Source organism: Dermacentor silvarum, chromosome 1, assembly GCF_013339745.2.
Source record: "Dermacentor silvarum isolate Dsil-2018 chromosome 1, BIME_Dsil_1.4, whole genome shotgun sequence".
In the NCBI taxonomy this organism is placed as follows: domain Eukaryota; kingdom Metazoa; phylum Arthropoda; class Arachnida; order Ixodida; family Ixodidae; genus Dermacentor; species Dermacentor silvarum.
In genome coordinates, this window is record NC_051154.1 from 204,589,017 (window position 1) to 204,714,930 (window position 125,914).

The window sequence follows — 125,914 nt, forward strand, 5'->3', positions numbered from 1 at the left end:
GCTTTATGCATTGAAGCACAAAATTGTGTTCATATTCATAGATAAATGGGAAAGATTGTGTCTATTAATATTACCATGTATAAAATCCACAGATTGATTCTTGTGCACGTGAGGAATGAACCCTTTCATTGGTCTCTTTCAAACGCCATGTACACCGTACCGCCGCAGGGGAGGGGCAAATGTGATTCACGCCAAACTTTCCCGACTTTAAACGCCGGACTTCCTCGCAAAGTGGACTTCCCCTCTGTAGGAGGTGACGTTACAAGGCTTGTTGATAAGTGACCTGTTTTAGCACTTGAAGGACGAGAGTTCTAAAAATACAGATTAGTGCTTCAGCACATGCCCGAAGCTACAGTTGCCTAAAAAGACTTGTCAAGGATTGATTCAGGGACAATACCGCCACCGATGGCAGCTGAAGATCGTCAAGCCAAATCAAGCCAAGCGAATAGTTCTGGGCCTGTACCAACAAAAAGCTCTTACGCTAGAATTGTTCGTAAAAAAAGATTCCAACCAATCCTGATTCCTGATTCTGATACTGGAACGCCAATGCATTTCTCCGCAAAGTTTGAGAATTAATATCTCGAAACTGGTGTCATCCTGAGAATTCGTTCCAAGTGCCTTGCGAACTCCTCGGCTAGAATTTTTAAATTGCAATAAATGCCATAAGGTAATTAGTTAAAAGCTTAATTAGTGAATTTTTGTTAATTCGTTGATTATGCATTTCTTTTTTGCGCAAGTAATGTCCGCCTCTTCGAGTACACCATCTCATGAACAAGAATTGCGCTATCTGCCACAGGCAGCCTTAAATAAATTTTGAAAGCGTTCGCTGAAACAGCCTGTATATTTTATTTGAATTTGTGAGATGTGCACGGTACTTTGTTTTCGCGAATACCTTGAATAGAAATGTACAGAAGTTGCGCTGTATGTATTTAGGAAGCTCAAATGGGGCACCTTTTCACACATATAGAAAAGTGGTTACGTGAAGATACAGCGGTGCACCAACGAAATTCAGTACACGGGAGATCAACGTGACTCCTTGTATAACAAATACACTGATATTTTTCTAGGTGCAAAGACGCAGAAATATTTTCGTTTTTTTTTTCGTGCAGACGTCGCCGGCTAAGTTGGCGTTTGTCATCTCAATACGACGTATTCGATTAAACTGCAACGACGCGCCTTTGTACATGAACCATTTCAACTGAAAACTCCGCGGGAGATGGCATGCGATCGTGTTGCTGTCTAATAATATTAGTAGACTTCAGCGATTCCTCCGGTTCGGATCTCGTTTACTGCGACAGAAGCTGTCACAGCGCTCACCACCATCTAGCATATATATGCTTGCTTGGTTGCCGGCCTGCTTCTCAAATGATGGCTGCATTCACAAAAAGAACTGCTCCTTTCTGATGCTCACAAAGCCGTCTTCATTGGATACAGAACTGTTTGTTGCACCCTGCGAAATACATTGACAGACGCAGCCACCAATCTCGGAATCTGCATGCCGCAAAAAAAAAAAAAGAGTAAAGAGAAGAGGGGAAAACCAAAGCTTACAATATCGAGAACGAATGTTGCGCTAAATGTGGCTCGCAACCGCATAGTGCCGTCGATGAACGAGTTCGGTCCCTCGTGGCGAGGGTGCGCGAAGTTTTCTTTCTTTCATTTTTTAAAAATCTTCGCATTATGGTCAGACCAGGACTGAGGAGATGGCCTGACGACGAAGTATCGGAAAGGACGGATGGATGCACACAGGACACCCAGTTTCGTGGTTTTTACTGCTCTCGCACTAAAAGATCCTTTTTAGGACACGACACGCGCAATGGGATGGCCCGCTATGCACGTAGGCCTACTGCGCATGAGCGAACTCTTCGAAGCAGTAACGAAAATCTGCTGTGAATACCGGTTGCCATGGGCTGTTGCGTTACACATGTGCTCGCGGCTATACGAAGGAGGGGTTGGTAGTAAAGCTAGAAGAACCATGTCCACAGAAGGTAGCGACTGCTTGGATAGTGCGCGGAACTTATGCTAGCCCAAGCTCTACATGCCTACGAGATTCCAACTCCTTCCTAGGAGCAAGAGTGAAATAGCGCGTGTGGCCTTAGAAGAGACCTGAGCGATAGTGAAGCACGCACCCATGAATGCGAGCGGGTGCCTTTACTGATGCCTGTATTCCTCCAGGATGGAGGCCTTGATGATGATGATGAAATAAACTTTAATTTTAAGACAGTGTTCCCGAGCGTTTGAGCTGTGGATCACTCTAGGTGGGAGGGTCCCTCATTTTAGAAATCCTCTGGCCGCGATAGCATCCCGGGCTCCGGCGACAAGACGTCGTTGTTCGTCCAGGGCCGGGGTGGAGATCTTGGCCTCCCACGTCTAGGCGAGGAGGTTCACGTCTTCGGACGTTGTATGCTTGGTAACGGCGTCTTCGGGGCGCCACGGGCACTCGAGAAGTAAATGAGCCAGAGTGTCTGGCACGACGCAGATCGGGCAGTTGTAGGTGTGTAGTGTCGGATGGATGCGATGCATGAGGATCCCATGGGTGTACGTGTTGCTCTGCAGTCTTCGGAATGCGGTGCTTTCCTCTTTGGTTAGTTTTGGGTGAGGTGGCGGGTACACCCTGCGTCCCAGCCGGTAGTGTTGGAGGATGGCGTTATACGTGGGGGGTATGGTCTCCGCTTCCGCTGCGTCACCAGGCGGTCGGGGGCCTCATGCCTCACGAGAGGCCTTGATGAGACTAAATTATTTCGAGTTCTTGCGTTGGAGGGTTCCATGTGTCTGTTTGTACCTTGTTCCATGTGTCTGTTTGCATATATTGTATCTGTAGATGCACGCAAGCACTGCAACTAATGCTGACATCTCCTGTTCGCATTAAGCTTCCTCTCTATTAATGCCTCGATATCTGTTGCTGCTTAATGTGATTAACATACAGACAAAAAAACTGCAACAAGCTTAGGTGTAACCGAATCTTAAATGGAATAGCGCGAAACACGGAAAACCAACGCAGAAAAGAAGCCTTCGTGCTTCGTTCTCTGTCATTGTGTTCCGCGTTTCCCGCGGTTGAACTTAAGATTATTAGCAAATGTGGTCTGAGCCCACAAAATATATCTATGTGCGTGAGGCTGTAGCGGAGAACCTGGAAAATTTAGTGTGAAACTTTCAATAGCCGAAACGGAAAAGATCATGCTTTTACGCCCAAAGGTGCACCTTCGTCGAACGGAAAAGAAAATTAATTTCGCAAGCAGCTTTCTGAAATTGATATTACTAGCGGCATTTGCACCTGGCCAGGCTTGCATCTTGGTAATTGCATCCGCTACAATAGGCACATTCATACTCTCAGCGATGACACGAGCAGAATATGAAAATCCCAGATTAAAAAATTAATTGCCCCTTTTGTCAGCATGTTGCTCGAACCCTACAAAAGAACCAATTTTACAACCTCACCGAGAAGTGCTGCAGCAGTAGACCACAGGTGTCCAAAGAAAGAAATCAGGCAATGTGAACAGAGAAGACAACAGATATTTCAGGTTTACTGGTTGTTCTCTTCAATTCGTGTACGCAAAAATAAGTGTGAACTGGCAATGCAAATATAGGCGAGAGAGGGGAAGCCACTCAGAAAGCCACTTGTGGCAGAAAAAAGCTTCACATATACAGCCCGTAGGCAGTACAGGAAACGGTGTTTCTTATTTGTTCACTACTCTGCTGGTACAGACGCGTGTTAACCTATACTCTTAAAAACGACTTCATAAAGGATCTCTTAGGAATTTCTTCGCATTTGAATAACAAAATACTCACTCGCTGTGATGGGGAGATTTCTGTCCATTTGGCGCAACGCCATCCAAGTATCGAGCAGCAGAGAGAAGGGCCATCGTTCCTCCACGTGTGGCACTTGTCGCAGGTAGTAATACATACGCATCCATTGGAATGCAAGTCTTCCACACAAGAACGAGATTATCACTAATGCAATGGTGGCTGCGATTTTTCCGACAGCGAGAAGGTATTCCATGGTGAGCAGGCCGCCCACGCCTTATGACTGCTTTACAATTTTGTCAATGAGTGGTCTGAAAAGTAACGGTTTGGACGCTCGTTAAAGCACCTCTGAGCAATGAATGGCTTCGTCGCAGGCCCGAAATTCCGTTAGCGGACAGCCGGGCGCTCTGCGGAGGACGGAGCGTATGATACAAGGTCGGTTTCCAAGTCGGCGCATATTGGACTCGAAGCCAGCGTCCCTGTCATTTGCCACACAATTGATCCCGCGCGTGTGTTCATTCGTCCGTGAATGTCCCGTGTCTGCATCACAGCGCTTGGCCCCTGCTTCCGCCTCGCCGTCATGACCGTCTCTTTTGGGATTTGCCGAGTTTCTTTTATTTTCCGGCAGTCCCAAGGCAACTTACTTGTTGAAGACGCTTGTTTTGCTCGCTTCTCTTTTGTTTAGTGGAAAGTGACGACTAAAACGATAGTGTCGACTAGCCGCCGCGGTGGTTCATTGGATACAGAGGTCTGCAGTAAGCACGAGGTCACGTGCTCGAATCTCGGTTAAGGCGGTTGCATTCCGATGAAAGAATACCATGATATCACATATCATGGTATATCATGATATATACGTGATATATTACCATGATATCACGGTATAATATTGTTTCACACATGCAATACTTTACCCATCGGGAAGATATTTGAGCTTGCATCAACAACATGTGGTGTTAAGAATAAGCTATATCACAATTAGAGCAAATTAAACCAAAGATTACCTAGGGAATAAAAAAAGGTAAAAAAAGGACGATCAATTGTGCGTCCTGCTTATTCTTTTTTGTGCGTATGTGCTTGTTACCTCTTCTGTCTACGCTAATGATAATGGTGGTTATTTGTCTGGACTATATATAGCATGTGTGTCCCTGCAATCTTTCAAGCATGTCTTGCACTGACAGACAACCCTTTCAAAGGGGCTATTTTTATGGCTCCACTTGCCTTTCGATTCTGACATTCCTATTATCGGTGCAGAGAAATGGAAAGAAATAAGGGTGCTACCGCGTTTATTATAATTTTATTGGTTCACAGGAAGTCACCGGAGACTGTCACTGAGCGTGTCCTTGCGGATTTTCAGGTTTTCTTGGGGTGAGCTTTATTTCAAGTCCCTGTGATGGCCTGAGAACTATGCCAAGTTCCAGTTGTAACTCCTCTTCGCGAAGTTTCGAGTGAACCTCGAAATGGCGCATAAGCTGAGCGACCACAACCTTTGCTTCTTGCACGGCAAAACGCTGACCTGGAAATAGTTTGACGCAATCAGCACAAAGCGATTCCGGTAGGACATGGCGCGGGAACTATGCAGCTATCCTCGCGTGGCAGTAAACGAAGTGAAATTCTCGGTTCAGTAATACGCAAATACGAATAAGAAAAACAAAATATAATTTTTTATGTATATAAAAGAAGACCGCTTCAGCTTTCGGATATTACGTTTAGTAGGCGGTATTGCGTGACATTTTTTTTAGGCGATCAATGAAATAGGTCGACAGCGCGACTTCAGTTTGTTTCATGCTCAGTCAGTGATTTCTATTATCCGTCTCACTCTAAATGCAGTATTGCTTTAGCAATAGCTTGCGCCAGCTACTCCCCACCTCAGCCCTTTCAGTAGCCGATAACAGCTCAAGCGTTCGCAAAATAACGCCGTTGTAGAGAAATATTGCTTTTCCTCAACCTTATTGTTTGACATTTGACATCTAATGACGTGTAGCTACTAATGGTTAGTAACGACAAACCTTTAGGCTTTGTCCTTACCCGTGGCAGCGATGTGCCCTGACAGAGTGGACACAGCGACAGAGCCAGCTAGTAAACGGTGGCGAAGTGACGCTCCTCGACCAAACACAGCGGGATGCTGAGGCCAGTAGAGCCCTGGACCAGGGGCCCCACCCACCTGCTTTGCCAACTCTTTCCTTTTACAATAAACGTTCTTGCAATTCAATTCAATACTCAAGGCTTTTTTTTTTCTGGTATAGGTGGCTCAGTTCGCTTTCGCGGTGATTGTCTCTTTTTTCACCTTGCTGTCAGCTCTTTTGTTCCAAGACCGGAGTAGTGTGCTCCAACTATTGTTAGTTTTCAAGGCCACGACATGAAAAATAGCGCGTTTACCTATACAGTTCCTTGGTCCACCGAAGAAAGGCATGTAGGCGTATTGTGACGGACGTGTGGCGTCACTTAGAAACCTCTCGGGTGTGAAACAGCTCGGATTCTTGTGGAAACGGGGGTGTCGGTGCAAGAAATAGATGAGAACCATGGCCATTGTCCCCTTCGGTATCAGTTGGGTTCCTGTGAAAAGGGTAATGCATGTGTTCGCGGTAAAAACGATGCACCTGACTATAGCTACTTGCTTCGGCAGTATTTTTTCATTATGCGGGCGCAGTACCTGTAAAATTGACGCCCTGTCAAAAAAAGGTTATCGCTTATGTGAATATCACCGTGGACAAGAACAGACCTGGATGAAGAACATCAAAAAATGTTTCCTTTTTGATTTTGTAGACATCTCGCTTGATCGGCTCGTACGCTGTTTTACTGTTTTTATTTTGTCGCGCTGGTTGCAACGTGTGTGCTCCAGTGGGGCAACTATGTCGAAGTGCACTTTATGAACGTCAAGTAAAGGTTTGTTACCTGGGCACATGAACTATTCCTCAAATAGTAAGCGTGAAATCCTTTTAGCTGTCGTTGCAGGCGACCTTCAGGTAATTGACCTTCAAGTGACCTTGAGCCAAAAGCCAGAGCCGTTATCCGGCGACTCGAACGAGAACATCCGGGCATCGCGGCGAGAACAAAACGAGATCTTCCGCGCAACCAGTCAAAACCTAAGAAAATGCGGCCTCTGGCACCCAACCCTCTGTACAGGACCGCATTACATATATACGCTAATTACTGCCCAAACAAATTACAAAAATATTGCTTCCGATATCTTCCTAATGTTTGTTCACAATATCACTCAAGCTGTAACTTCTAGTACGTTGAAGCATTTTTTTTCTGTATGCCAATCTGGCTTTAATATTCGTTGACTGCATTTTGTTTTAATTTACAGCCGGAGCAGAGAATTAAGAGTCGCTAGTGCCTTTGATGCCATCATCTCCTTAAATTGAGTTAAGAACAACAAGAACGTTCTGATATTTCCGGCGTGAGCCTAGTAGTCTGGGCAATAACGCATACATTGCACTTCACAGGTAAATGGCTAACATTATTGGACCTGAATATTTTAGCCATGCTAATCAAACTATGGATCCATTTTCTCTTGATGATTATGGTGATGCATGCGGAAAGGAGCTGATTGGGTGGTTACAAATGCAGGTGTCTCGTCGAATGCGGATAAAAAAAAACGAAAAAAAAAAAACACGCTACTCTATTTATGCAGCCAACGGGGTTTATCATCGTTCTCGACATTATGTGCTGTCCCTGCAGTAAAATTTAATACATGTAAAATTTTAAGTGCGAGCACAAGACGACGATCGAGCCATTCGGGAAGCCACGTTCGAAGTTTCATCAGTGTGAAGTCTGAATGTTCCCAAGTATACATACTGTGAGACAGCGGTCAGTCTGTTTGTAGTAATTCTTCCTAAGACACATTTTTCCTTTGCTTACTTGTGATTTTTTTTGCATACTGCGGATTACGTTGATCTATTTTTCTTTCCCGCAACCCCTATATTGTTGTAGGGCTAAGTATACGTGCTCAGCTATGCATATGCGGGCATACTTATGCGCATATACATGTCCACGCGTACCTATACTTTCTTTTAAAATATCGACTCCTCAAAGCAAGGAAAAACATTGGTCAATCATCAGCTGATATTACGGATGCAAGACATCAGTGTGCATGATTCATCGATTTCGGTCCTTGATTTTGCAGTTACTTACACAAATTTACGTATAGATCAGCTTGGCATGCGACACTTCCAAAATGGGACACACTTATTCCAATCCTACTTTCTTTAATGCTCTTCAACTAGACCTCGAACTACCCTATCGCTTCTTGTTTTTATACCTGCAAAAGTAAGCTTCATTCAATGAACCTCGACCAATGTCTTTAAGCAATTGTCAGCGCTGCCGTATTATCATTTGTGCGCACAATGTAGTTGTTCTAAAATGACATGCATCCCACGGGCGCCGGCTGGTTTTCACTGTGCAGAAAGCAAGCATTTTCCTCAGCGTGCACATTCTGTGATACTAGGGCTCCGTACCCTGAAGAGAAATAAATAAATCGGTAATTGTTTCTGCATTTGCGTTTATTAAACTTCTTCACCCGCGCCATCGTCTTAAGAGGCGTAATAAAAATTACCTAGCCAACAGCTTTTTTAATGTCAGGGAATATACTAGGTATATAAAAAAAGTGAAGTGAGTGGCTCGACTCTTGTTTGACAACGGCGAAAAGGTGAGATCTGAAAAGAAACACATTCCTGTAATAATGTTAAACAAGCATCCCCCCTTAAGCACATCGCTATAGCAGTAATGGAGCTGCGCTCTCTCTGGAGCTAGAGCCCGACTGAGTAACACCGCAGCAGTAGACATCACGGGTATCTCGTCTCAAATTTTGAACTGACTATATATATATATATATATATATATATATATATAGGGAAATGTTCATGTGACCATCTGCCATGACTCTAACGTGACTGTATTCGTTCTTACCAATTTTCATGTCCTCTTCTATGTAACGCCCCATGATAGGAACAGAAGGATAAAGTCGCAATGTTTCCTGGAATAAAACGAAAATGAATGGTCCTTCATTAACCATTTTCATTCGTTGGAAATGAAAGAAATCGATAGTGAGACGCACACTTGAATTTTTAGGCTTCTGTAACTTCTCATCGAAAGAACCCGTTCTTGAAAACCACTAAGAATTTTATGATTAAGAAAAAAAAAACGAACAAAACCAACAAAATGAGTGCAAGCGAAGAGCACAGCTTCCATACCTTTATGATGCAGCTCAGATATCTCATACTCCTCAAATCGTCAGTTGTTACAGGCCGGTGTACGTCATCTCCAAACATACCGTCGATCTCGTTGTGTAACGCAACTTGAACGTCTCGATGATTTCCCAGCAGGTAAAGGCAGTAAGAGGCTAGTGCTGCGGTGGTATCATATCCCTTATAAAAAAGAAGAAAGAAAACAGCTTTATGTAAACTTTGTCAAACACTTTTAAGCATTAAATTCTCGCTGATTCTTCCAATGATCACGCTCGCTTATTGACTAGTGATTCTGGAGGGGGCAATACACCAATCTACCAATATTCAATGAAGGCCACTAAGAACCATATAATAGAATGTCACTCAGGTTTCAAGGAAATTGCCTGGCTATTCAACGATTGCCGCTTGGAAGTGAATAAATTTCAGTTTCCCCAAACCGTATAAATGAATTTCATTCTCGCTGTTACAAAAATACTTTTCACCAAAAAAAAAAAATATCGAAGAAACAAGTATTGCTTAAGAACAGCAGCTACTATAGAACCAAGGTCAGAAAGGCAAAACGGAGCTGACAGTCCGTTGGGAACTGACCGCTCACAACCACTACGCTATTGCTGAATTACATGTTGAAAATTTGGGAAACAGCGCAAACAGACGACCACAAGAAGGGAGACACGGACACACAGGCGCTGACTAACAACTGGTTTTATTGTGAAGGAAAGCACACCTTATATATGCCAGAGTGAAGCAAGGGAAAGGGGAAAACATGACAAGGGTAACATCGTGCCAACAACGCAAGCGCAAAACAGCCAACCAAGCGCAACAAGAGGCAAACAATTATTTTTCTTTCTAATCTGAACCCCCGATAGCCGCATCCAGAAGATAAAATTCAGCGTCAAAGAGAGCAAGGGAAGGGGTGCTGAAGCACTTGCTACCGAACTTCCTGATGTGGTAGGCTTCCAAACTGATGCGCGCTGTCTTGTCACTACTCTTTCCTAGAATCGTCGTCTCCTTTAACCGGGCCACACAATCAGTGCACTTGCTAACGTGCGCAACTATATGTGCGTATTTGTCATCTCGTTTTTTCAGTTTTAGAGCGTGTTCCCCTAAACGGTCATTGACACAGCGACCAGTTTCGCCGACGTAAAACATCCCACAAGACATGGGAATGCAATACACCACTCCAGTGGAACATTTAACGAACGGCGGTTGGTGGTTCTTCTGGCATCCACGTTTACTGGTGTTGCAGATACGTGGGCACAACTTTCCCAGCTTGTTAGGGGCAGAAAAACATATTGGCACGCCGTGCCTACTTGCCACCTTCTTCAGATTGTGGGAGAGTTTATGGATGTAGGGGACCACCTCAGGTCTATGTGCCTTCCGGTGATCCTCCGCCGTTGTAGTTCCCGTTCCACGCTTGAATTTTTGAAGGAGGGTTTCAGAAACAGCAGTCAAGACCGAGACGGGAAACCCTGCAGCCAAAAGACGGCTTACCTGATTGTTAAAACTGAGCGTCATCTGATGTGGGCACGATTTCTGGAGAGCCGATTCCATACACATCACCGCTATTCCTCTCTTAATTGTCTTGGAATGTGCCGAGTCATAGGGCAGTAGCTCCTTCTTAGCCCGTGGGTAGTATCCCCAGTAAACGTGTCCATCACAGAACGTGATTTTAAGTTTTTAGACCTTAAAATCACGTTCTGTGATGGACACGTTTGCTGGGGATACTACCCACGGGCTAAGAAGGAGCTACTGCCCTATGACTCGGCACATTCCAAGACAATTAAGAGAGGAATAGCGGTGATGTGTATGGAATCGGCTCTCCAGAAATCGTGCCCACATCAGATGACGCTCAGTTTTAACAATCAGGTAAGCCGTCTTTTGGCTGCAGGGTTTCCCGTCTCGGTCTTGACTGCTGTTTCTGAAACCCTCCTTCAAAAATTCAAGCGTGGAACGGGAACTACAACGGCGGAGGATCACCGGAAGGCACATAGACCTGAGGTGGTCCCCTACATCCATAAACTCTCCCACAATCTGAAGAAGGTGGCAAGTAGGCACGGCGTGCCAATATGTTTTTCTGCCCCTAACAAGCTGGGAAAGTTGTGCCCACGTATCTGCAACACCAGTAAACGTGGATGCCAGAAGAACCACCAACCGCCGTTCGTTAAATGTTCCACTGGAGTGGTGTATTGCATTCCCATGTCTTGTGGGATGTTTTACGTCGGCGAAACTGGTCGCTGTGTCAATGACCGTTTAGGGGAACACGCTCTAAAACTGAAAAAACGAGATGACAAATACGCACATATAGTTGCGCACGTTAGCAAGTGCACTGATTGTGTGGCCCGGTTAAAGGAGACGACGATTCTAGGAAAGAGTAGTGACAAGACAGCGCGCATCAGTTTGGAAGCCTACCACATCAGGAAGTTCGGTAGCAAGTGCTTCAGCACCCCTTCCCTTGCTCTCTTTGACGCTGAATTTTATCTTCTGGATGCGGCTATCGGGGGTTCAGATTAGAAAGAAAAATAATTGTTTGCCTCTTGTTGCGCTTGGTTGGCTGTTTTGCGCTTGCGTTGTTGGCACGATGTTACCCTTGTCATGTTTTCCCCTTTCCCTTGCTTCACTCTGGCATATATAAGGTGTGCTTTCCTTCACAATAAAAGCAGTTGTTAGTCAGCGCCTGTGTGTCCGTGTCTCCCTTCTTGTGGTCGTCTGTTTGCGCTGTTTCCCAAAGTTTCAAGATGTACCAACTCGCCCAAAAAGAAGTATTGATGAATTACATGTAGCACAGCTTAATGCTTTGTGGTGCAGGCATATTATGCTTTGCGTTACCCTATAGTCGACGCAACTTGACAGAAATATATAATACTTCAAACATACTTAGAAATGAATGAATGGAAAATTATTAAAATAAATAATTTTTATTAAATAACCGGAATGATTTTTTGGAGCAAAAGTTGCGGTCTGCACCTTGTACAGAGGCTCGGAAGCAAGACACAAAACAGGCCATGACATCATGGCACACAGGGTGCCAAACATCGTTGTGCATCTTATCAGTGTAAAACCTGAACAGAAGAATAGCATTAGGTAACAGAGTAATAAATACTGAAACCTTAAAAAAATCACCAGCCGTTCCCCTGTCGAGAAAATGGGAGTAAGCGAAGCTTGTCGTGTGTATCGGACCTTCGTCAGGGTAACGTTCGGATGCCGTCGCCTCGGGATTCTCTGATCGTCGCTGACGGTGGGCCTCGGCTTCGGAAGCCCTCGCCTCGGGATTCTCTGCTCGTCGCTGACGGCGGGCTTCGGCTTCGGAAGCCCTTGCTTCGGGATCGTCGGCTCTTCGCTGACGGCGAGCTTCGGCTAGGGAAGCCCTCACGCTAGAATTGGCACGTCGACGACGAGTCCTTTCCTGAGTGAGTTCACGCCGGCGTTCATCAAACGCAGCTTGGTCCTTTGCAGAGCGCACCACGCGTGGCCTTCGCATCTGTTCACCGAAAGTGATATGAGGCGAGGGAAGCCCGGAGGACCGCGCGCCAACCAGCTTTCCTTCCATGTCCCTAGGGCCTCGCCGCACACCAAACGAACCTGATTGGTCGCGCGCGTGTCACGTGATCACACGTGTGACGTGATCACGCGTGTAGCATATGCAATGTGGGTGTGCGCCGCACGTGATTTTTTTCTTTTTTTATTGCGATAGCAATTATATGGACACTCAAAAGCAGATTTCTGCCGTCGGCGTCTCCGTCGCCGTCGCCGTGAGGTTCCGTATGACGTCAATGGAGATGAAATCGTCGCCGCGCGCCGAACGCTGTATGTGCGAGTGAAAGGGCGCGAGGGACGCGCGCTTTCACGGGGAGTGAACGCACGGCGGAGAACAAACGCGCGTTCTGCGCTGTGCTCCCTTAAGGGCTGCAGAAGTAGGCGTCTCTTTCCTCCTCTACAATCACCATATATGTAGAGTAAACGTACCTTCTTCCGACGCGCGAAAGGCCGTGGGTGAGGGGGGGAGGGGGAGGGAAGGGAGGCGACGTTTAGCTGCGGCACCAAGTGCCTATTTATATCAGAGGCTCCGGCAACAGTCACCAACGCCACACGCATTTTGAGCGAACGCGGGCAAAACGCCGACGGCGTCGACAACAGTTCTGCGTGTTGCCGGTGCTGCTGCATGTCCAAGTTTATACAGCTGATAAAGCTGCTATCATTACTCCGTGTAGCTCTCTTCAAATTTGCTATCGCAATTCATGCTTCGCCTTTCAGGTGAAACTGCGACAACTTTTCTCTATTTCTTTCTGTCTTACTTCCTTCCTTTCTTTCTTTTCTTCCTTCATTTCTTTCTTTCTTTCTTTCTTTCTTTCTTATCCCTGGTATGTGTCATTGAGCTTGGACACTTTCTTCACTATCATCAGGATCGGCCCACATGACAGGGGTATGTGCCATTCAGCTTGGACCCTTTCTGCACTATGGCCAGGATCGGCCCACTTTTCAGCGTGGCACCACCACCACCACCAGCATCACCTCCGCCGACACTTGTGAGCCTATCAAGCTTCAGTCAACAACATAGTGTTAAATAATAGAACGTAGTATGTCGCACAAGCCCTATTTTATGTATGATGATGGGAAAAACAGTACAAAAACTTAGAAATTGCGGAAAGAAGCATATAACAATAATACAGATGTCACTTGGAACACACATATATATATATATAATCTTATGATCGAACTTTAATTTTAATATAATAGTTGAGAAGTTGATTAATTCAGTAAAACTGATTATGTAATTAGGCTAAATGCAAAAATAATCTGAGTATCTCCAAGCGACGGCAAACATTACCTTGGTTGTGTCCAGCTACGTGGCATTCCCATATTTTTAAATTTTGGTACATGATAGTTGGGACACTCTTTACATATACGGAGTGTCCCAACTGTCATGTACCAAGATTTAAAAATATGCAAATTCCACGCAGCTGGACAGAACCAAGGTTATGTTGTTTGGTGTCGCTTGGAGATACTCAGATTATTTTTGCATTTCGCCTAATTACATAATTAGTCTTAATCAGTTATTCAACTTCTTAATTATTATTATGAGCTTAAAAGTTTCAGTGAGAAAATTATAGAACAACATTATAAACTCCCGATACAGCTTTCTGTTGCTCAATGCGTACGACATAAAAAAATGGTAGGCGACCTAATCTTTGACTTAGGTGTCTCTTAGAGGCACTCACACCTCGGCGTTGGTGTTCTATAGGTTAACTTTGTGTGTGTATGTTTTGAAAGAACGTGGAAGACACAGAGAACCATCGTCTGTAGGTCTTCGTGTGTGGGCCGGCTGTGCTTGTCCCGGCCGCTTCCTCGTCGACCACCTCCATGGCGAACGCAGCGCACGAACCGAAGTCGGAGGAGCAAGCGAGCGAACGTCTTTCCACTGGCACGATATGCGGGCGAGGAGGAAGCGCAGCGCGCGCCACTTGGTAAGGCGTAGCCCCCTAGCGAGCGGCGCACGAAGCGCACCTTACGCGCCCTCTCTGGTGCAGACGTCAGAGCATGTAACGAGCAGGTGCACGCCGGGACAGAATCGAGAGAGGAGCGAGTGGCGTCACATCCGCTCTGCTAGGGTTGTCTATACCAGGCAACTGTTTTCCAATAATTATCCGGCTAAATATTATGCTACCTTCTTGTGTGTGACGTCATTAGTGGCGTCATTACTTCCGGATTTCCAAGAATTTCGCCAACGTAGTGCTCACGTGACGGGTCTCTAAAGTCTACGATTCTGAGCTTTGGTGTGCGGTGATTCCTTTAGTGTGCGGTGTTGGCTTTGGTGTGCGGTATTTAATTTTAATTATTCTAGACACCTCAGTAACTCAACTTGTAACTAAACTATTGTTCTGCTATCATATCTATAACGAAACACATAAATTTTGTACTGTACTACTTTTTTTCTATTTTTCCTGATTTATTAGTGGCACGAGCAAATGAGACTCTTGTTTATAGCGCAGCAACTTCTGGTTAGGTTTGTCACAGAGGTGGGACAAAATTAAAGATAAATAATAAAAAATAAAAACAGGTAGATATCGATGGCTCTACTTATGGATGATGATAGATATGACATCAGAGCACATGTTTAGTACAGTAGAAGGCTAATTAAGTGTTAGAAATAATTAGAAACAATTAACGAAAGTGTAATTACCGTACACCAAAGAACACAATCGTACACTTTAGATACCCACCGCCTCAGTAGCGGTTTGGCTCCATGTGCCTGGTGGTTTCCCGGCAGTTCAGTTCGCTCGCTCTCCGAGTTCGGTTTCCCGCCCGTTCCGTTCACCATGGAAGTAGATGACGAGAACGCCGGGCGGTTGCGAAGTCCGAGGGTCCTAGCGGCCGTGAATGTTACATGGGTGGTGTCGTGCCAAGTGCCGGGAGAAGGAGATTGCCAGAGAGTTGAGAAAAACGTTTTATATACATATGTACATATTTTAGAACAAAGGCTCCGCGATTATTGATGCTTACTACATGCTAACTCGTTGCATGTCCGAGCATTTACATGTCTGAGCGTTTACATCATCTAGCGTCTACATGGTCGAGCGTCCCTCACAACACTAAAGCTCCGCTTTTTATGCACTAAATTTCCCCCTTTCACTAGATGAGAAAATTCACTGCAGTTCTTCTTATCCAATCAAAAACTTTGACCAGTTCACAATATCCCGCCCATGATGTGTCCCCGTTCCGCCGGGCTCTGCTTCCAATGTTGCCTGATCGCCCCCGCACACCAGGCAACGGGTTCCCACGGGAAAGCTCGACGTTGGCCCCTTTCAAGTATTAAGCTCGAGACACACGGTGCGATTTTGCTTGCGATTCGTCGTACGACGCGTCGGAGTCCTACTTGCCGCATACGACGATTCGGGACAGATGGTACGAACGACGGTCGGAGTCCTACTTGCCGCATACGACGATTCGGGACAGATGGTACGAACGACGTCCGGTGCGTAGCTCCGCCCACAACCGGCGGCCCTGCATGGACGCTCGGAATACTGCGGAACTTCGCAAAGTAAAAACAAACGTCTTTGCACAGTTCTCTAGTTGCGCACAAACGATCACAATAAAAACGCGCCTGTGCGAGCAGCGTATATATATACACGTGTTCCCGCATGGCCGCGTCCGCAGTGTGGGCTCCGTCGACAGCCGCCGATGGCTAGGAGCTGCCAGGCTTAGCTCGCTGGGCCGTCGAATCCGAGACCGGTGTCGCTTGTGACACAACCGCTTGTAGCTCGTAATAAACCTCCTACGTTAGTCAGCACAACGTGTACACAGTTATGTCGCGCTTAAATTGCAATACATTTGATTTTATCGGCGCGGACGGAAGCGAACGATCAAGCCAGGCGAGCTTGCGATCGCTGGGAGACGGTATATAGGCCTAGCTCGCTGGCCGTCGGATCCGGGGTCGACAGCTCTTGCGATCCGTCCGCAGCTCGTTATAAAGCGCCCATATTCGTCAGCCCAATCAACGTCTGAACATTTATGTCGCTCATAAGTGGCAATACAATTAGTTTTCCCGACGCCGTTGCTAGCGATGAGAAAAGGTCTGCGCTGACCGCTTCCGAATCGATACCACGTCAACGATTTACTACTTCGCGCAACGTTTTATAACATGCACAATTTTGAGTTCACTTCATTCTATAGGTTATTTCGTGTCAGAAACAAAGTGTACCCGATTTTTGTGACGCCGTCAGCGGCAAAGAGGCCAGCGTCTCGACTGCAGGGAAAAAAAAAAAAAAAAAAAAAAAAGCACCGGGACGATCGGAGCGCTTGCTCGCCGGCCCCGCCCCGCCGGCTCTCCAAGTGACCATGACGTACACGCTGGCGGCGCTGTCATTGGCCGCGGCCGTCCGACCGATCGGGCAGTCGTACGACTATATCCAACAGGTTGGTCGCATGCGGCGCCGGCGATCCGCCGCCGCATGCGGCAGAATATGTTGAGAACTTGTTGAGTGCGGCGGCTGATGCGGCGCGTCGTACGACGGATCGCACACAAAATCGCATCGTGTGTCTCGCGCTTAAGTGGCCTCTCCGTGACGGTCAGTTTGACAGGGTCCAGATACTGGCCTTCACGGAAGCCACTGTTTCCAGGGAAGGCGGCGGCTGTTGCCGTCTCGGAAGGGGACTCCTGGCATGCACGTTACAGTCGGCGCCGAGCCCCGTCGTAGTTAGTCCGGGCGGGCGCTGGTGCTTCCTGGAAACACCCCAAAAGCGATGTTGTCGTCTTAGCGCCGCACAAGGGCGATGACTCTTTGCAGCCTGGGGTCCCAGAACTCGTCTCGTCCATCAGCTCCGGGCAGTCGAACGGCCGAAGATACGAGACATAATTGCTCCTTCATTCGCCCCAGGTGACGCTGAATTAGTCGCCAGCTCCTAGGCATCGAGAAAACGACGAAGCATGAGCACCACTTCGCAGCTGCATGTCTGCCGGTGAAGCATGCTTCGTCCCGAGGGACCGTCAGGCACAACAGGGCCAAGCGTTGTGTACCGTCGAGTTTCCGACCACGAGGATGCCGGGCCTAGTGTAGTGTAGTGTAGTTTACATCGTTTACATCAATAATCCATCAGAATTCGCTGTGTCTGTGTCGTACTTCACTTTAATAACACAAACTTAACACAAGAAAAACACAAAGTTAACCCAAACAATACACTAGGGTACACAAACGCCGAGGTGCGAGTGCCACTAGCAGATACCTAAGTCAAAGATTAGGGTCGTTTCTCATTTTTTTAAAATTTATCCCCGGTAATCAGTGATTTCAAATTAATTCTAATTATTCCAGACACTTCAGTAACTCAACTTGTAACTAAGCTTATGCTCATATATCATATCTATAATGAAACCCATGAATTTTGTACTGTGCTATTGTTTGCCAACTTTTTTTCTTATTCTTTTGAATTTCGTCCCCGGTTGTCTCAGGAGGTGAACCAGAAGTGCTGTGCAAGAAACAAGAGTGTCACTCGATGCTCGTGCCACTAAAACTGTTTTTCCGAGCGTGAAAGAAGCCCGCGAATACACGCAAAGTGCCTCGAGCGGCCAGTTGCGCGGCAATTTTTTGTGTATTCGCGGGCTTCTGTGCCCCGGCGAACTTGTACCGGCGGTGAAAGTTAGACCACCCACCACCAAAATCAGGCGAAAGGGTGAAAGAAAGCTACTCACTTTAAATCATGTCACTGTTTGCTAAACGAGAAATGTGTTTTTTAATTAGTGCATTAAAGCGGTCGTTAAAACTAGCGTTGATACGATGACCAATGTGAGCAACGTAAGGTTTTCCGCATGGAGAACTTGTCGCTCCTCTACCACCAGGCCATGAAAAACCACTGTCCTCTCTTGCCGTACTCAAACAGGAATAGAAAGGAAGCAGAGAGAAAATGAGGTGAAAGCGGCAATTGTACGAATGTTTCCTTTCAATTCGTTAGAATTTACGGATCATTCATGACCATTCACTGATTGCACAGTGAAAGTAAGGTATGAATACATATATCCGCATAGCTACACCTCAATAAGAATTCTCGTAAGCGTGCAATAGTATATATCAAATGTTCGCCTTATCGTTTATTGCTCATACATAATTTAGGCTGATGGCTTTCGCCATAGTCTAACGGGATATACGTATAAGTTTGGAAAATATTTTTTATGGGTGATTACTCGGCCCTTTATAAGTAAATGAGCTAAACAACGATCTCGGTACCAACTTTACTTTGTGCGTTGGAAATTAATGAATAATCATTGTAAAAGAAAGCACAGGTATTTGTGTTGATGATATTGTACTTGATTGTTAAATAGCTTTCAGTGTAATGGTCATTTTCATGACTTGGTTAAGCGTGTGCTAGTAGACCATGCAGTCGAATTTGGATGTGAACACAAAGTTAATCGTTTTATTTACTTTTTTTTTCTATTTGAATACGTAAAATACATGTGCACGTTTTCGACCTTCCATTTTTTGAGCTAGGTCTCAGCGTAAGATACAGTGATACGAAGGTAGTACGTATAAGACATTCTTGCGACGACATGTCCAGATATGCGATTCAAATGTTTTATTTATTTTATCCCCAACTATCTGTCAACGATGCTTAGCAGATTAAAAGTGATTTCCTCATTCATGTCGGCGTGTAAGAAACGGCACTGCAAACCTTTCGCCTTTCACTGGAGTGCTACTTACCGCGGCGAATATTGTGACTGTTTCGTCGAGGACTTCCTCCTCCGTGATTGATCCGTCCTCTAAATGCATTTGAAGAAGGATATCCAAGAAAGACCCTGTGTAGTCCTTCTCCGCACCTTTGGCCTTTAGCGCCTCCTTTCTTTTCAGCATTATCTGTAAGAACAGCGAATCCATGCGTGTGACATGGCTTATCTAAGACAAAGGTCTCATCTATGCGTCTGCAACAAGAACCCTGTACGTCTTTTTATTCCTGCATAGTTAGTTACAGTCTGTGAGGCCCTTAACGTGGTTTATTAACGTGATTCCGTGATTTTTTAGCGCTCTTGCTGTTTTTTTTCAATGCATGACATTTAGAAGACGTTGGCGCCTTTATGCAGCGCCGGCATGCAGCTGATTTTCATATTTAATTATTACATATTAAAGGGCAAGGAGAGACTGGGCAAAAGAACGATCACCAGAATGAAAATGACACCTACAGAGGACTAAAACATAAAGGACAAGTCGGATGAACACATTATTGACAGGTCAGAAAAAAGAGGCACAAGGACAGACTCATAAGGTTACAATATGGTTACACTAGCTTGCGAGAGCCACTTGACTGCATTAATTGTTGAATTAGCAACACTATTCTTTAAACACAATGTGACACAAGAACAAGCACGATAAATAATCGCAACACAATTTAAATATGATGATCCAACGCTGCCATTAGTTAGCGTAGCCCCTCATAATTAAGGGTGGGGACCTCGAGCAGAATACACAAAGCTTTTCTGTTTTAAGTGATCGTGGCCACTGGCCGATTTGCCTTCGCTAATATTATGTCCAGCGTCAGGCTTGGCTGCAATTTTTCTCTTAAGAACAATTTTAGTTTAGTGGTTTTTGGGATTGCCGGCCCTCTTGTGTAAGTCGCCCTTCTGTTGTTTTGCACAATGCAGAATTTATGCATCTATATTCGCGTTGAGTGTGTCCACTCCTGACTATTTTCTTCTCCTCACGCGAAATATGCCCTTCGATAGTCTATTTTCACAGAAACCCATCATTTAATAAATCACCGCAGTGATTTTAGTGTTTTCTGTTTCCTATTTATAGCGTTTTGTGTTTCTAGTGTGCGAATAATTTAGAGTATGCGGAGCCGGCAAGGTGTAAAATTGCATTTCTCCCAACGCTTGCGTTGTTTTTCTGTCAGCATTCTCGCGCAAAATGTTAGCAAAAATATGCTTTAAGTGCCGTCTCCAAAACTGGGGCAGGAAACGAGAACTAGGCTGGATCGCCCATGCATTTCGTCGGACACTTTGAAGATATCTCGAAACTGGTGCAGTCCTGAGAATTCGTTCCAAGTATTTACGCCTCTCGAACTCAGCGGCTATAATTCGTAGATTGAAAGATGTGCCGTAAAACAAATAATTAAAAAGTTAATCAGCGTAATTATGTTAATTGTTCAATTAGGCGTTTTGATTTTTTCATGGAAGTAATGGCCGCCTCATCGAGTAGTTTAGGTCAAGGATTATAATTGTGCTGTCTGCCACAGGCAATTTTTAAAAATTTGGTACAGCTAAAATGACACATCCTGTATATCATTCTTAAGCCAAATGACACTGAATTTGATGTGGGACTGGAACGCCGGGACGAAATTTATAACAAAAATTTGTGGGGATCAAAAAACACCGAATGTTTGGCCACCAGTGGTGTCCGCACTCGCTGTGGCTCACCATGGCCCTTAAACTTGTACTGACCCTATAGTGAGCTGGTGTTTTGGAGTTCGCCCTTGGATACTCCCATCTTCCACTGCTCTGAATTTAATTCAGGAGAACGTACTCAGTTTTTGCCGGGTATATGTGCGCGTGCGCGTCGCGTTCCGCTTTTATGACAGCATGGCAACCGCATAATCGAAAAAAAGATATACTGGTCTCTGAGATTGCGGTCAGCGTTGGTGTAGTAATGGTCGAACACCTCGATTAAAGACGCCATGCACAACTGTTGCGCATGCAGAGAATCACGGTGGTGGTAGAGCACTGAATTGCAATTCATGCACAATGTTTCCCGAGTAATGTTATTACCATGAGCCGTTGACACGCCATGAGAGCCGTACACGTTTTTTTTTTTTTTTCATCTTTACAGTGTTATGCGGCCTTGCCTCCCATCTACTGTGAGAGAACCATTGCTGAGATCATGAAATTTCGACACTACCTGTCTATAACACATTAAAATTATTTCTAGAAGCTTTCAATGTATTTTTCTTCTTTTTGTTTTGCTGAAAAAAAGAATGAACCAAAGGCATTTTTTCCCGTCGTTTTCATCCCTACTGAAGAACTCACGCTTGCAGCATCTACCTTTCTTGCCTTTGTTTACTCTAATACGAGGTAGTTGCTTTTTGCTTCTGTATTTTAACCATAAGGCACTATATTATGACGCACTCTGTTTTCTTTGCGCCTGTTATCTTCTCTTTTTATACAAATAACTGCTCTGCTTTTTCTGTGAGGGTTCATTTCACTTCACCACATCCTTTCCTTCATTCAACAATATAACTTACTGGAAAGAGTGGCAACATATTTCTAAAGAACATTTACAATGTTGAAATAAATAAATAAATAAATAAATAAATAAATAAATAAATAAATAAATAAATAAATAAATAAATAAATAAATAAATAAATAAATACGTTGTTGCTTTGTGCACGCCATAAATTTATTTCACTGACCCTAACGAACGATATCGTGAGAAGGAAATGACTGAAGCAGTACTTACCTGTCTGCTATAGTCTCGTAGCATGTCGCAACATCTTCTGTAATATTTGCCTTCCGTAGTGAGCTCATATATGGAGTCCCACCAATAAAGCGCGTTGACTAGCCGAGACATGAATCCTTCGCAGAACCTTTCGCAGGAGAAGACATAATCTAGCTGTTTACGATACTTGGTACACTTACGATACTTGGTAGACTCATATGCAATGTAAAGGAAGGGTAACTATATTGAAGATGTTAAAAAAATTGCTACCCTTTCAGTGCTTCCATTAGTCCCATTTGTTGGAGATTCAGGTCATCTACCCTTACTCCTAGGACAGTTTCTGCAAGATAAAAAAAAAAAAAATAGTGTATTGCTTTGCTCTTTTGGGTCATGAAAATGCGCAAACACAAGTCCCTCATTCTTTGAATCCCACTTCTCCTTAAAATAATGCATTTATTCCTCCCTCCACCAGTGCAGCGCAGCACACCTGACGTACATAGACTGACCTGCCTATAACGTTCGTCCTCCCCTCAATATGGGCTCCTGTTCACCAGGAAACGCACCTCTTCCACCACCCTAACCGCGAAAACAATCCAGTGGTTGAGCCCGCGCAGTAATTCCGGATTGGGAAACTTGCGTCAAATTTACAATGGTTTTCTTTCGTAAAAGCTCTTATTGGCCAGTTGTCTTCACTGATATGCTCGCAGGCCTTATTAGCTGGTATTTGTATTTGTGAACTGACCTAGCGCAGAAGGGCGGCTTAGTGAATACTGGCTTTTACTACAATGTTCAATGGCAACATGAATATATATATATATATATATATATATATATATATACAGACATACATTTACCGGCGGTAGTCGTATGAACTTTATTCCTTCAGCATCCATTGTGGTTTGTTTAAGGGGCGACGGTGAGCCATATTGTCAGATGGGGAAAGATAAGGTTCACAGGAGATCGCATTCCCGCATTCCAGTTTCGATTTACAGCAGTAACTTGCCAGTAAAAGGTTTTTGCGCTCATCCAGTACTCAAGAATATTATACTATAGGCGCTCAACAGTTGCGTCAAGCCACAATGACGCGGCTCGCAGCATGCGTTGTGGGGAAACCGCACATCGTTCGTGAGAGCGGGCGCATGCTCGGAGTGATGATAATACCATCGTCAGCAGCCGCACACTGTAAAATCTCTGCAGATAAGGTGTATCATAAACGAGGCAACAAGGAGCCTATAGGCGTCACAGCGCTGTGCAAAAAATAGCTCGTGACTCTAGAAAACGCAGAAACAGCGACAGTCTTCACGGCAAGAAGCACGGAAGAAGAACCCGTTGCGTTTATTTTCTGTCGCTTGCCGGGCGTTGAGCACTAGGCGCCGAATTCGCGCAATTTTTGTTCGTAAGAACACTTTTGTCATTGGCTTACCCCATTCACTAATAATACGTAAGCTATATTTTTGGCCAATGTTGTTTTTACGAGGCGCTCTTGCGCACGAACTATATGTGAATTGGGCTTCAGAAGAGATGGAGCAACGGCAGGTCCAGTCGATAGCATAAGGTGTATACAGCAACGAGGAAACAGCGACGACCGGTGATCTGTTAAGATACAAAGTTGAGGCGCACATGACGCAGAAATATTCGGTGGCAGAATCAAGTTTTAAATCGGATAGGGTGCATATACAGTGGTGATATAGATGGCAGCAAGCCCAAAACGGTGAAATAGAGTTTTAAAAGGTCTGCTGGTATTCAATGTGCACTGCATATCGAGGGCAGCACAAGGGTATAATAATTATGAAACGTACAATTAGCTTTGGACCCGTCGTATTAGCAAAAAAAGTAAGAAGGGACGTCAGTCAATGCTTTTGTCGCGCATATTATTAACAAAGGTGGCGGGCCATTGGCGGACAACACTTACGGACCGAAATGTTAGTGAAGTCGGCCTCCATTTAATTTAAATTTTCATAAAGCTATAGATGGCTTTGTAGCCATGGGCTCTTTACTCGTGGCTCGATCTTAATATATGGCACAATTACCCTTGTGGCAGAGAAAATTCCAATTGTACGCTGTTCACATGCGCTTGCCATGGTGCATCATCAGCTGCAACTAGACTAGAGTACCAATTAGACGCATCATTGTCTTTCCATACTGTCTATGTTGTATTGTTCGCACATGCATTCCTTAAAGGCGTTTTTTTTTACATATAACGCTTGCTTCAGACAGAGAGTAATCGTATAATTCCGCAAGTACAGAGCATCGATTGGGTCGGTGTAAATTTCTGAACTCAGCGTTAGTCATCAGCTTTCACCAATTCTCCGGCATATATATATATATATATATATATAATCTATATATATATATTATATATATAGTCATAACCACATAAAGCCAACAGACAACGAAGCCAAGGAAAGCATCGGGGAAATTAAGTGTAGTTGAAATTGGAATGTAGAAAATAATGAAGAAAAGGGAAATGAAAGTGGACGAAAAGATAACTTGTCGCCGGCGGGAGCCGAACCTCTCTCAAGATCACGTGTATCGTGACGCCATCCGGCTAAAGAGGATGTTCCACATCCACTTTCATTTCCCTTTTCTTCATTATTTTCTACATTCCAATTTCAACTACACTTAATTTCCCCGATGCTTTCCTTAGCTTCGTTGTCTGTTGGCTTTATGTGGTTATGACTAATAAAATCGAGCCCCTCGGTTCCCATTATTCTTTCGTATTTCATTACGAGGGTCTCGAATCTGGAAGCCTTGATGTCATTAGATAGCAGGCGAGGGTTTATTAGCCACGTGCCTGCTCTCTAAGATCACGTGTATCGTGACGCCATCGGGCTAAAGAGGATGTTCCACATCCGCCCACTATGGTTCTGAGTGGCGCTGGCTAACACTCCTAGGGCTAGATCTAGTAAACATAAATACCCAAGTTAGTGGACGAATTGATGGCCGTCGCTGTAGCACAATTGGTAGTGCAACGCACGCGTAATGCGGAGGTTGCGGGTTCGGCTCCCGCCGGCGACAAGTTATCTTTTCGTCCACTTTCATTTCTCTTTTCTTCATTATTTTCTTCATTCCATTTTCAACTACACTTAATTTCCCCGATGCTTTCCTTGGCTTCGTTGTCTGTTGGCTTTATGTGGTTATGACTCATAAAATCGAGCCCCTCGGTTCCCATTCTTCTTTCGTATATATATAGTGGTGCTTGGAGCATGCACCCAAGTGCTTTACGAGTAAATATCCGTTAGAATTGACCGCACATCGCCCTTTTGCGCTGGCAAACTCTATTGGAACAGTGATGATTTAAATGGATGGTTCTCACACACCTGGAATGGCAGCTCGAACGATGCAATGCCTACCCGGCCTCAACGGCAGGCTTTCGTCGGGGCCTTTCCTCTATCGACAGTGGTTTTGCTCCCGTAACAGTTGTTCAACGCGAGGAATGTCCCAATCCATTAGCAGTTGCGATATTTCTCGATGTAAATGGTGCCTATGACAATGTTGCCCATGACGCCATCCTTCCTCGTGAAAATCGGAATTCGCGGCTGAATGTTTGGATGGATAAAGGACTATATAACCAGCCAGTCCTTTTTATGCGAAACCCGAAAAGGGCCCAACACCTGAACATTACACCTACTGTGGCGTGCCTCAGGGAGGAGTATGAAGCCCCACTTTTAATGTTTAATGTTACCCTCATTTACCAAGTTTAATGTTACCTCATTACACGTTTAATGTTACCCTCATTTACCAAATTTTACCAAAGTCTGCTGGCCTGTAAATATATGCAGATCGCATTTATTCGCCTTTCGACACCAGTAGCTACTCGCCTTCAGGTGCGTGCGCGACTTCAGTGGGCAGCAGCCATGACATCAGCCTAACTTCAAACACAAGGCCTGACGATATCCACCGAAAAGTGCGCATAGATTGCATTTACGCGCACTTATGATGCAACACCCGGCCGGTTTATACATTTATGGACGGACTGTCAATTATGAAAGGACTAATAAATTTTTAGTCATCATAATCGATATGAGCCTTTCATGGAGCCCCCATTGCACATACCTGAAGAAGAGACTGTTGTCCATTGTGCATGTCTTGAAATCATGTGCGGGAAATCATGGGGAACATCTGTACGCTCAATGCTACAGTTATACACGGCTTTATTTCTAGGACTATTACCTTACAGCCTGCCTGTGCTTTCCCATGCATGTAGGCAAGCCCAGTGTTCGCTCATCGGAAAGCTTACATGGCGGAGGCACTGCGCACCTGTATGGGACTACCTCGAAGGGCTTCAACTTCTGCAACAATCGGGCTTGCAAGGCATAATCCAATTACAACATGCATATATAACTGTTTATTGTCTCAGAGCACATATTCGACATATTTCCCGCATTCCCGATCACCACTTGGCCCTGTTGCCCTCACAAAGACCTCGAGCGACATTTTGCGAAGTTGTGGCCACTAATCAAGGCAATATTTCATCAGGGTATGCACCAGCAGCAAGATCTTCAACTCCCTTGTGTTGTTTCCACCAGCCCCAGGTGAGTTGCGACTCATATTTTGCGACTCAAAAGCAGCCTGTCAGAGTTTGCTGTTTGCACATCACCACATGAGTCACGCGCAACTGGTACAAAAGATAAGAAATAATCACCATCAAGCTCGTGAGAAAGGATACAATATAATATTTCATAGGCTGCGAGGACATACCGGTATTACTGGTAATGACTTCGCCGATGAGACGGCCCGGTCCACCCATGAAGGAGGCCATGCGTTTTCGAGCCCACTATCAAGAGCGAACGCAGCAAAGGAGACTAATTTCCTGGCTCAGACTATCACGTACGCTTATTGGTCGTCTCCTAGTTCCCCGAAGTGTCGCCTACATAAGCTTGATCCTTCGTTAAAGCTGCAATTGCCATAGAGATTTTCCCGCTTCAATGCAACGCTATTATGCCATCTCTGGATCGGGGTTACATTATTGACGAAAGCATACTCGTCCCGCATTGGAATGTCTGACCCAACTACGTGCGAATCCAGTGGTATCGATAAAAATATTGAACCCCTCCTGTGCTTTTGTTCTCGTTATGACGTCCAGCGCCGCCCTCTCCGAGACTCAATACTACTTTCAAAAGCTAAGATTCTTGTACTATGGCAACACCACCTATATAACAAAAGGCCTGTTCACTTCGATCCGTGACGTTATGCGAGCTGGCCAAAAGTTTCCATTGCCAAGGCTGGCGTGACCAAAGCGGTAACGTCAAAATAACTGTTGCTTACTCGGGAGCATCCCAGCCCGATTATTATTGGTATAATGGTAGGCCTGATTATTATTGTATTCGAATTGACATGAATAGAGTGCTATCTATCTATCTATCTATCTATCTATCTATCTATCTATCTATCTATCTATCTATCTATCTATCTATCTATCTATCTATCTATCTATCTATCTATCTATCTATCTATCTATCTATCTATCTATCTATCTATCTATCTATCCTATCCCCATTAGATTATATGGCAGTCGGGCCAGGTAGCATGACGTCATGGATCGGAGTGAACAGGTCTTGTGCTATCTAGGTGGTGTTGACCATGGCCGTGCGCGTCACTAGGGCAGAAAACAACGAAGGCGTTGTTACAGTATTTGAAATCGACAGGTCTCTACTGGCGTTTGTACGCTTGGTGTGCTCCTTCGAGTATGCGCGCTAGAGCACTGCACGGGCCGATTTTTTCAGCCCGGGGCCAGCCCGGGCCCGTTTTTACGTTGGGTGGCCCGCCCGAGCCCGATCAAAACTTTTATGCCGAGACCCGGGCCCGGCCCGGGCCCGGAAATAATCTACGTTACCCGCCCGGCCCGGCCCGCCACCCCTTTACCTTAGGCCCGAGCCCGGCCTGAGCCCGACTCGAAACCGACCCAAACCCGGCCCGAGACCGAAAAGTAATGTTTTTCAGAGTTGAGGCGCCCGAGAATGACTCGCTGCACGTTACATGCACACCACCAGAAAGCCCGAGCCCGGCCCGGGCCCGCATCAAAAAACCCAAGCCCGGCCCGGGCCCGGGTCAAAAAGCACACGCCGTGCCCGAGCCCAACCCGAGCCCGTGAAAAAACTGTTCTACCCGGCCCGGCCCAGCCCGTGGGCCGGGCCGGGTTCGGGCTTTCGGGTAAGCCCGAGCCCGTGCAGTGCTCTAATGCGCGCGACTGGTGCTCTCTCTATCTTCCCTTCTTTCTCTCGATTTAACCCGTTACCCTTGCTCCCAGTGCAGGGTAGCAAACCGGACGTGTGTCTGGTTAACTTCCCTGTCTTTCCTTATCTCTCTTTCTCTCAATCACTGTTTTGCGTTTTTAACTGCTACAGGAATGTTAAACCTTTGCACCCGCCTAAATTAGAGCACGCCCTGTGCAACTAGGCTACTCTCTACTTCAAATGATCGAATGGGCAAAGCAAGTCAACTCACCTAGCAATACGCCACATGTTGTCGACGTCAGCAGGCCCAGAGCATCGAAGTAATTATCACAGTATACGGCTTTGTTTTTCTGAATTTCTAACACAAGCGATTCTGATCTTCGGCTGATCACAGGGACGAATGACCACACATTCCGAGTGCCAAACGCAGGATCAAGAGTACGCCTCCGCTGCCGCCAGATGCCTTTGTGACTGTATTGTAATAAAATGGAGAAAACAAAATATTTACATTTCATGTCTTCTCCTGCAAGAAGAAAGTAATTGTGGAGAGATCGTAAGAAATGAAATGAGGACCACATAATAGAGTTACGAGCAGATAAACCAATTCTACACGCCTAGGCTGCATGCGAAAACGGAGTCCAATACTATAAACGACATTTAGTGCCAGTTGTACAACACGTGTCGCTGATTCAGGATTTAAATGAACAACTTCAAGAAATAGAGACAACAGCGCTTGTTTCCAGTCAGCTGGCAACAAGCGCGGTTTCTATTGGGTCGCATCTTTTCACGTAAATAACTTGACACATTAGCGATGAACGGATAGTGCACAGAGGAAGTTCGTTCATTAGTTCTTTTTTTTCTTTTTCTTTCTTTCTTTCGTTCGTTCGTTCGTTCGCTCACTCGCTCACTCGCTCGCTTGCAAACAAATTGTTGCGTAGCCCACAGGTGAGAAATGTTGCAACAGGCAAATCGAGTGAGCCTATAGGACCCGTACACACAGCCGTATTTACGGGAGAATATAGCTAGCGAGCGTACATTTCTATTTCAAGATAAATGGCAAACTTAAAATACTGCGCAAATAGTACCAATAAGGTTGGTGGAACTAGGTCCTACACGCCTAACTGGGGCATCAGGCAAGAGTGGTACTGTTCTTGAAATTGTATGTAAAATCGGAATAAGACGATTCTATGGAAATAACACAGATGCCAAGACATTTTTCTCACACAGAAAACCAATTTGCTAAGAACCTATGGTGCCGATTGGAATGACCCAGGGTTTACAGTGTTCAAAGGTTCTCCTCTGAGCTCATTGTAGCAGTCGACCTCGAGAATACCTTTTTTTTAAGCTTGCCGTTTTCACTGCTGCAAAAAAGTAACAAGTAAACTGTAGCACAGCTGTGTGTTGGGCGTATTTGTATGCAAACTTGGATAACATTTTTGCGGAAGCAGAAAAGGACAAAAAGAGACGCCGACATCACGATTTGTTTAACGATGGCGCTGTTCTTGCCAGACATAGATATAAGGACGTGCGTGAAATTAGAAGAACAAGCTATCAGGCGGTATTGTGAAACGTGCGTTAGCGCTGCGTCTCACGAGCTGCTTGATAAAGAGACAACCTTTTTGGTAGAAGTGGTATGGCAATTTCGCCAGTAGTGGCGCGGTTGCAGATGGTGTATAAGTGTATGAACTTTCCGAGGATAAATTGTTGAAGTCAGCTGATCGGGAAGTCTGCGTCTACCCTTTTGTCCTTGGATGCTTGCGCGAAAATATTATCTATAAAAGAAAACACGAAAGTATACCAGTAAGTTGGCGGATAAGTTGAGGCGCCAGTTCATGCAATGTGCTATGGCCGTGGGAATTCAACAACTAGAGATCAAAGTCTCTGTTAAAGTGACCGTGAGCTCGCTGTTTCGACTCAGGAGCACGTGCCAATCGCTTTTTGCCGTAAATGATGAATTCACCGATTTGTCTACGCGGTGAATATGTAACTGCCTACGTCATCTCAAGAACACTGAATGTTAAGGTCACTGTACACCGCGTGGTGGTGGAGATAGGCAAACTGTGATCTGATTCCGCTGATTTCTAAGCATAATAAATCGTTGTCTTAAACAGTGGGGACCTAAGCCTTCAAAATAGCATGAGACAGGGCTTATTTACCTTCCTTAAGTAAACTTGTACATCTGTACTCCTAAACATACATTCAGTTTAAACGCACCAAGTTAAGCTCAATTTAGAACAAAAAAATTCACCGACGATTACGATACTTCCTAATGTGAAATTTGAGCGCAGTCCTATAGGTGTTATCATTACGCGATATATTGGCTGGCGCGGAAAACCAGTCTCGTCCGGCACGTTGCAAATGTAGCAAAGTGTGGCGCGACTTTCTCGGTAATCTGGAGATCTCGAGAGCCAGCTAGTGGGGCAAGCTACTGGGTGACAAGTCGGCACGATTCACAGCAGCCTTCGCCAACAGGCCTCCCAGACGAGCAGGGCATGGACCTTTTTGACGAGTGTGCTTGTGGACGACGCGTGCTACTCCAGGGGCGCTATAACGTAAAATGATTCCAAACTGTTTTGATTCCAATTTCTGCAATCAGCCTCCACGATTGGTAAAAACATTTTCGGGCCACTCCAAACTTCGCCTGTCTGTCACGCGACGTCACGAAAACCGCGATAGCTCCCCATCTGATATAGCGTGTACACACTGATTAGACATGATTAAACCGAACAAAAGAAAAATAATCATTCCTGATTCGAGGCGTTTTCACCATTAGCCCTCTGAAATTGGTCCAATGTTTTCTGGCTACGCCCACTTCGCCTGTCTGTCACGCGACCTCACAAAACCACGAAAACTCCCCACGTCAAAGTGACGTGTACGCGTAAAAAATGCATTAATATGCCGAACAAAACTGAAAATTATTCTGAATAGCCACAGACTGCCCCGTTCCGAAAGGAATAGAAGATGGCTGCCCGCCGATCGCTCAGGCAATCGCTTCTCGCACCTGCCGGTGAGCATGTATTTATTTGCGCATGATAAACCTTTTTGTGTGGCAGTAAAACGTGATCGAGCCCTTTCGCCATGCATACGACATCGCTCTGCCAACAATTCCTTGCTGAGGATCCGTTTTAGCGGCATTCTTATCCTTCCGTGGCACGCCGCCGCGATTTTCGACCAGCCACCGCAAGCTAAGTAAGACGAAGCGGACCAATCGGAGAAGCCGGCACCACTCTCTTCATGCGGTTATCTATTTTCACTGTGCTGACTCGGCCCCATCGAAATCCTCTCCACTAGAGCGTGCTCCTCGCCTCTTGTCAGCCAATTAGATAAAAAAAAACGCTGAGTGTAGGCAATGTTATTGGTTTTGAAAGCGAACGAAGGTGACCTCCTATAAACGAGAGAGTGTTTGATCAGGTTGTTCAGCCAACGCTGCGGGTCACCGCCCGATGCTTGCGTCGGTGGTTACGTAAATTTGACGTCAAGAGTTTGGAATCAAAACAGTTTGGAATCATTTTACGTTATAGCGCCCCAGCGCTATCTCATAGCCACGTCGCCGCACTACGCTTTTCTTCTCACGCTTTCGCCATAGCCACCTCCGCTTTCCGCCTGATGGTTCTGCTCCCTGCTCTCCTTCGCTCTCGCGGATTTGTTCATCCCCTGCTGCGCTCAGCGTTCGCTCCCATCATTCGCTGTGCTCTTTCGCTCGCTTACAAGTGACGCTCCCCGCAGGAATGGGTGCCTATGAGCTGCTCTCCAAAAATATATAAGCAGGAACTATAGTTCATACTTACCATGTTAACAAGCTGGTCCCCATCAGTGTTTTCATCAACCCGTACGCAAATGGCTTAGTAAGGTTACTTTCGCAGCGGACAATTGCCTATTGCCACAGAAACAAACGTCATGTTTTAGATATTGGAGACTGTTTCACACTTATAATTTCATAAGCCAGGAACATGTAAGACGAACAGGAGCGCCTGCTCAGCTGACAAACATTTTTTTCATAAGCGAAAGAGAGAATGATGCTCTCCTTACGTGCGTTCCCCGTCTGCCACAACCCCGCAGATCATGTGACCCATGCCGCTGTAACCAGGCGCTTCCGACACGCCAGATTCATTTGCGCTTCCAGTAAACAGTTTTCCCACTCTACGAGCACCCGTGTAACGACCAAATTTGGAGTCACTGGCATTTTATTCTGACAACTTTAAGGATGCTTCCCTTACTTTATATAACTTCATTTTTGATCAGACTTCCCAGCAAGGTCACTTTGTTTTTGCGCGGCATTGATGGATGAGCCTTTTTCATGAGGGGTGGCATCTCAACTGTAAAGTTGTAGAACACAGCATCACATCTATTCAACGTAACATTACTGCTTGAACAAGCCTCTTCGTGCTAAGGGCTGCCAAGTAGGTCTGATCGTCTTGGACGTCTATGAAGTAATGGTTGCTGTGTGCAAACGCCAGAAGATAAGCTCACGAAGTGCAACACCGCTTCAAGCACATCATATTGCTGGCGTGCCGTGGCCCAGGGAATTGCAATATCAATCCATCCATGCACCTCTGTGGAAGAACAAAGAATGGTAACAGCCCGGCTCGGTAGCTGAATGGTTAAAACCAAGCTCGTATCCAAACAACAAAATCACACATTTTTTTGCTTTTTTTTACCGAGACAGAAAACTCAACTAAAAGAAATATGCAGGTAAAACGCACACGTTGGAAACTATGTGAAGCGAAGCTTTAATCAAGCAGTGTGTATTGCGTTTTACACAACTAATGGCAATGTGTGCGATTGTGTTTATCATCAACGTATGCAGCGTGCAACTTCGCGCAAGATTCATGTTTATCCAGCACAAATGTCTCAACTTTAATCTATATGCAAATTTTATATTTATGCACAACACCACTCACAAGCTATGTCGAATTGCAACCACCAAATCAGACGGATTCACCATGTGTGAGACGACTACACATCGATATCACGTGGACGAATGTGATGTATGATGCTTGTCGCGTGATGAAGGGTGATGATAGGTTTATGGCACAAAGAAGTACAATACATATCTAGCTACATTTAAGGATTCGGTGCCTCTTGGGTCATAGTGGCCCATACCCATTCTGGACAATTGGCCAAGCATGGGCACACACCAATTTGCACATACCGAATGGGTAAATGAAAGAAAATAAAGTAAATCACAGAATTTGTTAAATATGATGCGCTTTTGCATCGTGTTTGACCCGCATTGTTATTATTGTTGAGTGCTTTGTTTTCCTTTCGCGTTAAAGACCGAGCACGTTGTGCGCACATTTTGGTGTCTCTTTCTTGTCGCTGTGTATTACGGCAGTACACATAGCGAAGATATATACGTGCACGCACTCAGTACCCCGGCCTTTCGAAAGAACAAACGAAGGATGCTGTCAAAAGAAGTTTGCAAAACCCCATTATCGCCAATCAAGGCTCAGAGGTTGGCGTCGCCCAAAGTTTAGTTAAGAATACCGGCTCAGTTCCGATGAAATCCGTGCACTGCCCTTGACAGTAGCACCAGTATTGAAGGACCCTGGTAGAATTCTTCCCGACCATGCGGCCAGCGCGCGCCGCCGTAGCAGTCGACGCGGTTCAAGATTGCGCGCCTCGAGCGTCTGCGCCTGCGCGAGCTGCTGCCGGCCGCTGACTCCAGCGCTCGCCGCTTCGCGATGCAATGCGCTCCGAGTTTTTTCATAAGTGTGAAACAGACTGTACCTATGAGCCGACATCGTATGTTCAGGTTTTATGTACAAAGTGCAAGCAAACGTTTAGTTCTAGGCGTGATTTATCACAGGTATCAAGAGACACGAAATCGGTCCGGTCAACGGTCAAGCAGAGCGGGTGCGGACACCAACAACATTCTTCTTTCACCGCCTTTAGCTGGTGGTCGTATTTGACGCAACAATCATCCCAAGATGAAAAAGGGGCCATTCTGGCGAACTAAGGAAACGGCGATACTGGCGGGTCGTAGCGCGGTTTCAGCCATTCGACGTGAACCGGTTCGTGGCCGCGGCGCCATTGGTCCGTTGATGGCTGGAGGAGGTCAGTGACGTAGTTGACAGGAAACGTCTGACGCAGAACCCGGTGAGGATCGTCATGTTTAAGCAGCAGCTTTGTGGGATGGCCGGGAGTGGGGACGAGAACGCGGAGCCACACCAATGTGTCATGTGAATGTGACAACCAAGAGGAGCTTATATCATGTCAGTCTTTCGGGCGGGCCGTGTCTTGCGATGTAGGTTAGCGCGCGAGCTGGCGACATTCCTCAGCATAGGCGACTTCACATAGATTCTTGGATTCGGAGGCATCATTGACGATATGGGAGGAGAGCGTCCATGAAGGAGGAAGGTTCACGGCCGTAAAGAAGGAAGAACGGGAAGATTACTGTGGTAAACTTAGTGGCGCTGTTGAAGGCGTAGGTAACGAAGTGCAATATCTGGTACTAATTGATGTGGCCAGCGGAAATGTACATGACCACACTGTCGCCTAGTGAGCGATTAAAGCGCTCAGTCATTCCGTTGGTTTAGGAATGCTATGCGCTGTTTGTGCGATGGACAATATTGCATTGGCGTAGAGGACTTCTACAACTTCGGAGAGGAAGGAACACCCGCGATCCCTCAGTAGCTCCAGAGACGCTCCATGCCGAAGAATGAGATTATGGTGCATGAACGTTCCGGTTCATTCAGATCACTTCACGTGATTTGACAGACGAAAGTACTCAACTTTCCGCGTAGCGCGTGAGGAGGTCCACAGCGACGATGACCTAACGGTTGCTGTTTGGAGTATTCGTAGGGGGTCCGTACCAGTCGATTCCGATGCGGTCGAAAGGCCGGGCGGGACAGGCCGGGCGGGACAGGCCAGGTGTTGGAGCGCGCCGCGGGTCGTGTAAGGATGGCTCTTGCGGCGTTGGCACTATAGGAGCACGAGCGGATGCACTGCCAGACGAAGCGGTACACTCCGCGCAAGTAGTATCGAAGCTGGATGCATGCTTCATACAAAGAAAAGACGCAACACACCAAGGAAAAGACAGGTGTTGCGTATTTTCGTTGTATGAAGCATGTACCAACTACTGGCAAAGCAACTACTGGCAAAGAAAAGACGCAACACACCAAGGAAAAGACAGGTGTTGCGTATTTTCGTTGTATGAAGCATGTACCAACTAGCCCAACAAGTTTTATTAAGATTCTGGATGCATGCGTATGTCTTTGATACTCCGGCATGGGCGCATTGCGGTTGCGCATCAAAGGAGGCACAGATGTTGGAGCATATAGACGACGAGGAATCACAAACAGTCATTTACGGTCATCAGATAAGCAACTGCGACGGTAAAGTAGCCCATCACGTACGGTAAGGTAACGAGCAGTGTTTCAACGGCTCAGACAGGAACTCTAGGACAGATGCCATTCAAGAAACCTGGCGCTGCTGTGATGGCATGTCGGCATATAAAATCCAATATACAGACGCAGCAGCAGGCTTATGGCTAAGTAGAGAGCGAGAAACGGCGTCGGCCTCTGCATGTTTACGGTCGAACCTGTAGATGACACGAATATCATACTCTTGGAGACGTAGTACCCAAAGAGCTAGGTGACCTGATGGATATTTTACGGAAGACAACCAGCTCAGGGTATGGTGATTAGTCACGACGTCGAATGGTCTGGCATAGACATAAGATCGAAATTTTGGGATCACCCAAACGATAGCGAGACATTATTTCTCCGTAACAGAACAGTTTCTTTGCAACGTGTCGCACGAGACAGCCATGCGACACGTTGCAGGTCGGCCGAATACTTCCGCAAAGCTCATCTTAAAGTACGACCATCTGGAAATGTCAGCTTCGTGGTTACGAAACCATAGATGGGCCACACTTCTCAAGTAAAAGTTGACATTGTTTAGTTTAGCGGTGTCATTCGATTTGTAGTGTGCACTCACTCATACGTAGGAAGACGGTCCTCCACGTCGTGGTGTTGGGTTTTACTGAATATAACAGGGTCTCGCTGCCTTGGAACGCCGGAATAGACGACAGCCAAGGGTGAGGTAGCATCTTGCGGTGCTACTCAGTCAGGCATAACCGAGGCTAGGGGATAGAGTCCGGGTTCGGATTGCAGAGTGAAAAACTTTTAGTTCTAGGTGTAATTTACAGGGATCAAGGGACACGAGAGCGATCCGATTAAGGGCCATGCGGAGCGAGCGCGACTACCAACAACAGACTCCTATCCCGCCTTTTGCTGGTGCCCGTATTTGTCACTACAAAACATACTTTTTTTGTGACGCAGAATAGAGGTGCGCAGAGTTGGTCAGCCTACAAGGGTTATATCAGCTCGTTCACTGGTACTTGCAATCAGCACACATATGAGCTTCGTACGCATGTATATATATATATATATATATATATATGTACATCCACAAATATATCTACCCCGATACCGAGATACCCCACAGCAGCAGCCACGCAAACCCCGTATGGTATGTAAAGTTCGCTTTAATAAGTGTAAGCTTAATGCCACATTTTTATTACTGCTCGTAAAATTTAAAAACATGTTTGATTAAATTTATAGCGAACATACATGTTTACAATGTGGACAATTGTGCCAGACCCGTGTTTAAGCGCATGAGTGCCGGATGGATCCGACGCTAGATTCCTGTCGCCGTCCACCGTTCCCCACACCCTTTTCTCTCTGTCCTTTCTTCTTTTTTTTTTCGTGGTAAAGGATGTGTGAAGATCAGCGATTACGTGTCTTGTATCAATATCGCTGCGTCACCATCGTTACGCGAGCACTTTCCCTCAGTGTTTACAAGTGGCCCTCCACAGTTGTCGGGAGTGGTGTGAGCGGAATGGAAGCGCTGGCAAAGCTTCTAAAGTTGCAAAAAGGTGTGGAGGACACTCAGGAGAGAACCAACAGAATGAAGGCTACATGCGTGATATCAGATTTACCTCTGTAGCCCCGAAAGAAATGCTTTGCCAGATGCCCGACTCGGCGCTCCTGTTTTTCTTATCTCGTTGCCTGGACTCTTTTTGTGGAACGCTATAGCATTTAGAGGCTTTCCAATTTAGCCACGTTGAGAAGAGAAAATCATTGATATATCTCACCTTCATTGTCGTAGGCGTATTCACCAGTACTATTGCTTGCGGCCCATAAAAATACACAGTCAAATCTTCGTTCAGGTATGTAGCCACAGAGTTTTTGAAGAAGTTAAAGAGCCCTGATATGAGGAAGAAAGGAATTTTCACAATGCACGCCATCTTCTCAAACGCCACTTCAGTACTTATAAACAATAGGGTGCCGTGTTGGCCTTCGGTGTCTGGCAAATCTTAGAATTTCTTGTTTAGTTTGGGTGCTTGTTGTGCAAATTAATATACAGGGTGATCATTTTTAAGATTTACGCAATTTTTAAAGATTGCCTGTTGCAGATAGCAGTGTTCTAGTCCTTGAGCTGGATTATTCTGAGAGGCGGACGTTATTTGCAAGAGAAATCGAAACACATTTCCAACTAATTAACAAAAATTCACTAATTACCTTCTGAATTATTTACTTTATGGCACATATTGCAATTTACGAATTGTAGCCGGTGGGCTTGCAAGGCGTATTCACTTGGAATGAATTTCCAGAATGACACCAGTTGGGAGATATGTGCCATCAAACTCGCCGTAAGAATGCACTGCTGTTCCACTTACTTGTTTACCAAAACGTTCTTTTATCCAGTGGAGCACAAAACTAACTGGAACGCCCATGTACTGCGTCCTATGCTTTGGAAAATATATTTCGAAACTGGTGTCCTCCTGGAAATTTGTTTCAAGTGGAAAGATCTTGCAAACTCACCGGCTAGAATTCGTAAATTGCAATATGTGCCGTAAAGTAATTAATGAGGGAGTTAATTAGTAAATTGCCATTAATTAGTTTAATACGTGTTTCAATTTATCGTGCTAGCAATGTCCGCCTCTTCAAATAATACAGCTGAAGAGCAAGAATTATGCTATCTGCTATCGACGTTTTTTTAAAAATTCCGTAAAACATAAAAATTATCACCCTTTAGCTGGTGACGCCTATGAGAAAGTTTATTCCGTTGAGGTGGTTCAAACTGGCAAGATTCAGGTAGGTGCTTATTTTTCTGTGTGGAGCAAAAACTAAGAAAACTAATATAGTAATGTTAACTATAATTCTCTGTACCAGTAACATCATTCAGTGCTGACTCGACAGCTGGTTTGACATTATCCAGTCATCATCAATAAACATCCGTCGCTTGCTCAATGAATCTTGTACTGCCAATATATTGCTTTATCCTGAAAAGTAAAATTATTCAATTTGCTTTGCTGCAACTCGAGAAGCCCTTTTCGCATAGTCATATATGAAACATCGAATAGGATGGTAAAACAAGTGGGCAGTAATCTTACAAGTATTAGTCTGCGTATAGGTGGGACTAACAGCCCGAAGTACTGAGGTGCTTCCTTCGTACAAGTAAGACGTCAGCTAAGCAGTGCAGTCCGTAGACGCAACTGTTTACAGTTATAGACTGTAAGAAGCTGGTCAGCACTTCAAAAAAAAAAAAAACTGTACTGCTGAAGTAGTAAACGCCCAAAAGAAAAGAATTCAGGTGCACCAAATACACTACTGGGATAGTCCTGTAAGTTTTAATAACTATTATTAATTACACGACTGTATCGCAAAAATGAGCAGGACAGCACAAGAACATAATGATATCGGCAGCAGCTAGGCAGGAAATTGGTAAGAATAATTATTGTTTTGTTTCTACGAAATACCGTCGGAATCACTGCTGCAAGAACCTTGGCATTTTTGACGTCATTATATTATAGTATTCGCCAGTAGCATTTAAACACATCAACTACTTACTTGCTGTTACGCTGAGGTGTGAATCCATCCAGTATCTGCACACAATAGCTTCCGGCATACACCATGGTCCCTGGCAAACTCGCTTTGGCCTCGGAAGCTTTCGGAGGTACCAGTACATTCGAATAAACTGGTATAGAACTCTAAGAAATTTCAGTATTACGATTGCCAAGCCCACTATTGCAAATACAGTGAGGATTTCAAAAGGTACTGTGGGTTTGAAGGCGCCGTTTACTTTGGAAAGGCTGTAGTACTTCTCCATCGCAAAAAATCACTCAATGCTAGCATTCAAAAGGCACAAGCAAGCACGTGCGATGGTTTCATGTCACACTTGCACAAGCTGACCTAATGCTAATGGCGCATAAGAGGGAGATATTTAAAGCCAAAGCGTGACGCAAAACGGAAATAGACTCTGTTGGATGAAATCAGAAACCTAGACTGGGTTTCGCCGCCGCCTGTGTCGCAGACCGTGCCTGTCTAACGATACTCGCCAGGGTCGAATTCTACGAAAGCTCTCGAAGTGGAAAACTGGTTCTTGTTCCTCTGATGCTTTACTAGCTAAACAAGAACTTGACCGAGTCGGACAGGCAGGGAATGCAGATAAAACAAATGATGAAGCAACCATATTGCAATAGTTCAACGCCACTACTCATGCCGATGGACCAGAAAGTATGCACGCCAAAAATGCAATCTCTCATGCAGAGAGAAAAACTAAGAATAGAAAACAAAAATGAGGACATGCACGGGTGGGCGGCTTAACATGCGAAAATGGAGAGGGCCGGTGTTGTAGCGCGATAACCTTGCGTTTCCAGGTACCGCGATTGTCTTGTTTTATTTCTTGCAGTCACCTGGTTACCAGTGAAACTTCCAGGTGGTTGAATTCCAATGCTTTCTCTTTCAGAGCAACAAAAAATAAGATGGGGCGGCGCGACTCGGTCCCCTCTCGCGTAGAGTGGTTTCCACTAATAGCATTTGCCAGTGACCGCAGTAGAGAGATCGGTTCAGTCCTGCTGACCTTCGGCCAAAACAAGTTCAAGGTTGTCTGTAAAAGCGAGTCATGCAAATTTTCAGTAAGGCGCGCTGTTTTGTAATCGCAATACGGGACGATGTCTTTTGTGCTCCTTGTAAGCGCGCTTTTTCGCCGGCGACTAGGGTGACCTTAGAACAGAGAAATTAATAAATGCTTGTAGCACTACTTGCGCACGTTGTTGGAAATATTTCGCCTGCTCTGTGAACCCGTGAGTCAACTTGAGAAATGCGCCCCTTCATGATGGCAGGCACAATTATAGAGGAAGGAAATGTGTGACGAAAGCCGCACTTTATAACGACCATCGCACTTGAACCGAAGGCGTCAATTCTTTTTTTTTTCTCCTGCACAGTCACGTAGAGGCTTACAGGAGGCAATCTCTTGGGAGTGCTAGCTTTTCTAGCTTTATTCTGAAGGAGATGAACATTTAAAGTTTGACGTATTCATTAGGGTAACGCGATTAATATCATGCGCAGTCATGTATACACATGCCTGACAGAAGTATTACATCACGAGATCGCTTAACCAAGTAGACTACACATGCGCGGTCAGAGGTTCTTTTTTTTGTGATACATGGCCTCTCAATGGTAGCCAAGGGAAATAAAGCATTTATAAGTCAACTTTCAAGCAAAATACACAAGAAAATATGCATACATGACCTGTAGGCACATTGACGACTTTTTATCGCAATAAACATGGAAATATATATGTCTTACGTTAAAAGAGAGAGCCACAAGTTCTGGATCATAATTCTGGATCAAGAGCTTGGCCACGCTCTTCTGTGCGCTAGGTGACGGACAAATGTTTCTCGTTTGGTTCGCACCGAAAAACTGTGCGCACCCACACCGGAAATCGCACCTCGTACAAGGCCGGCGCAACCTTTAACTTACCGAGAAAATTTATCTTCCACTATAGCTAGATGATGCCGGCATTTTGATGTTACGGCATTTTCAAGTTTCGATGTTTGGAGTTTTCGGCATTTTAAATTTTCGGTTTTTCATATTTTTGGCTTTTCGAATTTTCGGTGTTTTAAATTTCGGCATATATATAATTCGTCATTTTGATTTTCGGCATTTTGAATGCCACCCCATCCCATCGCACCATTAAAAAAACTTTTATATCGACACACAGAGACGAGCTTACGAGATTGTTAGTTGAGCCTGCGAAGATTGCGCAAGTTTGGGCACCGTGACTATAGGTGAGCACTCAGTCCCTCTCTGTCGGAGAAAGAATGATCATGTTTGAATGTGTCCTATAGTGTCTGCTTTGGTAGTGTGATTGTTTTTTCGGAAATTACGTTCGGTTATTATAAACAAAAGGTAATTTCTCTGCGCATGGTAATGTTATGGTCTATGTGCATCGTCAATGTATATATATATATATATATATATATATATATATATGTGCTTCGGTTTCAAATAAACCATTTGTTGAAAGTTAGCGCTTGGCTTCCTTCCTCATCTCCGTCTTTTCAAGCTCGTAATACATGTTGCTAAGGCAAGTAATGATAGGAAAGGTGATACTATTCTAAACTTGCTGCAAAATGCTACCTCTGTGCAAGATTCAAGTACCAACAAGCAACCGGTTTAACCGGAATATGGTTATGTAGAGTTGCTCACCTAGTGATGCTGCAGTGTAGTATAGTGCCGTCTGCTAACCTCGTTTGTACAAAATCACTGCTCAAGAGTGATGCTTTGAAAGCGCAGCAGCGACAAATAAACGCGGAGTTCATGCTTTGTTGTGACTCAAAAAATAGGGGCAAACATAATTAAGTCGCACCATACAGGTAAAAAAAAAAAAAAACTCCCTGAGATGCTCGAGGTACCTTTGCGCACCAAAAGCTTATTTTTTTATTTTTTGTAAAAAAATATTTTTTTCACCTGGCAAAATGACAAGCCATATCATTAGAGCTCCACCACAAGAAGATAAGTAAGCAGTTTCGCACTGCCATAAAGATGTGTAAATTCTTTCAGTTAAAAACTGAGAAAGTCGCGAAAAGCGCTGGATAATTTGTCGTTGAATGACCCACCGATCACGAAAGCTTTATTGCAGACAATGTATTTTAAAATGATTTACAAAATTAGCTTCCAGAAGTTTGAAATGTCACCTTATCACGTGTGACGTCAGCTGGACGTGCCCCAGGTGGTCAGAATTGATCCGGGGACCTTCACTATGGCGTCCCTCACAAGCCACTGCGCAGTTTCAGGACGTTAAACCCCACAGCCTATTATTGCGATAGCAATTATATGGACACTTCAAAGCAGATTTCTGCCGTCGGCATCGCCGTCGCCGTCGCCGTGAGGTTCCGTATGACGTCAACGGCGATGAAATCGTCGCCGCGCTCCGGACGCTGTATGTGCGAGTGAAAGGGCGCGAGGGACGCGCGCTTTCATGGGGAGCGAACGCACGTCGAAGAGCAAACGCGCGTTCTGCGTCGTGCTCCCTGAAGGGCTGCAGAATTAAGCGTCTCTTTCCTCCTTTCCTCCGTTTGCTCTCTATATAGAGAGCAAACGCAACTTTTTCCGTCGCGCGAAAAGCTCTGGGGGGACGGCAGGAAGGGAGAGGAGGCGACGTTTAGCTGCGGCACCAAACACGTATTTATATAAAAACGCCGACGGCGTTGACAACAGTTCTGCGCGTTGCGGGTGCTGCTGCATGTCCAAGTTTATACAGCTGATGAAACTAGTATCCTTACTCCATATAGCTCTCTACTAATTTGCTATCGCAATTGGTGCTTCGCCTTTCGGGCGAAACTGCGACAAATGTTTCTTTCTCGCCATACTTTTTAATCTACACGACCACGCCGTGCGCTTGCTGCATGAAGCCTGCTTGGCGTGGTCACTCTTGCTCAAGTTTTTGAAGCCGTGCGATTTGCCAAGTGTATACTAGAGCCTACTGAATATTGTAGTAAAATACAGTTTGTATACTTGCGATACGTTGAGCCGGATAAAACGCCAAAAGCTTGCTGGGACTACTGCTCGGAGACAGTGGGCCTTTGCCGAAGAGTTGATTGTGATGCCCCCCCCCCCCCCCCAAAAAAAAAAAAAGTAACAGCAAACAGCGCCATTGCAGTCTGCCCATGTATTTTTTGCTTGCGACGAAGAATGACTGCGTTGTTACGATTCAGTCTGAGCGGCCATGCCGAGAACACGTGCTCATGCATGGGAAACGGCGTGCCTAAAGCCCCAACCAGACGTACGCGTTGGAAAGCGCCCGCACGCGCCGCATCGCGCCTGGGCGCGTATGGCGTCAGGCGCGGAGACTGCATCGCGTGTGGACGCGTTGCGGCGTGGACACCTACCACTGCTAGGTTTTCTGCGCCCGCGCCTGAAGCTGCCACCGCGTCGCCCGCGCGACGCTCCTCACGTGACCACAGAACGCCTATGACGTGACCACGGCGATCCAGCGTGACTTCCGGAACGCCTCTTCGCGCGGCGTGCAGGCAAGCGCGGGCAAGCTGCGTGCTTTGTGTTTGGTGGGTGATCACGGCAACCGCGACGAAACGCGCAGGGACGTGCGGGAACTCGTGCGCGCCCTCTTCCTCTATCGGACACGACGTGACGTCGAGTGAGCGCGGCGCGTGCGGACGCTTTACAACGCGTACGTCTGGTTGGGGCTTAACGATCTCGCCATGAAGAGACGTGTCCGTCGCGGGGGTAGGGTGGCTAGAATGGGGAGGTGTGAATACCGGTGGCGCAAACGTGACCCCCCAGCGCACCGATGCCGCGGGGCGGCGCGGTTGACCGAGGCGCGGTAAGGCACGCGGCTGAAATGAGCGCATCGCCAGCCTCGGGTATCGCGGGCTTTCTGTGAGCGTCAAAGAATACGTCTTTATCATGAAATCAACGTTTTATCAGCCCACAGCATTACTCCTGTGAAATTTTACTGGCTCAGTTCGCCTTGCATGGATAGATTCCGAAGCGTTTTTTTTTTTCGTGAAGAGGCGCAGGATCATAGGGGCTGGGGCTTCGAAATAATTTCGACCACTTCGGGTTCGTTAACGTGCACTGACATCGTAGGCCCACGGGCGCCTTGCATTTCGACTCCCTCAAAATGCGACCGTCGTCCTCGAGGTCAGCAGTAATCAACCTATGCGTGCCTTAGGACCTGTAAACTGCAGTCATTACCTGATTACTTCTCGACGTACAAACCACTTTTTGCCAGCGCTTTCAGACCTGTAGCATGTCCTTTCGAAGCTCAAATAAGCAATTTCCTATGATTGCAGACCGCAACAGATGTGATCATGAAATCGTTTAAGTGAGGAAAACAACTATGGGATAATTTGATCTACAACACGCAATACTTCAGTGTTTTTAGTTCATTCTCATAGGGGCTCCACCCACATTTTCCTTCTTTTTTTGCCTTTCCCCATTAAAGTTTACTCTCTCTCTCTCACTGCCCTACTGATTGGCACCTTTAAGCAAAAAATGAATCCTTGTGATGCAATAAAAACGTATAACTGATGCTGCCAGGGCAGCAGAATGCTATCGGCAACCAATTTTTGGCACATCACCAATTGATCGACTGCATAATCTCTGCCACAGCTTTGGCATGCAAACGTGCAAACGTGCACGAGTGAGTTTGTTTTCAAGGGCACTGACCAGCTTGTAGAATAATTCTGATATGGATATAAAAGGCCCCCAAGGTTGCTTCTATTTGTTCTTTAGATTCCAGAACGGTTTACTTGTGAAGCAGCCCAGCCTAGTAGATGCTGCAGCTGCGAAGTCCTTCTCCAATGAAGAACACTGCCATTTTGGTTAACACAACAGGCGGCGTTTCGTTCATTGCCAACTCTGCAGTCTGGCAACGAGCAATGTTGTTTTGTTTAAACTTCTGCAGTGACCACAGTTCCGAAGGTCGCTTAAGCTTGAAAATGAACAATTCTTCTGCGACTGGATTGGGCATTCCATCCTCCACGTCTACCGGTAGGCATGCATTCCCCCGTCTTGTCAATAGACAAGCGCCGCTTCTCTCGTAAGGGAATAATAATAATAATAATAATAATAATAATAATAATAATAATAATAATAATAATAATAATAATAATAATAATAATAATAATAATAATAATAATAATAATAATAATAATACTTAATTCGTACTCAGAGAGTCGTATATGTAGTCCAGGCATACAGGGTCACAGAAGGCGGAACTGCCCATATCGGAGTGGTTTGCGCGCCGAAGCTGGGACCCGTGGAGCGCGTGAGACATCTCTCCTCTTTCTTTCTTTTGTCAGAGTCCTGCTAATGTATTTTGACAAGTTCGGAAATACTGTGAGCACGGTGTCTTCTTGGAGGGCAGGAATGCGACGTGGTATCAAGACTGCAGTTCCATTAATAAAGTCGCGAACGATAAACCTAGAGGCAACAGGAAAAAAAAAAAAGAAAAAAAACAGACGGCGGTGATTAGATTGAGCTAGCGTGAAAGGCATCGTGAATAATACTAGAATCTGCACGCCGCGATGACGCTGTGCAACACGGTATGTATCGCGAGAAACACCCCAAAACAGGCGACGAGACCAACTGACGTCGAAGGCACGGAGGCGAGGCGAGGCCGGCAGGCTGGCGCGGCTAAGCTTACCGCGCTGCGACTGGCAGCGCCACATTTACCCTGGTGGCATCGGTGCGCAAGGGGGTCACGCACGCCTGAAGGAAAGCGCCACCGGTATTCACACCTCCCCATTCTAGCCACCCTAGCGGGGGTCCGAGAGATGCGCGAAACCTGCCATGCCGCCTTGTGACCATCTCATCCCCGCTGGGGACCTTCACCCCGCTACGACCACCAACCTTCACTGCTGTCGCCCACCCTCACTACTTCGTCTGGTTTGCCCTGTCTTGGAGTGGGGGCAGAGAGGGGGAGAGAGCCCGGATGGTGGAGGGTATAAGAAAGTCAGCAAGCAGCCACGTGGAGAACACTTTTGCTTTGCCCTAGCGTGCAGGTGCATGTACGCTCAACGTTTCTTGTATGTTTTCTTTGGAGCACACTGCCCACCCTCAACTATGTATTACACTTCTGTTATTTGTTTTTACGTCGCCTCGTCTTCCCTGGCGGACCTTCTCCACTGGTGAACCTGCTTCGAGCTCCAAGCAGACGCTGTTGAAGGTTCACCAACCCCGGCCCGTAACAGCATGAAGGCCCGAACAGAGAGCGAAAATTATATCACTTGACGAAGGTTCAGCCTCCTTTACAAAGTGTCCAACCTAGCCGAAAGAATGTGATGTGAAGCCAATGGACAACGCGTCCAAGGAAACCATAGAGCAATGAACGGTTGTTTCTAATTGATAAGTGTAATTAATAATAAAAAATGAAATGAAAGTAGAAGAAAGGACAACTTGCCGCCGGTGGGAACCAAACCCACAACATCCGCATGACGCGTGCAATGCTCTACCATTACAGCTACGGTGACCCCTTTCATGAGGTGCCATTCGAACAAAGGAACGCAAATGCGATTCTTCGTGAATATATTCCGAATTTTTATCGAGATAAAAGCAAGAAACTAGCAGCGAGAACAATTCGCAACCAATGTTGTCCGGGTCCGAAATTTTTGCGTTCGTTTATGTATGCCAATTGAAGTGCAATGGTGACTGTCATCTCTTCTAATTTGCCGGGTCTGCAGTTACAGACGTGTGAAAGGCATTTACCCTTCATGCTCCCTGCATTCTTCTGACTTGCGAATGATCTCTGCATCATAGGCTGGCCGTTACTTTTGTCATAGTACTCCCAAAGAAGGAAAGAAAGAAAAAACAAACAAACAAACAAGCATGCCTCACTAGGTCCATGAAAAAAATGGGGACCTAAAAGCCAGAAAGGCGGAACTCTTACTTTTGCACACGTGGTTCCATGCATATCCAAGCTATTTTTTAAGATGTTAGCCGGTACCAGTGCCACATTGTGTCAGCAGATGTGAAACAGTTTATGCAACCACAGGCTTAAGCTAAACCTGCATTTGGCATCAAACCCGCACATTGAATTGAACAAGTACCATACCCCTGATAACATTTGATCAAGCTAACGCTGATATACACACGGTTTGTTCATGCTGAAATAAGAACTACGAAGAAAACACTTTCAGATGATTAACTGTGGCAATGAATACAAAACAGCAATGCAAAGACAAACACTAAAGACTCATTAACAGAGGTGTTTGGAAAGAAATACTGTATAAGGCTTACATGCCTAGAAAGATAGAGAAAATGACACGGAGGCAAGATACAATGCAAGTTGGCAGTAATATCGAAAGATATGTGTTCCTTTAATATCTGTTGCCAATGAACAGTATTTTACTCTGCAAGTTTTTAGTTCTTTCTTTCTTTATTTCTTTTTTGTCGCAGCCAAGGCACTTTTATTTTTATAAAGAACAGTCATGGAGCGCCTTTCTGCCTCCCTCCCTCCCTAACAAATACGATTGACAAAATGAGACAAGCTGCATACTAAACGCTCCAAGGACGGCCTCTGAGCAATATTTTAGGACTCATCCACCTTCGCAAATACATCTACCGAACAGAAATTGCCATATCTCATTCCGAATAAACCAATGGTGACGGTTGCTTTGGGTTAATTCTCCGTGCAGCATTTGAATTTGTACTGCTGGCGGGGATCCTATCAACGAGAGAGTTACAGTAATACAAGATAGATGGCGCCACAACGACGCTCTGCACATATATACTGTCTTTCGCTCTCCTGCCATTTTGCACACCTGAATTTCCAAGCGGCTCAAAACAGCAGTGCATAAATCATGTTGAGAAAAATGAGGAAAAACAGAAAAAAAAGAAGTTTTCGGTCCGAGGTACAGGGATGGTGCTAGATAAAAGGACGCTTGAAATACCGTCTTTTCAGACATCTGGAACGTATACCACATCGTATCTGCTCGCGCTGCCTTCTTTATTATTATTTGCATCCAAGCAGCACACACACATAGGCAAGCAGGCAGCTGCGTTTTCCAACTTTCCTGAATGCGTCTTTTGCTATTCGCTTAACTTGAGATGCTGCATATAACATTCTCTGCACGACATTTGCATGTAACATTCTGCACACTATACTGATACAAATACATGGTTTATACGGCGTAAATGAGATACAAGACGAGCAACATTTGTGATGCAATAGGGGACAAAGTGCTTAGTTTGCGGCTATTTGCTGACAATACACGTGTGCCCACCAAAGACTTGTCATCCTAATGGAGGCCTTTACTTGAGGAACCTTTCAAATGCGAAGCCCGCTACTTGTGAAGCTGAAAGGTGAACGCACATCTAATCAGAAGACATGTAATTGGCTCACAAAGTGATGTCGAGACTCACGCGAAAAAGGGTCAGCGGCAGAAAGTGTAAGGGGAAGCTTAGTTCAGGATGAACTGCGATTGCTTTATTCAAACACATGGTAAACTCAAACACTCTCATTCGACCTCAACCGAATGGAATAAACGTCGCTGCGTCTAAGAAGAAAATAAGAACCTTCTTTCTACGGACGGTTGGAAGCATAATTTTGCTTTAGGGACTCAAATATTTTCACAACATAGCCGAAAATTGCTAAGTTACAGAAATCAATGTAAAATTTCCAACTCGGTCGCTCCTGATCTGAAACAGACAGCACAACTATCAAAACTGTGCGAGTTTGATTAACTAAAGGGGTCGCATATATATGGTGGCATTGCTCAGCGTAATATAATTTATTGCAATCTCACGCGAGTATTGCAAACGTCATGCTCACAAACTAGCCTAACATAAAAGAAAGATGTATACTATATAAATGTGGTCCGCGTATAATGCCCCGATACTTGTAGATTACAAAACTTTGATATTGTGTTGTACTGCTGAGTCATTCATTAAATTTGTAGACTAATTAGCTGTAAGGGGTCGTTGTAACCTAACTTTTATTGCCATAAAATTGTATGGACACTCGAAGAAAAGTTTCACCGTACTCGTGATATATATATATATATATATATATACGCGGTGACCCCTTTCATGGGGTGCCATTCGAACAAAAGAACGAAAATGCAATTTTTCGTGAATATATTCCGAATTTTTATCGAGATAAAAGCAAGAAACCAGCAGCGATGACGATTCGCAACCAATGGGGTCCGGGTCCGAAATTTTTGCGTTCGGTAATGTATGTCAACTGATGATCTATATTATATATATATATATATATATATATATATATATATATGAATAAAACCTAAACAATAGTGTGGAGTGGCCGGATTCGAACAAAGGACTTCAGGCACAGAAGCCCTATACTCTATGCAGCGTTTTTCAAACATTTCCAATACGTGACCCCTTTAGTAGTACCAAATCTACCATGAGCCCCCCCCCCCCCCCCCCCTCCAGTCACCTTTATAAGCCTTCTGAAAATAAATTTTTTGATGATGCTGGTACATTTACATATTAATTTAGGTAAGAGATATTAACCACAACGGAGAGAGCTACCAAAATACATGTTATTTTTTAATTAGCATTGATTGCATCATGTATTTTAATGACAAGGATGCACTTGCTTTCTTTATACAACCATATCTTATGAACCACAATTCTGCAGTTTTGGTGAGACAAAACTTCCTGTGAATGGGAGGCCGTGCTCGGTGAAGTTTTCTTTGTGGTGTCCCGAAGGATTAAATCCCCCCCCCCCCTTTTTTTTTTTGCTGTTACAGCGTGCATCTTTTGGCCAAAGCTAATATTACGCTCTGCATAATAAACAACTTTTCAGGGAGGATATATACCAGGTGTATCTGCGAATACTTTAAGCCATATTCAGAAATCGCCTGTGGCAGATAGCACAATTCCAGTTATTGAGCTGGTCTTCTCGCTGAGGCCGACATTACTCGCACGAGAAATCGAAATGCATAATAAGCTAAATAACAAAGCTTCATCCAGTCAATTTTTTAACTGATTACTCTATGGTACACATTACAATTTAAAAATTGAAGCAAGTAAGACGTCAAGGAATATCCACTTAAAAATTCAGTGGTTGACACCATTTTCGAAACGTGCGCCCTCAAACTTGCGGCAAAAATAGACTCTCGTTCGCGGCTCGAGGTCTCACTCGCCGAGCCGCGGCCGATTCGGTTGCCGCCTCCGCCCCCGAGAGCGGGGTGGTGGCGACGGCCGGAGGAGGACGTAACATGAGAAGAGTAACAGCAACAACAACCGGAATGGTCGTGGGGTGATCGGCTGACCACTTTCAGGGACATCACTCAACATAACAGACTAAACAGACGCAAATACCCGCTACTACACGGCAAGTTAAACAAGACAGAGGCCGTAACTTGAAGATTACTGGAAACGCACACGTACCCCAGCCCGGCAATCCTAGGCCTCTGTTACCCGAGCCTCTACCCGACGGACGCGTGTAAAGCGTGCGGAAACAGAGTTACGCTAGGACACATGCTCTGGGAATGTGCCAGAAAAGACGCTATCACTGCCGCCGCTCACGTTGCGACGGACGTTAGACAGAGAGAAACTTCGAGCTCAATCGTTGCCGCCGCGGATCGCCTCCGTCGGTGTCGCCGCCGCTGGGCGGCGGCACCCATCAGAGACGAGCTGGCCGACCAGCTTTGGGCCGTCCGGCTAGCCGAAGATGCCGCCCAGGTCCAAGGACTTCGAGCAGTCACCTGAGGCACCACCACCACCATCGTCATCGATGGAGGGGGGGGGACGGGACAGGGGTTAATACTCTTTTCTGCCTGACCAGAAAACTGCCGTACGAGTTTTCAATAAAGTTTATTCTCTCTCTCGTTCTACTTACTTTTATTGCGATAGCAATTATATGGATACTCCAAGCGCATTTTTGCCGTTGCCGTCGCCGTCGACGTCACCGTCGTCGTCACCGTGAGGTTCCGTATAAAGTCCAACGGCGATAAAATAGTCGCCGCGCACCGTGCGCTGTGTGTGAGAGTGAAGGCGTGCGAGGGTGAGCCGGCAACCGCAGCTTAATCTCGCGCACGCGAATTAATGCAACAGAATTGTTACATCTGTTTCATTGGTGGGTTACAGAGTTGTTAATTTGTTAGTATAGTTTCCTGAAATATTGCATATTCAGCAATTTTTATTAAATAATCGACGGCCTAAGTAAAAATTCTGCTTCCTACACTCACTAGATTTTAATTTTTTCCTTTTATATGCAAGAAACCTAATCAAAATTCTTGCTGTGGTTGACGAGAAAAACGGTTTCCCTTTTCCAATGTATTTAGATAGGAGGCCCTCAGCTAAAGCTTCCTATTAGTTCCGCAACGTTAATCCGCAGTCTACTTAGCAACCTGCTTCGCAGCGTTAGTATAAGCCTGCTTATTTGCGTTTTTATTACTTTCCGTGCATTCAATCATAAATGTCTCGGACAGGATTATATTTATTTTAGAACACAGTGCATATTCCTCGCCGTGCATATCTGCGATTACAGTGAAAACTAGACACCGCAAGTTTACGAATTCTTCTGTATCGGCCCCTCGTTAAAGCGCTACGCTAAAACAATGAAAATGTTTCTGTATTACGATCGTTCACTGTTACTGATTGTCTGCATCATCGTGGACTTCACTACTTTATTCAATAGCAGACTGAAGAATCGCTGTGCCTCAACGCACCTTTCCCTCGAAAAAAAAATCTAGAATACAATCAAGGCGCGCGCATACAAAGACACAGAGACATTTCTTAACATTGTTTCGAGGAACTTTATTCAATAAAATTATTTGACGTACTGTACATATATACAACGGCCAGCAGCACGCGTAAGAGCTTTCTGTCCACGCAATCCACTTGCGCGGAATAGAAAGATCGATGCTACTGCTTCGCTCCTGCAAGATGCAGTTATAGTGACATTGACTATGCGTGCGATAATAAATTTAGTGCAGCACTACAACGGCTGCCTTCCGGTTTACGTGACCGCGTGATCCCTTGGCGTCAGCTTTATGTGCAGGCCTTGTGTGGGACGCAAGACGAGCTCCAGCGACAGCTGCAGGTCTTCGTTACGGGTCTTCGATTCCACCTTGAACCGTCTCAGAATCTGAGCCAACAGAATCTTGTCCTCTAGCTGAGCAAATTTTTGCCCTGTTGTACAGAGGTAAAAAAAGAAGGAAGAGGTAGGCGAGAGCTCTGTTAGTATTCAATGCGCGCAGACCGGTGAAATGTACGGAAAATTTCGCGTTGGCACATCCTTTACAATTGTTTTTTCTTCTTAAAGCAATATTCTTTAAAAAGCTTTATTTCGGTAGCAGTTGTATGAGTCTGGCCTACCATATCTCGCCTAATGAAAGCTGCTTGGAAAGGTTTCCTTCTTTTTTTTTCAAACATGATATATGTGCACGTTAATCGGATAATGATGCTGTTTCTATCAGCTTTCAATGGCCTTGAAACGACAAAAAGCTTTAATATTTCGTTTTAATTACAATTTTACGGCTTCATGAAGCACTAAAATTTCTTCAAGAAGTTAAGTCATCCTACATGTGGTACGTGGCAGATGATAAAATCGATAGCTGGGAAGTTGCTTTGATTTTCGTTTTATTAATAGCCACTTCAATTTGCGGAGACTTCCCGCTGTCAATCTTTGAAAATGCCAAGTCGAGTGGCGACTGAAATCAAAGATCTCGAAGTACTTTAATAATTTCTTTCTTGTTCGCCTCGGCGCCCACAAAAGGGCAAGCACGCCAAACCCGAGTAAGAAACCTCATTATTCAAGTTATCACGTATTGTTCGCGAGCAAACGATCTAGTATCACCCACTTGACGTACCTATGCAGTTGCGAGCGCCGCCGGCGAAAGGAATGTAGAGAAACGGGTGGCGCTCCTTGTCAAACTCTAGGAACCTCTCTGGTATAAACTCATTTGGTTTGGGGACAAACCGTGGGTGCCTATGCATGAAGTATATGAAGATAACTGAGACAGTTCCCTTCGGTATGGTATGCTTTCCTGCAAAACGAAACAGGAATTACGAATAAACCATTTGGACACTGGAATACAATACTGGCAACATTACACCAAATAAAAATTAAATTATGGGGTTTTACGTGCCAAAACCACGGTCTGATTATGAGGCACGCCGTAGTGGGGGACTCCGGAAATTTGGACCACCTGGGGATCTTTAACGTGCACCTAAATCTAAGTACACGGGTGTTTTCGCATTTCGCCCCCATCGAAATGCGGCCGCCGTGGCCGGGATTCGATCCCGCGACGTCATGCTCAGCAGCCCAGCACCATAGCCACTGAACAACCACGGCGGGTAACATTACACCAATGTCGGTGTAATGTTACCAGTTATACCATAAGGTTACGTCTCTTATTCATTCGACATCACATTCAAAACTTCCACGTAAACTATGACTGACGCCATAGTGGAGATTTACGAGCCTTATTTTGACCACCTGAACGTTCTTGAGCGTGCACCGAAATCACAGTGCAAGGGTGATTTTAATAAAAAAATGTTTTGTGCATTCGTAAGAAGACAGTTGCTGTGGCCTAGAATATAACTCATGACCTTGCGCTCAGTTTAAGTGGTACTTCACTTCCGCGAAGTTTACTTGCACAGTTAAGTGGTACAACACGCAGCGCAAGAAAAGGCACAAGGACACGCAAAGGCACACGGAGCACACACACGCATATGTCATAATATCGTGAGGGAAAGTGGCCTGAATGTTCGTGTCGAGTCGCACTACTACTGTATATGACGTGCCTACAAGCAGACAACCATTTATTGTTTTGCCTTTCAGTACGAAGGAAAGTGAAGCTGCAATTTGATGACAAAAAAGAAAAAAAGAAATGCAACCAAATGCATGCATTAAAAGTTCCGTAATATCTTCGCTTTGCATTCTGGCTGCTGTTTTTTTGCGCCAGCAAGTTCCGGTGTTTTAAAACACTGGCAAGTTAGTGAACATGCAGCCACTTCATCAGCACAAGTTGGTATTTCAAGCTGTAATCTGTTTGTGAAAGAACTGAAGTACGCATTCAGCCACCCTTTACCCCCGCTTCGCCTCTGTCTAATAAATAAATTCTATTCAAAGGTCATCAAGTTCAACAACGCTCCTTAATTTAAACACTCCTATCAATAATTGTTTTCTTTTCCGTTTAGCTTTTAATACGTCATAATTATTCGCGGTATAATTTACTCGCTGAATGCTTATCTAGGATAATTTTCTGTTTGCCTACACCTTTCTGTAATGGGCGCAGGTCTCCGCGAAAGCAATATTAAATAACTAAACGTTACCAAGAATGAGGTCTTCTCCGAGCTTCCTTGCAATAGCCGGAATCGGTGGGTAAAGCCGAAGGGTTTCCTGCAAATGAGAAATTTGAGGACACACTTAATTCGGTACGAAATGTATTGCTAGTTGTACAGTACTTACTTACGCAGCAGGACGACGCATGCACAAGAAGAAATACTGACAATGAATGAAGGAAGTGACACTTGATACTAAGTGGTGCAGAAGCAAGTATGAACGCATTACCTGCGGTGATTAACCTGCTACTTTACAGTTCATTGCTTGACTACTAACCAATCAGAATATAATAGGAAAAGCAAAGAGCGAATATTTTATTCGTTAATGAGTCCTGTTTACCGTTCTTTCGATCACCGAGTCATTCAGCGACATTGTCCTGACTTTGCTCCACGAATCTGTGCAACTAGTGACAATACAAGGGAGAGCTACGTGAAATCTCAGGTGCGCTGCTATTTATACAGCGACAACTACAAAAAATATGCTCATGCAGGGAATAGCCAGTGCTTGTCACTCACTACTCCAAGCCAAGTTTTAGACAGCTGCGCTTTTTTTGCCGTTACTTCATCGCTACTCTGATGCACGCGTCGAGTTAAGGGCACGTGCTTGCGATGTATCCGTCGTGACGCGCTGTGTGCGAACTTAATAAATACTTCTGTCGTATTGACGCATTGGAGGCAGAAAGCGGTTTTTATTCTTTGTATGAATACATGAATGACCGTAATTAGAGGCGGCTAAACTTCAGCAACTAAGCTATCTCTCTTAGTTGGCTGTGTATCTGGCAGTAAGGGCTGAGAAGCGCTTTTCCCCAGAATACGCATATTTAGCAGACTATATCGCGGCCAGAAAAATTGCTTATTTATATATCTCGATTACCTTGACAGTCAGTCACATAATAAAGCTTCTTCTAATCTTCGGGGCCCGTATTCACAAAGCTTCTCTTGCATAAGTGCCGTCACCGATTGTCCACCGGTGACAGTCTCGTTAACATGCCGATCGGTGTCATCAACGGTGAGTGCTGGAACCTACCTCAGCTATAGAGAAAGCGTTCTTACGACAGCGAATTTTGGAGAGTACGAGCCCACATGTGCAAAACAAGGAACTCAAGTCACCCAGAAAAAACACGCGTTGACGTGGTGGAGAGGAAAAGCAAATGCTGAGCTGTTCATGACACAGGCACTGTTCTGACAGGATCCAGCAAGCAGACACGTGAACTGTAATTTTGCTGGGATAATGCCAAACTCTACAAGATTTCCCAGTCCACAATTTTACTGTCTCGATATTTGCCTCGGATGTATTATGTAGTCTTCAACAATGTAACTTTAGATACCTGCATTGCACTGACGTACCTTGATGACGCAGTCCAAATACTTGAGCTGCGCAATGTCCTCTCTGGTTACAGGTCGTTCTCGGTCCGAACCAAACACGGCGTCTAGTTCTTCGTGAACCTTCGCCTGAGCCTCCGGGTGGTTTCCCAGTAGATGCATAGCAAAAGAAGCTGCGGTGGCCGTTGTGTCAAATCCCTGTGGAAGGATGCGCAATTCCTTCATTAAAGTGATCTCACACTTTCCGAATTACATCGGGAAAACTGCATTTCCAACATGTGAGGAACCGCACCGTGAAGATGAACGGGCAAAGCTCGGCCTAGAATATTCAACTGTTTCACAGTTACTGCACATAAATTTTGTTTTTCTCTCTCGTTCCTAGAAAGTAGTACCACGTGAAACAGAACTGACATCTTGTGTTTTCCACAAAAGCACTTTTAAGGCATAAGATATGGTTATTTCTGTATCTAGTCATTGAAATTTTGCAGCCGGACGGCCCAAATGGATTGGGGGTGGCACTAGTGGGTTTTAGCTTCAGGCGAGTTCAGGCTGGCGACCGAGACTGAATCAAGCCTTGGTCACGCTGTTACAAATTCAGGAGTCACGAAATGAGTCACGCCTAATATAGCACCATTAATGCACCAGAAGCTATAAGGGACACCGAAGTTGGGAAGAGATCAAGATTAATATAGACGAGTTAAAGTTCTTTAACGTTCATGTAAATTTAAGTACGCGAGCATTTTTGCGCTACGCCACTATCGGAACGCGTCCGTTGTAGCCAGGAATCAAAGCCGCGACCCCGAGCTGAGCAGCTGAACGGGATAGCCACAGGACCACCATGGGAAGTGGTAATACTACGAGAAGGCGCAGTCTTTGCAAAAAGTCACCAATTCATCTATTCACGCGAAATAACTTATAATAAAATTTTCACATATGCAATCATAAGCCCTTGGACGCCCTCTCGGATCATCTCTAGGGTACAATCAAGGGCGCCATGTTCGAGCTTTCGTGTTTATCACAAGAGACCTGAAGGAAAGGTTTCAGTTGGGGGCGCGCGCGAACCGAAACCATTTTCCCTGATTAATGACGGCGCCACGTTTCGCGCCGACACTCGTGGCTGCTGGAAGGGTGCTCACCCCAATCATGAACGTGTTGACCTCCTCTCTTATTTCCTCCTCCGTGAAGATTCCTTCCTCCATGTGCATACGAAGAAGGATGTCCATGAAACTCTTCTTCTGCCCAGCCTCGTCGCCATCAAACTTGTAGGTCTTCTTCCGGCAGCTGAGGATCTGACGCAAACAACAATTTTGAATAGCATAAATGAGCGTAAAGCATCTGATTAACGGTATGCACATAGCATCCTTCGAGGTTGATGTCATATTTGCTCATATTTATTATGTAGTTATGCCATAATGGTCGGCTTTCAAAAAGTTCAGTGGTTTTAGCTACTTGTCAGAATGTTCAGAATGTTGGGTGCCACAGTTCAAAATAGTGCGTCCCATACTTCCCTTCTTCATACCTGCAGGCGCTTGGAGACAATTTAGACCGGGCTTTCTGTGTCTATATTTTGCGCCTCATTTAGGGTAAAAAACAAATTTCACGCACAAGCGCAATTTTTTTTTTCAATTGAAATTGTACGACACACCACCATCAGACGGATATGGTGTCTTTGTAAGCCGAATAAAAACAGTACTGTGAAGTTGGAATTTAATGTAACTAATCAAATGACATTCCGACTTTACGTGGTGGCGTTTATATATATATATATATATATATATATATATATATATATATATATATATATATAGCGGCTTTGGCATTGCGCTGCTATGTTTGAGAACGCGGCATCAAATTTCGGCCATGGTGGCCGCATTTCGATGGGGCGAATAGAAAAACGTCCGAGTACCGTGCATTGGGTGCACGTTACTGAACCCCAGGTGGTCGAAATTAATCCATCGCCCACTACCGCATGCCTCATAATCATATCGTGGTTCTGGCACGTGAAACCTCATAATTTGATTACTTTTCCTAACATTTCGAACTTATAACGAGGAACTATAAAGATAAATTATATTTTCTTTGCCTAGTTATTTGTCAAGATATTAAATTATGGCAGTGAGTTAATTTTTATTGCGAAAAAAACAAAACAAAGGTTTGCGTGCCAAGGAGTTCTAGGCTCTCAGGCTACTGCAAAAAACCGGAAAGATCACTTTTCTGTTGCTCCAAGGCACCAAGAGCAGTTCGCGCAAATTAAGTAAAACTTAAATCAAGAACATTTTTATTTGCAACGTCACTTCTCGTAGTAGCTACCATACGAAGCCATGACTCTGCTTTCATCTACATATTCAAGGCAAGTGCTATAACTTAGTGAAAACAATACACATATCATAGTTTGACTGTACGATAATAGTGTACTTACATTTCGAGTGTATTTCTTTATCAGCTCCACTTTCTCATAAAACTGTCTGCCAACCTCGGTGCGCTTGTAAATGAATTCCGGCCAGTGGTGTATATTCATCATCCTAGTAACGATAGCCGTAGCAATTCTGCAAATAAACGGGGGGAAACAAATAAACAAACAATAAATAAATGGGTGCCAATAAATAGTTACAATCTTTAAAAATTGAACCTGTATGAACTTGGCACTAGTTTGATAAGTAGGGATAGCCACTTACTCGTCGTTCACCTTCAGGAATCCGGTTCTCTGGACATCCTCTTCATCAAGCTTTATTCCCATAGCAGTCTCTGAAAAAGCAAGGTGCTTACCTTTATGCGAAAAACAGCGTCCGGTTTTATTTTTACGGTCTTGACCAGCAAATCAAGCAAAAAACGACGGGTGAGCGGACTTCTCCAAATTCACATCTGTTTATACCAGTGTGCGTAGGCCAGTGCTATTATAACGCTCCTGGCCTGCCAAAGTGCAATCGATCAGTTTCTGAGTTTCTGCTTTTCAAGTCGTTTTATCTTTTAACCACTGTACACATTGTTGCAAACACGCCTTTGCAGAAAAAAAGAAAAGAAACGAAAAGAAAAACAAGCAAGAAGTTGTAACGCAGTCGTCTAGGTACAAAAGTGATTCTGTGATCATTCCGGCCTGTGATCAGCCTTTCTCTTGAAACCTCCGAGAGCCCTATCGAAGTCACAACATCCTTGTTAATTATGAAGCTCTCACGCGCAAGAAGGGCTGAAATTTGGCTGCAGGCTAAAAAAATTGCAACCGCTTTCAACGTCATCCTGGTGTATGTATAAACAAGTACGAAATCTAGGTGTCAGTAATACAGAATTTATATAAACCAGGCACTTGAACAAATTAGTAAGCACTGACGGTAGAACCCTGGCAACAAAAGTTGTATGCTTAATAATGTCCCTTGGTAAATGTTAGCTATGAGTCAGCGCTAATTTACTAGTGCCTCTTTGCAGTAATAAATGTTATTTATGTGGTGCTTGGCACTGTATCACAAAAGCTTCAACTTTTAGCACCATCACCAATCGATTATGAAATGGATTCTTCAGACATCTGTTTGACAATGAGAGTTCACATTCTGAGTGTGATTATTTGCTTACATTTTGGTTGGGTCGCTTCGAAAAGTGTGCGTACTTTATTTGCCAGTGGCATAACTATCTTGGGCCATAAAGCGCCGAAGCGCGTATATTATTTCATAGATGAAAGCAACACTAATTGACTGAGATTCACGTTCCTTTGATATCTCCCCAGCTGCACAAGCTACCATCTTCCTATGGTCTGAGGTGCGTAACAGCTGCAACAGTATCCGGCTTCGGGCAAACTGTCAACCAGTGCTGCTCTTATCGCATGCGGTCTACCGTCTACAGAAACTTCCGAGCATTGAAGGGTGAATATTCAGGGTATGAACTCGACTCGATAAATAGGGCTCCCACGTAGTCTTTCTACAAAAACGTTGATTTATCAATCGGCAGGTTGCGCGAACGTTTCACTATCCAACGAACCAACCTTTTGTAGTGCGTATTTATGTCCCTCACGTCCGAAGCGCACAATCTTGTCTCACATATATGTTTCGAATGGTTTGTTGAAATGCTCATTGGTCCCCCTCCAGATCCCTTTGAACATTTAACGATCCGTTTTTTCGATGCTGCTTAGACAGTGACAAATTATACTGCAAGCAGTGCAGATTCTCTGGCGCGCATTTATCTGCGTCTATTTCCGTGCCGCTCATTACAGCGTATTCACGTTTGTTTTCGATGACTCGCTGCCATGGCAACGCATGCATTCCTAAACCTTGCAAGACAGTTTCCAGCGTCTGCTACACCTGAGCCGTGTAGTGTGCTCCAATCTCTCGATATTGGTCAAGAAAGCCGCTACCATCTAAAACCTGCAAACGTCCGTGACCCTGCGCATTTAACCGTTCATGAAGCAGAAATAAACACTACAGGCGAGTTTTGGTCACACGAATGAGACACACTGCTTTCTTTCTTTACCACCGTCCACATCTCTGAAAACTTGGGCCTTCCATTTCTATTTCTTTAAATAGAAATAAAGGTATGAGCACAATTTCCATTCCTTTTTTTTATTTTTTATTATCACACTGTTGCAATAAATTTACCACCCTTGTTCTTTTGCCCCATTTTGTTGTGTGACCCGATCAGGCATAAATATGACATCAGAGGGTCTTTAGTGCGTTATTACCTCATTACATTATAAAATCCACAGAAAACGAGAAACAAAAACGTCTATTTTGGTAAAACAATTAACAATGGTCATTTCGCTCACTCTGCACTCTTAGTAAAAAGATAGTAAAAAGGTAGTATCGGGTGCAGACATAAACTTTATTAGCCATTACTAACTTTTGACAACCTGTTTACTACATTCAAAAATTCATAACCTAGTAGTAAGTGCTTCCTTAGCTCGTAGGACTTAGCTAGTGCTGCCTTCACGAATTAAGTCTTAGTAAGTGACATTTTTCTCTTGCTCGTGCTTAATTATGTTGTATAGTAGCGGTATTAGTGCGACATTTTGATGAACTGCAGTTTCTTTCATTATGTTGGATTAAACGTTATCTGTTACTTCGTGATGCACACTTCTTGGCTACAGGCTGTATGCTATACAAATTTATATTCATAACTTTGTTTACTTCCCTAAACTCATGGGTGCTCACCTGTAAAATCCGTGCTCCGAAAGCTACAAACTATAAGAAAAGATTGTCCTCAACGATGTGCCGCGTTGTCTCCCGGTCATTTTATTTTGCGATGCTTTGTGCCTATTCATTGTTTGTTTCCGCGCAGCGCAATTACCCGAACCACGATGTTCCTGGAAAGCATGAGCTTTAGGTACCATTATTTGATTATGGTAAATTAATTACTAAGCGCGTGGCAGAGCTTTTCTCCTTTTTTTCTTCTACCTGAGTAGTAAATGCACCTACCTGCTCCGTTACTATACTTCCGGTTGCTAAGACCTTGGTGAAATTTGTGACAAGCCATTACTACCTTTCGGTTAGTAATTGACGTGACCTTGTTCTTGGAGTGTATAATTGTTTAATTTTCGCTCTCGCTAGCCACTCGTATAGCTTTCTCGCACCAATGACCGGAAGGTATCAGTTAAACTTGTGAAAGCACTGTTGACTTGTGGTAACGTGCAAATCCACTCTTTGCTAGGAGTCTTTTTTTTTGTTTATTCTTTATTTTCACTTATTTTTCTCTCTCTCTCCTTTCGCATCCCTTCACCCCTCCCCCGGTACAGGGTAGCCAACCGGAGATAACCTCTGGTTAACCTCCCTGTCTTTCCTCTACCTTTTTCTCTCTCTCTCTCTTTTTTTCTTTCACGCTCCATCTTCTATCAGTTATTCGATGTTTGTTTCTCCCATTGAGCTGCGAGAACTAAACGAGCTATGACGTCTGAGAAGGTACAAGAGGCGATTACTACGGGAAAGAGGCCAGCAAATAAAAAAAAAAAAAAACTGCGCTTGTCGGGTGCCGCTTCCTGTCTGTTAAGGTCCGCTTCAGGCGCACTCTCCGAACCAGCTTAGCGTGCAGCCCCTCTCGAAGGACAACGGGAATACGGAACGCTTCAAACAGGACGGATGGCCTGTCAGAGGTCCCGGCTGAGCTGTTGGCGGTATAAGCGTGCTTGCGCGACGCGTCGTGCGAGCACTCACCGAAGAGAATGCCGAATGTCGCAAGCCTCATGACTGGAAGCACGTCGAAGTGGTCCCGTCCCAGCGCGGCCATCTTGTCGCACAGCAGGGCCGCCCTTCGGTTCATAATGGGCACGTACTCGTCGAGTATACGAAAGTGGAACGCCGGTGTCAGCACCTTTCGGCGTTTCTTCCATATCAACTTCTCGCTGAAAGCGAAAGCGCTTTCATTTAGTCTACAGCGCGTCAGGACTGGTTCTTGTCGGAATATTTTGACGTGCGATCTTTTAAGAACAACACCAGTCTCTTGATACTGCTGCTTGTTTTTAAGCCTCTCACTGCATGGAAAGTAGGGAGATTCGCGCAATATTACTAAAAAAATATAAGTGAAAAGGGCATCCGCAAATGCATAGGAGTTGCACGGCTGGCTTTCTACGATTCGCTGTAAGCGCAATTGCATTCGTGTGTCTGATACCAGCCGATATCTGCAACTAATATCGACCGTAGTTAAAATTCAAGGTAAATGAAGTGCGCGTGTAGGCGTTTATGGGGGCCGCTCTGAATTCAGCAATTTCTTAAGGACACGGAAGAATAGGAATGCTTTTTTTTACTGTGCAGTGGCAGATGTCTTTATTCTCGTTGTGAAGAGGAGACGATCTTTATTCAAGGGAACCAAGCCTTTCGAAGATGCGGACATTCAGTGACAGTATTTACAAAACCACTCTAAGTTTCCTCTTATGCCGGTGTCCGGGCGTCCGCCACTCATGATATCAATCGGTGAGATTACGAGACGCTATCATCGTACACAAGCACTGTCTGCGACCGCGCTTACGTAACAGTTTTGCAAACAAAGGCGCAGTTGATCCGAAAATGTGTTTTCTTTCGAGCTTGAAGAAGCACAAGCTCATGTGTTAGCAAACCAAAGCTAAACTTCGAGTGTTCGATTTGCCTACAATGGAAGAATACAAATCAGCTTTGAAACACCAAGTCAAAGAAAGCTTGAGAATACCCCATTTCAGCATTTATGCAGCGATGGTGAGGAAATCAGTATATTAAAGTCAAATAAAGCAAAAACAGGGGCGCTATAACGTAAAATGATTCCAAACTGTTTTGATTCCAATTTCTGCAATCAGACTCGACGATTAGTCAAAACATTTTGGGCCCCTCCCAACTTCGCCTGTCGATCATGCGACGTCACGAAAACCGCGATTGCTCCCCATATGATATAACGTGTACACACTGATTATGCATGATTAAACCACACAAAAGAAAAATACTCATTCCTGATTCGACGCCTTTTCACCATTAGCCCTCTGCTATTGGTCCGATGTTTTCTGGATACGCCCACTTCGCCTGCCTGTTACGCGACCTCACAAAACCGCGAAAACTCACCACGTCAATATGACCTGTACGCCAAAAAAAATTCATTAATATGCTGAACAAAACTGAAAATTTTTCTGAATAGCCACAGACTGCCCCGTTCTGAAAAGAATAGAAGATGGCTGCCCGCCGATCGCTCCGGCCCTCGCGACTCTTACCTGCCGGTGAGCATGTATTTATTTGCGCATGATAAACCTTTTTGCGTGGCAGTAAAACATTATCGAGCCCTTTCGGCATACATACGACATCGCTCTGCCAACTCTTCCTTGCTGAGGATCCGTTTTAGCGGTATTCTTATCTTTCCGTTGCACACCGCTGCGATTTTCGACCAGCCACCGCAATCTAAGTAAGGCGAAGCATACCAATTGGAGAGGCCGGCACCCCCCTCTTCATGCGGTTATCTATTTTCACTGTGCTGACTCGGCCCCATCGAAATCCTCTCCACTAGAGCGTGCTCCTCGCCTCTTGTCAGCCAATTAGATAAGAAAAACCGCTGAATGTAGACAATGTTATTGGTTTTGAAAGCGAACAAAGATGACCTGCTACAAACGAGGAGAGTGTTTGATTGGGTTATTCAGACAACGCTGCGGGTCACCGCCCGATCCTTGCGTCGGTGGTTACGTAAATTTGACGTCAGGAGTTTGGAATCAAAACAGTTTGGAATCAGTTTACGTTACAGCACCCCAGCATGGCATTATATACTTATTGACTTACTGCATTAGATTGAAATGCGAAGCAGGTGAGTGAAAGACACAGTTATAAATTCAAAGCCCACTAATTTTGCATATTTATATAACTTGTAACATTAATATTACATGACAAAATATTAGTAAACTTGAGATTTGTCTGGGAGGTATCTACAGACAAATCCCAAGATGTACTAAAGAAAGGTAAGGCGCTGCATTTAGGTGTTTATAGGATAATCTAACTTATGATAAGGAGCGTAATAGAGCTCCAAAAATATCGCGAGAGAATGCTGTCACAGCGGGCAACACATTAGCTAGCACTACCGCCTACATACAATGTGATTTCGAAAGCCCTGGCTCACCTGAGCAACATTTATTGTTCGAACAGATTGAGCACTAGTTATTTGATGTGGCCGTGTTGGCCAAATTGCTGTACAATAGACCCCATAAGAATTGGTTAAGTGTAAATAGACCATGGTGGTTACCTTGTCAACAGGCCGTTGCCTACCCAGCTTTTTAGCATGGCGTACAGGAACGACTTGTTTACATTCTCGGTGTTTGACAGCACCCGCTACAACAGAAAAAAGAGCAATGAATTCGCGTATGGATCTAGCACTTATAAATGTATTGTGCATTCGCCTATCTACGAGTAGGTTATGTGTGCTAGCTATCTTTGTTACGGTGCGCCTTAAGGTTCTAGTCTCCGCCTCTCATAACTGTTTCATTAACTACTGAAAATGACAAAGTGAGTATGTGAGTAATGCACTGAAAAAAATCAGTGTGAAAAAAAAAAACTGAGCCAAAATATATTTCGTATCGACTCGGCAATGCTTGCGAACCAAAAGGCACTCGGCAGAGTGCATGAGCACTGAAACAAAATGAATAATAATAATAATAATAATAATAATAATAATAATAATAATAATAATAATAATAATAATAATAATAATAATAATAATAATAATAATAATAATAATAATAATAATAATAAAATCTAGAAAACTCGGGCGCGCGTTGCCGATGTGCCCAAGACAAAAGACGTGCTTCTGAAGGACATCTGGACAATGAGAAGTCGTCGTGTCTGCTACGAAAGGATTGCCCGAAATATAATTATGCTACGTGCTTCAGGGGCGAACCACACGTTTGTGTTGGGCTCCATGAGGATTTCAGCATGCGATTACATAACGTCTGGACAAGTAATTACGATCGGCAAAATACCTTTCCTCCGCAGCTGACAATGAAGGGGACGAAAACACAGGTGCTTTCTTCGTCACTCCTCTACAATATGCTCAGAATATCTGCGCTTAGAGCACAACTCTGATCCAAAATTTAGGTCCATGCAAACTATCGAAATCTCTGAAGCCCTCTTACCTCAACAGTGTCGGGGGTCACGGCGATTAGAAATGGCTTGGGGCCATAAAAGGCAACCGTAACGTCCTGGTCATGGATTTGATAAAACACGGAATCCAAATAGTTGAATAACTCTGTGGAAAGTAGCGCAAGCACGTATTAAGATAACATTCAATGAAACAAATTTAACATTTGCTTTACCATCGAGACATGTATAACTAACATTATGCGCGATAGTTATGCCATCGAATAAGGTTATTCGGTGACAAGGAATCTGTCACGCAACCAGTGCAACACTGGGAGGAAAATGCCTTTAGAAGATCACGTGCGCAGTAAAAAAGTGAAATCGTCCAAGAAGGTTCACTCGGAAGGCCGGATCGTCCAACCAGAGAGTCACGTTGCAGCTAATACATTTAACTACTGCCCCATCTCTAACGGTGCCACTCTACAACTCGCCACCGATACATTCAGTCTGCGAGATTCGTGGTTCGCGGGAATGTTTGCTTTCTCCTTCGCATCGCGAGGCGATCACTGAGTGCGGGCGCCTATCACCAATATTTGGGGTTGGTAATACGCTTAGCACTCAGTGATGCCTCATTTCTTGCTGAGAATTATAGTACCTCAGCTTGTGACCTTGTCTATAGTGTGGATAATCACAGTGAAAAGACGTTGCAATGTCCCTCGTTTGGCGTCACTGAAGCATCCGGCGTCTATTTCTCTTTGATTCTTTATTTGCTGATACCAATGTCAAGTTGGACAAAAAAACACGAAAGCAACTGAGCGCGAAGCAAAAGAAGAGAATAAAGGTGGCAGTTGCACTCACTGGCTGGTACTTCCAGCGACGAGTCCATCGAGGCGACGCGTTGCCACAAATCCAGGAGCAAGCAGAAAGGAAAGCGCTCGTACGGATGCGGAATGTTCCATAGGCAAGCGTAGGCACGAATCGTGCGGGCCAGCATCCGTGCGCAGTAGAAGAGCACCGCGATCGCCGCTATGGATACGCAGGCCGAAACGATTCGGCTGTGCAGCAGGGGCTTGTACACCGGTGGTACGGGCTCCATGGCACCTCGCGGCTGAAGCTCGCGATCACTGGAGTCTCAAAGAGTTTTGCGATCAGTGGCGTTTTGGTTCCAACTATTTAGGCCGTCCAGAACGGGAAACGCTTCCTGAACTCATTCGGCGCAGCTGCTTAAGGTCCCACGCGCCTCTCGGTTTTTGAAAGTCAACTGGCTGATCGGATAGCGTTCTCGCTTCTTTTATGCGCTTTTGCTGTTTCGACGGGCGCGGCTCGTCGCACGGGAAAGGTGTTGGCGGAGGCGGGCGAGGAGGTACGCGCGAGCCGATCTCCCGGTTCGCTGTCCCCCAGCGATGACAAGGCGGCACCTTCTGCACCTCCTCGGAGAAAGTGAAAGCTTGAACAGCCGTTACGCGCGTAGTCAGCGCAATCACGGGCGCGTGCTCGCTCGTATCGCCATTCTCACCTGGGGAAAAATCGGGTGGCCTTGAATGCGCGCGTATGTGACCCCTCGCTCTCGTCGAGAATGCCCCTTTCTCGCGCAACCTTCTCGCACCTGCACCAGCGACCTTTGGTTCCCAACTCCCCCTCCCAATCCCCTCCCGACTCTCGATTCACCTTTCACGGGCATGCACTTGACACCGGTAAGTGGACACGCGGCACCCAGCTCGGTGGTGCGTGCGAGTGCACAGCCCCAGCCGACTTTGGCGTTGCATAACCTCGCTGCCTATACAGAGCACGCCACTTGCAGACGCGGCTGTGCGGTGGAGAGCGTGGCGTGCGTCACTGGACCCAAGTCGGGCACGCCTTTGCCCTTTCTATAGGGAGCATCTTTTGAGGTTCGTGACGCCGTGATTTGAAACACGCGTGCTCTTGGCCTCTGGCCACCGAAGAGCGGTCGTTTCTTTGCGGCTTTAAAATATTTATTAGCTGACGGAAGCTGGCCCCCGTACATCAGTCGCTTCAATGATCCGCGGCCGTATGAGCGGGAGCGCGTCGAGCGTCATTCATTTGAAAGGCTTTTCGTCCATCAACGCGACGCGCTCGGCCCCTGGTAACACCGTGCCCTTGATAAATATGCTTCTTTGCTTGATTTGTCGGACAAATCTCCCAAGCCTGTTTACTCTTGACTGCGTTAACATGGCGTCGTGACTCACTACTTGATCGATAAATCAGCTCGCATTTTCTACCGCAAAGGTGTTGCAGTGTATTTATAAACGGAGTTTTCTCTCTCGACATGCGTCGTAAATATTTGTAGTGCAACGGTAACACCATCCCGCTATAGCAAGCTTGATAAGGGTAGAGGAAAGCAGTGTCTTCTGGTGTCTCTAACGTTATGGAGCTGTCGTAACCATGGAAAAATCGAATAGTTGGGGTAAGAGTAAACTGAAGTGCAAAATTTGTGAGGAGTGTATTGAAATGGATTCAGAAGTAGGCCGATAGTCGTAGTTCTTTATTATGTCTTATATGTTAACCGTAGCTATAGATATAGTTTCTGCGTAATCAAAGGTAGCCAAAGCTTATTTTTATTTTTCTACATCACACATGAACAGTCATTCATGGGAAAATCTCCCACAAAGTTTGTTACAAAGAGGGCTTCAGGCAATTTTATACAACGAGCTACATGGCCCAAAAGTTATGGTGGTATGACAGAAACGTCATTTCTGACATCACTGGTGATGTCACTGGTGATTTCGGTGGAAATGCCGCAAGGAACCTGTATTCAGAAATAGACTGTGCTAACGTGTGCGCCAAGTGGCTTGCGTTTTAAGCTATAAATCTGTGTGAGATAATCTCAAAACGCCGTCCTTGGTTAGCCCACATTGTTGTGCACAATATTAGCCAGGTAATTATGGATTCCTGAACGTGCGAACCGGACCTGTCATCTCCGAGATTTCACCTGCCCATTGTCATGAACGAAATTCGACAAACGGTGACTTGAAGACACAGAAGACGAGGTAGAATTGGTGGTGAATAAGAGGGTGCCAAAAATTATAACTGTGGCTATAAACCGCGCAAAAATAAAGAACATGTGTGCTTAGAGGAAGGGAAGTCGCTGACTTTCGACTAAAGTTGTTTTGGCATACTGGCACGCGCATAAATATATAGGCAATATATCATCATTATCACGCACGCACGCACGCACGCACGCACGCACGCACGCACGCACGCACGCACGCACGCACGCACGCACGCACGCACGCACGCACGCACGCACGCACGCACGCACGCGCACACACACACACACACACACACACACACACACACACACACACACACACACACACACACACACCACACACACACACACACACACACACACACACACACACACACACACACACTTTTAGAGAGCAGCTCGTAGGCGCCCGTTGTTGCATGGGTTGAGCGTCGACGTCCCTCGGCGTAACCGCGCGAACGCGCTCGTGCCACTTCTCGCGCCTTCGTCGTCGTCTTCTTCCACAGCTGGCTCCGATCATGATCCCAGCGTTCCCATACTGCCCCTCGCTCTGCGAAGGCACTGATAGCACTCGCCTACTGCCAGTCGGTGCGGTGATTTCGGTCTCAAATTCTTTGTCTCAATTTATGGCGAAATGAAAACACGTATACAGCGGCGCTCGAATTTCACACTAGGAATTTTTTTTCTCGGCTCTTCACGCTCGCAGCACATGCGTTTGACTCTTCTTTCTTTCAATTTGCGCCGCTGCGGTCACCTCGAGCATCTTCCACCATCAGTTAGAACAATCTTGCCGCTATTAGCCCTGGAATTCTAATTACTGTCGTCAGTTTGAATTCTTGCCTAATCCCTCATAGTGGGCATGAACCACATGTTTCTCGGCTAACATTAACAAATATGCGATATGTTAAAGTTGTTCCTTCTGTACCCAAACTACTCCAAAATAACGAGAGAATGACTGGAAAGGACTGCTGCTTTTTTTCGATGGAAGGTCATTCAAAAACACGCAATCTTCAAGAACTAGACCTGCAGATGCTTCGCTTAGTGCTCAGATGCTATATAGTTTTGCAACAATGAGTACTCCGAATCCAATTACAGAAATGCAAGCCACTGCTTTAAAGCTGTTTTGTGCTGGATACAGGATACGTATGCGTAAACTTTGGGAAGTCGGCAGATAAACGATGTATAGTTTAAAATGACTACAGAAAGCCATAGCCCAGTATAGTTCCGTTGTGTTCATATTCATAGATAAATGCGAAAGATTAATTTGTCTATTAATATTACCACGTATAAAATCCACAGGTTCATACTTGTGCACATGAGGAATGAACCCTTTCATTGGTCTCTTTCAAACGTCATGTACACCGCACCACAGCAGGGGAGGAGCAAATGTGATTCACGCCAAACTTACCCGACTTTAAACGCCGGACTTCCTCGCAAAGCGGACTTCCCCTCTGTAGGAGGTGACACTACAAGGCTTGTTGATTAGTGACCAGTTTTAGCACATGAAGGACGAGAGTTTTAAAAATCGAGATTCGTGCTTCAGCACACGCCCAAAGCTACAGTTGCCTAAAAAAGACTGGTCAAGGATTTATTCAGGGACAATACCGCCACCGATGCCACCTGAAGATCGTCAAGCCAAATCAAGCCAGGCGAGTAGTTCTGGGCTGTACCAACAAAAAGCTCTTAGGCTAGAATTGTTCGTAAGAAAAGATTGCAACCAATGCTGATTCCTGATTCTGATACTGGAACACCAATGCATTTCTCCGCAAAGTTCGAGAATAATTATCTATAAACTGGTGTCATCCTGAGAATCCGTTCCTTGTGCCTAGCGAACTCAACGGCTAGAATTTTGAAATTGCAATATGGGCCGTAAGGTAATTATTTAAAAACTTAATTAGTGAATGTTTCTTAATTAGTTGATTATGCAGTTGAAGTTTTGTGCAACTAATGTCCGCCGCTTCGAGTACACCATCTCAAGAACAATAATTGCTCCATCTGCCACAGGCAGCCTTTAAAAATTTTGAAAATATTTGCTGTATGTGTCCTGTATGTGTCCTCGCAAGAGTTTTATGTGGTTTGTAAAGCGAGCCGATACCGCGTGCAGTTCAATCCTGATAGTCGTAAAAACGCAATCGCATTACAGTCGCTCAGGTGAAGTCCGTTTATCTAGGTTTTTTCCTTCTTCCTCCGCCGGTGTCTCTTAAAGTAGCCGTAGTGGTGGCTCTCCCACATCGATGCATCGCAGGGTGAGAAAACACAAAGCAGATTTACAAGAGAATGAACATTTACAAAGGACAAAGGACATATTGCCCAATAGAATCTGCAGTAGGTCTCCGTGGTCGCGTGGATCGCGTGGTAAGGATGACTGACTGATCACGTGTTTGACAGAGGTGTTGAAGCGTTGATGACGCATCGCTATGCTATGGAATACAGCGATGGTTAGAGAGCAAACAAGATTAGCCTATATCCTAGTTGGCATTAACAGGAAAAAAATGGAGCTGGACAGGTATTGTAAAGCGTAGGGCAAATAAGTGGCAGTGATCTGTTAAAGTTGCAGACTGGATGCCAGGGGAATAGATGGGAGCTTGTGTTTGCAGTTAAGCAGAGGGTATAAAGAATCAGATAAGTGGGAAATAAAATACAGTTGCCCGCATCATGTGTTACATAGCACACCATTGAAATTCAAGAAAGCTTTGCTTAACGTATATCCCAAGAAGTGTGTTGGATCTGCCGTATTTATTTCTTTTGGCTTAGCTACCAACACTACACGCTTTCGCTCTGAAAATGGTTGGGCAATCGGGCAACCTTTCAGCAAGTTGTGGTTGAATGTAGCACCTCAAAATGCTTTTAGAAGCTCCGTTCCACTGTTATGGTAAAGTGTGAACGCTAGCACGTACACGTTCTAACTAAAGCTCGCAACTGTTGCTATGTTAACCCGCCGTAGTTGCTCAGTGGCTATGGTATTGGGCTGCTGAGCACGAGGTCGCGGGATCGAATCCCGGCCACGGCGGCCGCATTTCGATGGGGGGAAATGCGAAAACACCCGTGTACTTAGATATTGGTGCACGTTAAAGAACCCCAGGTGGTCCAAATTTCCCGAGTCCCCCACTACGGCGTGCCTCATAATCAGAAGTGGTTTTGGCATGTAAAACCCCATAATTTAATTAATTTTTATTGCTATGTTACACAGTTCCTGTGAGACTGAATTTCTTCTGCAAAAAATACTGTTAGATATATACGGGGCTACACATTTTATGAAATAAGCTTGTGATTGATGAATTGCTAGTTTGATAACTATTAGTGGGATCGAATACACTTCTGTAGATTCAGGTAAGGGTGCCGCCTAGAAATTCTGCGTGCATTTGTCTCAGGTTGTCTTCGTTCCTCAGTCTCCCTACGCGCCATCGGTTGTAGGAGAGAACCAAGTGCCATTGCTGTACGCCGGGAGAAGTTCCAGGGATAGCAAAGCTGCAAAACGCAGGCCCGTATCAGTATAGCAAAAAAGGCAAATGTGTAGCGGTTTTCTAAAGGCCGTAACTTCAACATTGTCGATGATGTAACGTTAAAGACAGCAGCATGATCACGTGATCTAGTTGAGCCGCCTTCAATGTCATCAGTGTACACCACCGAAACCGATTCACTGGTCAATTTTTCGAATGAAGATGAGATAATCTTCGGCTGATAACCTCAATTGACGTCGAGCAGTGCTTCAAACCTTTCCTTTCAGGCAAAACAAAAGTCGTTTCGCAGACATCATTGGCGCGCTCGTTGAGCATTCTCCTCGTGCCATGTAGACATCAAAAGCACACGCATCCTCATTCCAACAAGGTATGTAATTGCCAAAGCGTTCCTCGTAGAGAGTACGCAACAGCAACCGCTGTTACAGCACGCGATCGCCCTATTGAAACGTACGCGCTCACAATTTCTTAACCGTATCACGCAGGCGCCGACCACCGAACCGTTCAGCGCCGTATGACGCAGTGTGATGCGGAAATGAGCGATATTACACGTGTGCGCACTATAGACACGGTCCATTGCAGCTGTCCTCTGTTCGAATGTTTCACAAGACGCGTTGAATTGCCGTACCTTACATCCGAGTTTTCGTGTTTTCTTTTCCTTGTAGAACGGTGCCACAAGAAAAGTGGGGAAGAACATGTTTTACCGTTTAGTTGAGTAAAACGCCAAATGCAGTTATTCTCACTGTTCCGCACCCCCGTTTGATGCTATGAACATTATTTCCAGTTAGACGATTAACAATTAACACAGTGCAAGTGTATTGTGGTACCACGGCAGCGTTGAAGAGCTACGAAGTGGAACTGCTGTGTCTGTCCAACAGTTCTTTGCATTACGATGTCCTCATGATCGTGCGTCCTTCTCATACCACACCCTCACCGCACCAGCTTCAACATATGCCGAATAGATACAGAACTGGCACCTCGAGGAATTGAACCCGGGCCACCGAGGCAATATGCAGTATACTGCACATTGCCGTCTTTCTGCATACTTCCGGCGTATGCCTGAAATATGCAGAAATTTGCAGTATTCACGGAAATATGCAGAAATATGGAGTAATTGATGCTCAGTATATATAGTTTGTCGCTCAGTAGTTTGCGCGGGGTTCAGTACGCGAAGCTGACGCTAAAAGTAGTACGTGGGGTCTGAGCGTCTGAGGTCACAGCAGTATACTGAGTGCTCCAGCTAACGCTAGTGTAGCTTAAAAAAAGAAGAGAAACAGGTACAGTATACAGTTATAATACCTATGCGGTGTTCGATTATCTCCATCACTCCCATCCACCTAATTTTTCCTTACTAATTACTTGGCTTATTAGAAAAACATCAGTTAAGCAAGTTGACAAACAACAGCTTGGCCAACGTTGGCTGCGACAATGCAACTCGTTCGGAGAGCTGCTTTCAGCGTAGCAGTCATTTTCAACGTTCTTTTCGCAAAAACGGTTCTTCGCACTCTTGGATATCAGTCAAGCGAAGTGTCGTTGTCATGTCGCCGCCACCTGCAGAAATATTCATGGTGCCATTGTTGTTGGCCTGCAGTCATCATACCACCGTTGTCGTTGGATACATTCGGCGTCCGCACGGGACGGCAAGAGTTAGCCCAATGTTTGTGACGTTGGCTGGTAACTCGTTTACTTGTAGTTATTCGAGCCCATATGCGCTGCAGTGGAGAGGACACTGGACACTGGAGAAGAGGCATAATGCAGTTCGCATTCTTGAATGGCCTCGAAAGCAGCGAGTGTGGCCTGCATCTAGTCAGGCGCCCTTGTCTTGCGCAGTCGGTTGTCCACCGCCGGTGTCATCGTGTCCCGAATAGGCGAAAGGAAAGCCTGCCACAATCCCAAGGCATGCTCAGGCGATGATGGCGTTGGACACGCCCATGCATCGAAGCGATGTCGATCCTGCTGTATGTATACGGAAAAATGTTTTCGTCCGAACTGCGCCACCGTACCGCATGTGAGGCGTGAGTAACTGCTGTCGGAGTAATTGCGTTCACACCAAGAGCAATCACTTAGACAATTCTTTTAAGCGAAGCTTTATAGGCTCACAAGTTTCGGTGGCGGCGGCGGTGGTGGTGGTGTCACGCTGAAAAGTGGGCCGATTCTGGTGATGGTGCAGAAAAGATCCAAGCTCAATGGCACATACCCCTGTGGACTCGGGGAGCAAACGCGCCCTTGAACTACCCTCGTCACACATGGCACCCAAAGAAACAAAATCCCCAGCCCTTCTCCTGTTGAGAAAAAGGTGGTAAGCGAAGCTTGTCGTCCTATTCTAGCGTGAGGGCTTCCGAAGCCCAGGCGAAAGGTCAGCGAGGGGCCGCGGACCCCGAGTTGCGGGAGCGTGATGTCGAGGCCAAACGTCAACTAAGAGCCGCCGACCCTCCCTGAGTTTAGGGCAAACGAAGTGGAATGCCTGCGACAGTGTCGTCTTGCCACAAGCTTCGCTTAACCCCTATATCTCGACAGGGGAAGGGCTCTGAATTTTTTTTTTTGCTTTGGCGAACTTTGCAGCCAATGCCTTTATCGGCGAGAAAAAGAAAGGTTCGCTATTATTTTCTCTTTCTTTTTACTAAATGTAAAATATTCGATGTCCGGCCATATACAGGGCAGGCTATCCCAAAATCATAGGTGGGAATAACAACAAAGACTAAAAAAATAACGAAAACAGAGCAATACTGTAAAAAGTCTATAACATAAGGGCAAAACAATAACAGAGCGAGTCTGCATCACGGAGAAATGAAAACAATAGGTTATAAGGCTACAACAACACAAACATAGACATGTCATGTCAGTATAGAGGAAATTAAAATTACATATTAAGTACTGTTCATAAGGAATTTATCAATTCATTGTCTACGAGAAAATCTCGCAAAGCCTTGAGAATAAGTCTCTGTTTGTTGGTGCGCGACCAGGGTCCCCACACGTTTTGCACAGAGAAAGGGTGCCAATACAAACAGTACATAGCACTACGAAAGATCTCTCGCTGCTGCTCATATTGCGGGCAATCAACGAGACAGTGCTCAACCATAGCGTTCATTGTGCTATACTGCGCGTACACAGACGCTGTATTTTTCTTTATACGATGCAAAACGTAAGGCGCATAGGCTACCTCGTAGCGTAAGCGGTAGAAAGTATGTTCGCCTCTCTCAAAGCGGGGGTGCATGCTCAGGTACCATGAGCAGAGTTTGCTCGTTCTTGCGCTGAAACCTGTCGCATACTGACGGTGTCAGCAATAATGATGCGTCTTAACAAACAATCAGGCTGCCTTCTTTGGCGTCGTATAGGTTTTTTTTTTCTGCCATACACTCGATGCTGGCATACAGTAACGTCGTTGGTTGAGTCCCATTTGCGACGGCGCCACAGTTCTAGTCACGACGAATGCGGCTATGTGGCCGCCGCGGCCAGCAATCGAACTCTCAACCTCGTGTTCAGGAGCACAACTCCATAGCTACTGAGATATACCGCGAGGCCAAATAAGTTCATCGCTTGAGTCCAAATGCGCTGCAGCCGCATTCACCACCAAGAAATCCTAAGAATATCACCAGTTTTGAGATATTCAAGTGTGCTACGATATACATTGGCGAATGATAAATGTCACAAAGGGTCTCAACTACTAAAGGAACATCTAAAACGCGTCTTAACTTACAACCAAAGGTCTTGCTCGTCTATAACTGGAGGGGTTCATGCTATTCCAATTAGGTCTATATATGCATGTCTGCACCCCATGTGACAGCTAAAGATATCTACGTCACTTGGCATTGGTATTGCTGTCACGGATGTAAAAAGTGTAGACGTAAAAAAGATATTTGATTTTGCTTGTCCATGAAATTTTCCACGTCTTAACACTCACTTGCTTACAATTTGACGAGGATGACACCACTGCGATACGTTTCCCACTTGTACCTTATGAATCTCAGGACTGTGAACGAAGTCTAAGCGACCTTTAAAACGCTTGTCCACTGAAATGCGGCCACCTTTTTCTGGCTTCCCATCGTATACTTCATCGCATAGTTTGAACTGAGCATCGGAGCTGTCCCTTAGACCTTTTTTTTTTTTTTTTTTTTTTTTTTTTTTTTTTTTTTACAGTTCTGTGTGCTTCTTTAGAACGCGATTACATATGTACACTCTAGCAGGATGCAACAACTTGCATGGACAGTAATATAATGTTTTCGCGTTTCATTGCCCTCGCACACCTGTTATATGTCTTTTTGCGCAAAGCATGAAAAATAAAAATGAGGAGGCTGGCCTTATTGGGGGTACGACAAGCGCACATCATTATTCGTACAAGTTAGTTTTTGCATGTTGAGAGGGCACTTCTTGGTCGTTCGGGCTTAACAGACTTTTAAATGCGTACTAGGTGGCGTGCGCATCTCTGCTTTTTTTGTGTGTGCCTTTTTGTATCCCTGTTTTAGCAGCTGGAGTAGCTTGCGTCCTGGCATTATGAAACTAAAACGCTCGCACTGCTTTAAGTGGCAGCCGTAGTACTCGCTAGTTCAGGAGAACAAGTAAGAGTGACCGTTCCTCCTGTGGTTTCCTCCGTTGTTCATTTCTGTAGCGCCATAATGTGAGTAATTTATACTAATAAAACAACAAAAGCTCGAACAGGAGAGGTCGAAGTGCATTTGGAGCTTCGGTTTTCTACTCTGTTAACGCCTTTGACATAAAAAACTCTCAGGCATGTGCTGTTCCCTGTACGTGCTTACCCTATTTCCCATAGAGGAGAATGATACATCGTACCCCAAGTTTTTTTTTCTTTGCAAATACGGCGCTTTTAAGCTTGCACTTTGTTTTTGGGCGATAAGCACAGGTATAAACAGAAGCTTTTCTTTCTTGATGTTCTCATATAGGCAACCGCCAGTGATCCAGTGATAAAGCAAGATGATTTCGCTGTTTAGATTAAAAGGGTGCAGGTTGAAGAGGACATCCGCGTGCGCATTGAAGATATCACTGTACCGATTACAGAAGGAATTACGCTGGTTTATTTTTTAACAGAAGTACATTTAAGGATCCAAGCCTCCGTGACCTGACTGCTATGGTTTTATGCTGCTACGTACGAAGCGGGCCGCATTACGGTGGGGGTGTGGTGCGAAAATGCTCGTGTACCACGCTGTTTTTGGGTACGGTAAAGAACCCCAGGGGTCAATCTGGTATTCCCCTAAAAAGTTTCTCATAGCTCCCCTTGTGTTGCTTTAGTACGCTAAACCCCCATCAACCAATGAATCAATCAATTCAATCGTCAGACATACTGACACCTCAGAGATTGTGTATCAGAGCTAACACAAGGGCTGCGGAACGAATTAAATGTCGCCGCAGAAATATATTTCTATTGACTCACGGCTATAAAATTATGACAGGAAGTTCGATTCTTTAGTCGTTACAACATCATTCCGACTAATAAAAACCATCAATTCTCGTCGCTCTTTTCCTCGTTTACAAACTTTCCACAGCCGCTGTGACGCCGTTTTGTTTAGTTTAAGAAGAAACAGACACGAAGCGTGTACTGAAGGTATAAGCATAAAATCGGCGAATGCACACATACTTTCTTCAGCAGCCTTGGCGACGCAGAATCCCTTGCTTGCGGCTGATTACGTTGGCTGAGAAGCTTCCGCGTTTAGAGCTGCGCAGCCTTCTAACAAGGTCGGTCGTGCACACTTACTTGTATCCAGACAACTTGCGCCCATATGCCATAAGAATACTAATGGAGCTAAAATGTAGATTTTTTTGCGATTGCTAGTGAAAAGAAGTATAGAGAGGCAGAAATAAGGTATACTTTTATTCCAATTCTCTTTAATTATAGTAGGGTAGCTTTATTTTAAACTCGCCGCGGCGGCTTTGTGGCCATGATGCTCTGCTGCTAAGAAACAGGTCACGGGTTAAATTTTTTGGGGTGGCACCGGAATTTAGAAGAATCTGGAATGAAAAATTCTGCTGTACAGCTGTTTAGGTGTATGTTAAAGAACCCCACATGAACAAAATTGATCTACAGCATTTATACACCCATCAATCTTCCTTTTGAAACTCGACTTGCCGTTCGTGCTATCAATGGTCACCATTGATTTGCTCCTTGCAGTTTTCGTTCAAGTTATGCGCTAGTTAATTAGGCTGCCTATGGCTGAGGTTGGAAGGTTTGCCAGAAAGGACGAGAACTTAACATTATTAGTTTCCTGACAAGAGCAATGACTACAAGAAAGGACATTATTACTATTTACGCGGCACTGCCCTCTGAGGTAGATAGATCCAATTTGAGCAACTCTACAGGCGAAAACAAATAGATTGTTGCCCTATAAGAGGCAGTATTGAGCGAAACTGTTTATGACGCAGCCGTGGAAGTAAAAGAGTGCAATAAGTTGCAATAAAGATATAAATCATATTCACCTTACCGATCTGGCGAGCTTCATCGCTACCCTTCCAGGGGTTATAGAGGCATTAAACGCCTAGCGGGGAACACCTACTTTGGCCTTGACAATGTGTGAGGGATGTATTATTCACCGCCGTTCGTTTTGCAGGCCAGTTACCTGAAAACCTGTCACTTGTATGCACGAAGCAGTTGTTACGATCTTTTCACGGCGCCTTGCTCATCAGAGCTGTTTGATCATGCAAAGCTCGATTGCTATATTATATCTCGCTTCTGCATTCGATTGTCTTAGCCGCGTTTGATGCTTGCGGATGAAGTTCAATCAAACTCCGCCCTTATATGACCAAGGCGGAAGCACTACGTTTCGAGGAAGAATGTAAAAACTTGTTGAAGGGCAGGCAGCAGTAAAGGCAAATGCGGGCGGGTTTCAAGAATGTTTCGGGCATCAGGACAGGGTCTCTATGCAATGTTCCGTGATCAGCTGTTATTACTGAACCCGAACAAAAATAGCTCATCTGGTAATGGTGATGCAGAGGCCACTAATGAGATAGGTCATTAGAATTTTTGCAATAGTGTTTTTCAAAAGCGCATTAATATTGTAAGTAGTGTAAGAAGGTGATGCAGATGACCGTATGAGTCCTCTTGTTCTAAGTTCTACTTCATGGATTGCGAACAGACAAACACTCCGAGGTCAAACATTAGGTCACTCCACCAGATAATAGGTACGGAAAAGTTCACGGTGACTTCCTGGCTTCATATACGCACAACGTCATATTCGCCACGTTCTAGCTTTCCTTCACGCGGTCGTGGTGAGTGACGCAAGCAAAGCTATAATCAGCGTGTTTACGTTTCGGGAGTATATCGCGTTGTCATGCGTAGCGCGCGAATTTTTATGGCTTCGAGGAAGTGCTTAACAAGCATTCGCCGCAGCCTCATTAATAGAGATACAGTGAATGCATTCCGTTGTCATGGCCGCTGGTCCCACGGTGAGGCGTTCCGCGCCGAAGCTCAGTCCGGAGTGCGGCGCACCAGCGCTTGGTGTTGAACCCGACTTTCCACGCTTAACCACCACAAAAGTAGCGCGACGAAAAGGCGCCGCTGCCAGCGCAAGGTCGCTGCTCGTGTGGGCCAGTGGGCGTGCGTACCTTTTCATTCTTCGCGTTCGCGCTGCACCTATTAAGCCGGCCCGTGGCCCTGAGGCTCGGGGCGACGGCTTCTCGGGCACCATACGACGGCCTGCGTATGAAACAAGAACTACCTGGGATGCAACCGGAAATCCTTGAAGGGATTGGTATTTCCGCGCTCGGGTTCGGCACAAGAGAAAAACTCGCCGACCGACGGAGGCGGTGACTTGCGAGCCAAATCTCTGTAGATAGAAGGCCGTTGGCGCACACTGACGTGCCCGGCAAGAACCGTAATCTGCTCTGCCGCTGCGTGCGTGGCGCAATCGGAGCACAGTTCCGTAAATTGCTTTGCGGTACGAGCGTATATATATAAGAGAGAGAGAAAAAGAAAAAGACCAGGCTCAAGGTTGCCTAACGCAAGCCACTCATACTGCTTTCTTGTCCCGAGTGCTTTTCTCGTTGCGTACACACATGTTGTTACGAGTGAGGGCTTTTGTGCAGAGATCGAATTAAACGTTTGTGGTGGTGCATATGTTGTGATAGATTTGTAGCGTGTTGCTTTTCTTCTGCGACCGCCTTGCAATGACTATGGGTTGTGCTTAGAGTGCTCGGAATGAGTTTAAAGTTCGTGACTGGACCTCTCGCGTGCACGTCTACTGAAAATCGCCTTTCACGTCTGTCCTTTCTTTTTAACGAAAAAAAAAAAAACAGATCAGCAGTCCTTGTACAGCCCGAAGGCTGAACTTTGCATATCTACAGCGCTTCTTGTGTAACAGGCGTACAATAACACTGTTTCCATAACAGCATTTGCATACTAAGCATCATAGGCGCCGACTACGGGAGGGGGGGCTCTGCACATCGCAACGTGCATGCAGAGGCCATCAACATATATATAACTAAGTAACCGAAGAGAGGCCAAGGCGGATTCACTCGAAATCACAATCAATAGCAGTCATGCGCAGCAGAGCCTTTACTAGGACTCAGAAAAAAGAAGAAAAGAAGGAGGCTGCAGTTTTGCCGGAAAGGCGGAGCAGTATTAGTGATAGCGAAGCATGAGACAATTACACGAAAAAGATTCTTCCCGTATAAATACGTGTGAGAGCCGCACCCCCAACTTGAAAGCAAATAACTTTTTAAAAATCTAACCGAGAAGCAATCGCGTTGAGCGCTCATTCCGATCGCGCTCCACTGCGAATTTTCCCGCGCAGCGTACTTTCCTGCGTAGCAACTATATAGAAAAAAAAGTCGGTTACAATTTAAGAAGGCAGGAAAGGCGCCCCGCCCTGATCACTGAAGCGCAGCAGCCGATTGCCACCGCGACTAAAGAAATAGACCCGCCGAGGTTGCTCAGGGGCTATAGGCACCGGGCGGCCGTTGTAAGGCGCCACCGGCGCGCCGGCGATATGCTGGCGAACAGCGCCGCGAACGGCACCTGTCAAAGCACTGGCATGTGAAGCAGACGACGGGACGAAGGCGCTCGGTGCTTCCAGTGATTTGGCACTACGGGTTATAAGGGCTGACGCACCGGAAAACGCATTTACGCGTGTCTTCTTTTGAGAAAGGTCGTCACTTGTGCGAGGCAGATCACATTCGTGGCATCAAGTAGTATATAAAGCAGAAAACGAGCGCAAATTGCGGTGCAAATGCACTACGCGAACGGAGCTCACCGCGGCAAGCTAAGACGTGGAACTCCAGCTGTTATGTTCCAGATGTTATTTTGCTGTGCGCGTTAACATTCTCGCGGATTTAGTCATGTAAATAGGCGAAGAACACAACAATTATGGACAGAAAAAAAAGGAGACATACGTCTTCCTTATTCTGTTTCTTGAGTTGCTTCGCCGATCGCACATATGTCAATCGTTCTCTGTCCGTTGTAGTTCTTTTATCTTTGCAATGCTTCCCCATTCTTAATTGCTTATAAACTAGCCCAATCTTCAGTCACGGCCCATTTTATATAGCTTAGCGCGGCGGGAGCCGTCGGTGGCGGCGAGTGTGAACACGCCACTGAGTTGGCGTTCGCCGTCGATGCACAGCACAGTCATTTGCCGGACTCAACCCGAGTTGGGAATTGCTAGGAAGGAAAATGTACATTAAAAGGAAGACTGATACACTGATAAGACGGCAAAATGACTACACGTCTGAGTGTTCGCCTTCGGTGCCCAAGCTCGGGAGCCGTTACAATGCGGAGGCGAAGACAGGCAAGTGGGACACGAAGCTCTTGCGTATGAACGGCTCTTTTATTAACGTTAGAACTAGACCATAGCAAATCAGCGTCGGAAATGTACAGTGCCCAGCGATTGAAGCGCTGGCAGCGCGCGGCTGCCGCCGTTTTTTTTTTTTTTCAAACCACAGGTGAGCGCCGTGGGACCAAATGCAGTCATAATGCGTTACGAAGGTTTTCGCTTTCCCTCTACACCACAATGCATCAGTTTTGTGTCCCCAGCGCTTACAGTCAATGCAAAAAGCGCTGGCCACCATGCGATTCGAGTATCGCGTTTCAATTGCTGAGCACTCAACGCGCTGTTGCCTACAGACCGCACATATACAGACTTTCCGCCTGAAAAACGCGATGCCGCGATGAACAATGGCTAAATTTCATGGCCTAACCAGCTTCAGTCATGTTTCAGTAACTGTTGGTGCACCCAAAAACGCAACATATTTGATCAGACTTTGTTTCACGGCAGCGCCTGCTGCGCGCGGCCCGGCCGCCACATGCCATTACATGCATGGCGCAGCCGCATGAAGGCGCCACCGGTCCAAATTCATCCCGCGCCCGGTGCCTATATAGTGTTGGGCTGCTGAGCACGAGGTCGCGGGATCCAATTCCAGCCACGGCGGCCGCATTTCGATGGGGGTGAAACGCGAAAACACCCGTGTACTTAGATTTAGGTGCCCGTTAAAGAACCCCAGGTGGTCCAAATTTCTGGAGTCCCCCACTACGGCGTGCCTCATAATCAGATCGTTGTTTTGGCACGTAAAACCTTATAATTTAATTTAAAGAAGTAGTCCCGCTGACGCGACTCGGCCTAGCTCGAAGCGCGGGCTGCCCTGTCCTCCGTCAGTGGGGTCACCGGCCGTCCGGCTCATGACTTCAGTCTAGACTGCACGCCCATTGGTGGATGCTTGTGTGCATCCGCCTTTGAGGGGCAAATGCCGCTGCCTTCTAAAGTTGTGGAGGAGGTTGCCATCGCTCTGGCTATTGCTTCTCCCAAATATATATACATTATTAGCGACTCTCAATCGGCTATACGAAATTATGCCAGAGGACGGATATCAGCTGAAGCTGCAAAAATTCTAAACAGTGAAACCAAACTTATATCATCTGAGGAATGTTACGACAAGGAAATCATCTGGTTTCCAGCCCATACAGACTGCGAATCCACCGCCAACCCAAACCTTAACGAGTCTGCCCATCGTGTTGCGCGAGGACTCACTAACCGCGCCCGACTAGGGGGGGCTCTGGCCGAGGAGGAGATAGAACGGATGGATAGCTCTAGACTTTTCTCATTCAGTGACATTACCCAATTCTACAGAAAGTCGAGGTGTATATATCCACCTCCTAACCCAAAATTAAACAAGTCTCAGGCGGTTGACTGGAGGCGACTTCAAACCAGAACTTACACGAACCCGGTACATCTTAACCGCATGTTTCCAGATTTATACCCTGAGGCCAAATGTAAGTTATGTAATGATAGAGTAGCCACCCTAGAACACATACTCTGGGATTGTGAAATAGTTCAGAGGAGAATTGCAGTCCCCCCGGATGACCTAAGGGCGCGGTGGAGAACCGCACTGACTAGCTCTGATCTTCAGGACCAAATTTGGGCCATCCAGCAAGCCCGGGAAGCTACCGAAAGACAGGGTCTCTCTGCTGCCCCCGGCGCGGCCTAGACCCAGGCCATCAATTTGCCGGATATTTATTAAAGTTGACTCACACATTCTAAAGTTGTACACGACTACAGATGGCGAGAGGAGGCGATCGCGGAGGTTTATGGCGGATTTCATACTCGTAGTTGGAAAAATTAGATAAAATGGCCCAGTTCCATCTAAGGCTCGTCATAGTTGCGGCAAAAAAGTGCGGCCCTCACACGAGTCTGTACGTTGGTTATATCGTCTATATAAACTGTAGTAACATTTACTTACTAATTAAAATAACAAACATCGTGCCATGCACGGACCATGTAAACTTGCAAATATCCTGCGGGATGACCACGAACAGTCGCTATCACAATGCTGGCATTATGAAGAACGCCGGCAGTGGGGGCGAATGGTTCGTACAGCTATGCGATTCACCGCGACTCCAAAAATTATATTCATCATCATCATATGCATATTTTTATATCCCCTACAGGACGGCTTCTGTCAGCGATCTCCAATTACCCCTGTCTCTTAACTTAGGCTATGCGATCTGCAACACTTGGGGCGCGGAAAAACAGCCTAAGAAGGAAGACAGCACGCATGAAATTAGCAGCCATCCCTGCTCGCCCTTGAACAGTGCACCCCCCCAATGATTACCAACAATTGGATACGGCACGCGGGCCATGTAAGCGTCAACCGCACACAGTAGTTTGCAGCTGGGGCAGGGCTAGACGAGAAGACGCGTGCTCTCCTCCCCACGCGCGCATTTGATCACGTGAGCTCCAACTAACCCGAATATTGAGCGCGTGGGAAGATAATGTCCATCAAGCCGCCATGCTTTGCGGCTCAGTGTTACGGGCTTTTTCTCGCACCCACAGTGTATGGGTCGCTCACTCGTATGACTTTTGGACTTTATACGGAATATCACGGTGACGACGACAGCGAAAATTTGCCTGGGGTGTCGATACAATTGCTGTCGCAATAAAATGAGAAATAGAAAACAGGCGTCGAGCTCGCTTCTACCGCGGCTGCACACGTTGCAATGTGCACCGGCTACAAACACAGCATGAGCACCAACGACAAAACCAATAGTGGGCCCCTCGCGTGTCGGTACTTCGCCAGAACCCGTCTGACGCTGAAAAAGAAGCGTATTTTCCACCGTATAAGCACCAGCGAAAACATAACACTAGGCGCGCGGGCAGACAACGCACGCGAAGGGACCAGCCATCTGGGATGGCCCAAGCTTGAACTCGGCGCAGATTAACTCCAAAGTGAAGCGCGTGACCCAGATATGTATGTCAGAGGCAGGAAAAGTAGAAGTAAAAGTAGACCCGTGTGTTCTAGCCGCTAGGCGAAAGAAGACTCCGCGCCACTATCAAGAAGGTTCCTCAGCTCCTGTGTTTCCATCAGCGAGTGACATGTACCGCCAGAGGTTCTATGAAGTACTTGACACAGTGCTGTCTAAAGTTAACCAACAGGTATCCACCTGATATGTGGCAGCATAAGTCCCACATTGAGCAGCTTGCCATGTGGAAGGAAGACGAAGCATATATAACGTAGTTCTACGGTGACGACCTTGAACCAGGACGCCTGATTTTGCACATGCAGAGATATGATGATTGACATTTTAAGCTAGCAAAGGTCGGCATCATTGCACACATTCGGGGACGTCGTGCACATGTTTACGGGGGGCAAGGGCGAACACCTGCGAACCCTTTTGCCAGAAATGGCCAAGCTAAAAAAATGCATTGGCCATATCGGTCTCGTCGACCACATCCGAGAGGTCCTTTTCTTGCCTTCAACAACTGAAAATGTACTCGTGGTCGACGACTGGACAAGCCCGTTTGAACCATCTGGCAATTTTGCACGCCCACAAAGATCTTTCCTGTAAAATCAATTTGAATAAAATTGCCGACGACTTCATTTCCAGATCAAGTGCCCTGAAGGAACACTTTTTCAATGATGTTGAAATCATCGCATCAAACAACGAACTGATGTCTTTAATAGGAGAGAAAAAGGCACCAACTTACAAGTCAAAGCAAACCACCTGGCTTAGAAAACAACGCAAAAAGGTATACAAAGGAACGAAAATAGGGTCCATAACAGCGCAAGCAGAGTGAAGGCATTTGGGTAAGAAAAAACACGTGGTTGCGCTATTTGTAAAACTCCTTAGTCTATCTGTGCATTTTCCTTACTAATTTTTATTCTTCATATGCTGCATTTTCCCCTCAATAACACAATCCACGCTGTTCCTATATTTGCTATCGAGTCCTTTTGCGCTTTTGAGATATCACTGTATCATTTATTTATTTGTCAATATGTTTATTTATTTGGGCACCTGATAATTTTACTCTATAATCCTTTATTCTGCCTCCGGAAAAGAAACGAAACCAGTGACATAAGGCATGCTTTGACATGTAATGAAACTATGGCGTTATGGAATCACATTATACTTATGCTAATAATTCTAGTCATAAGTTGTGTTCGGAAATTGTTATATATCGTTTAATGTTTATATATGCTATGTCTTATCTTCTCAATAACTGACCTTTCGTCAGGAAAAGATTGCTTGATTGTATCTTCTGTATTAAAAATTTTACAAGGCGTTACATTGCTTCTTTTCATAGATGTGTACTTGTGCGACTTAATACGCACAAAACACATATATCTCCCTAACGTGTTTAACTGAATCCGCTTGTCGCATGGCTAAACCAAGAGGCGCCAGTCTCTTCGCGGTGCGAGGGGACTCAGGCTGTAAAACTGAGTTGTCGCGTACTCTGAGGTGCTCTTGCAAATACTCATAAAAGCTCCTCGCTTCAGTGAACAATCTTTCGAGGTCACACGAAGTTTCCAGTGTAACTGTCATTGAAGGTAATATATATGAATTGTAACGGATGAGATGGATTATATATATATATATATATATATATGCATACATGGGTGGAGTTCGGAAAGCTGGTCAGCTTCCCCCGGCAAAATGAAAACTTTCTACCTATGCTAAGCATTGCTTTGCTGGCATCAAAGACCGCTTAAGTAACCCTGTCTTTCCTGGCTCTTAATCGCTGTTTGTTTCTCTCGGAAGTGATTCTATGTTCTTTTTTAAGTAAAGAAAGGATAGAATTGACGTGGCTTTTTGCTCACGCTGTTTGTTTGCGATGGTTTTATGCAAGTTAAAAGAATCTAATTAAGCTCGAATTATGTCATTTGGAAAACCGTTTGCTTTTGCAGAATTTTGCCTCGATTAGCTCTGGTGGGATGGAACATTGATTTCGCATTGATAAGTAGCCTGCATATTAACATTAACACCACGCGCTTCGATATTGCATTTTATTCACATTTAATATTACTGTCACCATAAGAGAAAGCGAAGAGCTGGGAGACTTAATTCCAACGCTCTCGTCAGTAGCCTCAATTTAATTATCGACCACCGTTCGTGGCACTCGGTGCACAGCACTCATAGAAAATTATGGCAGAAGAAAAGGCGAACGCAAAAAAGAGAAAGAAAACGCAACACTTGTCCTCCCTTCTCAACCTTGTATCCTCACCCTGTTTTCACACAAAGAAACGTTTGAGGTTCTTGCGTATGGACTGTAAGTTATAGCTCAGAAAAAAACAATCAAAGCCTAGTATGCTTTGACAGCGAAGGTTGCATTACACAATCATGTACATTACGATATGTTTGCTTTAGTTATGGTGTTATTCTCTCTACACTGTGTGCACATAGTTGGGTCTTTTAGTAATGCCCTCCACTGCACGCCATTATAGTTAGGCCGATAAATAATGTTACACGATTTTAATTATTTAGAGTGGCATATATCTCGTGATCCTACACACTAACGCAGATGTTCCTGCACTTAAGTGTGCAGACAATCTTAGTGATTTGAAAGGCAGGCAGGGGGAGGTTGAGGGGGGGGGGGTGCTTTAGTATCTTGAAGGTCGGCAAGACAGATTGCCATTAACTGTAGCGAATGGTTGTCGCGTGTTTTTTGTGAAAAAAAGGTGGAACGCGTTTTTCTTTTTGAATTTGTTCGCTGATAATTAGGACATTTTAATTAAGATTACTTGATATAATCCATGAAACCAGCAGGATTTATTTTCTGCTTGAAATTCAGCTCGCGCCTTCACATCACAAAGAAGCTGCCTATTCCGACCGCGAGAGACAATTCGCAGCCGTTGCACTCTATGCTGTGTAGTACAGAGTACCGTGCGGGTGCTTCCATCTTCACTATTACTCCACCAAATATTCGGCATGCCATTAATGATATAGAGGCGAAGTGAAGCCTTGTCAGGCATTAGTCAAAACAAGCATGTGATGTCTACACTGAGGAAAAAAAAAAGCTACTGATCAGCATTTAAAGTCAGGCATGAAACTTCCGTGCTCGATGAGGAAGGCCGCTGTTTGCTGGCAAAAGTGGGTTGATAAAAAATTCGTAACAGTTGGCATTCATTTCAGCTTTTTTCCCTTCTCTTGTATCACCGGTGCAGGGTAAAAGATGAAACAACACCTGGGTAGACTTCCGGCCTTAACTTAGACTCGTTTTCAGTTGGGCCACTTCTTTGTACCACAGTTAAAGCAGGATAGCATACTCGGTGTCCCGCTAGCTCCATAGTGTGTACACTGCCTGCTGACAATGGTCGCCACCACTTGCCGCGGCGGCTCAGTGGCTAAGGCACGGCGCTGCGGAGCACGAGGTCGCGGGATCGAATTCCGTCCGCGGCGGCCGCATTTAGATGGAGGCGAAATACGAAAACACGCGTGTCCACCTAGTGAAGACGTTCATTTCGTCTGCTGCTGAAGTTATGATTGGCTAGGCTTCGGGGCGCACGAGAAGGAGACATGCGCCCCCCGCTTATCAGCTCTTCAGCAGCAGACGAAATAGACATGTCAAATAAGTGGATACTTACAGGATACCACCCTGCTTGGCTCCACCGAGCAGCTGTTCATGCTTAAAGATATGAAGAAGTAGTACACATTATCGTGTATGGGACGCACAACGACACACCTGAATTTAGCGTGCCCTCTCGTGCGTGCGCGTGCATACGTTTGTATGGATAACCACATCCCTCTCTCGAAAGGAATATTGGTCTTGAAGTCAAAACCTTTTTGCCCTTCAATGAGCATTACTTTATGAAAATACACGCGTGTTTAGTCTGACTGCTTTAGTCAGCCTTGTGGATAGCGGCCGACTTCGTGCGTGAGAATTATAGGGGAAAAAGGAAAAGAAACAGACACTTGGTCATTCCTGGTGAAAAAAAAAAACTTTATTGTTAAAGTGTCAGTGCGCGTAGTTTTCACGGGCTTAAAGTTTGGTGCAGCCCTACGTTGTGAAATAGAGACATGAGCAGCATTAACGTGTGAAGACTAGTCATCAGACATGAGCGAGCGAACGTAAGGCCACAGTGTGAAATTAATGAGGGACACACACACACATTTTCCCTGATGTCGCCGTGGAGAGAACTGTGCTTAGATAACATGTTTTTTTACACGTGGTGTAAAGAACAAGAAGCATAGATGCATAACAACGTCGGTGTTACTACTCTCGTGGAGTGAGGCGTATCCGCAGACCATTGCGAGCGCGAAGCACAAGTTCGGCCACAGCTTGCACCTTATCTCTGTGGTACATTGATTCCAGCTTGTAGTTCCTCAGCACGCGGGACACAAGTGTCTTCATCTCCATCGAAGCGAATTTCTGACCTGCATAGAAACCAAAGACAGAATTACAGACCGGTGACAAGCCGGCAGCGCCAGTTGAATGTGAATTTTCGCTTTTCCTTTCAAACGAATAAAAAGAAAAGATCTTGAGCCTCATAATTGTTAAACCGGCATGGCATGAACTGGGCCGTGCTAAAATTTTCCCGCTATACTATTTTTTGCAGCGCTTGCATGGTCGCCAAAGAATGACTTATGAACACGGAAGCCGCCAAAGAAAAAAAAAATCAGATATCTGACCACTAAGGCACGCAGCCTGGAGTTTAGACAAGTGCAGTGCATAAGTCAGACATGTGTGCGCACAGTGCGCTTATTTATTAATAACCGCATGCCTAGCTTGCACTAAAATACGGTTGTTGCTTAGCTACCGTGGGACCCTGTGATGCAATGGTCTCCTTAAAGGAGATTCAAAACATCCATATGGCTACCAACCGCGCACAACATTCAGTTCTAATTTTAGTAGTAAAAACAAGACTGTATGGTGGCTAAACTTTAAACAGGCGCGAAAAAACAGCAAAAACAAATGGTTTTTAATGGTAGGCTGTTATCATGTTGCAATGGCAGGCGGTTAAAATATTTATTTTTTAGCTAAACACTAAGGTCAATGGGCTCAGTGATATGCCCTGCATTGGTATACCGAAAGACATATCATAATCAGCCACGTATTTCATGAAAGCACACACCAGTTCGTCTTCCAAGGCAAAGGTGCTTTTCGACGTGCACTGTTTGCGCTTCCGCATTACACCTTGCTGTGTTTTTATCACATTCCTACGTACTCCTCAGTCAACTGAACTTCATAAATTTGAGGTTTACCACGGTATACAAATCCATATAAAGCGCTTCTTCCAACTCACATCGGCATCTTAGGTCAGTAAGCTAGCGTGTACCATACGACACAATCTTTGGTTCCCACTGGCACTGCATAAACTATAAATTTTGCGTGGTATATTCTATGAAATGGGAGACCAGTGATTAAGTTGCACTAAGAGTTTTATGAATACGAAAGATATAAGGAGAAACGTCAATTCTGCTGCTACCTAGACGTGCAGCCAGGATTTCTGAGCTGCCTCACGTTAATGCCCCACCGTAAAACAGTGAATAACCGCCGCGGTGGCTGAGTGGTTATGGCGTTCAGCTGCTGGGCACCAAGTCACGGGTTCGAGTCAGGGTCTCTGTGTTTCGATGGGGGCGAAATGTAATAACAAGAAAACGCTCGTTTACTTATAATTAGAGGCACAGGTTGTCAGAATAAACCGGAGCGCTCCGTCACAGCGTTTGCCATAGACTGAGTGTTGCTATGGGCGTTCAACCTCATGAATCATTGAAGAACAGCAAGCTTAAGGTGCAAGGACATTGGTTGTTTGCTTGGGCTCGATGTTCTGAAGCCTCCAGTCAACATCTTTTTGCAGATGCACATTCATAAACTAAATTCTGAAAACTCTGAGGCCCCCCTGCAAATTTGACCATGATAATCGGCTAATAGCTACGCATATAGTGACAATTATCAATAATAAATGTTGATGGCATGATTATGACTGCTTGGATTCAACTGCCTACATTCGGGGCATTCCGTTATGCTTTGTTCGTACGCCAGATCAGAGAGTGCAATAGCCTTCCATCCCGAGCTAGTCCGTATTCATCGAATGGGATTCTTAATCACGCACTATGTGTTTGCCTAATTCTTACTTTGTGTTTTGGTTTGTTGTTATACCTTCCTGCTGTAATGCATGTACACTTTATGCAGGTACTTAATAAATAAAATAAATAGTAGCAAGTACTGTGGCTGCCGCTTTCTCCCTTTGCTAGATGCAGAAGCAGCGAGGGCGTACTTTTTGCGCCACAGTGGTAGCGTTTACAAGAGGTTGTACACGTTAGGGCTGCAGCGTCTCTGTTTGTGCAATGCACAGCGGCTGACTGCTATCATGACAACGAACTCACGAATATAACTGAGAGACCTCACCCTAACGACGATGCCCTTTCCCGCACTAAGTACGGCCTTTCGTTTTTCCTATTTCTCCCACGTTGTTAGGGATCGACATATCAAAATACATCTTCAAAATCAAATGACTGATTTTCTGCCTTGCTGTGAAATTTTTGTTTATTAATTTTGTGTTTTTCCTATCTCAATGTTATTTTTTTTCCGCCGCCTGTGCGCGGTAGTACTTTGTGCACCTCTTCCTTCTTCAACCCCCCCCCCCACTGTAATGCCAGAAATGGCGCTGTGGGTACTGTGATAAATAAATAAATAAATAAATAAATAAATAAATAAATAAATAAATAAATAAATAAATAAATAAATAAATAAATAGATAAATAGATAAATAAATAAATAAATAAATAAATAATAAATGTGTTCTTCTTAATGCTGCATGTAATCGTCATGTAATGTGACATGTGCGGCGTGTTGTTTACCGATGCAATTCCTGTAGCCGGCAGAAAAAGGCACGTAGGCGAACGGATGTCGGCCGACGCAATTTTCCGGTAGGAACCGCTCCGGTATGTATTCCTCCGGTTTCGGAAATTCCCTAGGGTCTCGGTGCAGGACGTATATGAAGACTGTGCACACTGTTCCTTTCGGTATAATGTAGCCATCTGCAAGAACAGAAATTTTTAGGGGCACAGAATGAAGATTCGCGAAGCATGCTCTTACAAAAGTGTGCTTTATTCGCAAAATGTGCGATTAATTTCTTAGCATGATCTCAACAGTGACCAGAATAAACGTCTGATCTTGATTAGTGAAATTCGAGAAAATAAAAGTAATGTATTGCACTTGCCAGGCAGGATACATTAGTGGCCATGCTTCCTTTCGTTGTATTTTTCTGATTCGTTTGCAACACAATGCAAAGCACCCTTGCTGTTTAACTCAAGCCCGCTTTTGTACACAAGCCTACTCAAACAGGCAGGAGCCAAAAGTACGCGGGCTCAAAATTAAAGTCTGTATTTTGCTCAATTTCCCCTATGATAACTGTTTTCAGTTTCGCAGTTTATTTGCGATATTTTCATCGCGATGAGGCTTGGGCCAATATTGTGCGCACAAACGGAGCAAGCTGTTGTTGATTGAAATGCTTATTTTTTGCTTTCTATATCTATACTGTGCGAGTTATATCTTGAGAAACTAAAATTGCATTTAATGTCTGCTGAACCCGACCACAGCCTAAGTTCGTGCCCTCTCACGTCTGACGGGGATAAATGATTACTAACGTGGGATATGGTAACGCTAACGACCGGTATAAAATGACTGCACAAAATGCCCAAAGAAAGGAACAACAAAAACCAAATCACATTTATGCTCCCGAAGTCACTTACCATACGTCCAGTCTTCTTGTAGGAGACGCCCAACAAGTGGAACTGACGGAAACAGCCTTTGTGCCTCCTAAAATAACTCCCAGAAATTGTAAGAAAAAAAGAAAAAGTGATGACAAACAAGAGATTATGAGAAATACATCACATCCTCGGCTTTTACGTGTACATTTAGGGCCAACGAAGCTCTCCTGGCCTCCGACATTCTCTGAATAAATTTTCTATTGGTGTGTCGCATTCACAACAACTTGCAGTTATTCTCAGAAACCAGTTGATACAATTTGTTTTGACATAGTAGGTTTCGACATTTATGTCCACGAGACAAGATTACATAGGGAGAAGTAGCAGTAAGAGATGACAGCGTTACATCTATGAAACTAAAGTGGCGAGTATCACATAAGACAACTTTCTATTGCAGTGATGTTGTTGTTGTATTGCGCTCGAATAACACAATGTTTCATCGCACCAGGCATTACCTTGAAAGAAAGTTACATGATGGGAAAACCGTGTTTCATGATACCTTGCATCGGCGCAAAATTCTCAGCTTATTCTTCCATTGTGAAATCGTAGTAAGGTCTTGTCGTTGAGACAATTTTACTAGTTGGCACGAACCCGCATTGCCGAGTGCACATTTAGAAACTTCGAAGAATATATCTTTTTGATGCAACTTGTATCTACTTCATATTTAAGCACTTACCCGTCGAAATTCAGTTAAACAGCCGATCGTATCCATTACGATTTTTGCAGAAAGATCAGGAAGAGCTCCTTAATCCCAGTTGAACAGCTCGATAGAGTGGGCTCAACAAAAAACGGTTTAATTAAATAAGATGATCTACACGAAGAAATTCGTCACTCTTTAAATATTTCAGGCATGGTGATTAGCAGTCATACTGATCATCTTATGATTCTTTTCCTCTGCCCTGTGGTGGCCTTCGTTTCTTTTCAAAAGTATTCGCCGCTCATTAAGCCCCATTCCTTTTATTTCTAGGTGGCAATAACTTCGTGGCCTTGCCCTGACAGCGGTGTAAGCACGTTTATTCATATCTCGACGAAATCCGCGCTATTTTTGTGTATCTGAATGCAAAGATTGAACGGAATACGCTGCCGAAGAAAAAAATTATCATCGAGAGCAACATTAGCGCACAGAATTTAGTGTTGCTTTCTGATTAAGGCAAATATTTATTTTTCGTGGTATATCACCGGGAGTTCAGGGAATCATTCCAGCGAGATGGCTACAAATGTTCGCCAACTCAAATCTCCATAGCTTCTTTACAAATTATTATTATTATTATTATTATTATTATTATTATTATTATTATTATTATTATTATTATTATTATTATTATTATTATTATTATTATTATTATTATTATTATTATTTAACGGGGTTCACATGTCTCCCTCACCGTATATTGCAGTAATAATGGGATTTATAATAAAAATGCTCGTGTGATTGAAAGAAGGCTTCTACCTTTACGGAACTTCAAAATCACATGAATGAATATGGGAGAGTGAAATTTCCGATGAAAAATAAAACCGAATAATAGTCGAGGACAAGAGCTATCCTCGTCTTCTTTTATGTTTGTATCCTAGTCCTAAGTCGCACTGTTACATTTTAGGCAACGCCGAAGCAACCAGCCCAGTTTTTGATTTTCCAAACAACTTGGCGCGTTTTGAACAATTTCTCGAGATTACCAGCCAAGCAGTTTCTCTGTTAACAATTGTCGGGGTTACTGAAGAAATCACTCTTCGCTTAGGAGCTACAGTGCTTACTCACGCCTGAACTCTTAGTTCATCAGCTGATCCACGCTATAATATCTAATAAATTCGGGTTTCGCGAGGGCAGAAAAGGAAATGGCCACGACTTGTCGATGGACGTCTGCGCCAGAGACACAATTAAGGATTCTACGGAATCATGATAGTTCCCCCACTCCGATACGACGCGGAGCACGAGATCGTTAGGTTTCGAAATTCCTAGCAAGGGACGTAGATGAGTGTGGGCGTCTGTACTGCGGATGAAGCGCCAATGCGGTGGCATGTTTCGGAAAAAAAAGACAGCGATCTCGCGTCCTTATTTAAGCGTCGCATCTCAGATCACTTGAACAGCCAGAGAGAGAGCGCTTCCCCTCACAAGACTGCGTACACCTGTGCAAGTTTCTGCTATATTTCGTAATCGAGTTCTGAAAACAGAAATGTTGAAACTATTTCCAAGTAATTTTTGAACTTTCTGATCTAAGCAGCTGAGTGCTGAGTCTTTCAGCCCGGTGCTGCCTTTGTCACATATAGTCCAATTCGTGCTGTAGTTTCTTCGATAACATTGCCTAGCTTCAGTGTCAAGATGCCTGCAAATATAAATACAGAATCCCAGAGTTTAAACTTCTCGGGAATTTTCTGACTGGCTTTTTAACAAGTAAAACTAAAGCCGCTATTTCCATAATGTGCTGCTGCACGCGTATGAGAAACATTTGCTAAGAAATTTGCCAACATGTCGCGCTTGTACGATTAGTGTTTGAGAAAAACGAAGCTTTCCCGTATAAACAGAGTTCATTTCCCACTCGCAGTTGTTAGGGGGCGCTGTTTGTTGAGTTGTTACATGTAGGCTGCTTAACGTTGTGAATTCTTCTACTTCATTACCTAAGGAAACAACCTCTTTCGGGTATGCGAAAGCAGCGCACCTTGATGGCACATTCAAGATACTTCATTCGCCTGATGTCTTCCATGGTGGCGTCTCGGTCTCTGTCATCACCAAAGATATCCTCCAGCTCCTCGTACACCTTCTGCTGCACGTCCTGATGCAGCCCCAGCAGGTACAGGGTCCAGCTGATTCCCACAGCTGTCGTATCGTGACCCTGTTAGTAAGGATCCAGCCGGGTAGGCGCACAACATTAGTGAAGCCTGTGAGCTTTGCAATAGAATGTTCTGTTTTAATTTTTTTTAAATTTTCGGTTTGGTCTGCTTTCCTTTATTGTCTATTTTCACGCAGTAAATTGAGGGTTAACGTAATTTATTTGTTGTTAATTATTCGAAAAAAGGAACGGATTATTCAGGCAACCACTTGATAATTTACGTTTGTTTTGGGGCATTATCTTGATAGCGAGGGTATTCGTATTGGAATAATCTATATAGGCCGAAGTCAACACTAGGATATATATAAATACATAGAAGATAAAGATCAAAGGATTAAGGTACATGATCAACAGTGGCTCAATGGTAAATTTTATTCATTGTTGATGGGAAAAGAGGCCACGGAGAAAAAAAAAAGGCGGAGACATTGGCTATTAGCGTGTAAAATTTGCGACAAAGTGGAGAAAGGTATTCTGCTGCATCCTTGTTCACGACTTTTCTGTGTTTCAGTTGATCGTAAGCTCCTGTCATCTGTACTGTGTATAAGAGCACCAGCTATAGGCGGGTTTGTTAGAATGGTTCGGCCAGAACACGTTCGCACGCTCGACGGCAGAAAAGGATGAAGAAAACTCACAGCTTCATTGCGCATGATTGGCCGACTAAGTAAGGTCAACTCGCGAGCTACGTCGGGCTCACAAGAAGAAGAGAAATTTAAAGCCGAAATGCGAGGGATAGCGAAAACGTAGGGAGGGCGGAGCAAGGAAAAGAACGAAAAAAAGTGCGAGATTAGATGTGTAGCGGGAGATTAGATGTGTAGCGGAAGGAAAAGACAACACAAGGATTGAAAATATCAGTATGCGGCATTCGACAGCATTTTGTAAAAAGCTGACGTTTTTATGGTTTGCCTCTCCGGAACGCCGGATTAACAATGTTTTTCATCATTGTTTTACTTCCTCTTCTATTTTTTCACATACTTACCAAATATATCGATTGATTCTGACGTTACAGCGTTACGGAGGTTATGTCGCAATATCCTCTCAAACTCTACAATACGTGCATAATCAGAGAGAATGAAATTGGATACTTGCGACTAGAAAAACCGCGAAGCACTACTAGCATCCTAACCATTGAGATATGGGATGAGGCACGCTCACTCAACCTGAACCGTTAACGTTCGAACACTTGCGAAAGCTTCACAGTACCGAGAAAGCAAAATGGTGTGACAAAGTGAGATCAGGATTTTCCAGTCCCATATGTTTATTCGTACGCTTACCTCAAAAGTAAATGTGTCGACTTCCTCTCTTATGTCCTCCTCTGTGAACGACGGGTCCTTGAAATGCTGGGATAGCAGCAGATCCAGGAAGGCCCTTCTACAACCGCTAAGGTTCAAGTACTCGTCCTCGCCTGCACCATCGACTTGGTCGGACGCTGCCTGGAGCTCCAGGAGCATTTTCTTCCGGTCTTTGATGACCTGTGGAAATGACAAAAATTTATCTCCTCATTTTTGACTCACGAAATGTAAATGCCAAGCGTTTATTCCCTACTCTGGCCGAACGCACACAATATTATACGATCCACATTTCACGCAGGTGCATCTTAAATAGAGTGACGTAATGATCATAGATAATTATGCGAAATTCATTCGATCTTTGTCGCTTCAACTACTTTTATCCTATATTCTTCGCAGTCTGCTGGAGCCACCGCTGTACTCAGTGCCACTTTTTGATTGTCAGACTGTTCAGCAGGTATAGCAGATCATCCTGACAAGCTAGTTATCCTGTGGGCCTCTCGGTACAGCTTCCCTTTGCATTTTTGTTCCATTCCTTCGAGGGCTTGCTTGCGGGGTGCTACCAGTCTATTTAATTTTTCAGTGAAACGAACTAGACAAATATAAAATATCGCTACGTGAGCGTCTTTTCCATCTCCGCGTTTGCACCACTACAAGGTCTTTCTGACATACGTTAGAATCACTGACAAATGTTGCCTTCTTACCGTCGGATGCTAAGAGTCTTTGCGGCCTGCCAAACAAGTTACGCCGAACAACATGGTTTGACGACCGTGCAAAGCCGGCCTCTTTATTGTGTACATTGGCCCTCTGCTGCGCTTCCATGCAAAACCTCAAGATCGACCGCACACTAGACGTGCTCTTAGACTGTTTACGCCTCATGGTAACCTATGCCCCTGACTTGCATTGTCTACATAAAAAACACATCATCTGAGTGCTCGTACTGCAGCATAATGAAAGCTTCTGTCGAGCACTGTCTCGTTCAGCGCCCGCAATATAACATTCAGCGAGAAATATTTCGCACACTTTAGATCAGCGCCGAATTGATAAATTTCTTGCGAATGGCAGTGAATATGCATTTTTTATTTCCTCCGGGTTTACAATACCTGTACATGTTTCTGTTGCACTTGCAGTCTAATGACCTTTTTTAATTATTTTCTCAGGTATTTACGGAATTGCTTTGTAAGTGTTCTGCCATTTTATTTAGAATCTTGACAGTGTTTTACATATTCATGATCTTTTGCTGCTTTTCCTACCTATGATTTTGGGATAGCAGACCAAACAAGGGGCCAAACTTCCCATTTCCAACATTTTTAAAAGAAGGAGACCTTTGTTTGGGATCTGAATTGTGAGAAAGGCACGAAACTTGAATTCTGTATTCTGAAATTGTACTGTGTACCTCTAATGGCTTTACCATAAAATTGCACGTACTAAAGTTTTATAGCTATGTCACAACCATTTCGTAGCGCAGTTTGATGATTTAAAAATGTCATACCTTTTTGTACTGTGAAGACAGGTTTTAGAATGGAACACTATTTTCAAGCAGAACATAAAAGTATAGCGTAATATTCAAGTAAAGCAATGCCCCGAGCGATTCAACAAGTGGCGCTCCCTTGACTACCATTTGGTCACACAGAGTACATGACGTGTACCGCAGGAACTGTTAGCACTATTTTTGTTGCTCGAGAAATATAAGATTTCACTAGAGAGAAAATCAATAAGTTATGCAGGTTGTCTCAACTATCATGCACCAAGATTTAAAAATATGCTGGATAAACGTAGCTGGACAGAAACAAGGTAATAGTGTTTGTCATCGCTTGGAGATACTCAGATTATTTTTGCATTCCGCCTAATTGCTTAATGAGTCATAATTATTAATGAACTTCTCAAATATTATAACCAGAGGAAAAGTGTCACTGAGAAAATTGGAGAGCAACATGGAAAACTCCCGATACAGCTTTCTGTTGCTCAATACGTGCTGCATAAAAGTGTTTTTCCGAACGTGAAAGAAGCCCGCGAATACACGCAAAGTGCCCCGAGTGGCCAGCCGCGCGGCAATTTTGCGTGTATATTCCATGACCCACGAGTCGTATGCCACCCGCGACTCTATATTTCGTCTCGAAGCTCAAATCCATGATCGAAAATATTAAAGTAGTGCTGCTGCCTCAAAGCAGGTTCACGCACTAGCCACCTAAATGAATTAGCTTTGTTATGACTTCTGGGAAGCATCTGCCAAAGTAGAATTGGCGTTGCTATGTTTTTGGAGCTCTGGATGACTCCAGAGCTCCAAACCTTAACGCTTCCTATTCCTGCTCGAATTAATAAATGTAATAAAATATTTCTCATTAGTGGTTTTCTTAGGCGGAATATCAACGCTTGTTATGAATAGCGAACATACCTTTCTCGTGAACGTGTGGACAGTATTCACGCTATTATTAAACTCCACATAATCGGCGGTGAATCTGTAGGTAAAATCATTCCAAGTCCAGGGCTTCGTGGCGCGTGAGAACCAGAGCTCACCAAGCCTACAAGAAAGTGGAATGCAGTTTTTGTTATTGGAAATAACAAGTGGACACGTGATGACAGGGTGCTGAATAAAAAAAAATGCGGGCGTGCTCGTTACAGATGAATACACTATATGAGCTGTGGGTTTACTGATTTATTAAAGGCTACCTCTTCTAGATTTCTGTGTTTCTGGTGTTTGTCCTTGAAAATCCAGCACACTGAGTTATGTTGCTTTTGGTTTATGTTTTCTCGTTGTATGGTGGAAGAGAGCTAGTGTAAAGCAAGCAATCGTAACAATTGAGACAGGACCACTCCGTGGACAGGACCCTACGCATGTAGTTTAAGAATACTAATTGAACGGTTGCTGAAGTGCACTGCTCCTTCTGCCGGAAATTCCTGCAACGTTTAACATGAAAACACCACCACCAGCAACAAGAATGACTTATTATGTTTAACGTCTCTGCAAATAGTTGATTTCCTGTATCATATATTTCGCATTTAGGAGAATGGAGTTCATTAGGCGAGCAGCATCTAATAAGCACAGAACTAATAAATAAATAAGCATGGTTTTTGGCGAGTAGTTGAATGATTTCATTTTGATTCTGTATTTTTTTCTGTTAATTATTTGTATAATACGAAAACGTTATCACGACAGACTTTAAAGGGTCGCAACGATGATTGTTGATAGGGGGCGAAAGATTGGAAGTCAAGCGGAGCAATATTACTGAGACAGACGAAAAAGCTGCTATTCCACTTTTATTTTGTGAATTACGGCGAGCATGTTAAAGCAGAAATAATGCATGTTAATGGTCGGAGGCGGGAGACACAAATTTCCCATTGCCGTCAGACACGTCAGCTATTCGGGGCACAGGGGAAATCATCAGAACCGTGTTTGCGGTCTCCCGCCCAAGTGCTAACTAAGCACGTTACTGCTCTGCTTTGGTGGCCTGAAATGAACCGGCGCATTCAGCCTCACATGTCTGATGGATTATTTCCGAGTACAATGCCACTGTAAGCCCAGCTTAGCTCTGTTTCGCCAAGCAGTTTGGTTGAAGGTTTGAAGGTGACGCATGGCCCTTGCTGATACGAAGCAGTTGAAACTCCTTCTATAGCCTTGATTCCTTAATCTTATTTTTTATACTCTGCTCTTCCTTGGGTCTACAATATGACTCTGTGCAATGTTCTATAACTAAATCTTGGAGGACGCTTAAGCTTCGCCTTTAAGAGTGGAAACGCGATAGCATTCAAAGATGCCTGACTGCTTCCCACGGTTCCGGGCAACTGCAGCTTATGTAACCAGCAATGTTTACCGGGAAACGCTGGCGGCGAACGTTATGCACGGAGGCTAATTTTCTGGTAGAAACGCGGCCTCTTGCATCGGCCGATCACGGAGTTATTGCACAGCCGCGCGAAAAAAATTGCATAATTTTCAAGTTTCCGCTTTTGTTTCGTACTTTTAATATTTCAGTCTGAAAATATTTAACATAAGATGCGTGCGCTGTCGGTGTATTGTTTCATGACATTTGTTTGTGGTCTGTCATTCTCAGAATTCCAACGAATAATTTTGTCACGAATGTAAGACCAGGTATGAGCCACTTTAGTGATGGAATGGTGTGGCAATATAACCCGCATAACCACATGTCATATAGCAACGCGTCGCATATACATATACCTAAATATAATTTTTTTTCTAACGGACAACGCCGCCGACGCCGACACCAACACCAGATTTCTTGCGACACGGGGCCCTTAGCACTGTCGTGTTAAAGTAAATAAACAACTAAATAAAAAATTGGTGGTAGGAATTTTTATTCTGCCCCACATACTGCGCATGAAAAAAGTCGGTGCCTTTTGAAAGCAAGGAATTTTTAGTGGTCGCAACAGCCTTGTCAGAACCGCTCTTTTACGCAAAATAACGGAAATTATAGAACAACTCTGGCTCGCCTTAGTAAGCACAATGGACGGTCGCAGCACGGCGTGAGCCTACTCTTGCATTATACCCTCACGGTGAACCTTGGGAGTGTGCTTGCGTGGTCTGTTTATGCACGTCGCGACTGCCGCCAGCGTTGGACACGGATACTTGTATTTTACGTTTTATACACTCGCAATGCAATGCTCACATTGTAGCAATCTTCTCAAGAAAGGTGTCGCACCTTTATTGCGCGCAGTTTTGGTGTTACGTTGAGCTGAGTAGAAAAGGGAGGGCTTGGTTTTGCGATGACATTTGCAGGAAAATGTTATTAGCTGAACTGAAGGGGCGAGTGTTAATTACTAAACTGCCGAAATTTTTTTAGCTCTTTAAAAGAAAATACGCTTTTTTTTAGTATGGCCCACTACGGCAAAATGCAGTTATGTTCATGTTTAGTTCCTCAATTAATATAAAAGAATAACAGCTGAATCTGGAAGCGGTAAGTGATTTCTTCATTTACCATTTTCTTAACGCTGTGAGAACATGCAAGTAATCTATGGCGATAGTGCTGGCGTGTTATAAGGGAACGCTGAAAGAAAGGGGTGCACTTACCGCAACACAGCGCGGACGTACTTTGAGTCAGAACATCGCTGGGCGTTGACACATGTACCCATGGCAGTTTCTGCAGATGTATGCGCGGCAGAAGCATTTCATATTAAATATGTATTTTCTGTAAACAAAGCCTAATGCTCTCATGCTGCGAATATTAGCGTTGGTTATAAGGCATGCAGTTAACGAAAACTTGTGCAACAAAAAAGAAACCTTAATTTATTTTGTTCAACACGTCACCACCTTTCTGTGCATTCCTCCTTCTTTTTCTCTTTGAGGCGACAAATTTCTAGGCACATTTTCTTACACGCTGCGTATTAAGGTCACGTGACTCCTAGAAAGAGTCCGAAATATCTTATCAACTGAAATAAATTTAGCGGAAATTCAAACAGCACCAAGTGAAAACTGTGCTGATATTTTTTTTATTGCATGTCGGTTTAATGCTTAACCTGTTCTGTTCCTCCGTTGGTCAAATTGTTTTAGTGCGTTATAATAAAAGCGCACACAAAACAGAATGGCTTGGCACTGTTTGGCCATACTTGTTCCAGGCGCCATAAAGCTATTCTGTTATTGCTTGTCATTATCATCATAACAGCAGCTTAAAACGCGTGAAAATGTGTCAACAAAGCAAAGGCGAAATATGGAGGGGATCGTTGCTGTAATTTTCCCATAATCATTTATAGAACTTGGAGGAGGAGGAAACTTGGAACAACAGAATCTAGACTAGTTGATAGCGTGTGGAGGAACATCATTTTATAGGTAAGATGAAACTTGCCAGTAATTTCATAATTATGCAGCTATTGATTTTGCCGTTAATCTGCTAGAATTAGCAATACCTTCGAATTATAAACGTCAGTCTCTACGCTGAATAATGGCGAAAACGTATAAGAAGTCATGGCTGAGAAACGTAGCAATTTTGTCCCCACATAGTGCCTAAAGCCGTTATATGCAGCAAGAATATCATCATTGACAGTCGAGTAAGCCCTTTACTTGGGCGAGCTCATTCACACTTGGTGAGTACATAGAATGCCACTATTGGGGGACCATGGGGCCGCAAGAAAAGATTTCAGGACCCAAATTTCCTCACCAAACCTAAACACAAACACAAATCTGAATCTTCTCACAAACCTGAAGCAACAGTGTACAGACAGACCGACAATAAACTTTTATTCAGATCCTGCATGGGGGACTAGCCGGTGAGTAATTTTTTCGGAAGTGCACCAACAAGCCTTCTATATTACTTAGTGGCGGTGAGACATTCTTGACTGAATAATGTAGCCTGTATATAACCTAAGCTTCTCCATTATTTTTTCTTGCTTCAGTTTGTCATCGCGCTTCACCACAGAGACATTTTATCTAAATCAAATAAAGCAGAATATTAGTTTAGGTTTTGTATGTATTTTGTTTATTTACTTTTGTTTGTTTCTGTACGCTTTATCAACGCAATTTATCGGGTTTTGTTTCATCAAAAGTGATAACTTGTAAGTATAACATTGGTAATAGGCTTTCCGGTGCGGATATAACCATGATGCTGTTGTCTAGTTGAGCGTTATGGCTCGATTACTTGTCACCGATTTCTCATTCTGCTCTGGCTGTTTTGATATGCGAGTCTTGCTAGCGTAAAGACGCAGGACAGGATAGAGTGCAAAAAAAAAAACAGTATGTAAGTCAACGCCAATAAAGTGTGTTTGTGTTATGCTGTCTGTAAACCAGTCACGTTGGATTCTCATCAAACAGGCGTCAGTGGCTAATCTGCGCATGCAAGATCAGCTCTGTGAACCTCACCGCATATGACGTCCAAGGTGCAGCGTGCAACCGAAGGCACGATGTCCACACCATCGGGTTTTCCCACGTGCTGCTTGAGCAAGTCCTTGAACACTACCGAGTGTTCGTTCATGACGGGCAGGAAGTCTTCCAGGATGCGGAAGTGGAACGCGGGCGTCAGCATTCGCCTGCGCGTCTTCCACTTGGCACCCGTGCTGCAAATCGGCGAGCATAATGTCGCGTACGCATCTCACCAGCTCGTGCATGCTCGCGTAAACCTTTATGCTGAAAACACAGTGTCATCACTGAAAACACAGTGATGACCTGTATCTAATATACCGAGTTCATTTGCCAGTTTTGGAAGTCTGCAGAGCATGGGAGTCTGCAGGTGGAGGCATGGCAGAAAGGGTGACTCAGATATTCCGCTGAAAGTTTTGTCTGTCAAGTTCTGTGTATGAACTTTCCTCAACTCTCGCTCATGTTGTGTTCAGTTCGGAAACCTAATTTCATTCGTTTGGTTGAAACTCTACATTCTCTTTCATTTTCAGCGTTTCATGAAACTCAGACCATTGTTCTTACAAAGAAACAGCTCGTCCGAGCAGGCCTGTCGCACTTTCGCCCCTCAAAATCTTCTCCACCCGTTGTCTATGAATCTGTCGACGTTCTACCTTCGCCGAGGAAATCCATAATATACGGAGGAGTCAAACGGGGATTAGTTAGGAAGCTCCTTTCGTAGTATTCATGACAGAGATAGCAGCAACATTCTGCTAATCGTTGATGAAGAAGCAACCTTAACAATATTTTACCTTGTCAAGAGGCCTGTTCCCAACCATGGATGCAGCCACGTGTACTCAATTGATTTCTGCAGCATGGTAGGGTTGCCGAAGATTGCCTGAAGGAAAAGAAACGAGCCAGACAAATAATACGACGACATGGTGATCTGGGAGATTGAGGGCACAGCGATTGTGGTGTTTAAAAGGTAATACAACGTGAAGGAGAAACGACTAGACCGGGCACCAGACTCGCAGTAGAAACAAGAAAAAATGGGAAGTATTGAGAGCGATAACAAAGTTTAGAGTAGCGCTCGAACTCCTTGGACTGTGTTAGAAATATACGCGGGTGTGGCATGTTAGCGCGACGGAGCACCAGATGCAACTGCTGCTGGAAAGAAGGAACCGCGCCCTGGAGGCTGGCAGGTGTCTCACAACGCTTGCGAGATGAGGAGCTACGGCGATGGCGTGAACGCACCTACAGTGTCTGTATAAATGTTATCACAATGAAGCAATAGCAAATCGCAAGCAGCATTTGCGTAACAGTAGTTTTGTGAAAGCTGGCCCCGATTCCTGGGGAGTTCATGTAAGTACACGCTAAAAAGAGTCCAATTTGCTCTTCAGCAGGATGTTTAGACATCTTGACAATAACCGAATGCATCGAGTCATATAAAGTGTCTCAAGCAACATATTTGCGTGTGCTGCTATTACGTTGTTTTCAGAAAAGTTATAAGGTATTGTGTCTTTTCAGTAAAGTGAACCCAGTGAAAGAGCCGGGGAAGATATAGTATTGAAATCTATAGAAGAAGAAGAGGTTTAGAAGGCAGGAGACGAGAGCTCGCGCTAGCCGCCATCGTACCAGTTGGTACAATAAACCGCAACCGACGGACGTCAGTCTCTGTCTCCAACATGGTTTATGGTGCCGAAACCCGGGATCGAACGAAGGACCTTTAGATTAAGCATTGTATAGTTATTTTTTTTGTCTAAGAGGTTCTACCAACTTTTCCCACGTGCATGACTTCTTTCATTGCCTCTTACGACTAATGGTGTTATGGGTATGTTTACCCACAGTCAGAGCGATGAGTAGTAGAATACACGTATAACTGGCAAATGTTGGCATCTCCTTTGACAGATAAACAGAAAGCCTGCTTTACTCACTAAGGAAGACGCAAATGTGCCTACACCTCGTAACTTGTAGTACAGTCTCAGTCGAAAATAGTTAGCCAGCTGGCTTAAAATTCTCATATTTTTTACACATTTGCTATTATTTGTCATTAAAAAACAAAGAAAGAAAAGGTGGGTAGGGAGAGGAAGAGAATGAAAGTAAAAAGGCGACAATATCAGCATACAATTTTATGGCGCGTGCTGGTGACACCTTCTCCAATACTTCTAGGCATGTATGTCACTTGAGATGACGTCATCGAAGACAGCTGAGAGCCCATGCATTCAAAGCGTGGCAACAGCAAAGCTTTATTTAATTTTATTGAGTTGTAAAGCATGGTTTTCACTGGGAATCTCAAGTGCCAGGCAATTGTGCACGCACGCACGCACGCACGCACGCACGCACGCACGCACGCACGCACGCACGCACGCACGCACGCACGCACACACACACACACACACACACACACACACACACACACACACACACACACACACACACGCAATGTCAAACGTGCTGCATGAATAAAATTAAATGTCCCATAAATGGCATAGGGAAACATTTTTTTTTTTGTTTTTTAACGATCTCGACGCCCGTACACACGTTTACTGCGATGAAGCTACAATCAATTTTCTGACCTTCGCGTACCTCGTAAGTGTAAACGAACGCAAACCTAAGCAGCAGGGCGCGTTCTTGTAGAAGCAAAATCTATGCTCTCCCGCATTTATACCTACAGCTTACTGAAATACTCCGTAATATATACGGAAGAGTCCGTAAAAGCGGACAGAAATCTCTGTGCGGCTTGGTTCTGCATAACTTATGGAGCAGCTTCGCCTGGTCGACTGGACCTCCATAGCCTCGTTTGCGGTTATGGAGAGTGCTGCCATAACTGCTAATATACGCAAACTAAATAATTTCCCTGCCCAGAAGGCAGGATGTGCCCGCTTCAAATCCTTAAGGATTTGTTGCATCCCTTGCACCCATGGATTAGCGGAAATCCTTACGGATTTGTTGCAGTAGCCTGTAAGGATTACTGCTACAATTATGTACAGGACATTGTGGTCCACCTTACAACAAGTTCATGATACTTTTGCGAGCGCTCGTGAAAGAACTCAGCAGCGAAGGTTTCGTGCTCAAGTTAAAGTTAGCTCTACCTCACATTGGTATTGCGGGAAATGACGAAGCTTATACTCCGGCCTACATACATTCTCACATCTGCAGAGGTCAAAGCCCTAAACCCTGATAAGAGAGAGCTATAGAAGAATGGAAAAGCAGGGAGGTTACCCAGACACGCGTCCTGTTTGGGACCCTTCACAGGAAGAAGGGGAAATATGGACGAAACGAGAGAGAAGGAGAGAAAAAGAGCACCATTATTAAATGCGCACATCAAGGTGCGCACATGAAGGTGCACACACGAGTCTATAAATGGTCGCAGGCACTTGCCAATTTTAGGTACTAAGGTAATGCCCTCGATTCTTTATGTGCCATCGAATCGCACAGCCATGGTTTAAGGATCTGGTGAAGTGACTAAAGGGAGACATTCATGACCATTTTCAAATCGCTTCGTGTTTCACCTCTTATTTAAACCACGAGGCACCAATTAGTTTGGTCGAAATATAACCTCACTACTGTATAAGAGTGATTCATCGTGATATGAGGCAGCGCGGCTATTTAAGACAAGCTGTGCCCGTTCTCTGCTTTGTTCCTAGTGCCAGGAGATAAAGGACATCGAGCTCTATATATGTTAGGTCGTGCTCGAGCTACTTTGCTAAAATTGAAACGCCTCTCGAAAGACTACCGAAGAAAGGACTTCCCCATCCGTGTTTACAACACCCGGTTTATCCAGTAGGATCCGCCATAGCCGGCAAGGAAGTTTCACGCTTCCTCTCTGTGTTTCTTGAAGTCTGGTGGCGGGCTTCAGTGGCATTGTCAGAAGCACCTAGACTAGGTCTGGTCCGGCCCATTTATTTCTTTAAAGCCCTACCCGCCATGGTTGCTTAGTGGCCATGGTGTTGAGCTGCTAAGAACGAGGTCGTGGGATCGAATCGTGGCCATGACGGCCACATTTCGATGGGGGCGAAATAAGAAAACATCCGTGTACTTAGATTTAGGTGCACGTTAAAGAACTTCTTGTGGTTGAAATCAATCCGAAGTCCCCCACTACGGCGTGCCTCGTAATCAGATCGTGGTTTTGGCGCGTAAAACCCCATAATTTTTAAAATCCTCTTTACCAGGGGGGTGTTACATTAGGGGAAACAATTACCCGCTTCGATGACTAGGCCACTGTAACCAAGCTAAACCCACCTGTCGGTAACACCACCACCACCACCACCACCACCACCACGAAGCCCGCTGACATAAACAGTACTATTGAGAACAAATGTCGAGGGCAGCTACGCTAGCGTTCTTTATACTTTAAGCTTTACTAAACATGACTTGTCTTTATTGTATGCTAGAAGGGGCTTGTAAGAGGCTTTGGAGACTGCCGTCATTGCATGGCATACCGCGACTATACTGCTCTAAAGAAGGTATGCCGATGCGTCCGCGACAGGCTCCGGGAGGACGTGTGTTCGTCAAATCCGTCCACTGGCAGCATTCCTGAGCTACATGCAACTGTGCATTGAGCTTTGTCAAGAGCGCAGCACCATACGCAAGACATATCGGGGTTTTCGCCCCACTCAAAGTTGCTTAGTAGAGAGCAAGTAATTTGCTGCGCTAAATACAATAAAAATGGCGGAGAGGGACAGAATAGAGTGCAGAGTACTTCTGCAACGTATTAGATGTAGTACATTTTCTGACCACTCTACATATGTTTATTAACAATTACATTATGGAGCCACGGAAACATGACGTGCCAAACATACTTATCTACTTCGTCATTTATACTGTCGCGAACATCATCATGACACCCCATAACTCAAGCAGTAGCGCGCAAGTGCAGGTAAATGAACGCGTAATATAGAACAGTCAATAAGCAGCAAAGACTTCGTTATTTGACTGGTCGCGTACCGTCGGTCTCTGTCGTCGAGTGAAAATAGATGTGGATATCACCACCAGAGTTTCCTGCAAAAATTGCTAGAGGGAACTGTGGCGCTAGTGTCTGTGGAAGCTGCTGGTATGGCGGTTCATTATTCCAATGGCCAGCTGTGACATCTGGTGACATAACAAGTGCCTGTCCCAGCAAAGCGCACTTTATTGGTCTGAATCGGCCTAGTCAAATAACTACTACTTTTAAACACACTTTGTATTTCTGCACTTGATGACCACACTTGTATTTCGGCATGTGGTCATACAGCGTAACTTGTCTCCCCGTGCAAGCGAGGCTGCAGCGTTCGGTTTTTGCGAAGTGGGAACAAAGAACCCGCATGGGCCACAAGATGACCGAATTGTTATTGTATTCGACTTTATTTGGCAAATGTATGCTTTATTTAGCTAATGTTCTTTCCTCACACTAGGGGTTTCCGTCGAACACTCACTGGACTATAGATTCGATTACACCGCAAATAAGTGTCTGCTTCCGTCGGACTAGGTAGCGTATCACTATTTATACGTGGTAGTTGTGGCTTCTACGAAGGTCAATTGTTAGACCCTTGATTCCCTGCATGTCAGACAGGTAGGTCTAAAGTATCCAGCCTGAAATAACTGTCATATATATTTATAATATTTATGACAACTCGGAAAATACTATATTTATATTTTGCAGATGGGTCAGTCACTTCATCATGTGCTGCAGCTGTTGTAATATCTGGGTTATCTGGATTGAGACAATTTTACTGCTGGACTACAACCTAATTTAACGGCTAGCAGAACTAGTCGGAATGCGAAAAGCCCTTCTTCACATTACAAAAGACGACCATACGCAATGGACTATATAGTTTCCCTTCTCGGCATGCGCTATAAAACTACTTGACACTTACGTATATGAATCGAAAACGAAGTGCACATCGATAACTAATCCCATCGTTGTTGTGATTCTGTTATATAAAACGTCTCAAAATGGGTGCGTCGTCGTACTGTATAATGGAGTCCGAGTCACTTTATTCTGTCAGGTATGAAGAAGACGCGCAAGCAAAACTGGCATACTCCAATGGTATTTCCTTAAGAATCACGGCCCGCATTCAGTAAAATGTCTTTACGCTAGAATTGTTCGTAAGAGCAGATGTTGGCTAATCATCATGTAGGAAATATTATTAGCAAATACGAACCGTACAATAGCAAAACACGTACGAACAAACACGTTGTGAAGTCGGGCTCACGTTTTCAAGCGGTGATGTTATGCCTTTGTTTCCTGTTTCATCCTAATAGCCACGGGAGAACATTGGACCGATCCCGATTGTTGACAGGACCACCTGAACTGTCTGAAGAGAGGCTAAACGGTCCGATTTCTAGAGATATTATGAGGCCGGGAGGCACTGTTACGTCGACTGATACAGACCTCGATACCTGCACGGGCTGAGACCATTAACTATATTCTCTGTGTGTTTCTAGAGTGTTCAATGGAGTGAAAACAAGAGTCTCTTCGAGTGTGCGATAGGTCGGAGCACACTCGAAGAGACTCTTGTTTTCACTGCCTCCCCCTTTAAGATATACATTCTACGCGAAAGAGCAGGTGCTGCATAGACTGCGTACATCGAAAGTTGTTCTAAGATTTTTAAAATTCTTTTATGGGCGTTGGAGGGGGTGGTGAGAGAGTATGAAACAAACCTAGATGCGCATTTGCGATTTGCAGGGATTAGGGCACCTGCCGCATTTTAATTGCATAACTTTGTCGGCCCACACACTATTTGTGAAGCAAAAACAATGGCCTCGCGCAAATGACATAAACACAAAGGCCTCGTGCACCTCGCGGAAATAAATTGTGGACTGCCTCTGTGGGCATGGTTTGAACAGTGTGAAAGCCGTTTCTAAGTTTTTTTTGTTACCCTGGCAATGCGCTAGTACATTTCACGAAGATAGCTTACGTATATACATAGCATTCGTTATACAGTGTGTGTCGCATGTCATCATTTAGCTCTTATGACTGTGCAGAATACTGCTCACGTACGCCATCAAACAGCAGTTGCTCAGGTCCCACTGCATTATTTCGCAATCTTTCTCCCTACTTTGCTCGGTCTGTACCTTCGCCTTTGCCGGAGTGTGCAGTAACACGCCGAAGCCATGCTCCTTCGGCCAACCCCTCCACATTCCTCTCATCGAACTTCTGACTCTCAGCATTTGTCAATACTTGCTGAATTTTGCGAGTTTTTTGTTGCAGGCATTCTTAAGTACATGTGGAGAGGCACATAGAACACGAAAACATTAGTGCTTATTACCTTATAAGCTTTTTAGTGATGTGGCCTTTCGGCGAGTTTGAAAGAATTTAGCATAATTTGCTCAAATAGTAAGCCTGTTTACGTAAAAAAAACATTAAATTAAAACTGAATTCTGCGGTTTGACGTGCCAAAACCACAATTTGATTATGAGGCAGGCTGTAGTGGTGGACTCCGGATTAATTTTGACCCCCTAGGCTTGGTTAACGTGCACCCAAATCAAAGTACACGAGCGTTTTTGCAACTCGTCCCCACCAAATTGAGGCCGCCGAGATGGGGATCAAACTCGTGACCTCGAGCACAGCAGCGCAACAACATGACCACTAAGCTGCCGCAGCGGGTTGGCGTTCTTTTTTTCTCCTGCATTTGCGTTGCTGTAAATTGGGGGTCGTATAAGAGCTTTTACAAAGCGCACTTGTGTCACCTAATTTATTTCACCCATGTGGAACTATCGTGTTCTTCAGAGACCTACACATGCGCCTGATCAGACCGTTAACTTATTAATTCATCACCGTTTAAATTGGTGCAGCAAATTCTATGGGGCTGCCATAATGCCCGATATGTTTGATCAGTACCATGCCACCTGTGCTCAACTCGCCAGGAAACTCAGGTACTTACTAAACTGCTACAGAAATGTGGTGTGTGATGGTATCGCTGTTCTGACTACAGTGTACGCGACGTTTTTATCTAAATACTTGCGCACTTCGTCTCCTGATTTCTGAACTGTCAAGTCCCAATTGGATATAATACCGGCATTTTCTATAATATCGCTATATTTGTGTTAGTTGCACTGCTCATTTAAATTATATCATCTTAAAGCAAACGTCACATTCATTCGTGTTGATCACCTTTGGTACTGTAGAATATATCATTAAATGTTTATGACCGCGTGTTCAGTGCGCCTGAGGTTATAAGAAGTACTTAAAATTGTTCACTAGTGCAATGTTTTGCTTTGAGTCGTTACTTCTCATTACCTCGCATCTTCTTTTCTCGCGGATCAAAGTAATACATAACTTCTTGGCCTTCGAATAAAAACATTAGGGCATTCACATCGAAACTGAACACTGTGCCAAATATTTAAATCACAGTCAGCGGATAAATTTCATCAAGCGATCATTTATAATTTGTAAAATACACGGCGGAGAGAAATCTCCATTACCCTTTTCTTGTGTTTTATAAAGGCGTGCTATGCAAACCATGGTAACCTTCACAATGCGCACTGTGGTAAGGCCGACTACGTTCCACCACAAATAGTCTATCAATAGATGTCCACGTACTTCAGTAGCTTCCGCCTTGTGGATGACCAGATAGGGGACGTCTCCCATGTAGGCCCGGAAGTAGGGCAGGTGCTTCATCCTTTGAGAACCCGCATTCAAGTACTCGAAGAAGACTGCGAAAGGCAATAAATGTCTTTCGAGACCACTCTTGCATCCAGACCATCTGCTCTGCGACATAGCGAAAAACTTCGCGAATTCCCATACGGCAAAATTATGCTTCACAATATTCTGACTTTTTGTTCCTGAACACTTCAGAACCTGCTGCGGAAATGTTCTTACATCCTGGTGTTTCTACGTCAAACTAATTTGGTTTCACCCCCTCCCCCTCCCCACTTACGAGAATACAAAATAAAACAAACCTAAAACTGCGCCTCATTTCATCAGCGTAGGCATATCTTCCATCGTCGAAGAAAATGGCACTTTGTAGATGATCCAAACTCACAACTAGTAATTTAGAATGTGTCTAGTTTCACCTCTTAAGCATTACCTTGGGATATTCTGTGCTCTAAACCAGGAAGGTACCATGAGCATAACCTGCTCACTTCTCACGCCTCAGAAGTGGCTAGTTGCACGTTAAGGTCAATTTTACTGCAGTTATAACATCTTCTATTAAACTGTTCTGGCGGACGCAGCGTCACCGGGAGTTTAAGTGCTTTTTCATGTAATGTATACCGATTAGTGGTCAACGTACGTGCTATGATAATTTTCACATTGAAGTACTTCTTTTATAATGTACAATTTTTTTCATCATTCTTGCATCTCCTGATTACAGCCATTCCCGTTTGTTTGTGATGACCTGCTTAGATGAACATAGAGACGGAGAATAATTCTTCTTTGAAATGACACTTCGTCATCGTCATTCATCTTTCTCCATAGAGCTTGTTAGCCTAATATTAGATCACGCCTTCACCGTAAACTTTCTTCTATCGGCCAAAGCCGCCTTAGGGAGTGCACCTTCCTGGCCGCGTCTGCCCTGAACTGTTTCCGCAAACTGACACTTCCTGCGTGTGCGGAGGGAGTAAATCCCTCAGTCCACGCTGAATGTGTACAAGCCCGCGAAGAGCAGAAGCGCACAACGTAGATGCTCTCGTACTTACGGACATTGTAATCCAAATCGTGCTCTTTCTCTCTGCTCTTCATGTGCCAGTGTGTGATAATATTCCGTAGGAAGGGCCAGTCATCTTCGATGCCCGGAAGATGCTTCAAGTGCACATGCGTGCGCCTCCAGCGGTAGTAGACGACCACAACAAGAACGGCCACAATACCTAGAAATGTCGCACTTAAGGTTGCCACCACTTTCAGCACTGTCCATGGCAGTAAATAAGGCAGGCTAGCGAGGGACGGGTCCATCTTCCTCGTTTCTGGCAGGTCACTCGTCTCACTGAAGGCGTTTTTGGCCTCACCGTTTTATACGGCGCCATTGAAAGACATGTACAACGGTGTCCTCAGTCCCAGATCACGTGGTTTAGATCACCTCTGCCGAAGAAATTTGACAGCCTGCCAAAAACGAGCGTTCGTGGTCATACTCATTCCGTTGCCCGCACCCTCGATTGACCTACTTCTCACGTCATACCAAGAGCCAGATTCAGTGCAGACGGCTACTTTCTTTGTGATTTTCCTCTTTCGGTGTAACACGTTACGTGATATAACCTTCGATTACAGAATATCGCTGATAACATATCCGTCTGGTGATGTCCTCGATGAAGCGATAGGGCGCCTTTTCCGCACTGCCCTTGTGGATAGCCTCCGATGCACACAACTTCGCGGAAAGGACCCCGATCGAGACATCAAGGTCAGACACCTTTCACATATCACTAGGTCATCAAGTCGTGCCTCCTTTAGCTCGGATTTCCGCGATGAGATAAGAATGACTTAACAGCTGCACGGTGCATTAACTATCAAGAAATAACGTTCTGGTTCTGCAGTGTTACAGCTCTGCAGAATTTCTAGACGCTGCAGGTACACCTTTGCATTTCGCAGACTCGCAGAACGGAGAGAGTCGGTATTAGGTGGCGCTTTCGCAAACCTTGTGGGGAGAACCGGTGCCGATGGATAAGCAGAAGACTTATCCTTGTGCAATTTATTCTCATTTTTACAGTCGTCCGATCGATGGGTTCATTTATTATTTCTGTTCAACGTCATAAATTAACACTGGGTCAACGTTAGACGCCACAATGGGGGGCGCCGGAATAATTTCGGCCACCTGGTGTTCTTTAACGACCACCTAAATTTAAGTGCACGAGCGTTCTTGCTTTTCGCCCCTATTGATTTGCGGCCACCGCGGCCGAAAATTGAACTTGGGACCTAGTGCTCAGCCGCAGAAAGTGTTAGCCACGTGGTCCCCTAGTCATACTATGCCATAGCCAGCCTCTGCTTTTATTCGCACCTTGTTGTCAACTGGAAAAGTGACAATGCATGTAATTCATTCTTTTTTGCTTCGATCGTCGTGTGCTGTCATGTGAATCCGCATATCTCATGCTTGTAGAGAGACAGAAGAGATAAAGGAATGGCAGGGAGGCAAATTAGGCAGAGCCTGGTTGGCTACCCTGCATTGCTGAGGACGGACGAAAGGGAATGCCTGTTGTATCCTGTAGGATATATGCAACGTTCCTTTTAAATTATCTGTGCTGAGGCATTCTCACAATTCGAAGCCACTGAGACTGTATTATGCTAGCTTCTTTTTGTGCGAAGGGAATCGGGTGACCACTTCTAGGCCGAAATATATACAGTATACTTTACATTGTCGAATGAATGAATGAATGAGCAATTTTAGGTGATGTATGACGGACCCGTCAAAAACCGAAGGAAATTAATAATCTGTACATAACTTGAAGCAGCAGATTTACAAATACATTCGGCCACTGATCATTCAAATCATTCCAAAAACTGAACTAAGGAAATGTCTAAATGCGTTTCAGGTTCAAGTTATCGTATCGTGCACACTGTGTGTTGAGGGTGCTGTGGATAGCGTGTGTTCTGTTGATGCATATACGCCATATGTTCTGCTGTGTTTTCTTTCTTGCCTCACTCTTAGTCACTCTGCTACTTACGATATCTTAAAGGTTACGAAGTGCCGCCTCCTGTTGCAGGAGTCAAACTATTTAATTTTTATGAAGAGACGCATTTGTCTTTTTCGCGGTCGCCATTACACAGCTAAGACCCCATGTAAACAAATGTCGGACAGATACATTTTTGTGGGTCTGCTTTAGGTTTATATAATAAAGTAGCGCATAAAGTTCGCTACAGACGCAACATGTTAAACCGGGATTCGATAGTTCGCCGGGGCATTCAATACATGACAGAAGCAAGCTAAATAACAATGCTGCAGACACAGTGAACATTCGCTCAGGTTACGACGGCCAGAGTAAACTGTACATTCACTTGCTGCCAAGGTTTTTGCAAAGAGGATCTTCGCTGTCCTGCAACCGTTGCTTCGTCGACTGACGTACTTCAAGTGATGGAGAAAACACGCAACACAGCTCACAACGTTTCCAAGATTGCAGCCCGTAAGATATGCAAGAACGGATGCACATTTTCTTGCGATATATATACGTGAGTTATGAAGGGCATCACTTACGCAGAGCATTGTTTGAGTGTGTTCGCATTCGAAAGCATATGCGATGGTGGTTCATAGGTTGCAGCTCGTGCAAGCGATAATAAACAAGACGCAATGCAGCACACAGGGAATTAGAAACAAGCAAGCAAATAAAAATCAAGCAGTTAACTTCTTCGCTGCCGAAACCGTTGTTGAGGCATCATGGAGGGTGCCAAACTATCCTGAAGCATTTTCGGGTCGGAAAGGAAAGAAACCTGCAACAGTGAACACGCATTAGGCCCCATATGTTGCAGCGGTAGCGCCGTTTATGGGGTAACGTTTCTCGCTTTGTAATTCCAAAACAAAGCAAATATTGCAAAGTATTCTTTCAGATTTCATTAGCTCAAACCAAGACTTAATTTAGAAAAATTTTTACAAAGTCAAAGATGGTTTTCTTACAGAATGATTTTTAATGTACGGCTAATGTACTGACATGGGCCCAAGCTTGAGCGTCTCTCATCAGTTTTTTGTGCCGATGAGCTCAAAGTTATTTGCTTCAAGTTTCAACAATTTCATGGCAACAGGCTGGCAAAATATGTAGACTGTTCAAATTCTGGAAGACCAGCACTCAGGCGAAATACACAGACAAGGGTCTTCCAGAACTTGAACTATGCTACACCAACCCGCCTAAGTTTGTACCCTATTGAAGACCGTGCTCCTTATACATGCGGCGAAAAAGTATATAAGAAATACGTGTCACCCCAATTCGACGTGAAAGAAGACAAGGTCGACGTACATGGTATATGTATTTCATCATCATCATCATCATCATCATCATCATCATCATCATCATCATCATCATCATCATCATCATCATCATCAGCCTATATTTATGTCCACTACAGGACCAAGGCCTCTGTGATCTCCAATTACCCCTGTATTGCGCTAGCTGATATATATATATATATATATATATATATATATATATATATATATATATATATGTACTAAATCGGGGCCATTATAGAAGACGCCATGTGGCAAAATTGCAATAAATTTTTACATTTTGCAATATTTTCTTTGTACCATGGTACAATGCATTGTCAGACGTAACATTGCTTTCCGGACCCCCTATTTATTTTATTCAGGCCCAGTTTCTTCATTTGATTTTTTACGGGCATTTACGTCGACGTTTTCGTCTTTCGCGTCAATTTTAGCTGACCCGCCTTTCTCTTTCTTTTTTTTTTTAGTAAGAGGCCAGGTGGGCCAATCCCGGTGAGAGTGCAGTCTGTGGTGTAATGAGGTTAATTTTCGACAGTATTAGTGTTAATTACGCAAGTATGGTTAATTTTACCCACTCTGCGACTTATTGCTTCTTCTCTCGTGGAGACCTACATTTTGATACCTTTTGGTCCGCTTAATACGACGTTCTGGAGGCGCAAAAGGGCTCTTTTTTGACGAAGAGGCCACATTCGGTGGTTATTACATAGGTGCATGCTTACGTTTTCCTTCTTTTAAAGTATTTATGACTCTTGGTATTTTAGCCTCAATTATTGTTTTTTATGGCGCCTTCATTTGTACCTTGTGCCCACTCTGGCTAGGGCCTTCTAGGGCTGCAGTATGTATGGATAAACAATAAATAGACATCGAGATCCCATGTACGCCGAACCTATGTGAAATCGCCAAAGGAGACCATGTCTCAAAAAATCTGGCTTTTTCTAATACTGTGCATTTTTCGTTTTCGCGATGTTTTTTGTTCATATCACAGTGGTGATAATCCGTGGTAATTAGTTATAATGAATGTTGACCCGCAGTCCATCAATAAACATGTTTAGAGCCGTAGCAACAACACCCATCCTTTGGGAGCTAACCAGATTGCGAGTTTTGACTGACACAGCACTTCGATATTTTTGTCCCGAAGACAACTTTTTTTTTCCTCGCAAAGCTAAGATTGCTTTCATTTTTTTTTGGCTATAAGGCCGAAAATATTTTTTTTTCATCAAAACTAAAATAGCCACCGGACGTACCCGGCCGAACTGATCTGAATACACACTATGTTTGTCGATACACACGACTGGTCGATCCAGGTGATAACGTAGGCAGAGAGCCGTGACCGGGAATTGAACGAGCGACCTCGGGCTTAGCAGCGCAACCTCATAGCCATTAAGCCATCTGGTGGGGTCTTACCGCAGCTTAGAGAACTGAATGTCCATTTTCATAGATATGACTGTATTTATTTACATCGCAATTGATATGTATATTTCTAACTTTAAGTCATGCGCTTAGAATGTAGAGTGAATTTCTCGCCAATGGTATCGATTATTTTAACTTGTTATATAGACATATTGTTCTCTCATTTAGTGCTTTTTTAAGTGTTTAGCTACAATTTCGGAATAAAGGGCATTTCAGAGCCCCCCTTACCGTGCTGCCGTCGTTAATCACCAAAACATTATATTGAAGGTCAGGGATTGCCAACGTATTGAGTAATTTGGTCATAAAATAACACTTCGCCTCATACATCACATCATGCATTACTTCTAACTTCGAATACTTATGGAGCTGCAAAGACTTCGGTAGCTGGCGCTTTACCTCCTCAAGCTGCGCAATGGGCTGTGAGAGAGACCGTAGCGCATGACTACGGATTAATTTGGATCACCCAAGTTTCTTTAATGTGTAGCTAGAATTTTGGTTCACGGTAAATGAACTTTGGGGCAAATCTTGTTTACTGGGCCGGTATAATGTAGCTATTCCTTGCGCTCGATTGCAATGGAATCAGTATATTATCCCTGCCCAGGTGCACGTATGTAAAAAGCAGATAGAAGGCCGCAAGAGGCCCCACCATCTAGCCACCGACGTTGTTAAAACAGCCTGTTCCATATTATTATGATCGGAGTGCATTCCTAGCAGGAACACACACACACACACACACACACACACACACACACACACACCACACACACACACACACACACACACACACACACACACACACACACACAACACACCACACACCACACACAACACACACACACACACACACACACACACACACAACACACACACCACACACACACACACACACACACACACACACACACACACACACACACACACACACACACACACACACACACACACACACACACACACACACACACACACACACACACACACACACACACACACACACACACACACACACACACACACACACACACACACACACACACACACACACACACACACACACACACACACACACACACACACACACACACACACACACACACACACACACACACACACACACACACACACACACACACACACACACACACACACACACACACACACACACACACACACACACACACACACACACACACACACACACACACACACACACACACACACACACACACACACACACACACACACACACACACACACACACACACACACACACACACACACACACACACACACACACACACCACACACACACACGCACGCACGCACGCACGCACGCACGCACGCACACGCACGCACGCACGCACGCACGCACGCACGCACGCACGCACGCACGCACGCACGCACGCACGCACGCACGCACGCACGCACGCACGCACGCACGCACGCACGCACGCACGCACGCACCACACACACACACACACACACACACACACCACACACACACACACACACACACACACACACACGCACGCACGCACGCACGCACGCACGCACGCACGCACGCACGCACGCACGCACGCACGCACGCACGCACGCACGCACACACACACGCACACGCACACGCACACGCACACGCACGCACGCACGCACGCACGCACGCACGCACGCACGCACACGCACACGCACACGCACGCACGCACGCACGCACGCACGCACGCACACACACAAAAACAAAACAAAAAACAAAAAGAAGAAACACCACATAATTGATTGATGTAGAGTAAGTTTTGTTTAGCAAATTGATTCGGCCTTCCGCGACAGTCACAGTGCCTTATGCAACCCCGAGAGAAAAAGAATTGCCATACGGGGACCTAGATCCGAATGCACAAGCACTTTTGCGTTGCGCCGTCCCAGGAATCGCCCGCCGTGGTCGTGATTCAGGGTTCCAGGGTAATTTTGACCACCTGTACAGTTTTTGAGTGCGCCATCAAATGTAACTACTCGAGCGTTTCACATCCTGCCCCCATCGGAATGTGTGTGCCGCAGCCAGGATTCCGTTGAAGCCTAGTTGTCATGAGCATAGTAAAAAAAATTACAGCAATTTCATAAGGTAGTTAACTTAGAGCCACGTATTAGGTCAGTGTATACATGCCAGAAATAAACCAGAAGCGCTCGATGCCCGTCCCTGCTGCTGCGGCATAGATGGTACAGAACGTTGATGGGAGATGGTGCTATGGGCGCTACAGATCTGGCCTAAATTGGAAGATGGAGGGGAGGGGTCCAATACTATTAAGGACGCTTTCGGACCACTTAATACAAGAAATGGGTCAATGCCGTAAAACGAGCCATTGGTGTTCACAATGAAAGATGTCTATCAAGCACTTAACTCTCATTCCTTATAGTTGTGATACTATAAGCCAGCAGCGATGTTGGGTTTAACAAGAATGGGAAGAATATAGAGGTACAAGGGGTGAGCGAAGTTCAATATCAGCCCCTTCACTCCATGTAATATCTTAATTCAGCCCTTTCATCGCGGGGTGCTTATAGCGGCCACTTTTGCAGGAACACATTTGTCACGGAGTGCTTTTCCTTTCAACGTATAGGCTGCGACGCAACGTTGTCAACAAGTTCAAGGAACCAGCCCTACCCGCTGCTGGGATACCCGTAGCGTGTCGGCTAGGAATCTGTGGTGCCATGTAAGCTATGTCTGAGCAATTCAACGTACAGCGCTCGAGCATTGCGCCACTGGACAGTAAGCCACTGAGCTCATGCAGATTACATTTACCCCAAGCAAATGGTATCTCCGCCGTACATTTGAGCATCAGCAACACGATGAGTCACGTCGATGTGTTTTCACGATGACTCACGCCGCTCGCTGCCCGCAAGAGCGTACGGGCAGCGAGCGGGACAAATCACTCTATAGGGATCGCCGGAATGGAGTTTATTATATTTGATTGGTGACCTGTCTGGTTTTTTTTTCTTGATACAGTCTGCGTTGAATCAACTTATTACTCGCCGGTGCATGCAGAGCAGTGTGAGAGAGAGTTGTACGTTGCAATACATCGAAGACAACTAAGGACGCGCCCAGGAAGTCCAGTAACGGATAAGGTCTTCTGCGGGGAAGGGAAGTTAGGATGCGGGGCGATGTGTTGTGTGTTGGTGACGTGTCTCCATTTGTTTGAGAGTAAATGTTACGACGAGATAAATGGGTGCTCCCATGAGCTGACCTTCATGGCCGCGACCGGTTCTCGCGAATGGTTCAACGTCTCTCGCGGATTCCGGTGCGCTCGATAGTTGGCGATTGTGAACGTGCGATTGCGAAATTGAAACTATGAGCAACAATGATGCGCACCGAATACGATGTACAGGGAAAATGCAAATATTAAGATAAAGGAAGAGGGTATAAGAAGAAGGTATCATTCTCAGTAACCATCACGCCACGCACCTCACGGAGCTAGATTGCAAGCAGTAGAGAGCTATCGTCGGCTGCCGTCGTGTCGTCTTCCTACAGGGCCCCTCCCCAGGCAGCCACCACGGTGGCTTAGCTCCTATGGTGTTGAGCTGCTAAGCACGAGTTCGCAGGATCAGATCCCGGCCACGGCGGTCGCATTTCTATGGGGGCGATATGCAAAAACGCCCCTGTCTCGTGCATTGGGGGCGCGTTAAAGTTCATCGTGTGTGTCAAAATTATTCCGGAGTCCTCCACTACGCCGTACCTCACAATCAAATCGTGGTTTTGGCACGTAAAACAACAGAATTCAATTCCACTCACCAGGTCCCATTGCAAATTTTTGTTTTACGCTGGAAGTTGTGAAACAATATTTCAGGAGCATTTTACAAGAATAATTTTTGAAATCGGTTCAGCATTGGATTAGGTTGAACAATTTAGCGTACCTGTTAAGCCCGACCCACATGGAGAGCGATTTTCTTGCAAAAAATAAAAATAAAAATCGGGGTAGCTTGCACCAGTGGCGCAAGGCTAAATACACAGTGGAGCTGATCGGTTCCTAGCTGGTCCTAGCTATACGAAGTGATGCTAAGTTAAACGAAGTAATGCCAAGTGATGCTAAGTTTTACGAAGTGTATAAGCATTTCCTCGTGGCCCGTGGCATCGGGGAACGCCGCGCGAAGCACTTGCAGTCCGAGCACACGTAGTGGATGTGGGGTGAAAGCTATGTACAGTGTACGGGTGGCGCGCAGCATACGACACGCCGGGACTGCGTCACGGCTCCTGCGCAGTAGTGCGCAGGTGGTGGGAGCTCGGTCGTGCCGCCGCCAGAGGTGCCTAGTAACGAACACCGCGAGCGTTCGGCACTAATCCGGGAAAACGGAGAAGCGCGGATGGCGTCGGCAGCACCTCTGCACATTGCCTCGTTGGTGCTGCTACAACTTGTTTTTCTCTCTCTCTCTCATTTTCTCTTTCTCTCTCCCGAGCATAGCGCGCGACGCTCCGCGAGGTGGTTGCTTCTCTCTCCCGAGGATAGCGCATGACGCGCGCACTCTGTCTCGCTCTCATTTGTCATTTGTCGCTACTCCGCATGCGCGGCTTGGCATGACGTCCCGAGGTTATGCCAGGTGTTCTAGCAGCTGCGGCGTCGCTGGTTGCCATGGCTACGGCACGGCTGGCTTTTCGTGAAACGCGCACATTTTACGGCTGGCTTAAACAGCTTCGCTGTTAGAACTTGCGAACGGCGCCGCGCGGCGTCCGCCCGGCGGCCGGCGGCTGTTCACCGTCGATCAAGGCAGGCTAGATATGCTCGCAGGTGGTCAACTACTCACCGGAAGCGGCGAATGAAGGCCGACAGTGTGGAACAATCAGGGCGTGGTCGCGTCCGACTTCCTGCCGCCGCATTTGACTCGGCTAGCCAGCTAAAGAGCCTAGAGCGAACATGGCAACAAAAGCTGCGCGCATCGCGTACATGATCGACTGATCACAGCCGTCCAGGCGTGACCAATATGGTTCAGTTGCAGATACAGAACTATTTTTTTCACTGCATTTTACTGGGAATGAAATCGTGGTGGCGGCGGCCTCCTGTTTGTCGCCGCATGTGGGTGCAACATGGCGGCGGCACGCTGGCGTCCCGCCGCGCTGTTGCGGGCCGCACGAAGTTCGCCGTTAAAGTTCGCTCCATGTGGGCCAGGCTTTACCATATCGCGCCATAAGGTGAGCGTCCCTGCCAACGCTCTCTCCCTCTGCCTCGACGAGAGTCGCCAAGTGGTGTTCCTTCCCTGCTTTCTTACATGCCAAAGTCGAGGGACCCCGTGATGTTCACGCGTCGAACCACGCCGTCCTTTTTTTTCGCTTCCTTTTTTGCTACGCAGCGCATTGACAGCAGCGGGTTGCGCCTTCCGCATTAGACGAGTAACCGAAGTCACATGTCATGAGGAGTGACGTAGCTATAGCAATGCATTTTACGTACAGGCATTCGTGCTTGTGACCTTGACACTCTGGCTGGGAGCGCAGCTTTATCGTGAGGGAGAGCGCGTGGCGTTTGGTTTGAAATTTCAGCTGTTTTCAGAGTGGGCACGCAGCATTGTAATACTCACAGACACGATCATTAGCGCATGATGTAATACCCTGTGATTTTAACGCGTTAGCGTTAAGGGCCCCGTGTCGCAGAAAATCCGGCATCGGCATCGGCGTGGATGCCGGCGTCCCCGTGGCGGATAAAATAATCTCCAACCACCCCGACCGCGCAGGCCATCCACGTGGTGCAGTGTTTTGGTGAACAAAAATAGAATTTCTCACAGTGAAATCCGTCAGAAAAATGATGAAGTACGACTTAACCACAAACTACAGACATGGTGGCGTGGAATTGTAATTTGAATGTACTAGAAAACATAATTCTGTTACGAGGAAACTGAAACACAAACCCCTTTTCCAGCATTTATACCATATCAACACGGCCCGCTCGGGTAGTTTACTTGAAAAAATGCTATCCAGATGGCGTTCGCATCCTCGGCAGATCAAATTGGGACTTCGCCTGCCTAATGCGTTTTGGACACGAGCGCGCGTCGGGCGAATAACAAAACATTTATAAAATAATAAAAAAACGTGCTAGGGCCTTCACATTTTAATATAAGACGACTTATATTGCCGCTGGATAAACGTCTTCCCAGCAATGCATTTCTGTTTAAAAGTGAAGCTGACTTTAAGGGGATCGGTGTAAGCTTGGTCTTTGTAAGCAGGCTTTCCCACGATCTGTGTTGCAGTAAAGCCCATTGAAAGAAAAATGCGATGCGAACGGTACCCGATAACGCTATCGCGTTCCACTCTTAAAGGCGAAGCTTAAGCGTCCTCCAATTTTTCTGTTTCAAATGGCCAAACCTGGCGAGGGGCCTTTTAAAAAGAAAAAGTTGGGCAGGTGTTTCACTCTTGTAACACAAGAAGGCGAAAGCCTGCTGCACATTTGGTAATACGTGAAGTTATACAATCGGGTTTAGACTTCTTTGTAAGACATATTGACAATGCATTAAGGTATACAATCGGGGCTAGATGTCTTGCAAGACATAACGAGCCATAATGGCAAGTACACGTGTGGCACTACAAGGTGACCTCCTGAATGCCACATATGAACACTTCACGTAGTACCTAAAGTGCAGCATGTTAGTGCGCGCACTAGGCCACACCTTTAGTCAGCGAGATGGCTGCAACGTAACGTGTACAGTCACGCACACACTAGGCATATCTTTAGTAAGCCGGAACATTGGAGCAGCCGTGGCTTCAGGTAAGCGTGCTGGCCTCGCTCCCCGGAGGTTCGGGTTCGATTCCCACCCAGACCGAAATGTACCAAATTTCCTTTTCAAATCTACTAATTTACTTTGTTTACAGGAACCGCCTTGAGAAATGTGTCGTCCATCCGAGCATTGTTTTGCGACGTCAGCCATTTTTCATCAGAGCGCAGTTTCGCCAAGGTCACCGCCAAGGGCATACCAAGGGCACCGTCGGTATAGACACCTAAGGCTTTCGCCTTAATATCTGCCCGTGTTCACAAAACTTGTCTCCGTGTGAGCGTTTCCTAATTGGCCGGCGTTCGGGTGCCGGTCGTTATAATCTAATAACAAGATACTGATCCTGATATTTCTCCTGTCACCCAGTCAATCGGAAAAATGCGATGCTTGCAGACAGCTGTGACTCCGATTATCGTATAGGTTCATAATACCGCGCAGCTCCTATAAAGCGTGCGCTGCGATGACCGCGTAAGCTGAAAACAGCATCGGGTCCGGCTTTAGGTTACGTGCTAACACGCCCCTTCCTGCAATGACTATTGTTACGTGCGCGTTCCCCGCTCTTGTCACAGTCACACTCGTTGGCTGATACCGCGTTGACACCGCACAGCCGCAAGCAGCTACGAAAGAAAATTGAGCACAATCAATGATTTCAAGGTCGCCTGAGCGCTAAAGGGCTGATGACTGCGGAAGTATTATTGCAGCTAACTAGCGCGCGAAATTGATGCACCGTTAGCTTTAACATCACCTTAAAGCATTTCAAAGTGTTCTTTTATTCTCTCTTTACTCACACGTGCCTACTTAGTTTTGCCGCATTCCTCAAACTGCAACGGAGGAAGAGAACAGACTTTAACAAAAGATTTTTATTATTTTTATCTTTGAATAAAAGAGTACTTGCAACCTTCTTTGGAATGTTTCTGTACTTCGTAACCTTTCGTGGATGTATTTATTTAGAATGCTCAGCATAGTGCTTTCAAAACTGGATGTTGGCATTTATATGTTGTTTTGTTGACTGCAATCGCAAGGCACGTTACAAAATGTAGGCGAGAAATAAGTGCTCCCCAGGATAGCATATGGCTGGATTAGAGTATAGCTGGCATCACATGCTGCCACCAAGACCGATACATCCCATTTGTCGTAAAAAGAGAGGTGAGAGAGAGGCTTAGTGGTGTGGTGATGCTAAGAAACAGCTGTGCGGGTAGTAAGCGTTGCAGGGCCCTCTTAATAGGAAGCTGCTGTCGTTACTACTATTAGTATTTGGAACACCTAAGGCTGATCTTCCTGCTCCCTAGTACACAAGACATCTTGGAATGACCTAGGTTGCATTAAAGGAATGAGAGAAGAAGAAATGAAGGTGAATGCAAGCTACGTATAGGCTCGCCTTGCCGACCAGTGATTGCTCCTGCCAACGGATTGCGTGCGAAGTGCAAGCGCCACACAGGCCACGGACACCAAGAAAACGTGGAGGTCGCTGAATATTCGTTTACGATGTCGTGTCGTGTCCTGGCTCAAGGTCCATGAGTCAAAGTAGCGCACACTTGCGATGCGAATGCTCAGCGAGTGGCAATTTGGGAGCGAAATAGAGCAAAGCGTTCGTGGTTTTTCAATGCCACATGTACCACCACACAACACCGTTCGAGCGGAAACAATACAAGGAGCCGGAGGTCGATCTTTTGTTGCATATTTGAGATACGACGCCAGAATTTTCTGCGATGCATTCGCTACAGCTCGTTCGGTCAAGGTCGCCGAGTCGCTTGCCGTGCTCGCTCGCTCTATTTTCGGTTTATGTCTACCTCGCTATACACCTATCCCGTAGAAACTTGCTTTGACGTTTTTTTTCTTTTGTTTTTGCTGGCATATAACTTGGTGACAAGACTACGAGTCAAATCAACGTTATATTAAACATCTTAGCGAGTGACATACGCAAGAACATACTTTCTTCTTGCGCATGAGATGATGCGTTGTGCATGGTGGCCACTTGCACGAATGCGTGAAGCCGGAAGTCTTTCCTCACGGCAAGCCATGATTTCGCGGCGATAGCCCTAAGTGAACACCGAGAGTACGCATGGGTAGCCAAACATACATGCGCTTCCGTCACGCAACTCTCAAATGCAGTTACTGATTGGTACATTCAAATTCTTGAACAAAGATATCTTGCGACTGCAGTGTGTACAAACACACTGTTGACGTAGGACCCAATATCTTTGCAAGCTCCCCTGATATACCAGGTATATATATATATATATATATATATAT

At 45.1% G+C, this 125,914-nt stretch overlaps 3 protein-coding genes across 3 annotated transcripts in view; all 3 read right to left on the reverse strand.

Moving 5' to 3' along the window:
- LOC119436670 (cytochrome P450 4V2) overlaps window positions 1-4,251 on the reverse strand; it is a 48,651-nt gene extending 44,400 nt beyond the window's left edge. The window contains exon 1 of the mRNA XM_037703628.2: window positions 3,787-4,251. Coding sequence (XP_037559556.1) covers window positions 3,787-3,997 — 211 coding nt within the window. The 5' untranslated portion in view covers window positions 3,998-4,251. The remainder of the gene's footprint in view (window positions 1-3,786) is intronic.
- Window positions 4,252-5,066: 815 nt separating this feature from the next.
- LOC119436562 (cytochrome P450 4V2-like) lies at window positions 5,067-9,382 on the reverse strand. Its single transcript, XM_049658618.1, has 5 exons — window positions 9,365-9,382; window positions 8,934-9,107; window positions 8,650-8,716; window positions 6,118-6,294; window positions 5,067-5,254 (listed from the first exon to the last, which is right to left on the reverse strand). Exons 1-5 carry the CDS (start codon window positions 9,380-9,382, stop codon window positions 5,067-5,069), a joined length of 624 nt encoding a protein of 207 aa, XP_049514575.1.
- A 42,157-nt stretch (window positions 9,383-51,539) lies between these two features.
- On the reverse strand, window positions 51,540-112,770 carry LOC119436571 (uncharacterized). Its single transcript, XM_049658676.1, has 23 exons — window positions 112,299-112,770; window positions 111,202-111,314; window positions 103,490-103,575; window positions 102,705-102,898; window positions 100,923-100,992; window positions 98,295-98,421; window positions 95,885-96,082; window positions 94,443-94,616; window positions 91,774-91,840; window positions 90,880-91,059; window positions 88,293-88,452; window positions 87,663-87,703; window positions 65,760-66,032; window positions 64,958-65,070; window positions 64,072-64,157; window positions 61,542-61,729; window positions 58,089-58,158; window positions 57,833-57,959; window positions 56,550-56,702; window positions 55,438-55,611; window positions 54,082-54,148; window positions 52,614-52,790; window positions 51,540-51,933 (listed from the first exon to the last, which is right to left on the reverse strand). Exons 1-23 carry the CDS (start codon window positions 112,549-112,551, stop codon window positions 51,761-51,763), a joined length of 3,264 nt encoding a protein of 1,087 aa, XP_049514633.1. The 5' UTR covers window positions 112,552-112,770; the 3' UTR covers window positions 51,540-51,760.
- Between the last annotated feature and the right edge of the window lie 13,144 nt (window positions 112,771-125,914).

Excerpts from the sequence above, each read along its gene's own strand:
- LOC119436562 (XM_049658618.1), bottom strand. Across the intron at positions 8,717-8,933 it reads ATCTGAGCTGCATCATAAAG|GAAACATTGCGACTTTATCC; the intron begins GTATGGAAGCTG and ends GTTTTATTCCAG. Across the intron at positions 6,295-8,649 it reads AGAAGAGGACATGAAAATTG|GAACCCAACTGATACCGAAG; the intron begins GTAAGAACGAAT and ends CCCTTTTCACAG.
- LOC119436571 (XM_049658676.1), bottom strand. The coding sequence starts at position 112,551 with ATGGACCCGTCCCTCGCTAGCCTGCCTTATTTACTGCCATGGACAGTG. Across the intron at positions 66,033-87,662 it reads GCCAAGCAGGGTGGTATCCT|ACTCCAGTGATCGCGAGCTT; the intron begins GTAAGTATCCAC and ends AAACTCTTTGAG. Across the intron at positions 51,934-52,613 it reads CGGCGCTCGCAACTGCATAG|GGCAAAAATTTGCTCAGCTA; the intron begins GTACGTCAAGTG and ends TCTGTACAACAG.